Source organism: Bombyx mandarina, chromosome 23, assembly GCF_030267445.1.
Source record: "Bombyx mandarina strain Sakado chromosome 23, ASM3026744v2".
In the NCBI taxonomy this organism is placed as follows: domain Eukaryota; kingdom Metazoa; phylum Arthropoda; class Insecta; order Lepidoptera; family Bombycidae; genus Bombyx; species Bombyx mandarina.
Genome location: NC_143229.1, coordinates 19,455,692 through 19,578,188, shown reverse-complemented (window position 1 = coordinate 19,578,188; position 122,497 = coordinate 19,455,692). Strand labels below are relative to the sequence as shown.

Here is a 122,497-nt window from a genome sequence, read left to right as displayed (position 1 = left end):
CCGACGCTGAGTTCATGTATTTCCGGATTGATTCAAGGCCCAGGTCAACGTTCTTCACGAACCACGGAGCTCCGACGGCTAACCTGCAAAAGCGGGGATTGTAGGGATTGAAGGGTCTCCGAGGATACCACACTGTCTCCCACGAGGCAGCGTGCTTGCTCGTCGGGGCGCCACCCTGGGACCTGGAGGCAGGGGCGCTCGCTGCCGACTACAGGTGGCGTAGCGACCTATAGTCGCCCTGTAGGGCGCCCTGACGAAGGAGTTGTTAGAGCGCGGAGGCTCCAATCTCGGCGGTCCGTGCTGGAGGCGTGGTCTGGTCGTCTGGCGGACTCATCGCCCGGCCTCCGTACCGTCGAGGCGATCCGTCCGGTTCTCGCGGACTGGGTGGGCCGTGACCGCGGACGTCTCACCTTCCGGCTTACACAGATGTTGACCGGCCACGGATGTTTCGGCCGGTACTTACACAAAATAGCCAGAAGGGAACTGACGGCGCAGTGCCACCATTGCGCAGTCCGTGACGAGGAAGACACAGCTGAACACACACTGGCGCGTTGCTCTGGATTCGACGAGCAGCGCGCCGCCCTCGTCGCGGTCATAGGAGAGGACCTGTCGCTGCCGCGCGTTGTGGCTACGATACTCGGCAGCGACGAGTCCTGGAAGGCGATGCTCGACTTCTGCGAGTCCACCATCTCGCAGAAGGAGGCGACGGAACGAGAGAGGGAGAGCTCTTCCCTTTCCGCGCCGATCCGTAGCCGTCGAGCCGGGGGCCGGAGGAGGGATGACGCCCGCACGTCCCTACCCCTGTAGGTGGCGGCTTCCCCCCGGTGAAGGTCAAGGGGCAACCTGAGGGGGTAGAAGCCGCGCGGCGCGCTAACAGCACTCTAGCGCGCCGCCGAGGAGTATTGATAATAGAGGCCCCGGTTGGCGGTATATCGCGTCTCGATCCGGCAGGCTGGTTCTGGTCCAGCGTGTTGGAATATTTGTTAAAGAATAGTTTGTAACACTAGTCTGTGGAACATGTATTTGTATAATCTACACTGCTCTATGGTAACTCATTAAAAAGTATAATAACCGGCAAACTTTTTGAGCATTTGTTGACGTAGTGGGGGTAAGTTTGCGCATGGTACACTCACGTGCAAAAACATTACTTACTCTGCGTCATAATGCTATTAAATTATTAAAATCAACATATGTATTTATTTATATATTTATTAGAACATCAACAAAACATATAGGTTAATAATTGTAATAATTTAATCTTGGGGTAAAATAGATATTCCTTCTAATAAGTCAAAACTAGGCTGTTGCCAGGTCTTGGTTCAGTTGAAGCGAAGCTGGTACTTGTAATTTTTTTTTCGTTATCATTATCTTTACCATCATCATCATCACTGTTTTCATCACCCGAGTCGCTATCATCGTGATGAGTCGACATAGGGCTCATCGGCGTAGTTTACAACTCGGTCGATTCGGTCTTCTTTTTTGTCTATAATTAATTATTTTTTGAAGATATTCGATTCGTAGTAATCGAATGTTACTTTTTTCATTTACCAGCTTCCGATTATTTTCTGTTCTTTTCTTCCATCTGAAGCCTAGCTCTTTCATAATTCGTCGTAAGCTTCATTCCGAGCCATTAAAATTTATATCTTCTTTAAATTTTTCGAAGCCTTTCTACGGTACGGAGTTTCGCTGCTTGTTATGTAGTTATTATGATTACATCTTTTTATTACAGATTGAACGAAACTATCCATTCCGGTAACTTTCTTCTTCCCTGATCTTTTCTTACCCGGAGTCCGAAACACGGCGAGCAAGCCAGAGCCTTTAGCTTCGTTAATAATGCACCTAACAGTACTCACTGATGTTTTTGTTGCTTCCGAAGTCTGTTTTAATTTTTCCATATCATTCTTCCCCTGTTTTATAATGAAGCAATATACATCGTACACAATTTTTCTACCCTTTCTTTTAAGTACTACACCAGTTTGTCACGGCATAGTGTATGTTTTATAAAAAATCAACAAACACTCAACAAATAGCAATGGCAACAAAGTCCACAAGCAATTATAACAAATAACTTAACGATTAATAACGATAGACTTTCCACTGTACGCAAGCGTACTTTTGGGAGCAAGCGGAATGAGGGCGCGGTGCGGGACGCAAGGCTCGACTGATCTACCAATAACGCGCTCGATACGATTTCCCCTGCCGTTGCGCCTCACCCTCACCACCAAAGTGATCTAAAATTCGGTTCTGCGCAGTCAAGGTCATTTGCTCAAGAAGTTTGCCGATTACTATACTCCGTGATGGCTGATTAAAACACCACTTCGATAAAGCGGCACGACACGAGAACCCTCTCATCGTGGCCGCCGGTAACTACATTCCCGATCCTGCGGACAGAATGAAAAGCAGTCGACGTCGCCCAAAACACGTCATCTCGGATCCTCCCGATCCACTAACGGTGCTTTTAGGTACTTCAAGCACCGGTCACCGTTCTCGTCGAACCCGTCGCTTGCGACGAAGGGCTCGACGAGTAAACTAACTCTCAGACACAGCCCACTGAGTTTCTCGCCGGATCTTCTCAGTGGGTCGCGTTTCCGATCCGGTGGTAGATTCTGGGAAGCACGGCTCTTGCTAGGGTTCGTGTTAGCAACATCGTCAGGTTTGAGCCCCGTGAGCTCACCTACTAAAGTTAGGGTTACGCTGACATAGCCGCTAGGGCTATCAGCTTAGGTAGGAAAAAAAAAAAAAATGATTAAAACAATTCTATTTATTTCTCTGATCGATCGCTATAACGCTGCATAAAACTCAACAGGTTATGGGCCCAGAGTACCCAAAGTGCCTAGAAATTTCGCAAGGTGAGAAAAGTAGTACAAGTTGGAATATAATGTAAAAATAATAGTGTCCATTGTTCGAAATATTTTGTAAAAACAAAAAAAAAAAAAAAAGGCGTCAACAGTTCCAGTAACAAACGCCATAAATTATTACCCACAACTTAACGTGGAAAATTACAATAGCTGGAAGTTTCGACTGAGATGTCTATTAGACGAAAAATCTTTGTTAGAGGTAGCGTCAAGTGGCGTTATAGAATTAAAACAAAAAACTGCTGATGCGGCTGCAAAAGCCTTAATAGTAAAATGTGTACCCGATAAGTACTTGGACATCATAAAAGATGCAACAACTAGCTACACAATGTTAGCCAGTCTGGATAAAGTTTTTGAGAGAAAAGGTATTTTCACTAAATTACACTTGCGAAGAAAGTTATTGTCTCTTAAGCTGAGGGATGATAAATTGGAAGACTATTTCATGAGATTTGAAAGTCTGATTAGAGAAATAGAGAATATTGATAAAAAGATGGATGAAGAAGATAAAATATGTTATTTGCTGACGGGTATGTCGGAAAAGTACAACACAGTGATAACTGCTATTGAAACAATGTCTGCAGATAAAATTGACATGGAGTTTGTCAAGGCTCGGTTATTGGACGAAGAATTCAAACTGAATAATAAAGGTGAAGAGTATAATGATACAAAGAATGATGTAAGTTTTACTGCCTCAAGTGTAGAATGTTATCGTTGCCACAAAAAGGGCCATTTTGCACGTGAATGTAGAAGCAGAGGTCGTGGCTATTCAAGGAGAAACATTAATAATAAAGGTATATGTGGTAAAAACAGAACTGGAGAACAAAATAATATGACAGAAAGCATCCCAGAGAATAAATACAATTTTCTAGCAATAACGGAGTGTAATCTAAGTAGAGAAGACAAATTTCTAGAATTTATAATAGATTCAGGAGCTACAGAAAATCTTATCAAGGAAGAATTAGAGAAATACATGTATGAAATTAAAAAACTACCAGATAAAATAAAAATTAAGATTGCAAATGGAGAAATATTAGAGGCTGACAAGAAAGGAAAGATAACCATAAGAGATAAAAATAATAATACTATAAATATAGAAGCGTTAATGGTCCCAGGGATTTATCATAATATAATATCTGTAAGAAACTTAAATATGAAAGGAAATAAAGTTGTTTTTACAAAATTTGGAGCACAAATAATAAATGGAAGAAAAGTCTTAAAATGTTCAGATAGAAATGGTTTATATATAGTACAAGGCAAAATAATACTAATAGAAGAAGCGAACTCAAGTGTACAAGCAAGACAAAAATATTTGGCACCAACATCTCGGACACTTAAATAGGAAATCATTAAAAATTATGGGTTTACCTGTGTCTGATGAAACATGTGGTCCTTGCATGAAGGGAAAATCTACTCGTTTACCATTCTATCCAGTTGACAGGCCAAGAAGTAGAAAAATAGGAGAATTATTGCATACAGATATTGGAGGTCCTGTATCACCAATTTCTTATGATGAAAAACAATATTACCAGACCATAACTGATGATTTTTCTCATTTTGTGACTGTTTATCTATTAAAGAATAAATCTGAAGCCACAAGAAATTTAATAAATCATATAAAGGAGTTAGAAAGACAAAAGGAAATTAAAGTTAAACGCATAAGATGTGATAATGGTGGAGAGTTCACCGCTGGCTGTTTGAAGCAATTTTGTATGGAAAATGGAATTATAATAGAGTATAGTCAACCTTACACACCACAACAAAATGGTGTGGCAGAGAGGCTAAACAGAACATTACTAGATAAGTCAAGAACTTTATTAAGTGAAACTGGATTACCTAAATATTTGTGGTCTGAGGCTATAATGTGTGCAGCATATCAATTGAATCGATGCCCGTCAAGATCTATAAAGTATAAGATACCGGCAGAAATATACTACGGACTAGAAAATGTTAACTTGAACAAGTTAAAGGTATTTGGTTCTAAAGCATGGTATACGTGTGTCCCACAGAATAAGAAATTAGATAATAGAGCTGAAGAAGCCATTATGGTTGGCTATGGCAAACAAGGTTATAGATTATGGAATCCAAAAACAACAGAAATAGTATTCTGCAGAGATGTCAAGTTTGATGAAAAGTACTATGAACATAAAAACAGTATTAAAAATAACAACTATATTTATTTACCAGAAGAGGACACACAAAATGAAGTTATGTGCGATGATAAAAATAAAATTGAGGAAGAAAAAGTAATACAGAAAAATGAAGAGACCGACACAAAAAGAACTAGATCAGGAAGGATAATAAAGCAACCTGATTATCTAAAGAATTTTGGTGTAATGACCCAGAAAGCTATGAAGAAGCGATAAAAGAAGTTTCATGGAAAGAAGCAATACATAAGGAATTACCAGCACTTGAGAACTTACAAAGCTGGGAAGAGACTAAACTACCGAAAGGAAAATTAGCTATAGACACTAAGTGGGTTTTTAGAACGAAAGACGATGGCACTAAGAAAGCCAGATTAGTCGCTCGAGGTTTTCAAATTAAAAATTATGAGAATGAAATATTGTACAGTCCTGTAGTAAGAATGTCTACGATAAGAGCATTTTTTGTAAAAGCTGTCCAAGAAGGATACAAATTAAGGCAATTGGATATTCCTACAGCCTTTCTCAATGGATTTCTTGATAGTGAAGTTTATATAAAAATACCCAAAGGCAAAGAAAACAAAGATGGAATAGTTTTGAGGTTAAAGAGAGCATTGTATGGATTAAAAGAAAGCCCTAAATGCTGGAATATGAGATTTGATGAATTTGCAAGAAAGAATGGATTGATACAGTCATTACATGATTGTTGTCTATACACAGATAAAAATATATGGCTTATAATATTTGTAGGTGATATTTTATTAATTGGAATGGAAAAGGATACAGAAAAAATTATTAATAAATTGAAGCAAGAATTTAAAGCTAAAGATTTAGGACAGATTGAGAAATATCTTGGTATGGAAATTAAACAGGAAGAAAGTAAATTAACGATTAAACAAGATAACTGAGAAGATACTAGAAAAATTTGGAATGTCAGAATGTAAAGGTATAGGAACACCTATGGAGGTAAATTTTCAAATAAACAAAAATGAGAAGATTATTGATGTACCATATCGACAACTCATAGGAAGCATAATGTATTTGGCTACTATGTCCAGACCAGATCTGCAGTTTGCTGTATCATATCTTAGCAGATACCTAGACTGTCCTACTCAACAGACTTGGAAAGCTGGAAAAAGAATTCTGCAATACCTAAAAGCTACAAAAGACAAAATGTTAGTTTTTCAAAAAAGGAATAATCTAGATGTGGATTTATGTGCATATTCAGACTCTGATTGGGCAGGTGATATTGTTGATCGCAAAAGTGTCAGTGGGGGTATCATAATGTGTAGTGATAATCCTGTATTTTGGTACTCTAGAAAACAAAGTTGTGTTGCATTATCAACAGCAGAATCAGAGTACATTGCTAGTGCTTGTTGTGCTCAAGAGTTAGTGTATTTGAAAGGTGTACTGTGTGATTTTGGATATGAATGTAAATTGACTTTATTTATGGATAATAAGGGAGCAATATGTTTAGCGAAGTCAAATGAAAACTCTAAGGAGTAAGCATATTGATATAAGGATGCACTATATTAAGGACTTGGTGAGGAATAATGTATTAGATATTGAATATGTGTCATCTGATAAAAATATTGCTGATATTTGTACAAAATCTTTATGCAAAGAAAAGTTTGTATTTTTTAGAAGTTTGTTACCAAAGTAATGAAAGATATTTGGAACGTAAACATTAATGTGTAGATTAATATTAGATAAGATACATTGTTAAAGTTCTTTAATTTGCAATGTATGTGTAACTTGGTTGTACTGGATGATTATTTCAAGTATATAATTGTTAAATAAGCTGTGAGTGAGACAGCAGTATTAATATTGTTTTATGTTGTCCGATGGCAAGTTTATACATTTATAATTTTAGTTAAATAAGATTTGAGTTTAAAGAAACTTGTCATCGAAGGGGGGTGTTGGAATATTTGTTAAAGAATAGTTTGTAACACTAGTCTGTGGAACATGTATTTGTATAATCTACACTGCTCTATGTTAACTCATTAAAAAGTACTCCGTGATGGCTGATTAAAACAATTCTATTTATTTCTCTGATCGATCGCTATAACAGCCTGGCCACGGGACATTCGCCGATACGAATATTCGCGCGGTGCGAACGGCGAAGCGTCTAGCGACTAAAATAAGCGCATAGAAATGTACCTAACAAGCCACGCGCACCGGCGACCGGCGAAGCGACCGGCGAAATGTACCGAGCGAATCGCGCGATGCAGCGGGCGAGCAAAACAAATGCATGAATACGGACGGCGCGAGCCACGGAGTCGAGCGGTAGTCGCGGCGAATAGTACAGTGATTAAATGAGTTTAGTTGTTTTCGCCGCGAAAAATTAACGCCCAAAATTTTTATATTTTTTATTTATTTTTTATTTTATATTTTTAAAGTCGTCGTGGCCTAACGGACGTCCGGTGCAATCGTATTGAGCGATGCACCGGTGTTCGAATATCAGGCGGGTACCAATTTTTGTAATGAAATACGTACTCAACAAAATAAATGTTCACGATTGATTTCAACGGTGAAGGAATAACATCGTGTAATAAAAATGAAATCCTCAAAATTATAATTTGTGTAATTACTGGTGGTAGGACCTCTTGTGAGTCCACACGGGTGGGTACTACCACCCTGCCTATTTCTGCCGTGAAGTAGTAATGCGTTTCGGTTTGAAGGGTGAGGCAGCCATTATAACTATACTTGAGACCTTAGAACTTATATCTCAAGGTGGGTGGCGCATTTATGTTGTGGATGTCTATGGGCTCCAGTAACACAAGGTGGGCTGTGAGCTCGTCCACCCATCTAAGCAATAAATAAAAAAATAGCTGAAATACTAGCTAGACCAGCTATTTGGAAGTCTAGCCACCCAAAGTATTTCTCGTACTTCTTGTGGAATTCTCCATCTATAGGTATACTCCGATTCTTATTCAAATCATGTACTTCACAATCTTTTCCAAATAATAGGTCCTGAACCAAAAAACTATTAATTTGTAAGCAATATCGAGATAATTTCGATATAGACATTTCGCTGTCGGACTTCCTTACTAGTCGCGCGGGGAACGTGAGTACCCGTGGCCTGCAAACGGTGCTGCGCGAATGGTCGCCTCGTCCACCGCTTCGCTGTTCGCACCGCCGATCCCCGTGGCCAGGACGTAACGCTGCATAAAACTCAACACAGCGGGGCATTCCGGGCACCAGCGGCACCGTCTGGGAGGACCGACGGGCTGTCGTACCGAGACGACCGACGTTTCAGAGCCTTCGATTCGCCAAATTCGCGATTCGATTCGCTGCAAAAAGGGCAGCCGGTGAGTCAGTTTTTGCCGCGGCAGTCATCGAGTCGGAGGGCGGGACAGACGAGGGAGCGATGGACGTAGCCCCGTAATGGGTTGCGTCCACCGCTTCCTACAATGTAATTTGAACCACTCCGCCAGGGCACAAGATCTCCTCGTCCACACCATGGCGGAGTGGTCAATGGACGTCGCTGTCGCTGCGGCGCCGGACTTCGTCCCCACTGACCAGGACTGCTGGATAGGGGACGTCGACGGCTCCGTGGCCATGGTATTAAGACAGTCCGCGGCGCTACCCCCCTTGGATATGGTGGCCAGGGGACCCGGGTACGTCGCGGCTAGGATCGACGGGACCGTCGTGATCGGGGCGTACTTTTCTCCGAACAGGAGCCTCGCCGAATTCGAACAATTTCTGGGCGGGCTCGAGGCGCTTTTGCACCGCTTCGTTGCACCCTGTCATCGTCGCGGGGGACCTCAATGCCAAGTATACGACTTGAGGTTCCCCCCGCACGGATGCGCGAAGCGAAGCCCTTTCAGAGTGGGCGATCGCGACCAGCCTCTATCTCCTAAACAGAGGTACGGTCGCGACTTGCGTGCGGTGGAACGGGGAGTCTCACGTTGACGTGACGTTCGCGTCCCCGTCCGCTGTATGTCGGACCCGCGGCTGGCGCGTGCTCGAGGGGACGGAGACGCTTTCGGACCACAGATATGTCCGATTCGAGCTCTCCGCCTCCTCCCCGTCGTCGGCATCGTCGTCTTCAGCGGCAGCCGCGGTCGCTCGCGGTGAGGAGGAGCGCAAGGTGCGCTCTGTTCGTTCCCCGTAAATCGTATCGTCGCTCTTCCTGCAGGCACCGTGGGGGAACTTTGAACCCCTTCCGATGGACGCTACGTGGGGCACGACGCCGCGTCACCCGAGCGTTCCCGCTGCCGAGGTACCCGCTCCTCCTATCACGGGGGCGGAGATCCATGCGGCCGTGTCCAAAACGAGAGCAGAGAACGCGGCCCCCGGCCCTGACGGCATTCACGGCCGGGTCTGGAACTTGGCCTTCGAGGCCCTAGGGGACCGGCGCGGGGGGCTTTTTGAAGCGTGCCTCGAGTCGGGACGGTTCCCGTCGAAATGGAAGACGGGCAGACTGGTCCTGTTGAGGAAGGACGGGCGCCCCGTGAACTCATCCACGGGCTATCGCCCCATCGTGTTGCTGGACGAGGCGGGCAAAATGTTGGAGGATCGTGGCTGCCCGCATCGTCTGGCACCTGACCGGCACAGGTCCCGATCTTTCGGCGGAGCAGTACGGCTTCAGAGAGGGTCGCTCAACGATCGACGCGATTTTGCGCGTGCGTGCCCTCTCCGACGAAGCCTTAACCCAGGGCGGAGTGACAATCGCGGTGTCCTTAGACATAAGGAACGCATTCAACACCCTGTCCTGATCGGTGATCGCGGGGGCTCTGGAGTATAACGGCGTCCTCGCGTACCTCCGCCGGCTGATCGGCTCCTATCTCGGGGACACGGTGGGGCGGTTTACCGCTTTCCCGTCGAGCTCGGTGTTCCGCAAGTCTGTCCTGGGTCCCCTGCTGTGAAACATCGGCTACGACTGGGTCCTGCGGGGCGCCCTACGGGGTCCCCTCCCCGGGCTAAGTTGGTCGTAGCCTTGGGGAGGGACTACCGGGAGTCTGCCCGTCTGGCTTGCGCAGGTGTGGCAAACGTCGTCGCAAAGATCTGACGGTTGGGGCTCGAGGTGGCGCTCGAAAAAACCCGGGCCCTGTTATTTTACGGGCCGGGACGGGCGCCACCTGCGGATGCCCACCTCGTGATCGGAGGCGTTCGCATCGGGGTCGGGGTGACCGGTCTCAGGTGCCTCGGCCTCGAACTGGATGGATGATGGAGCTTCCGCGCTCATTTCAAAAAGTTGAGCCCTCGGCTGATGGCGACGACCGGCTCTCTGAGCCGGCTTCTTCCAAACGTCAGGGGTCCCGATGAGGTAGCGCGCCGCCTATACATGGGGTTGGTGCGGTCTATGGCACTTTACGGTGCGCCCGTTTGGTGCCCGGCCCTGACCCGCAAGAACGTCGCCGCGCTGCGGTCACGATCGCGGTTAGGGCCATCAGAGAATACCGCAACGTCTCCTACAAGGCAGCGTGCTTGCTCGCCGGGGCGCAACCCTGGGACCTAGACCGTCGTATGTAGCGATGCACCGGTTTTCGAATCTCAGGCGGGTACCAATTTTTCTAATGAAATACGTACTCAACAAATGTTCACGATTGATTTCCACGGTGAAGGAATAACATCGTGTAATAAAAATGAAACCCGCAAAAATTATAATTTGCGTAATTACTGGTGGTGGGACCTCTTGTGAGTCCGCGCGGGTGGGTACCACTACCCTGCCTATTTCTGCCGTGAAGCAGTAATGCGTTTCGGTTTGAAGGCTGGGGCAGCCGTTGTAACTATACTTGAGACCTTAGAACTTATATCTCAAGGTGGGTGGCGCATTTACGTTGTGGATGTCTATGGGCCAGTAACCACTTAACACCAATTGGGCTGTGAGCTCGTCCACCGATCTAAGAAAAAAAAGAGAAAAAAAGAAGGTACAGCACACTGAGTTTCTCGCAGGATCTTCTCAGTGGGTTCCGATTCGGTGGTAGATTCTGCGAAGCACTGCTCTTACAGTTAGGCCCTGCATTAGGGCCAGTGTTCGCTATTCTCTCAGGTTGAGCCCGTGAGCCCACCTACCGGTCCGCGCGCAAGGCTGCGAACGATTAGGTAGGAAAAAAATGTACAAAGAATAATTGCAATGCGGGCTCATTTTAACAACACCTACTTCACTAAATAAAGTTGTTTTTTAAAACTTTAAGAGAATATGGTAAACGAATTTTAAATAATCGCACACAGGTCACAGTTAACGAAATGTTTATTATATTTGAACAATATACTATTTCAAAGAGCGTATAGTAGTATCGTGTTAGCAATACTGTATTCTGTCAATCAGTGTGGGGTGTCCTGGGCGGTATCGCTTGGCATGTCCAACACTTTAACATCCTGTTCTAGTTCATGACAGAAACCACCCGCCCCAGCCCGTCATGAACGACAATGATGAAGTAATAGCATGGTAACTCGCATAAGATAGTGATCAAACGATCGAAGTGCTGCGTTGATCATCGTGATAAGGCTGGATGACTTTACAACAGAAGTCACAATAAGAAAAGCTCATGTTCCTTAATATATAGGACGCGGATGGACTCTGCCACCAACCAGCTGGGAGAGGCAATAGACCAAATCGAAGCCGTAGGCAGTCCGACCCGGGACACTCTTGGTAATAGTGTCTCCCCTCTGGAAATGCGGTCAGCCCCCTTTTTTTTATCGCTTAGATGGTTGGACGAGCTCACAGCCCACCTGGTGTTAAGTGGTTACTGAAGCCCATAGACATCTGCAATGTAAATACGCCAGCTACCTTGAGATACAAGTTCTAAGGTCTCAGTATAGTTTCAACGGCTGCCCCACCCTTCAAACCGAAACGCATTACTGCTTCACGGCAGAAATAGGCGGGTTGGTGGTACCTACCCGCGCGGACTCACAAGAGGTCCTACCACCAGTAAAAAACGGAACTTGAACGGAATATTGACGGACGCGCGCGGGGAAGTTTCAGTAACTCGATTTATACGAACAGCTAGCGTGACTGGGTCAGTGGAACCCGTTAAATAAATAAAAAACTCAATATGCATCAATTGCACTCATAAATAAGTAATAGAGTTTAAAGTTCAACAAAAACATATTAATTTATTCCAGAGACCAGGAAGTGAGTCGGCAAATGTGTCAGACCTTCAACTTTGCTAATTGTATGAGTATAAATAACACACATTGTCTCCAGTCAATTGTCTCCAGTAAAAAGCCGCCTAAAAAGCAAGGAAGTAACCCGGCTGCCATCTTCAAATTGAATTTATTGAGTATGTGTGAGTGGGTCGGCTGAATTACTATTACAATTTTTTTATGTAGAACAAAATGACTACTATTACTACTATCAGCCTACAGAGGTCCAGTGGTCGACATAGGCCTCTCGCAAAGATCGCTATAAAATCGGTCCCGCAGTGCTGCCATCCCGGATATCGGCAACCTTCAACAGGTCGTCGATTCGCCTTGCTGAAGGCCTACGGTCGTCACTCGAGAGCTTTTCAGTGCCATTGAAATCGAATCAGGAACCAAAAGTTTCGGAAGCAAACGATGATAGCCAAAATAAACCTAAGGATTGTGAGGTTGAAGTGTTTGTGGCCTTGTAGAACTCAACAAGAACAACAGCGTCGGTCAATCAAAAACAATTTATTTTAAGTATAACATAACTGTTATACATAATCAGTGTATTTTACATCTTTCTCAATCATTCCTAAGTACGATTAGTTTCGATAACGTTTTCAAGGCGTTCGAATTTGTCGCTGACTAAAGGATGAGACGCCCGCGCGCCCGGTGCATTCGTATATTCGTATTTTTTAATGAAATACGACGTACTTAACAAATGGTCAGCGATTGCCTTCCATCGTGTACGTGTACGGTAAAAACTCTATCTCAACTCATCAGTTTAAGTAACATGATATTGTATTATGAGCATTACGGCTCGAGAGTTAGTTATATTATAGTACTGGCGACCTCGCTTTGCTTCGGAAACTGTAATTTATTGTTGATTTCTCCACTATTTAATGGATGTTATTATACATATAAACCTTCCTCTTTAATCACTCTATCTATTAAAAAAAACCGCGTCAAAATCCGTTGCGTAGTTTTAAAGATTTAAGCATACCTACATAGGAACAGACAGACATAGGGACAGAGAAAACGACTTTGTTTTATACTATGTTAAAGTATTAGTTGTAGTAGTAGTTGTAGCATAGTATTAGTTGAATTTAACAGTATTTGAGCTTTCAGTTGTTTCGTTTACTAATATACTAATTAAGCATGCAAAAAAAAAGTTTCAGAATGGACATCGCTTTAGCGTTGGAGATCGAGCAGGTCTCGCGCCAGAAGGCGCTGGAGGAGGAAGCGCTTCGCGGCGAGTCGGCTGTGCGGCAGTTCTACGCGGGAACCACAGCGCTGATCACTGGAGGGACGGGCTTCATCGGGAAACAACTCATAGAGAAGCTTCTAAGGTGAACGGTGTTGCCTTAAACAACTTACAACTCAAATTAGATTCGTTAAGTTGATATTGCGTGGACAGATAGTTTGTAATACTGAGTACAGGCAAGCCACTGAACTCTTTCTAATTCTTAAAAAGGGCATATGATAGCGTTGAGGGAATACCACGGGGCATTGATTCTGGAGTGGGATGGTACGTGGCAGAAACGGTCTCTGGAAGCGGCAAAGTCTCGTGATGGCGGCTCTCAGTCGTTTCGCGTGTTCCCTGGATATTGCGAACCCCGCGAACCATCGTTCACTTCAATTGCTAGATATCGTGTTTACAACACTTTCACAGTCGATACGACATGGCTACCATTTTCCAGAACATTTTTGATATTACTAGTCGTTTTTTTTTTCCTACCTATGCTGATAGCTTTCAGAGGCTATACAACCTTTTTTTTTATTGCTTCGATTGGTGGACGAGCTCACAGCCCACCTGGTGTTAAGTGGTTACTGGAGCCCATAGACATCTACAACGTAAATGCGCCACCCACCTTGAGATAGCCAAATAGCAAAAACGGACATCTGGCGGACTTCGTATCGGCATGACAATACCATTTATGTTTCAGATCATGCGACGTTAAGCGGATTTACATACTGATGAGGTCAAAAAAAGGGAAATCAATGCCAGAAAGACTGCAGTCACAATTTAATGAGCCAGTTAGTCCCACTTTTGTGGTATTCATTTATATGTTGCGTCAATTGATTTAAAAAAGTACCTCATACTTTTAGATTTTCTATACTTTATGATTCCGTCACCAAAAGTAAGTATATTTAAGCTCAATTCGACAGAACGAACGGATAAACAATCATTAATAAAATACATCTTGTTTTGTCAAGTTTAGTTCTCAAGTTTTCTCGAATGGCCGGAATATAAAGCTTCTAGAATTAGTAGATACTGCCCATTCTGTATTGTGTAGATAGAGCCCGTGTATGTATGCCTGTGACGCACGGAGTTTGACCGCAAATTGTATTCGTTGTTCTAAATCTATTTATTGTTTAAGGTATACGACAATTTACGATCTCAACAACCAGATTTCGCTCGGAAAGTGATACCGGTCGAAGGCGACATCTCAGAACTAGGCGTCGGCCTGAACGATGAAGACAGAATGAAGCTTGCGCACGAGGTACACTTCCCTTACTGACATTACACACCTTGTGCCAGCCAGCATGAGAAGAAGCAGCTATAGATTTCAGTTTGTACCATGGTAGGACCAAGGTTAAAATATGCAACCCAAACTGAAAAATAAAATCGAAATCTTAATGTTGATGACATTTTACTGTCTTATAGAAACCCAGCTATAAACAGCCGTTTGATCTTTCTGTACAAGTACATCCTAATTACATCCCAGTACTTGTCAAGTGTGTACATGTATATTTCATAGATTCAAGTCGACATCCAAGATTTACAAAACTGGCGTTATCGTTAAGAATGAATTTTAGGTGAATGTGATATTCCATGTGGCTGCCACGACCAGGTTCGAAGAGCCACTGAAGAAGGCCACATTCATCAATGTCAGAGGAACCAGGGAGATCATGAAATTGGCCAAATGCTGTAAAGATCTAAGGTGATTTCTTCCGCATAACGAATCTTGTGTTGTGAATTATTTGTATTATTTTGTTTACCACAAGGGACCACATAAAGGGTATATCTTAAATTTACCACCAGGACTATAACCTTATAAGATGTAATCATAAAAAACAGAACACATCCCGTCAACACTAAACGTCTGGTTTATTTAATTATCTCTAGGTCCTTCGTACACGTGTCAACTGCGTTCTCTAATGCAACTAAGAGTAGAATAAATCACGATTTGGAAGAGAAAATCTATGAAAGCCCTGTCCCTCCGGAAGTCATGATACAGCTCGCGGAGACAGTCGAAGAATGCAGACTCAACGCGATCACTGCTGAGTGAGTAGACGAGTCGAAGTGAACACGCGCGTCACTTGGGTGGATGAGAGCTCTGGGACCGAGGGTCATGAGGGCACGTGCAGACAGCAGTAGTTTGAAATCGGTCATATGTAATGAATTCCTGTTTTCAGTTTGATAAGGGACTGGCCCAACACGTACTGCTTCACGAAGGCCATAGCCGAGCATGTCGTGCGTACAATGGGCAAGGATTTACCTGTGGCCATAGTGAGGCCACCCGTAGGCAAGTATTCTGTTTACATACATAACTAGTCTAGTTTACGTAACCATTATGAGCATAAGCTTGAACCCAGAAAAGCCCTGGTATAAAGAGAAGGCGCCAGGTGTCCTCGCATCGAGTTACGCAGCCATGTCGCATCTCAGGTTTCAGGTATCAGCTTAACGAGCGCGTGTTGTCGAACGACAAAATAAATGTATTTTCCCCTTAATTCGCACCTAAGATCTGTTTTTGACTCTTTCGGTGAAATTTGGTTTCCCGCTAGCTCTCACTGTCTGATGAATAGCATTGCTGAGAGGCATTTTCAGAAGCTCTTTGAGGTATGAGGGTACTCAAGTATCGTAAACTTAACATGCGTCTAACGATATATCTTGTTGCATATAGACGAACACTGTAAATAATCATCGAAATGCATTACAATAATGCTATTTTTCGTTTTCAGTAATCTGTTCGCTCAATGAACCCACCCCTGGATGGGTGGATATGAGCTCGGTGATCGGTCCTAGTGGGGTAAGTGCAAATCAAAGTTGGGGAAATAAATATATCATGTAATTTTCATCGTGTTTATCTTTAAGAACGCCGATCCGTATCTTTCGACTCTTTGATCTTCGTATGTAAGCTGTTGTTGATATTTTTTAGCTATAATTGGATTCAGAAAGTCAACTATCGAATCACACAAAGGCGGTATCATTTGTCATCAAAAAATTAATGTGTCAAACGTAAGGAACAATGTAACTTGTTTTTGTTTTCAGATAATTTTGACAATAATGCTGGGCGTGATGCACGTAATTTTAATGAGTGATATTAACGTTCCAATAGTGCCCGTGGACTACGTAAACAATGCGGTAATAGCAACAGCAGCAGAGACAAATAAACGTTACAATAATAATGAAAAAGAAATTAAAGTTTACAATATAAGCTGTTCTGGGTGCAAAATTGAAACATGTAGGTATCCAAATGATACAAATTAGAAAAACTTACGACAAATGTTAGGGTTCACGGACTTATACATATGAGAGGGAAGTCTCCACTAAAATGCTTAATGCGCTAGTATTTCGTGATTTTGAAAGTCGTTCGTGAGCACATTTTATTCAGAGCAGTTGTCGTGGCCTAAAGGATAAGACGTCCGGTGCATTCGTATCTAGTGATGCACCGGTGTTCGAATCCCGCAGGCGGGTACCAATTTTTCTAATGAAATACGTACTTAACAAATGCTCGGGGTTGACTTCCACGGTGAAGGAATAACATCGACAACATTTTTTATTGCTAGATGGGTGGACGAGCTCACAGCCCACCTGGTGTTAAGTGGTTACTGGAGCCCATAGACATCTACGACGTAAATGCGTCACCCACCTTGAGATATAAGTTCTAAGGTCTCAAGTATAGTTACAACGGTTGCTCCACCCTTCAAACTGAAACGCATTACTGCTTCACGGCAGAAATAGGCAGGGTGGTGGTACCTACCCGCGTGGACTCAGAAGAGGTTCTACCACTAGTAATTACGCAAATTATAATTTTGCGGGCTTCATTTTTATTACACGATGTAATTCCTTCACCATGGAAGTCAATCGTGAACATTTGTCGAGTACATATTTCATTAGAAAAATTGGTACCCGCCTGAGATTCGAACACCGGTGCATCGCTCAACACGAATACACCGGACGTCTTATCCCTTAGGCCACGACCACTTCAAATAGTACGATCAACCAAATAGTACGAGATATTATCAGCAACCTTATGGAATATGGTATGTGATAACGGCAAGGTTCGATGGCGTATCGGAACTGTCGCGTGTGGCGTATTAATGCGCACAGGAAGCAAAAGGACAGTTTCAATAACGCTAGTATAAGCCCTTTGGGGTTCCAAAAAAACAATTAGAGTGAAGAGAGTTGTTGAACATCGTGTTGTGACCATCTGAGATCTTTTCTTGTGATCTGTAGCCAGTTATATCGGACAGTGGCACAGTGAGGTGCGTCGCTCAGTTTCGTGACGAGGTGCTCGTACACTTGATTACTCCATCATTTCGGACTCTGACCCCTAGATCATTTTCCATCCATCTTTCCTGCCCTTTTCTTAATGATTGAAGCATATTGGTAGACCGGAGGCCTTTCATGTTTCGGAAGGAGATTTAACAATTCAAGAGCAGCTGCTTCGCTAATGAATCTACAATCGGATCGGAATCGCGACCCGCTGAGACGATCCGGCGAGAAATTCAGCGGGCTGATGCATTAGTTAGGTTGCACGTCGAACTCTTTGCCGAGTTCGACGAGTACGGTGACCGGGGTCCCTAAACCTGCTCCTAGTGTTAGAGTTGAAGGCGTCTAATGCAAGAATTATTGCATCTGCTGGATCCGTAAGGACTTGCCTAGGGCGTCACCGGTGACTGGCTTCTACGTGATTAAGATTCAGAGCGTAGTTAGCGGCGATAACGATAAGGCGATTATCATGACGCTTAGCCTCCGTCAATATTTATCTCCCCAACTTTAAATTATTTACATCGAAATCTCTTTTTACAGCTTGTATGTATGATTTCCTAAAGAGTCCTAAGACATTAGAGTACGCTACACCGAAAGCCGTTTGGCATTGTTATGGTTTTAACACTGGAAGCTATTTTGTATTCTGGTTTTCAACATGGCTGCTGCATTACATACCTGCGTATGTAGCCGACTTCGTGTTCAATGTGACCTCCATGAAGCGACCTGGGGGCGTAAAGTCGTAAGTATTCCTGGGCTTATATTCCCAAGGTGTCTAAAACGTGTAGGCATTCTTGCTCACGACTCGGTCGTGCACGGATGTGCTTTCCGATCCGTTGCTCGCTTGCGAGCTGCGTCTCTGAAGTCACAGTTGTGCGCGACAGTGTAGTGACCGTGAATACCCACGCCATACCTACTGTCTTTTTCAAGCCAACCAATCGCTACGATCAGGCTTCCTGTGGCAGTATCACAGGCTAGCGATTTCCTAAGCCCTTCCCAAAATAACAGTCTTTTTCAAGACTAGACCCTCGCTCGGTATCCGCCCGCTGTAGCATTATACAGCCCGAACGGGTTCCTTTCCTTTTCCCCGCCAATTGACATTTTCACGGCCTAGGCATCCCCCCCCCCCGGCTCCTTGCTGTCCTGCAGCACAGGGGGGTTTTAAATCCTATCCGGGGCCTCACCTTTCGGCGAGTTCAACAAAAGTCCCGGGGCCGCCCCCCTCGGACAAGAAAACCGAAGAATGGAACATGAAGAAAGTGAAACTGCTAGTGACATTGTCGGGTTCCTCCGGGATAGGTATCCGTCAATTAGGGCCGAGTACTTAGAGTATAGAGCCGCCCGTGGCAATCCCTCCCCCCCCCGCGTCCGTTACCCCGTACTTTAAACGTGCCTCGGAGGCACGCTCCGCGCCCCCCGCCGCCGTAACACATTCGATCGCACGTTCCGACGTTGCGATTCACGAAGCGCCTAGCGCTCGGACTCCGCTCGCCGCGTAATCCCACCACCGCGTCCCAAGCCCGCGTCCGCTCCTAAAATAGCTGCCCCGCCCCCGCTGATTCTCCAGGAAAAAAACCGCGTTTCCCAGGACCTCTCGCTGCCGCGCGTCGTGTCTACGATGCTCGGTAGCGACGCGTCCTGGAAGGCGATGCTCGAGACGGTGGACTCGCAGAAGGAGGCGGCGGAGCGAGAGAGGGAGAGCTCTTCGCTTTCCGCACCGATCCGTCGCCGTCGAGCCGGGGGCCGGAGGCGGGAATACGCCCGTACGTCCCGGCCCCTGTAGGTAGCGGCCTCCCCCCGGTGAAGGTCAAGGGGCGACCTGAGGGGGGTGAGGCCGCGCGGCGCGCTACCAGCACTCTAGCGCGCTGCCGTGGATTAAATAGAGCGACCGGTCGACGGTGTATCGCGTCCCGACCCGGCAGGCTGGTTCTGGTCTAGCGGGGTATTCCGGGACACCAGCGGCAACGTCTGGACGGCCGGACGGGCTGCCGTACCGAGACGGCCGACGTTTCAGAGCCTTCGATTCGCCTCGAAGGCTCCGTCGGCTGGGCGTCCTTGGGGTGAGCCCGTTTAGTGGGTGGGCCCTAAAATCCTTAGGCCCGCGGTCTGCTCACAACACCTTGCAGATCGTAGAGTCTCACATACCCCGCGCGCCCCTTTTGCGCGGGGACCTCGTAGGAGGTTCGGCCCTCTATCCGAAAAAAAAACATAAGTTTCTATACCTATGCTCTTCAGGAGGACTGCGAGCTCCGCGTAGTAATACGCGGAGTCCCGAAAGAACTAGACATAGACTACGTAAAGGAGGATCTGATCGCTCAGTCACTCCCTATAGTTAGCGTGCATTGGATGCACAATGGGCGGGGCAAGCAGCCCTATAATATGATTCTCGTCGCGTTGGAATCAACCCCGGAGGCCAAAAAGAAGATCTCATGCCTTTCGACAGTTTGCGGCCTATCCGGGGTCTCCATCGAAGCCGCCCATAAACGTGGCACTCCCGGGCAGTGCTACAGATGCCAGCTATATGGCCACTCGGCGCGTAATTGCCACGCGGGTCCCCGCTGCGTGAAGTGCCTCGGCGATCACGCTACGTTAGATTGCTCGCGAGTTAGGGAAACCGCGACCGAACCCCCAAGTTGTGTCCTATGCCTTAAGCATTGGCACCCTGCGAACTACCGTAGATGTCCTAGGGCTCCGCGTAAACGTTCAACCCACCCCAGCTCCCCGAACCGTCGGCCCAAAGACTTCGGCACCTTCAGTGCCGAAACCTGCCTTCGTGCCGGCTGCGGTTCCCACTGTCTCGGCGTGGAAAAAACCACTGCCGTATACGAAGGCGGGAACGCAAACTGCACCCCAGCCTCCGCTCGCGACACGCCCCGCGCCCCAGCCCCTGCTCGCACCTCGCCCCGCGCCCGCGTTCCGTCCCCCGCAACCCTCTGCCGTCAACGACTTCGCACTCGTGCGCGACTTCATCACCGAGGTTAACTTCGACCGTCTGCGATCGTTCGCAGACGCTATTCGTAGGTCGGTACTGTCGGTAGCCCCCGAACAGCGGCTCGCGGCCGCGTTCGATCACATGGACGTATACGAGTCCGTGTCCCGCACTTTGTAAATCTTTACCGGTAATCAATGGCGCGAAACGGTAGAGAGAAACTATTCCCTCACGAGTCCCGCGCGAGTCCGTTAGCATTGTAGAATGCTAACGTACTTGCGCGGCAACGCGATCAAATTTTCGAATTCCTCCGCGACAATCTTGTAGATATTCTGTTAGTGCAGGAGACCTACCTGAAGCCCTCGTGTCGTGACTCGAAAGTCGCTAATTACGTCATGGTCAGGAATGACAGACTCACCGCCTCCAAAGGCGGGACTGCCATTTGCTATAGGCGGGCCCTGCACGTTGTCCCTCTCGATACTCCCTCGCTCTTACATATCGAGGCGTCAGTGTGCCGTATCTCGCTGACGGGACACCAGCCGATCGTCATCGCATCCGTTTATCTCCCCCCGGACAAGCCCCTCCTGAGCAGTGACATCGAGTCCCTGTTCGACATGGGAGACTCTGTCATCCTGGCAGGCGATTTAAATTGCCACCACACTAGGTGGAACTGCCTTCGTACTAACGTTAACGGTAGGCGTCTCGATGTGTTTATAGACGACCTCACCTTCGAAATAGTCGTTCCCCCATCTCCAACATGTTATCCGTATAACATCGCGCTCCGTCCGAGCACTATAGACCTGGCACTGCTTAGGAACGTAACTCTGCATTTGCGTTCCATCGAAGCACTGTCAGAGCTCGACTCAGACCACCAACCTGTCGTTATGCAGCTCGGTCGCCCTCACAACCCAGTCGCTGTTACGAGGACTATGGTGGATTGGAATAAGCTGGGCACGTGCTTAGCTGAAGCCGCTCCACCAATCCTCCCTTACGGCCCGGATTCGAATCTATCCCCCGAGGACACCGCCGAATCCATAAACATCATTACCGATCACATCTCTTCCACGATCATTAGATCTTACAAAGAAGTCAATGTGGAGGATAGCTTCCACCGCATCAGACTGTCCCCCGAACTTAGGAATCTCTTAAGAGTTCAAAACGCGGCAATTCGGGCCTACGATCGTCTTCCCACGCATTCAAACCGGATTGGGATGCGTCGTCTACAACGCGAAGTCCACTCCCGCCTAAGCGACGCCCGTAATGAAAATTGGCATAGTTATTTAGAACAAGTCGCGCCCTCCCACCAAGCATACTGGCGACTAGCTAGGACTCTCAAATCCGAAACTACCGCTACTATGCCTTCCCTCGTACGCCCTTCAGGCCAACCACCGGCATTCGATGACGATGACAAGGCTGAGCTGCTGGCCGATGCACTGCACCACCAGCACTCAACACGCGGACCCCGAACACAACGAGCTAGTCAACAGGGAGGTCGAGCGCAGAGCTTCCCTGACGAAGTTAGAGACGCGATCCACAACCTCCAACCTAGGAAGGCACCCGGCTCCGACGGCATCCGCAACCGCGCGCTAAAACTTTTGCCAGTCCATCTGATAGCAATGTTGGCTACCATTTTAAATGCCGCTATGACGCACTGCATCTTTCCCGCGGTGTGGAAAGAAGCGGACGTTATCGGTATACATAAGCCGGGCAAACCGAAAAACGAAACTTCTAGTTACCGTCCGATTAGTCTCCTCCCGACGATAGGAAAAATTTACGAACGACTCCTTAGGAAACGCCTCTAGGACTTTGTTACCATGGGACAGTGGTTCCGGAAGTGGCGAATCGACATCAACCCCACGAAAAGCATAGCGGTGCTCTTCAAAAGGGGTCGCCCTCCGAACACTACTTCGAGCATCCCACTCCTTAATAGGCGCGCAAACACCTCCGCCGTTAGCCCCATCACTCTCTTTGGTCAGCCCATACCGTGGGCCTCAAAGGTCAAATACCTAGGCGTCACCCTCGACAGAGGGATGAAATTCCGTCCCCACATAGAAACGGTACGCGATCGCGCCGTTTATACTAGGACGACTCTACCCAATGCTTTGTAGTAAACGAAGCAAACTGTCCCTCCGTAATAAGGTAACTCTCTACAAAACTTGTATACGCCCCGTTATGACGTATGCAAGCGTAGTGTTCGCTCACGCAGCCAGCACCCACTTGAAATCCCTTCAGGTTATTCAATCCCGATTCTGCAGAATAGCCGTCGGAGCACCATGGTTCCTGAGAAACGTGGATCTCCACGATGACTTGGAGCTCGACTCAGTTAGTAAGTACCTACAGTCGGCATCGCTGCGCCATTTTGAGAAGGCGGCACGACATGAGAACCCTCTCATCGTAGCCGCTGGAAACTACATACCCGACCCAGTAGACCGAATGGTAAACCGTCGACGTCGCCCAAAGCACGTCATTACGGATCCTCCTGATCCATTAACGGTCACCGTCCTCGCTGAACCCGTCGCTTGCGACGAAGCGAATTGACCCCATAGACACAGCCCACTGAGTTTCTCGCCGGATCTTCTCAGTGGGTCGCGTTTCCGATCCGGTGGTAGATTCTGTGAAGCACTGCTCTTGCTAGGGTCAGTGTTAGCAACTCTCCAGTGGAGCCCCGTGAGCTCACCTACAAACGTTAGGGTGAAGCTGAAATAGCCTCTCAAGGCTATCAGCATAGGTAGGAAAAAAAATTGTAGGTAAGAGATATTATGGGACACAGCCGGGCTTACAACAAAAAATTCATAATGATACCAAAGTTACGCATAGATATGGTATAGTAAATAAAACATTTATAAATTTGCAAACAATTTCAAGCGGTACTTTTCTTAAAAATACAGGTTATTGGCTTCGTTTGAAACTGATATGCGTAAAATCATCTTATGTGATTTATGTTTTTCAAATATTAATGTATGTCACCGTTGGCCATTGTGTGTGATCGTGCCAATAGCATATTATAAGCGAAATTTCTACTTTAGAAATTTTCTTTATCAGCTTGTATTTTTAGATAGCGGCTAGGCTGTGTCTCTGGCATTGCTGAAGTCCATGAGGTAACAACCTACCATCAGGTGGACCGCATGCTCGTCTGCCTATAAGAGTAATAAAATATATTTTACACTACTTTCTGTCCTATATCTATCGAAAAAACTTAAATACATAGTCGTTTGATCCATTATTGTTGGTTTCATTTCTTGTTAAATCGTCTTTTCGCTTGAAAAGTGTACAATTTCCTAAAATATTCGAAATTGAGTTAATATGCGGAATCATTTGGGGTATCATCAGTATTTTTCAAATAAATACTGTCAAAAGAGCGTAGTTTAATTTTTTTTTTTTAGTTTACCTATGTTTTGGACAACTATTAACAAAATTAATACATAATTTTATCTTACTCTGAAGGACATATAATGTAGCTGATAAAAAATAAATGTTGCAAAGATGATTAATATTAAAAATATCACATTTTAAACCTTTAGAACACTCTCCTGTAAAATTAGTAAGTTTTGAGATTATACAGTTTTAATGGGAGAAGACGAAATGTCTAATAAGCAATGTTTTATAATTGCAGATTCGTCAAAATTTATGAAAAGATATACAACATGTCTTTGCGGTACGGTTATTTCCTGACAAACCAGTGGAATTTTGTCGATGACAACACTATGGCCATGTTGAACCAAATGTCAAAAACTGACAAGATATTGTTCAATTTTGATGTTGCGAAGATAGATTGCTCGCGTTTTATGGCGATCTGGTGCATCGGCTTAAGAAAGTTTATTTTGAAGGACGGCCTCAAGAACAGCGAATATGGTAGGAAGAAACAGAGCTGGTTGAAGATAGCTAATTTATGTTACCATGGACTATTTTTTGTAACCGTAATTTATTTTCTGTACATTTGCTGTGCAATATTGATGTACGTATTTCGATGATTGTGTATGATCTATTAATAGTGTACTATGTAAATTCAAAATATAATTCTACTTATTAAAACGATAGTAATGGAGATGGTGATGGTTTGAAGCCGCAGTCACCACGAGTATTGGTACTAAATTGTCACTCCCATGTTGTTTGGTGTCTTATCTATTTGTAAGTGGTTAATAAATAAGAATCAATACATATTACATCTTTCTGGAAATATTTTATTTTCACTCCATTTTTTAATCATTGGACGGAATGTATGAATGTTGTGTGGTATTGTATCTACATTCCAATATGCAGGTCGGAGAGAAAGTTTTTAATCAGTAATTTAAAATTGAAAAGATGCTATAAATAATTTTATTGTACTATTTGTACTTTTGCTTCTTAATGTAAAATGTCATATTTTACAAACAACAGAATAAATAGTTTCTTCTTAATATTATAATAAATTCGACAGAATGATTTAACTGAATGAACTGAAATTATGTATTAAAATTGTTACGTTTATAAGATTTAATACAGTGTTGTATGTGTCCCTACACACATACACATATGCTTCCCCTGAAGCATAGAGCTGTTCCTGGCAAGTTCAAGTCCAAGTTGATGCTTCTGTAGCAAAATACATCTTTAGCCACTCAGCCCAAATATTAAAAAGACATTGGTAAAGAAGTTTAGCCATAGAAGTGCCCTCAGATTTTCACTTATTCCGGTCTGTTTAGAATTCTAAAAACTATCTAAAGTTTTCAAAACAGGTCTTATCAAAACTACTTGTTGCAATTTTTTAATGAGGGGTCCCGAAATCTCTACCAATGAGAGTATGCCACTGCCTACAAAATGGCATATAAATTATCAACCAACATATTATGATAATAAAACATAACTATAATTTGTTTAAGAAAGACGAAAAAACGTTTTCTGCAACTATAGTAAATGCCGTGAAACATCAACGTGTCATTGGAGCAACAAACTTGAAATTTTTAGTTGACAGTTGATGAGTTCGAGATTTATTTTTAAAATAATACATTTTTATTTACTTTAATGTACTTATAACGTAACATATCTACGTACATACAATATCCTAATTCACCAGTAGGAAGCCACGGCGGGTCGCTCTAAAATACTATCTAATAATTATATAAGGTATTCCTGAGGAAATACTGCCTACTTCTCTTTAACTCCATCGATCGTAGTGTTTAACTCCCTGTTCGTAGCACATAAAAGAAAATGTACAAGAGTTCGTTGGAGCAAATAATGAGGAACGACACAGAATAGCCTCGAGAAAATGATATTAAATTACGTTATTTTATAAACAGACTAATTATCAAATTAAAATAATTTTTAAAATCTGCAAGATGATAGACAAAAACAACCGTATGTACACTAATGTACAGTGTACACTAACTTGTCCAGTTTCTAAACTTTCTATCGTAGGATTTGGGCTTGTTTCGGTGGGCAACCGCCTCTCGTCACCACTCCACAATCTTCGGAGATAGAGATGATCGTGAACCGAAGAAACTGCATAATTTTGAATAAAACACATTTATTTTGGTTCAACACTCTACGCGGCAATCTTTTGCTTCTTATTTATTTTGATTTTTTGGCGGTATTTTTTTTTGTAATGAATTTTACGGCTTGGAAACAATGTTTTTTAAGCCAAATCAGTATTTCTGTTTCGTCATCACTTCATTTCACATTATTTATATTGAAATCACTGTGTTTTTGGCGGTAATTTTAATAATGTCACAGATTGTTTATTTATGCACAATTTTCAAATTAGTATAATATAATAATTAGTATAAGTTTTTATGACTGAGTTTCTCACCGGGTCTTCTCAGAGGGTCGCGTTTGCGGTCCGTTGGTAGATTCTGCGAAGCACTGCTCTTAATAGAGCCAGTGTTAGCAACACATCTGGTTTGAGCCCCGTGAGCTCACCTACACGTCAAGGAGAAGCTGAAATAGCATCTCAATACTATCAGCATAGGTTGGGGGGGAAAAGAAGATGGCGTTACAAAGCATAGCAATATTTAGATGTTAGACGTCTCTCCACACCGTAATGAGGGATAATTTGCGCTCACAAACTAAAAAGAGATATAGGAGAACTTCTTATTGAGAGATTAAAATTATTTGATCTGAAGAGGCATAAAGAGCAAGACGTCCAGTGTACTGTATCGAACGATGCAGCTATGCTTTTAGATTCCAGCAGTTTTTCGAATGGAATCTATGATTTGCGTAACCTCTGCTGGAAGAGCGTCTTGGACAGCTGCACAGGTAGCTGCCGGAAGCAATTTCGGTTTGAAGGGTGAGTGAGACAGTTTAAATTTTTTTTGTATTGTACATTGAATTTGAAACTTAGACGTCATGTCTATGTTTGGATGGCGACTTTGAAGTTTTGATGTTCACACCACAACTATATTCTCTAACGAAACAATATTGTTATGATTATATATTATAATTATTCCACTGTAAATCATTACCTATAAAGTTACCGTTTTACGATACTGGCCATTTGAAACGTAATTAATATATGGCTGGCAATAAATTCCATATTTAAAAGGAATTATATTAAAAAATATGGAATTTTAAATATTATGTATGTATTTTAAATATGGATTGGCAAGATTAAAGATTTTATGAGTGGATGCCGCACGAACTGAATATCTCAAAAGGCAACCATCAAATACAATCAATTATTTATATAAATTACTAGTCGCACTCATCCGCTTCGCTGGGCATTTAAAATTAACATTATTATTTATTGTCATTATTATTATGGAGTCCAACACTCATTTAAATATTAGTCTATCCAATAGGTACCTACATATATTTTCTACTAGAAAAGTTTCAAGTCAATCGGATGCATGGCTGAGTATTTATCCGTTGTTATGTCTTGTCAACTACCACTTGACATGGATTTTGAACAGAACATCCGTAAAACAACTGTAGATGTATATATTAGTATAATATTTGGAGGCATACGATTCTTTTTAAACGATGCTACACCATTATAGTTGAAGTCGTCCGTATGTTATGTACGTATTTCATTAAAACAATTGGTCCATGTGCATTTGAACACCGGCACAGTCGAATCGCTCGAAATGAACCGACCGACTTATCCACATTTTTTTCTACCTATAGTAGAATTATTTTGTCGCTGCAGTTTGGGTCATAAAACATAGCTCGGCTAGGGCAGTGAGCATGTTGCGCGGGTGCAACGCCATTATCGATAAAAACAAATGAGTTATCGAAGGCAAGTACACGGCGGCAGGGTGATATACGAAGGGTGGTGCAACATTATGTTAAGAGTCATTTGTACTTACCTGCAAATTATAGTGCATTATGTCGAAGAGAAATGTGTTTTTATGCATTCGTTCTCTGAATTTCTTTAGTGACACAATAGCTCCTCTTTTGTTTTGTATCAAAACGGCAGAATTTATTCAAAATAATATTTGCACGTGTTGTCATCAACAATGAGTTAAAATTTCCGAATAGTTAGAATGTGTTAATTTCTGCCATTCTCGTTAACTAGCTGTGGCGATATGTGGTGTAAATGTTCGATTAGTGATTATTTCTTTCATTTTTATCACAAACCCACAAAATGACAAAATTAAATACACTATCGATAACGCTTATCGACAACAATAATGCGCATCACTATGCCCGTCCATAAGGCTCGTGAGTGGAAGAGAGCGAAATACTCGCTTCACCGCTCCGATTTTTTATTACCCAAACTGCACGGACAAAATAATTCTACTTTAATAATATAGTAGCCGTAAGAGGGCATGCTAGCGTAACCGAGCGAGTAGGTGAGTTTATAGGGCTCTAACGGCCGTTTTCAATAACCTATCTATCCCTAGTTTCGGCTACTAAAGATAGTCAAATCTATCCTTTTGTCCTTACTTACGTTCCAATAACCTATCGACGGACAGCAGTTCCTATCGGATTTATCTACCCATCGTCGGGAGGACGGATAGCCTACTAAAGATAGAACGCTCATAGAAATCGTGCTTACTTCCGTTTCAATATGAGTTTTAAGTAACTCTCCGATAGGCGATGCTATCTCTAGTAAGGGCATTCGCTTATCTGTCAAAATTGGCCGGTTACATGTTTATCTTTCGAAAGTAAATCGTTATAAGTTAATAATTGTTTCTCTTCATAATGGCATATTGTAGCAGTGATGATAGTGATATGGAATTATTTCAAATGACAATGGATTGTGATGCAGATAGTGATAGTGAGGCTGTTTGGGCTTGGTTCTTTTTTATTTATAGTTTTGAGCGCAATCGATTTGATACTTGGTAGTAGGTAATATTTTTAGGAACTCACCGAAAGTCTGTGTCTTTGTAGTGATAATATTTGTAGCACTATCTTCATGGAGTGGCCACTCCTGTCTTCTTTCTTTGTATCTTGATGAAAAGCTTTCAGTTTTTTAAGTACTTACTTAGCTGCACTCAATATTCACCACTTTTTCGCGATCGCACAATTTTTGATGCGCACGATTCAAAATTCAATTTAAAAGTGTCATTGATATAGGAGGGGAAAGGGGCGGGACTACATCGATGCGCTCTCAGTTACGTTCAAAAACATCAATGCTAATTATCCATTGCAGATAGCGTAAACATGCCCCCCAGTTTGAGAGAGTAAAGCTCTTTCAAAGTTAAACACTATAATAATATATGAAACCTACATTATAAATAATCTTATTATCTTAGACTTATTACTTTTATTTTTCAATTAGACTATTAAATTACTACTTAATTATATTTAATTAGATTTTGTGGACTGTATGTATGTAGAATTATATCGAACCACTACTGTGTTGGTAAAGGATAAACCTTAACAACAGGTCTACGATAAGTACCAGTTTTCGTTCTAACGTTAACCACCCTTACAACTCCATCACGACCCGGAAAAGTTTCCTGTATTATACCCAATGGCCAATTAAGAGGAGCACTATTTTCAGATTGAAGCAGTACAACTGTGCCAGTTTTAATAGGAGTGCTATCTTTTTTCCATTTATTACGAACTTGTAATGTATTAAGATATTCAAGTTTCCATCTTTTCCAAAAAGACTGGACCAAACTGTCTACAATACGTTTCCTTTGGATGAGATTAGAATGTTCCGTTATCGTTTCTGAAGGTAGTGATTTTAATGGTGTTAAGTTTATAAAATGTGCAGGAGTAAGAGCTTGAGGGTCACATGGATCTGAACTCAAAACTGATAGAGGTCGCGAATTTAATAATGCTTCAATTTGAGCAAGTGTAGTCAACATTTCTTCAAAAGTGAGAAGCTGATTACCAATTATTTTATTAAGATGAGTTTTAACGCTCCGAATATTACCCTCCCATATACCGCCAAAATGAGGGGCTGATGGTGGGTTGAATTTCCAATCTATATTGTTATCACGCAATTCATTTGCAAATTTATCTGCATACTGCTCAGAGGAAATCAATTTATACATTTCCTTGAGATATGAGTGAGTTCCCAAAAAGTTTGTTCCACAGTCGGTATATACTACTTTGATTGGACCACGCCGCGCAATGAAGCGCTTGAACGCATTCAGGAAAGCTGCTGTGCTCAAGTCCGTTGAGAGTTCTAGGTGAACTGCCTTGGTAACTAGACAAATGAACAGACAAATATACGCCTTTTGACTACGAACACCACGTCGCCTGTAGGGAATAATACGTAATGGGCCAGCGTAATCTATACCAGTGTGATAAAAGGCCTTTGTTTCTTGAACTCTACAAGCAGGTAAATCAGCCATCAATGGACATTGGTTTCGGGGATTTGCTCTATAACATATATTACACTGCTGTACTCGCTTTCTTATTATATTCCGAGCAGAGAGAATCCAGTAGTTTTGGCGTATCAGAGACATTAAGAGCTGCGGTCCGATGTGCAAATACTTTTTGTGATAATAGTCTATCAAAAGGTTCACTACATGGTCACGAGCGGGAAGTAAAATAGGGTGCTGACTATCAAATTCCAAGTGAGCATTCTCCAATCGCCCGCCAACACGAAAGATACCTTCGTGAACAAAGGCTCTGAGCCGTTGAAATGCAGGCGGTAATATTTTGCCAGACTCCATATTCTTAAGTTCTTTATCAAAGTGAACTCGCTGTACGGCCTTGATGATATTCGTTTCGGCCACCTTTAAATGGGAAATATCAAATTTACTCGGTACCAATTTAATAAACCGGAGAACATAAAGTACAATACGGACCAGCTTGGGCCATGATGAAATACGACATGCAAGCGTGTATAATATATTGTCATTCCGTGCATCATCAGTTGTGAATAGCACTGGAGCTGGTTTCATTTCTGGAATATCAGTCATCGATGTGGCATCAAAATTCTTAACTGGCCAATCTGAAATGGGTAGATGAGCAAATCGGGGTCCACTGAACCAAAGAGGATGCTCCATCAATTGTGATGGTGTTAAGCCGCGTGAAAGACAGTCTGCTGGATTCTCTTTACCCGATACAAAATAAAAGTTTCTGGGGTGTATTTCATCCTGTATCTTTGTTACTCGGTTGGCTACAAACGTATGCCATCTAGCCGGTGATGAGTGAATCCATGCCAAAGCCACGGTGCTATCCGTAAAGGCAAATACATTACTTATTTTACAGCGATGAGAATAGCTGTCAATAATTGCTCTCATCAACTTTGCGAGAATCAAGTTACCGCATAATTCTAGTCTTGCCAATGACACGCATCGTAACGGCGCCACTCTGGATTTGGCACAAACAAGCGTAATAGTGAACTTATTTGTTTGTGGAAAATAAACATGTAAATAAACGACACCTCCATAGGCCTTTTCAGATGCATCAGCAAATCCCAATAAGCTAACTATGCACTCCATAACAATGCCAGTATGTCGTGGTATTCTAACATTTTCCAATATTGGCAACTCAGACACGAATCGATGCCAAGCTGCTACAATTTCAGGGCGAGGAGTTTCATCCCAATCTATATTATTAGCCCATAGTGACTTAATGATGAGCTTGGCCCATAGTGTAACAGGAGCTACGAATCCCATTAAGTCCCAGATTCTTGCTATAACTGATAAAATATTTCTTTTAGTACATTCGCGGTTCCGTAAATTTACTGTGAATGTGAATACGTCTTCGGCTGGAAGCCAGTTTAGTCCCAGTATTTTTAAATAGCTATCTGGACTAAATTCTATAACTTCGAATTCTCTATGTGAAGAGGGTATCTTAGAAAGAACCTCTGGTGAGTTACTTGAAAACTTTACCAAATCAAAACCACCAGCATGAAACATTTTAATAAGTTGATTAGAAAGTTCGACCGCTGTTTCTTCATTCGCACAGGAAGTAGCCAAATCGTCAGTGAAAACGTCACTGTCAGCTACTGGAGCCGCGAGAGGAAATTGTGATCCCTCGTCCGTCACTAACTGGCGCACAGTCCTGATCGCAAGGAACGGACTACAACACAAACCGAATGGCACACGTGTGAATTCGTAAAGTTTTATCTCCTCGCTTGGATCAAAGCGATACAACATTCGCAGGAATTTCCTATCTTCGTCCTTTACTAAAATCCTCAAGTACATTTGCCTAATGTCAGCACTAATCGCTACATTAAAAAGTCTGAAATTTAAAATTATTCTAAAAAGGTCGTTTTGCAAATTCGGTCCGACTTGTAATATATCATTCAGTGCCAGTCCCGATGATGATTTCATACTGCCATCCAATACTACCCGTAATTTTGTTGTACTTTTATCTTTTCGAACGATGCCGTGATGTGGAATAACATACTGGAGTGAGGACTCATTTATATTTCTAGAACATGGGTTTAAATATCCCTTTTCTAAATAGTCCTTAATGACTTTATCGTATTCTTGTCTCATTTCGGGTTCCAATAGCAGCTTACGTTCCAATGAAAGATATCTACGCATTGATGCTTGCAATGAGTCACCCAGCTTACTAGGAGTATCTTTGAATGGTAACGAGACAATGTAACGACCTAAGCTATCACGAGTAGTCGTTTGTCTATAAAGGCTTTCACACTCCTCTTCCTGTTCCGTGTATGTCTTGACGTCTGGAATATCCTCTAATTTCAAAAAATTACCAATACAAACATTATTCTCATTATCCAAATTGTCCTCACCAAAGGTGCAATGTGTATAGTATGAATTATCTATCGAGGGAGCTAATACCGGTGCCTGGCCGACTATTATGTAACCTAATGAAGTCTCAATTGCTACAGGTTCACCGGGGGCCCTAGAAATTATATGAGGTCGTAAAATTCGAGAGAATACATCGGAACCCACAATCAAATCTATACCACTAGGCTGTGAGAATCTGTCATCAGCTAGCTTAATGTGTTTTAGATAATTAAGACTTGAAGTATCGATCTTTGAGGTAGGAAGTTCACCTGTAATTTTATTGATTACCAGAGGTTGTATTGTAATACGCACTGATTCTTCAGTACAAGAGCAAAGTGTTAGACAACAATATCCTTCAATGGAATTTTTCACATCACCCACTCCGCACACTTGCTTTGTTTCGGAAGGATAAATTGGTAAATTAAGTCTCTTACAAAATTCAAGAGTAATCAGATCTCGTTGCGATGCACTATCTACCAATATTCGGGCAGTACTCAAGAACGTACCTGAATTATCCATAATATTGCATATCGCTGTACCAAGCAATATAGTTTTAGTGGGCTGTTGATTACATACCGTCTTAAAACACTGCTGTTCCAATGCGCATGCGCACAGTGAATCTGGCATAGCGTTGTCTTGATCTCCGTTAGGGTGGGTGGCAATGTCTACTGATTTCGGTGCTTCACCCGAATCACCTTTTGTAATAAAATGTAACAGCGAATGATGACTACGTGAACATGAACTACATTTTTCATTTGACGTACAATTTCGAACTGTGTGACTGGTACTTAAACAATTGACACAAAATCGGTTGGTTTTGATGAAAGAAAACCGTTCCTTCGGTGTAATTGATTTAAACTTAGAACAATTTTTTAACTGATGGTACTCCGCGACACCACAGAATATGCATCTCTTCTGTTCGTGTACAACAAATGTTTTCACATTATTATTTCTTATATTACGAGGTTTGTTTGAATTACTTTGTTGAGAATTATATTTATTCATTCGAATGCTATTGTTATTAGATATATTATAAGCACGTTGTAAAATATGGGACTGATTACGAATATAATTTATAAATTGAGTACAAGTGGGTAGTTTATCAGATTCAGAGTAGTTCATTTCGAATGATTTAATTAATTCTAAACTAATCTTCTTACAACCTAAATGAACAAAAATAAAATCTTCAAGACATTCTAGTTTTAATTGTTTTAACGAGCTTACTAACGAAGAATATTTGTCTATGTAATTTTCTAAGCTAATCGGGTCGGCATCGTTAGCTACTGGAAGATTCAATAACGTATCAAAATATGACGCCGCCAAGACTCGCTTATCATTATATTTATTCACTAATGTTTGCCATAAAACTGAATAATTTTCAGCAGTGGGCATAAACCCTTGACAAATTAATTGAGCATTACCAGTCAGTTTACCGATTAAATACTGAATTTTTTCACTATCAGATAAACTTTGATTTTCATGGATTATGGATTTAAATGTTTCATAAAATATAGGCCAATTTTGAAGTTCACCATTAAACGGACATAATTCTAATCGCGGTAATTTCGGACACTGTCGGTAGGTCTCAATTTTATTCTCACCAACAACAGTGTTCGCCGTATTTTGCGTATTGTGACGCAACGACATTAGTTCCGAATATTTATATTTTATGCGAGAAAATAGCTCATCAAACGCCACCATTGACTCGTAATTGGGTTCTGTGGCGTCTTCATTTGATGCTAATAAATCATTAAGATCGTCCAGTGACTTTATGAATTCGGTACGCATCATATCTAAAGTACTAGCATTCGACATAAATACATCCACATTGCTCTCATTTATTTTAGTGATACTGTCATAAATGGACTGTACTCGAGAGTAATATGCATTAATTTTACTACGCATCTTACGTACATTACGATCAAAAAGTGATTGAGATTTAGAAGTAGTAGCCATTTTAACTAAGTAGTAACAAAGAAATTTAAATAAAATGTTCACCTATTAATAGTTTTTTCAAGTTGGGGGTAGCCGCTCAATCTATGTGCAACGGTTAAATTATTGTTAAATATCCGGCTCGAAGTGATCAAATATGTTTGGGCTTGGTTCTTTTTTATTTATAATTTTGAGCGCAATCGATTTGATACTTGGTAGTAGGTAATATTTTTAGGAACTCACCGAAAGTCTGTGTTTTTGTAGTGATAATATTTGTAGCACTATCTTCATGGAGTGGCCACTCCTGTCTTCTTTCTTTGTATCTTGATGAAAAGCTTTCAGTTTTTTAAGTACTTACTTAGCTGCACTCAATATTCACCACTTTTTCGCGATCGCACAATTTTTGATGCGCACGATTCAAAATTCAATTTAAAAGTGTCATTGATATAGGAGGGGAAAGGGGCGGGACTACATCGATGCGCTCTCAGTTACGTTCAAAAACATCAATGCTAATTATCCATTGCAGATAGCGTAAACAGAGGCTGATGTCATATGGTTAGGAAAATAAAGATCGTCTGAATTACATGGCTAAGATAAATAATTACGAATTTGGCTATTGATTTCTGAGCAAAGGTGTTGTGTCAATTCATTCACATAATTTAATGAGACCATATTTGAGTGTAACGTCAAAAAGGTAAGATAAATTCTAACCATAAAAGTACTCGTTATTACAAATTGCAACTTATATTTGTTTATAGCAATAGCAAAATTATACCCAATTTTTGTTGTGTTTCAAAATCACACTCAACAGGAATTTTATAATACTGCTGGATTCTCATGGTGCCTTAAATGACATTCATATACTAATACGATAATCTGGTAGGTTATTTACCTTCATTCTTATTATATACACACTGATACCTCTACATTTTATATTTGTGTTAAAGATTCAAATATAGGAGAGGAATTTAGAAATAGAAAAAGAGTATTTTGAGTGTGCAATTTGTGTGCAATGCATCATTGATGTTTCAAAATGTTGTTGCTTGGTGGCCTGGGTCTACTCATGATGCAACTATAATGAACCATTCCGATTGAAAAGGTATTTTTTATTTAGGTGTTTTTTTTTTTTTTTTTTATTGCTTAGATGGGTGGACGAGCTCACAGCCCACCTGGTGTTAAGTGGTTACTGGAGCCCATAGACATCCACAACGTAAATGTGCCACCCACCTTGAGATACAAGTTCTAAGGTCTCATGTATAGTTACAACGGCTGCCCCACCCTTCAAACCGAAACGCATTACTGCTTCACGGCAGAAATAGGCAGGGTGGTGGTACCCACCCGCGCGGACTCACAAGAGGTCCTACCACCAGTAAACTTATATGAATTTATGATTATGTTAATATGACACTACTATAATAAATTATCTACATATCAAGAGAACATTAATAACATGGTGGACTTGGAAATTGCTATTTGCCTGCCGATAGAGGCTATCCCCACAACCCTATCTTTTAACATGATTAATTAACCCACATACTCAATCGGACCGATTTTAAATGAATCACATATTAAAACAAGAAATACTATAGAGAGGTAATCTTTTTTTTAGTTAAGAGTTTGTTATACTGTATTGTAAAATAATGTAAGCGAATGTTGTATAATTTTCAGATGCATTGGTGTTTGTAAAAGAAGACTCCCTGTATTATCATTGAAAAGTAGATTAAAACTAGAAAATATGCAAGCTGTTATTATAGCTGTCATGCTGCATAATATCGTCAGGAGTATGAATTTAGAAGAATTAGAATCAGAAATTTCAGTCGCTGATACATTACAGGAAAATAACATAATTGTTCGTAACAATTTTCCAGAACTTACATCTGAAATACAACTACTTATAAATAATTGCTTCCAAAGATAATTTATAAAATAAACTCCAAAGATAATTTGACTATTTTTTTATTTCCTAAAATGATAATTACATAGTAGTTAGTACATGCAAGTAATATTATATCAAATAAAATTATTATTGCCTACTTAATTTATGAAATTTAATATTCCTTTTAAGTAATTTTTTATTTTTTAATCTAGCATTATCCAAATCTAACTTAAGTTTTGCTACAACAATCTCCTTTTATTCATTTTCCAAGTCAAGTGTCTTTTTTGCTATTAGATATTCTGCTAATGCATTGTCTCTATGCTAGCCTTGCATTTCTTTTCTTCCATCTTGTTTCCACTTGGCTGTAAAAGTGTTAAAAATATTAACTGTGATCTACAACAATGTGCATGCTTTATCCAAAATTTCATCTGCAATCCTTACCACCTCCAGCCTGTAACAAAGAGCATAATTAATTCAAATACTACAGCAACCTGAAGAAAAAATCATGTTTATCAATGTGTTATTAGAGACAAACTATCAACTAATTATACTAACCTTACTAAGGTGTTTCATAAGTTGCCGTAGCGTTCTTTAAGTTTTCCCATTTTAGTCGAAGCTGCGATGGAGTTTGTGAATTAAAATCATTTACAAGGGTTTGCCAAGCCTACTCCTTCAATTTATTGTTTGTGGCATTTGTTGCCTTATTATTGCTATGTTTTTTCGCCGCCTCAAGTTCTGCTAGAATTATCGTCTCATCTTTTGTCATGGGTGCTGCCTTTCTTGACTGAAAAAGATACATTTTCTAAACTTGAACTCAAAGTCTTCAAAGTAAAATTATTATTATCAATGTAGTTCATAGATACTTACAGAATTCATTTTATTTCACTGTAGCTCTTTAATTATAAACACACTTAGAATTATAAACGAAAGTTTTAAAGCGTTTTGGAGGTAAGTCATCATCTAATATAGTAGGTAAACAATAGAAAAACAAACAAAAGAAACTGATCACTGCTTATTGGCAAACGGACTGTCAAAACGTTTCGTTTCATAATTTCGACTAGGATAAAAATAGCAATACGTCCAATTTAAAAAAATCTACATATGTTTTTATTACTTTTTGTTATAAACAAATGTGTTTATGATAGTTTCCGATATGCTGGTTAAATTATAGATATAATTTAGAATAAAATAAAATAAGTCTTGATCCTGATGTTGTTTTGTATTTGTAGTAGAACGAAACGTATCAAGAGGCTCGGATAAATCGGAGGGAAGAAGCTATCTACTGTTGGTTAAAGAGAGATAGCACTTATCCGTGATTGTGAAACGCAAACTAAGGATAGATACGCTCTTGCTGATATTCGGAAATAGCTATCTATCCGTAAACTCAGATACGTTATTGAAAACGGCCGTTAGATAATACGTTTATGTAAGTGGCATTTTATTAGCAACACGGATGGTGATTGCGGGTTATAACCTTTCGCAGGCTCACTGAATTTGGACCCATCTTTTTGATTTTCGTTTTTTTTTTTTTTTATTATTTATTCGTCGTTTGTTCGATAATGTTCGAATGTAAAAATTGTTTGTTCGTATTTTATTTATTTATAATTAATTAAACAAATGATCACCCTTAAGTAGGCCTCCCTTACTATATATATCTTTATTTTTATGACTCAGATTAATTAATTTTGATCAATTATCGTTTGTTCGACGACTATTAGTGATTGTTCGATGATAAAAACAATTAAATTCCCAATTATTAAATATTTTATATCTATTAAGCTAACCATCACCTCACGCGTACATTGCGCATGCGCCGGTTTTGTCAGTCAGCTGGCAATGGCCGTATTTACTAGCGTTTTGTTAACAAGTGTGTTTATACTATCTAATAATTTCTTAAGTAGATCAAGAAAATATTGAAAACTTCAACAAACTTCAACAATAGTTCAACAAAAAAATGTCAGTGAAGACGGCCAATTACTCGTTATAGTGCGATTAGCGCGGTATTAATAAATTCAGTTATTTTTAATGATATTGAATATTAACAAGTATATCGAAATTTCAGTGATTTCTAATTATTCTAAAAATATTTTAGGAGTGCAACTTTGGTGTTAAAATGATATTATTCATTACCATGCAATAGGAGATAGTTATGTTACTTGTATTTTATAATCATCATCATCAGCCTGCGGCAGTCCACTACTGGACATAGGCCTCCCCCAAAGCTCGCCACTGAACCCGATCTTCGGTTCTACGCATCCAGTTACTGCCAGCTGCCTTGCGCAGGTCGTCGCTCCATCTAGCAGGAGGGCGTCCCACACTACGTTTGCCGGTTCGCGGTCTCCACTCCAGAACACGTCTACCCCAACGGTTATCGGTTCTGCGACATATGTGACCAGCCCACTGCCACTTCAGCTTACTAACTCTGCGAGCTATATCGATCACTTTGGTTTTTGCCCGAATGACCTCATTGCGTATTCGGTCTCGCAATGACAAACCGAGCATAGCTCGCTCCATAGCTCGCTGAGTAACTTTTAGTTGGTGGACTAGTCGCACAGTCAATATCCACGTTTCGGCTCCGTAGGTAAGCACGGGTAGGACGCATTGATTATAGACCTTTGTCTTCAGACATTGTGGTATGGGCGACGAAAAGACCTGAAGAAGCTTCCCGAACGCTGCCCAGCCCAACTGAATCCTTCTGGTCACTTCCTTCTCAAAGTTGTTTCTACCTAGTTGTAGGGTCTGTCCCAGGTAGACATACTCTTGAACAACTTCGAGAGGTGTACATCGATTGGTCTCGGAATGACGTTTCCGTTAAACATTACCTTGGTTTTATCCAAGTTCATTCCGAGGCCAACCCGTTGGGATGCAGCATTAAGGCTGTGCACCATTTCTTGTAAGTCCTGCAGCGATTCCGCCATGATGACGATATCATCGGCAAAGCGAAGATGTGAGATGTACTCGCCGTTTATGTTAATGCCGCGTCCGTTCCAGTCCAGAGTCTTGAAGACGTCCTCCAGTGCGTTTGTAAACAGTTTCGGGGATATAATATCCCCCTGTCTTACACCTCTGCGCAACTGGATTGGTCTCGTCTGGTCTTTCTGTACTTGGACGGTCATTGTAGCGGCATCGTACAGGCATCTTAGTGCATCGATGTATCGCCAGTCAGCTTGACACCGCTGCAAAGATTCCAGAACAGCCCAGGTCTCGATCGAGTCAAAGGCTTTCTCGTAGTCCACAAACGCCAGACATAGTGGCAGATTATACTCTTCAGTCTTCTGTATAATCTGCCGAACTGTGTGAATGTGGTCCACGGTACCAAATCCTCTTCGGAATCCTGCCTGTTCCGGAGGCTGGAAGTCGTCAAGTCTCTGAGCAAGACGATTCGTTATGGCTCTTGAAAACAATTTGTAGACGTGGCTCAGGAGCGAGATGGGGCGATAATTCTTTAAAAGTGTTTTATCTCCTTTCTTAAAGAAAAGGACAACTATGCTCCTGCTCCACGCCCTTGGAGTTTTACCGGTAAAGAGGACAGTGTTGAAGAGCTTCTGGAGCTCCCTAATAACAGGAAGACCTCCTGCTTTCAAGAGCTCAGAAGTAACACCATCCTCCCCCGGGGCCTTTCCGTTTTTAAGATTTTCAAGAGCCATCCCGATCTCGTCTACACTAATCTGTGGCAGCTCGTCGGTGTAGTGGCGGGACAGTGTGGCTCGGACATCTGCTGGGTCGGAGACAGGCTTAGTTGCTTTGGAAGTATAGAGGCCTCCGTAGAAGTCCTCAAGTTCCTTGAGAATCTCCGATTTGGAGGCGAGAATTTGGCCATCCTTTTTGGTCAGTTTTGTAAGGTGGCTTTTACCAAGAGGCTGCACGAACACCTTGGCTCCTCGGTTTTGCTCAATTGCGTCATTGATCCGCTGAGTGTTGTACCGTCGGAGATCGCGTCGTACCAGCGTCCTGATTTTCTTATTAAGAGCCACCTTCTCTGATTGTGTGGCCTGTGTGTTTTCTCGCCTTTCTTCCATTAGCCGGAGAGTCTCGGATGATAACTTTGATGTTCTGCCTGTACGACCCTTTGGACACAGTCTCTGTCCCTCCTGTCTCAGTGTCGTCACCACGCCATCTAAGACCTCGTCTACGTCTGTGGTGGTTTCCAAGGCAGCGAATCGGTTGTGGAGATCTAGCTGGAATTGCTCCGGATCTACAGCCATGTGATGTAGGCTGGGTCGAAACGTAGGCTTTATTAGACGAGTGCGTTCTAACTTGAAGTCCATATTCAGTGTGCCTCTGACAAGTCGGTGATCACTACCGGTATTGAACCTGCTGATCACAGAGACATCCCTGAATATATGCTTCTTGTCCGTCATAATAAAGTCTATCTCGTTTTTCGTCACAGTGTCGGGGCTTAGCCAAGTCCACTTCCTTTGTGGCTTCTTTTTAAAGAACGAGTTCATTAGAAAGAGCCTCTCACGCTGAAGGAAGTTGACTAGCATTTGCCCCCTGTGGTTCCTACATCCATAACCGAAGGATCCTAGCACCGATTCGTCGCAAGTCTGTACTCCCACTTTAGCGTTAAAATCTCCCATGACAACATTGAAGTGGGCTTTTGTGGTATCGTGCAGAGCCCTGGTGATATCGTCGTACACAATCTCCACATCGTCATCCGAGTATGACGAACTCGGTGCGTATACTTGCACCACCTTAAGAGAGTACCTTTCGGTGAGCTTAATTACCAGATACGCTACCCGTGTCGACACACTGGATACCTCTATAATGTTGTCCGTGAGGATTTTATTGACGAGAAAGCCAACTCCACTTTGTCCAGGTTGGTCTCCTTCCCGGAAGTAGAATAGGTGGCCTGAGTCCAGAGTTATGACGTCCTCCCCCTGTCTTCGGACTTCGCACAACCCTAGTACGTGCCATCGTATCCTTCCTAATTCTATAATAAAACAGTTCAAAAAATGAAAATGTAATGCACACAAAATCTGTTTTTGTTGAAATGATAATTATTTATAAGTTCAAGAAATATATTGCAGGGACATTTAGCAGAAATTCATTTAACTTCAATCAATAAACTTAGTATATGTATACTGTATAAACATAATTTATTTTAAAAAAACCTGAGTATGTGTCACCTAGCACTCAATTGCAGCCTCACGGAGTTTTTTATGTTTTAGAACCACAATGAGTTATTTAATTGTGATCTTTAACCAGTAAAAAATGTTATGTTCTTGTGTTATTTAACAATACAATTGATTCTGAAAAAAAAAGTAAGCCTTGTAATATACCTATATATCAATCAAGATACTTCTCGATAATAATAATTAAGTTAATATAGACGTAAATAAATATTCCGCGCCAATCGCACTTTAACGACTAATTGGCCGTCTTCACTGACATTTTTTTGTTGAAGTGTTGTCGAAGTTTGTTGAAGTTTTCAATATTTTTTTGATTTACATAAGAAATAATTAGACAATATAAACGCATTTGTTAACAAAACGCTAGTAAACACGGCCCTTGGCAGCTGACTGACAAAGCCGGCGCATGCGCAATGTAGGCGTGAGGTGATGGTTTGCTTATTAGATATAAAATAATTAATAATTCGGAATTTAATTGCTTTTATGATCGAACGATCACTAATAGTCGTCGAACAAACGATAAGTGATCAAAGTTAATTAATCTGAGCGATAAAAATAAAGATATCTAGTAAGGGAGGCCAACTTAAGGGTGATCATTTGTTTAATTAATTATAAATAAATAAAAGACGAACAAACAATTTTTACATTTGAAAATTAACGAACAAACGATGAATAAATAATTAAAAATAAAAAAAATCCTAAAATCAAAAAAGGGGAGCTAAATTCAGTGAACCCCTTTCACATTTACTATCATTTTGAAAAGTAAAACTATAACTCTATATTTTGAATTTACAGAGTACACTTTATTTATTAAAGATTATACACAATCATCCAAATACGTACATGAATATTGCCCAGGAAACATACAGCAAGCAAATGACGACCCCAAAAAATAATCCATGATAACAAAAATTAACTATCCTTAACCAGCTCTGTTTCTTCATTCCATATTTGCTATCCTTGAGGCCGTCTTTAATAATGAACTTTCTCAAGCCTATCAACCAGATCAGCAGAAAACGCGACCGATCAATCGCAGAAATGTCAAAATTGAACAATATTCTGTCAGTTTTTGACATTTGGTTCAACATGGCCACGGTGTTGTCATCGACAAAATGCCACTGGTTCCTCATGAAATAACCGTACAACGAAGACATGTTGTATAACTTTTCATACATTTTAACGAATCTGCAATTATAAAACATATTGTTCGTTAGACATTTAGTTAACATAAGATGAAACCAACAATATATACCTGATTATTTCATGTCTATGCGTGACTTTGGTATCATTGTGAATTTACTGTTATAAGCCCGGCTATATCCCTTAATATCTTTTACCTACATGTTTTATGACACCTTGAGATGAGAAGCTCACAAATACTTACGACTTAATGCCCTCAGGTCGCTTCATGGAGGTCACATTAAATACGAAGTCGGCTACATACGCAGGTATGTAATGCAGCAGCCATGTTAACAACCAAAATACAACATCACTTCCGGTCTCAAAACTGTAACAGTACCAAACGGCTTTCGGCGTAGCGTACTGTTGTGTGTTAGGATTATTCATGAGATTACTCACACAAGCTATAACAATCAGATTACAGTTTGAATAAGGTTTTCTTATTTGGAGGGTAGAGGTAAAGGGCACCATCTTGTATAGGGGAGAAGTTGAAAAAGTGTTCGCCTGTTTAGCAAGCTGTTGTTGGAAGACTCATCGAAAAAGCACTAGTTTAGGAAGTAGAAATGGCATGAATGTAGCAGTTTTAGCATTCTCACATAGCAGTCTCGGACCAAGTTTGGGAGCGCGGAAGCTACCACGACTATCCAGTATGAGACCGAGTCATCGCAACCTGGGCCAGCACCAAAGTGTCGTCCGTGTACTACGCTCCAACCTGGAGAGGAGCGTGAAGGGCGCCTCTCGGAGCCAGTCGTAGCCGATGTTCCACAGAAGAGGTTAGAGGACCAGCCCCTGAAGAACGGTCGACCTGTCTTCGAGCGTCTTTGTCCTAATCCAACATCGATTGATCTAGTCAATCAGTCTCTTCTGATATATATATATATATATTTAAATGGTTTCTTTTACTATCATACCTGGATTTGAATGGAAGCGCTGAATTATTTTGATACTTACATGTTTCAATTTTGCACCCAGAACAGCTTATATTATAAACTTTAATTTCTTTTTCATTATTATTGTAACGTTTATTGGTCTCCGATGCTGTTGCTATTACCGCATTGTTGACGTAGTCCAAGGGCACTAGTTGAACGTTAACATCACTCATTAAAAGCACGTGCATCACGCCTAGTAAAACCGTCAAAATTATCTGGAAAAAAGAAACAAGTTACATTATCTGTGCTTGACAGCATGTTTGACAGCTGTTTTAGCGGAAATAATCACACCATAGCCAACATACGAAGAGCCAAGAGTTGAAAGATATGCATCGGCGTTCGTGAACATGAACACGATCAAACTTACATGATACATTTATTTTAGAACTATCGACAAAGCTAATTATATTGTATTGCTTGGAATCCGGCACGAGTACATACTCCGTTACTCCGCTTGAGAATTGGGCAGTAAGGTGCTACCATGGGTGTGCTTAGAAATGTTAAAATAAACCCCAACTATGTACACTGTGCGAACCGCTATTAACAAGTCCCAACTTTGATTTGCACTTACCCCACTAGGACCGATCACCGAGCTCATATCCACCCATCCAGGAGTGGGTTCATTGAGCGTGCAGATAACTGAAAACGGAAAATAGGATTATTGTAAGGCATTTCGATGATCATTTACAGTGTTCGTATAAACGTAACAAGATATATCGTTAGACGTACGTTAACTTTAAGGTATTTGAGTACCCTCATACCACAATGAGCTTCTAAAAATACCTCTCAGCAATGCTACGAGAGACGGGCAACCAGCTGCACCGTAAGAGTTCGAGAGAGATCTTCAGGTATGAGGTTGCGAATGAAAGGGAAGATACATAGATTTGATCCCCTCATCTCCTTTTTATCATCCCACCTCCCGCCATCGGAGCAGATCTCATCCATATTGTCTGGAAACGCTGCGTTCATCGACAGTGCGTTTCCAGAGGTATTTTTGATACGTACCATCCGGCTATGGAATGAGCTCCCCTCAACGGTGTTTCCGGAGTGCTATGACATGTCCTTCTTCAAAAGAGGCTTGTGGAGTATTAAGCGGTAGGCAGCGGCTTGGCTCTGCCCCTGGCATTGCTGAGGTCCATGGTAACCACTCACCATCAGATGAGCCGTATCCTCGTCTGCCTACAAGGGCAATAAAAATAAATAAAAATAAAACAATTTATTTTGTCGCGCTCGTTAAACTGATACCTGAAACCTGAGACGCGACATGGCTGCGTAACTCGATGCGAGGACACCTGGCGCCTTCTCTTTATATCAGAGCATTTCCGGGTTCAAACTTATGCTCATAATTGTTACGTAAACTAGACTAGTTATGTATGTAGACAGAATACTTGCCTACGGGTGGCCTCACTATGGCCACAGGTAAATCCTTGCTCAATGTACGCACGACATCCTCGGCTATGGCCTTCGTGAAGCAGTACGTGTTGGGCCAGTCTCTTATCAAACTGAAAACAGGAATTCATTACACATGACTGATTCCAAGCTACTCCTGCCTGGACGTGCCCTCACGACCCTCGGTCCCAGAGCTCTCATCCACCCAAGTGACCCACTCCACGTATTCACTTCGACTCGTCTACTCACTCAGCAGTGATCGCGTTGAGTCTGCATTCTTCGACTGTCTCCGCGAGCTGTATCATGACTTCCGGAGGGACAGGGCTTTCATAGATTTTCTCTTCCAAATCGTGATTTCTTCTGCTCTTGGTTGCATTAGAGAACGCAGTTGACACGTGTACGAAGGACCTACAGATAATTAAATAAACCAGACATTTACTGTTGACGAGATGTGTCCGGTTTTTTATGGTTACATCTTATAAGGTTATAGTCCTGGTGGTACATTTAAGATATACCCTTTATGTGGTCCCTTGTGGTAAACAAAATAATACAAATAATTCACAGCACAAGATTCGTTATGCGGAAGAAATCACCTTAGATCTTTACAGCATTTGGCCAATTTCATGATCTCCCTGGTTCCTCTGACATTGATGAATGTGGCCTTCTTCAGTGGCTCTTCGAACCTGGTCGTGGCAGCCACATGGAATATCACATTCACCTAAAATTCATTCTTAACGATAACGCCAGTTTTGTAAATCTTGTAAGTCGATTTGAATCTATGAAATATACATGTACACATTTGACGGGATGTAATTATGATGTACTCGTACAGATAGATGAAACGGCTGTTTATAGCTGGGTTTCTATACGACAGTAAAATATCATCAACATCAGGATTTCGACCTTCTTTTTCAGTTTGGGTTGCATATTTTAACCGTGGCGTTACCATGGTACAAACCGAAACCTATAGCTGCTTCTTCTCATGCTTGTCGCTGATCTTACAAGGTGTGTAATGTCAGTAAGGGAATTATACCTCGTGCGCAAGCTTCATCCTGTCTTCATCGTTCAGGCCGACGCCTAGTTCTGAGATGTCGCCTTTGACCGGTATCACTTTCCGAGCGAAATCTGGTTGTTGAGACCGTAAATTGTCGTATACCTTAAACAATAAATAGATTTAGAACAACGAATACAATTTGCGATCAATCTATATGTGTACGTCACAGTTAATTTGTTTAATCCCTATCGATCGAAATAAATACAATGACACAATGGGATAAATACCTACTATTGCTTGAGACTAAATTCCGGCCAAACTATATAAAAAACAGGAAATTGAAAAATTGTATTGGCAACACAAAACCGATGATAATTATTTATGCATAACATTTTTTTTTTGTTAAATTGTGCCCACTAAGTTCTTATTAATACGGAATAAATTAAAAAAGAAATCGAAAAACTAATGGATTTAATTATGTATGTATTCAGATTCATTGTATTATTGTTGTAAGTTTATTTCAGAATATTGAAATTCCACAAGTTTTCATTAAAATTTGCAAGCTTTTATTTATAACTAGCTGACCCGGCAGACTTTGTAGTGCCTCAATCGATAAATAAAAGACCTAAACTTTTGTATAAAATAAACTTAAAACAAACAAAAGGAATCCGTCCGACGGGGGACACATCAAAGGAAAAACAAAATTGTTATTTTTATTTAATTCCGAGCATTTTCATATTTAACATTTTAAACCTTCTCTGGACTTCCACAAATAATTCAAGACCAAAATTAGCCAAATCTGTCCAGCCGTTCTCGAGTTTTAGCGAGACTAACGAACAGCATTGAAGTCGTCATGGCCTAAAGGATAAGACGTCGGTGCATTCGTATGAAGCGATGCACCGGTGTTCGAATCCGGCAGGCGGGTACCAATTTTTCTAATGAAATACGTACTTAACAAATGTTCACGATTGACTTCCACGGTGAAGGAATAACATCGTGTAATAAAAACCAAACCCGCAAAATTATAATTTGCGTAATCACTGGTGGTAGGACCTCTTGGGAGTCCGCACGGGTAGGTACCTCCACCCCACCTATTTCCGCCGTGAAGCAGTAATGCGTTTCGGTTCGAAGGGTGGGGTAGCCGTTGTAACTATAGTGAGACCTTAGAACTTATATCTCGAGGTGGGTGGCGCATTTACGTTGTAGATGTCTATGGGCTCCAGTAACCACTTAACATCAGGTGGGCTGTGAGCTCGTCCATCCATCTAAGCAATAAAAAAAAAAAAAAACAGCAATTAATTTTTATATATAGACTAGCTGACCCGGCAAACGCTGTTTTGCCATGTATATTATTTCTAGGAAACATTTTTTTTGTTCAATAAAAATAATTATCTACTATAAGTGTGCGGGGACATATTTATAATCGAAAACGTTATAAAGAATAAAAGTATGTTTTATTTATTTATTAACATAAATAAATCTTTATTAAAGTAACGAATATATTTTAAATTATAATCTTTGATAGCTATCTTATCATCGAAAATAATTATTCATATTTTGACGATTAATTATGGCAGTTGAAAAAAAAATTAATCTCTCAGCCAGGGCGGGAGATCAAATTGAATTAAAAAAAAAACATAATTAAAGGAATTTGAAATTATAAACTCAGAATAAGAATTTATCGTACTACAATTATATTATTTAATTGCCATCTTGCAACATTATTGTGGATCTGTGCATAGAATAAAAAAAAATCGTGATGGAAAAATAGGGCTTGATCGTATAAGAGTGAAAATTGAGAGTAATATGAACTTCATTACTTTAAGTCACGACAAAATAAAAATAAAAATTGCCAAAAAAATTTAAGTTTATAATTAACAAATAAAAAATAGGGGTTGATCATAGAGGGATGAAAAATTGAGAGTAAATTCAGATTTTTTATTTTAATTCATGACAAAATAAAAATGAAAATCTTGCCAAAAAAATTAAAGTTTATAATTAACAAATAAAAAATAGAGATTGATCGTAGAGGGGTGAAAATTTCAGAGTAATATGAATTTTTTTATTCTAAGTCATGATAAAATAAAAACAAAATTCTTGCAAAAATTTAAAGTTTTTAATTTGCAAATAAAAATAAGGCTTGATCGTAGAGGGGTGAAAATTTAATGTTGTGTGTATTTTTGTATGCTGTATAATAAAAGAAATAAAAACAAAAAATTATGTCTAAAAAATAAAATAAAAAATTTGGGGATGAACCACCCTTAATATTTAGGGGGATGGAAAATAGATGTTATTCGATTCTCAACCCTGGCCGATATGCACGCTAAGATTCGCGAAGATCGGTCGAGCCGTTTCGGAGGAGTTCAATCTCGCACACCGTGACACGAGAATTTTATATATTAGATAGATTATCTTCTTTTAAGATTTATGTCATAAATCATATAGAGGCTACATACATATAACAATCAAATAAGTTTAAAAACAAAAAAAAACGTACTAACTTGCTCATTTAATTGTGACTTCAGTCTCTCTTGCATCGATTTCCCTTTCTTCGACCTAATCAACAGGTAAATTCGTTTAACGTCGCACGACCTGAAAAATTGAAAGTAAAAAAAATAAAAAAATAAAATCTATCGTGGGTCTATCTAAAATGATCTCCCTACCCGCTACAGAATCAATGCCCCTAGTGTATTCCCTCAGCGCTATCACATATCCACCTTCGGGTGGACCACCATCACCGAAGGGTGGGGCAGCCGTTGTAACTATACTGAGACTTTAGAACTTATATCTCAAGGTGGGTGGCCCATTTACGTAGTAGATGTCTATGGGCTCCGGTAACCACTTAACAACTGTGCCGGCTGTGAGCTCGTCCACCCATCAAAGCAATTTAAAAAAAAAAACCTTCAAAGCTTATGAACAGGCTCGTGGCATTTAGCCTTCAGTCACTTGCAGCTTGGACGGAAGAAGAACATTTTTTTGTTTTTTAGTTTTGTCATATCACTCTTGTCAGAGCGGTCATGGTCGTCATCCAGTATCATTGCTGTGGGCAGATATGCGCCTCACGAGCAATCCCTTACCTTACTTACCTACGGAGCCGAAACGTGGACACTGACTGTGCGACTAGTCCACCAACTAAAAGTTACTCAGCGAGCTATGGAGCGAGCTATGCTTGGTTTGTCATTGCGAGACCGAATACGCAATGAGGTAAAGCTGCCCGCCACCCACCTCGTGATATAAGTTCTAAGGTCTCAGTATAGTTACAGCGGCTACCTCACCCTTCGAACCGAAACGCATTACTGCTTCACGGCGGAAATAAGCGTGGTGGTGGTACCTACCCGTGCGGACTCCCAAGAGATCCTACCACCAGTGATTACGCAAATTATAATTTTTGCGGGTTTGATTTTTATTACAATGAGTTATTCCTTCACCGTGGAAGTCAATCGTGGACATTTTTTGAGTACGTATTTCATATATAATAATATATAAGTAATATTATAGAAAAAAATTGGTACCCGCCTGCGGGATTCGAACACTGGTGCATCGCTACATACGAATGCACCAGACGTCTTATCCTTTAGGCCACGACGACTTCAAAATTACAAACTATCTCTCCACGGAATATCAACTTTACAAATGAGGCCATCAGCGCCAAAGTGGCCTTTTTTTTCGGGTTGGGGGCCGAACCTCCTAGGAGGTCCCCGCGCAGAAGGGGCACGCGGGGTATGTGAAACTCAACGATCTGCATGGTGTTGTGAGCAGACCGCGGGCCCAAGGATTTTAGGGCCCACCCACTAAACGACTCCCCTGCACTCTTACACCCGACGTCCGATCCTCTCCGAGGCAAGAACCCGGATGAGGTAGGGGGTTTGCCGCGGTAAACACTACAACCAGACGGCGCGGCTCACCCCAAGGACGCCCAGCCGACGGAGCCTTCGAAGCAAATCGAAGGCTCTGAAACGTCGGCCGTCTCGGTACGGCAGAGCGCAAAAGTGGCCTAACCCACAATTTTTCATAATCATGCCTATAATATGTATATTGCAATTTATTTAAAACTAGCTGACCCGGCAGACTTCGTAGTGCCTCAATCGGTAAATAAAAGACTCAAACGTTTGTATAAAATAAACTTAAAACAAACAAAAGGAAGCTGTCCGACGGGGGACACATCAAAGGAAAAACAAAATTGTTATTTTTATTTAATTCCGAGCATTTTCATATTTTTATACCTTTTAAACCTTCTCTGGACTTCCAAAAATAATTCAAGACCAAAATTAGCCAAATCGGTGCAGCCGTTCTCGACTTTTAGCGAGACTAACGAACAACAATTCATTTTTATATATAGAGAGATATAATAAATTTTGATGTAAAAGCGGCCTATCCATAGCTTCACCCAAAGATAACAGATGGCTTTGTAAACATAATTTTTGCGCGTATTGTTTTTTTTGCCTACTCAAATTCAAATTCATGAAAACTTAAACCTCATCGCTCTATAATAACTAGTGGTCGGAGTAGGTATATTGATTTTATATATACTTGCGTCAAGATATTATAATATGGACATGCTATTTTATCCATAACGTGCGGGAAGTACTTTAAGCACTGATTCATGCTAATTTTAAAATTCCGGAACAAATATCACAATAAATATGAAGTTCCGGTATTTTGGAGGCATATACGTTTGACGTCAACGACCTTAAATCAATCTACCTACTCCGACCTCTGATAATAGCTATGGTAAGCTTAGGCCGCTTTTGCGCTGACGGCCTCAAATCTCATTTGAGTTGTAAGTTGTTTATGGCACCACTGATCACCTTAGAAGCTTCTCTATGAGTTGTTTCCCGATGAAGCCCGTCCCTCCAGTAATCAGCGCTGTGGTTCCCGCGTAGAACTGCCGCACAGCCGACTCGCCGCGGAGCGCTTCCTCTTCCAGCGCCTTCTGACGCGAGACCTGCTCGATCTCCAAAGCCAAAGCGCTGTCCATTCTGAAATTGGTTATTTACGGGCTGCAATTTAACAAAATGACGACGACAGACGGACTACTGACAAATTTCTGGCGAACTAGCAACAAACACGCAAGTTTAAATACGCGTAATTAGACAACGTATCACTAATAGAATAAGCAGCCAGTTTTAAATAATTATACGACATTTCGTTAATATAGAATAATTTGTATTTTAATTCGCCGTGACCTACGACTCGCGGAAATAAATATTAAAAAAAATATACACAAATCATCTTTTAAAAATAAACTATTATAGCAACCCTAACGCCTGCCGCGTCGGCTGCCGCGTCTGATCGCGCGCCGCGAACAATGAGGGATTCTCGTTGTCGGCTTCCGGCGCGATTCAAAGATTAGCGACCGAGGGGGCTTTCCTTTTGGCAAGCCGCGCGTGCGCCTTTACTGACGCCGACAGTTCACCCGCAACCTAATATATTAAGTGTATAATCTATGCCCGCAACCACCGAAGCATACACACGAGAATACGTCCGCACCTCGCTCGCTACCATTCCTTTTCGAACTTGTTTGTGGGACCCTCTGGAGTATTCATACCCAGTGCTCCAGCTGGACAACACAAAACTGGCGCCTCAACGTGGTAAGGAGGACAACACAAAACTGGCGCCTCAACGTGGTAAGGAAAATCTAGCGGTGAGTCGACGAATCGTATCGGTTTTGCAAATAAAATTGTGAACTCATGATCATGGTGAACACTCGAAGTGATAACCGTGCTAGCCGAAATCGCAGGGATGATGATGCAACGGACCCGTCGTCTGTCCGCGTCCCGCGATCGGTCTCCCCGAGCGCGTCCGCCGCCCAAGAAAATGGCGCCGGTGACGCCTCGCGCATAATCTACGAGTCCTTTCGAGAAGCATCTACGAGCGCGTCTCCCGCCTGCGAAATCGGCGCTGCTGACGCCTCGCGCTCCAATCACCACAACCGATCCGGTGACAGCCACGTGGCCCCCGCCGAAGCCACCTTCTCCAGCGAGCACGTGTCAACAATAGTAGAGGCACTACAGCGGAGCCAAACAGAGGTTTTGAAATCATTATTTGAAACGATACGGCACAACACATCAACACCAGTGCCCGCATCACATGCACACGCGAACTTCGCCCGATGTACCGCGCGCTTTAGTGGGACTGCAGGTGAGTCGCTTGATGCCTTCCTGGATGCGGCTGAGGCGTATCGCGACTGCTCCGACATCTCGGATGAGAACGCCGTCCGGGGATTGTCCATGATGTTGTGCGGCGACGCTGCCGTCTGGTGGCTGGGTGTGAAGTCCTCCATATCTTCGTGGTGCGATGCCGTATCAGCCCTACGAGACGTTGTCGGTGATCGCAGACCTCCACACCGTATATACGCTCAACTATTCAAACGAGGTCAACAAAACGACGAAAGAACGGACCGTTTCATCGCTGCGACGCGCGCTCTTCTCGCGAAGCTACCTGCCGGCGACCTAAGCGAGAAAGTCCAGCTGGACATGATCTACGGACTCCTCAGCCGCCGCGTACGGGAGAGACTTCGCCGCGACGAAGTAAGTTCATTCGACGTGCTCCTCCAAAGAGCGCGCCAAATTGAAGACGCGACGGACGAACTTCGCTACGAGCACGATGCCTCAAGACCGACGGGAGAATTAGCAAGAAAACCATACGAGTCGACGACCGGCACCGGACGCACCCGCCCTCCGCCAGCAGTAGCAGCGCGCACGGCCGCGTGCGCTCCGAGCGGCGCCGCCCCCGGCCACGAGCCCGCGACGCAGCCGCCGCTTGCTCCCGGAACGCCGCGTGTATTTGACTCCGTCGAAAGGAAGCGACGCCCGAAATGTTCGTATTGCCATTTCTTCGGTCACGAGAAGAACCAGTGTCGTAAGTTAGATTCAAAACAAGGTGATCAATCTCATACTAACTTATTTAAAAATAAAACTCACTCAAAATCTAGTGAAAGTGAAATTAAAAGTGATCAGTCATTTTATTGTGTCGATTCAAAAGTGTGTTTTAAATTTGAAAACGACAAATCAGTAAAAGACCGTATTCATAGTTCTAATTTAGTTCATGAAACTTGTATACCTATTTTGCCAAATAGTGATGCATGTACACACAGTATAAACAGCGGCGAATTCCACAAAATTATAATTTTGCTGCCCATAATTCAAATCGTTCGCGGTTTAAGGTTACTGATAACAGTGATAATGCCGATCGAGCTCGTATTGATCGCCCAGGTTCTTCTCGAGAAAAGAACCACAATATCACTGCATGCAACACGAAATGCATAACATGTAATCGATCGAGTGACGATCGCATAAATAATAATAGTCCGAGCGAAAACATTACTCACGTTAACCCTTCAGCCGCCACAACTAAAAATGTTAATCCGGCCGGTTAATCCGGGATCCGGCCAGGACGCAAGCCGCCTCGTAGGAAATCGTGCGGTACCCGCGGACGACTCTGACGGCCATCACCCTCTGCGGCTTACGCAGAATGGCGAGAGTGCTGGCCGTCATGTCCATCGCCCACACAGGGGCCCCATACAGGGCCATGGACCGCACGATTCCCACGTACAACCGCCTACAGGCGGCGCTCGGCCCCCCAAATTGGAAAGCGACGTTGAAAGCGCGCCCGCTGCACCCATCAGCTTGGGCACCAGCCGCCGGAAGTGGGGCCCGAATTCCTATCGGCTGTCGAGCACCAATCCCAGATAATTCATGGTGGACTCGACAGCTATCCGGGTCCCACTTACCACGATGTGTGATCCCGGCGCCGGCGCACGTCGGGTGCCATGAAAAACCATAGCCTCCGACTTGTTTAGGGCCACCTCCAGGCCCAGGCGCCGGATGCGGTTCACCACCAGTGACACCGCAGCCGTAGCTATCAACGTCGCTTCCCTGTGCGAGCTCCCCCGGGCAGTGACAAGCGTGTCGTCCGAATAACACGTCAAGTCGGCGCCCGACGGGAGCTCGCCTCTCAGCACCCAGTCGTAGCCAATGTTCCACAGGAGCGGTCCCAAGACCGATCCCTGTGGAACACCGCACGACATGAGGTGCCGACCGGCACCGTCACGTCCCCGATAAGTGACGCATCTACCCTCCAGAAGCCCCTACCGTGCGGCGGAGGTAGGGAGGCACGCGATGGTATTTCAGAGCCTCCCGAATACAACTCCAGGGTAGGGTGTTGAAAGCGTTGGAGATGTCTAAAGACACCATCAGTACCACCCCACCCCGGGACACCGTCTCCTCCGCCAGGGCCCTCACGCGCATGATGGCGTCTGTGGTGGAGCGCCCCCGACGAAAACCAAATTGGTTGTCATCCAAGTCCGGCCCCTCCCTGCACAAGTGGTTGACGAGGCGATCTGCGATAATGCGCTCAAAAAGTTTGCCCGCCTCATCGAGCAGCACTATGGGCCGATACGCGGACGGCGCGTCCGCGGGGCGCCCCTCCTTCCTGAGCAGGACCAGCTTCCCCTCCTTCCATACACTGGGAAACTGACCCTGCTCGAGACATGCCGCGAAGAGCCCCCTCAGCTGGGGCTCTAGCTCCTTCAGAGCTAGGACGAGAGCTCGACCAGGAACTCCGTCGGGTCCCGGCGCTGTGTTCTTAGACCGGAGTCGCGACACGGCCGCTCTCATCTCTGCTTGCGTCACCTCGGGGACATCGGTGCTCTCCTCTTCTCGAGAGTCTGTGGCTGAGGGTGAAGCCATCGCCGGGGAAACGTATTCCGCTCGCTCAGGGAAGAGGGCCGATACAACCGCCTCTAGCAACTGGGGTTGCATGCTTTGCGCCAGTGGAGGCGCCCAGGCACGCAACTTGCCCCGTACCCAACGGTAGGGGCGCCCCCACGGATCTCGATCTAGGGACCGCAGCAGCTCCTCCCTGGCACGCGACTTAGAGTCGCCGATGGCCAGCCACAGAGTCTCCTTGGACGCGCGGTACGCCACATACAGCGCGTCTTCCTCGACGGAATCCCGTCGACGTCGTCTCCGGTACCGCGTGTACTGGCGGCGAGCCGCGACGCACTCAACGCGCTGCCGCGCGATCTCGTCGGTCCACCAGTAAACCTGGCGTCTTGCGGACTGTTGGCGGACACCCACCACCCGGCACCGTAGCTCAAATAACATCTCGCCACGGATATCCCTACACCGCTGGTTGGGGAGCAACCCACGGTCTTCCCCACCTCGATCGCCGCGACGTACACGCTGCGGAGACCCCAGACCGGGACTGTAATGTGGCCCGCGGTCTACCCCACCTCGCTCTCTAGTCATGCACTCTGCATCTGCAGAGCGCAGATAAGGAGCCCTCGGGAGCGACTCCTCCGCTCCGGCAGAAATTCGCCGCGGACAACAATCCCCTCTTTCCCACTTCTCCCGAGGAGATTGTTGCCCGCGCCCAGGGTGCACCGGCCCAGCGCCTGCTAGTCCTCAAGAAAAACAAAAAGGACCAGCAGGCACTGAGCACCCGGGGAGGTTTTCTGCCAGGCACCCCAATTCCAAAAATCATACGCTAACCTATTTCTTTTGAAATAAACAATCAATGCTTTCAATTGATTTGTAATCCAACAAAAAAAAAAAGAAACGTTACCTTAAAAAAACACGTGTGGCACTCGGGGACTGCGGCGATAAAGCTATTGCATACCATTTTTTATCAACTTATGCAATTGTAATTAGACAATAATAATTTAATATTAAAATAATAATAAAATGACCATGCTATATTAAATTTATAAACATTAACAAAAGCAAAACATTAACTGTCCCCTTCACACGCATAAGCTAGACCGCGCGAGAGAGAGATGGGCAGACTTTTCATGATGCGCATGCAGTGCGACGTCACGCCGCGCGCTTATTCACAAACACTACACAAACGCAACGTGTGAATGTGTTGAACGCGAGCTACATTGTAGGCGGAGTGGGGGGTGTTAGGTTTTATTTTCGTTATGGAGTTTCTTGATTCGGTCGCCGCGCTCAAAGCCTGCGATAAAAGCTATGAAATAGCTTAATAATATGTATAAATTCTGTTGACCATCGGTTCGGTTAAACATTAAAGTATTCTAAGCACTGTGTTACAAGGGGTGGCGTGCTTTGCACGCTCACCCGCAGTAGGAAGCCGGGTGATGGTAGACCGCGTTCCCCCGACCGCTCAGGGGGAAGGTGTAACGCGGCGCCATCAAAGCGGGCTCTCGGCCCGCTGAACGAGGGAACCGGTGGTCGTGTCGCTGGCGGCCGCCGGTCCGGCGTCCGTGAGACGGTGGGATGGATGTAATGTGCTCTGCGTGAACCCTGTCCCGCCGTCAATAGCCCCGACTGGGCTCCGGCCCGGTCCGAGGTAGGGCGCCGGTTGTGAGCGGCAGGAGTTTTTAGTGAGGTTCAACTCCCACATACCCCACCTGCCGCGCGGGTGGGGATCCGGCGATTTTCTCCTGTGGAAAAAAAAAGAGCACTGTGTTATGCAAAACGAATTGTTTTCAAATACGCCTACTGTGGATGACTGGCGAATGGTTTATTAATTAATTTTTTATGCGAAAATGCCACGTAATTCATTAATCGTATCCACATTTTACCATACGAATAGATTTCGGATCGCATAAAATTAAGGAATACATATTAGGGAATCTGATGCGATTTCATTAAGTATTTTTTTTTCCTACCTATGCTGATAGCCTTGAGAGCCTATTTCAGCTTCGCTCTAACGTTTGTAGGTGAGCTCACGGGGCTCAAACCTGACGACGATGCTAACACGAACCCTAGCAAGAGCCGTGCTTCGCAGAATCTACCACTGGATCGGAAACGCGACCCACTGAGAAGATCCGGCGAGAAACTCAGTGGGCGGTGTCGAGCCCTTCGTCGCAAGCGATGGGTTCGACGAGAACGGTGACCGGTGCTTGAAGTACCTAAAAGCACCGTTAGTGGATCGGGAGGATTTTTTTTTTTTTTTTTTTTTTTTTATTGCCCTTGTAGGCAGACGAGCATACGGCCCACCTGATGGTGAGTGGTTACCGTCGCCCATGGACTTCAGCAATGCCAGGGGCAGAGCCAAGCCGCTGCCTACCGTTTAATACTCTCCACAAGCCTCGTTTGAAGAAGGACATGTCATAGCGATCGGGAAACACCGTGGAGGGGAGCTCATTCCATAGCCGGATGGTACGTGGCAAAAAAGACCTCTGGAAACGCACTGTGGATGACCGCAGTGGCTCCAGGTAGTATGGATGAACTCTACTCCGGTGGCGGGCGGTGCGATGGTAAAAACGAGATGCCGGTATCATCTCGAACAATTCCTCAGAGCACTCCCCATGGAACATACGGTACAAAATACAGAGGGAACCGAAGTCCCTCCGCAGACCCAGAGGCTCCAAACGATCCGTGAGAATGGGATTATCGACAATCCGAACGGCCCTCCTCTGTATGGAGTCAAATGGAAGAAGCTGGTATTTGGGAGCCCCGGCCCAGAGATGGGAGCAGTACTCCACGCGAGGCCGGACTTGTGCTTTATAAAGCAAAAGCCTTTGTCCAGGCGTGAAGTACCGCTTCGCTCTGTTGAGGACTCCCAGCATTTTGGACGCCAACTTGGCTTTGCCTTCCAAATGACTCCGAAACTGGACATCGCTCGAAATGTCGACCCCAAGTATCCCAATACTCTCGGAAGGTTGCAGGGATACTCCTTGGAATTGCGGCGCCATGACAAAGGGGTCCTTCTTCGCAGTGAACGCGCAAACTTGTGTCTTTAACGGGTTGAATTGAACCAAGTTCAATTCACCCCATTTGGAGACTCGCCCCAGAGAGTTCTCCACTTCAGACACAAGTTTTGATCGTCTCTCTTGCACCACGCTACGAGAGAGACTCTGATGGCCGATATATCGCGCATCCCCCGTGCTGTCATCCGCATAGCAATGCATGCCATCAATAGACAGCATGTCATTGATATACAGGATGAAAAGCGTGGGGGAGAGCACCGAACCTTGTGGAACGCCAGCGTTAATGGTCATGGTATCAGAACAATCACCGTCTACAACGACCGTGATGTTCCGCCCATCCAAAAAGCTAGCGATCCACTTGCAGAGACCCTCGGGGATTCCGTAAGATGGTAACTTCGACAGAAGTGCCCTATGCCAGACCCTGTCGAAGGCCTTCGCGACATCAAGGCTCACAGCAAGAGCCTCGCCCTTGCTCTCCAAGGCTTCAGCCCACCTGTGAGTAAGGTATACAAGAAGATCGCCAGCTGAGCGACCGTGACGGAAACCGTACTGTCGGTCACTGATCAGCTGGCGATCCTCCAGATACTTCAGGAGTTGTATATTAATTATTCGCTCCATCACCTTGGAAAGCAAGGAAGTTATCGCGATAGGCCTATAGCTCGATGGGTCCGACCGGTCACCCTTCTTGGGGATAGGGTGGACGTGGGCGGTCTTCCATGAAGACGGAACCCTGTTAGCGCAATAAGAGAGGCGATACAAACGATACAATCCGAGATGACGTGTCATTAAGTACTTATGACCATCCTATGACGTCATCTGGGGCTTGGAGCCAACCCGTACGACAGCTATAGATAATAATACACTAATAGACAAAGATTAGCCCCGTTATGGGATATACGTTGTCGTATGCTGTTTCTTTCTGTTGGAAGTTATGGATAGGTTACAAATTCGTGAATAATGAAAAATACGATCAGTTTACATAATTTAATCAAGTATATATGATATGCATTCTTTATTGAAAAGGATTACATTTTGAGAAACGTCCTTGCGCCCGATAAAGTTGTCAATAACTAAAATGACCTTAAGGAAACATTATTCATTTTATAATGAGGCCTGTGCTTCTTTTCCCACGCATGGAGTTTGTTTTTGTAGGCATGACCGTAGTGCTCGAGAAATTGTAATAAAAACGTTGAGTTATGACTCCAATCCACTGCAAAGCCACTAGAGCCAAATGTTGAAGTGACAAAATTATAAAAGAAGCTAATCTTACAAGCTGCGATTCAATTTTGTACAGAGAATTGAACAGTTTCGCTGCGATTTTATTACATGTTCGTTTTAATTCAACTAGACGATGACCGAGCTCAGCTCGGGCTTTTTTTATAAATTGTGTTTTTTAGAAATGATATTTAAATACGAATTACATATTGATAAAGTCATGAAATATTCCAAGATCGTTTAGTATAAATAAACAATTCATTTTCTTGGTTTAACCTTAAACCAAACACTCATTGGCTTCGGGTTGCTTAACAACGCCATCTGCTGAAGTAGCTTTAGTGTTATTGTGTCTTTAAAGCAGTTAGTTGCTCTCAATTAAGAAAATAGTATTATTATTCGCCAATAGATGTCGGGAAAAGTCATAAAGTTGATTATCGATAAAGTTGATTATTGAAAACACGAATAAAACAACATTTTCTGAAAATAAGTCGTAGCTAGATCGATTTATCGCCCCCGAAATCCCCTGTATGCTAAATTTTATAAAAATCATTGGAGCCGTTTCCGAGGTTCAGATTATATATATTTAGTCTGGCCATAAATACTGTTACAAAAGAAAACAAAAAAATCTATGGCAAATAACATTTATTACTTTTACAGTGTGTTAGTTTAATACATAAATATAAAACAATTTAAAGTATAAAAACCTTATTCGAAGTGGTCTCCATTGGCTACAATACAGTCCTTTAAACGTTGAGGCCAGTTATCAATAGAAGCACGCACTCTTTTCATGGGAACATTTTTCACTGCCAATCGTACGGATTGTTTTAGGGACTCCAAATTATCATGGCGTTTAGAGCAAGCCGTACTCTCTAAAACTGACCATAAATCATAATCTAGCGGATTAAGATCGGGACTAGACGACGGCCAGTCTTCAGCTCTGACGAAGTCCGAAACGTTCGTTTCCAACCAAGACTGCGTAGACCGAGCTTTATGACTTGGCGCCGAGTCTTGCTGGAAGGACCATTCTTGATTATTGAACATGGTGTTGTTAAGGGGCTTCACTGCCTTCTCAAGAATGGTATGTTGATACACTTGTGCCGATATTTTGATACCTTTTTCACAAAAGTATGGCGGCCCGGTCACTCCTTCATAGCTAATACCCCACAAAACCATCACTGAAATCGGATAGTGCCCACGTTGCACTAGGTCGACTAATTGGGAAGCTTCCTTAGAGCTTTGAGCATAAATACGGTCATTTTGTTTGTTAAATTGTTGCTCAATTGTAAAAATTTTCTCCTCCGTAAACAAAATTTTTCTATGACCTCCCTTTGCGTACCGCTTCAGTAGTTGTTTCGATTTTACCACCGTATTCTCTTTTAAATTATCAGTTAAGAAATGACCAGTACATCTCTTATAGGCTGCTAATCCTAAGTCATCTTTTAAAATACGCGACATGGTTCTAGGTGCTATCTTCATCTCCCGAGATAAAATCTTTTGCTTTCGGACAGGATTTCTTCGAATTCTTTCCCTTATTGCTTTGACCACCTTTTTCGTATGAACACTACGTGGACGGCCAGATCTTTTTCTGTCACAAACATAGGAGGTCTCATTGCACCTATTAATAGACCGGTACACAAACATTTTACTAATAACAAGCGTATGGAGAGTTTTAAAAATTGCATTTGGCTCCATACCTACTTTGTGTATTGCAATCACAGCGATTCGATTCTCTTTACCACCCCACTCCATTTTAATATCGCAAAATATTGTACAATGTACGTGTTTTTGGTTCATTAAACAACTCTCACTCACACTCTTGCTAGGGCTGTCGTTAGCAAAATTACTGGTGGTAGGACCTCTTGTGAGTCCGCACAGGTAGGTACCACCGCCACGCCTATTTCTGCCGTGAAGCACTAATGCGCTTCGGCTTGATGTGTGGGGCAGCCGTTGTTTTTTTTTTTATTGCTTAGATGGGTGGATGAGCTCACAACCCATCTGGTGTTAAGTGGTTACTGAAGCCCATAGACATCCACAACGTAAATGCACCACCCACCTTGAGATATAAGTTCTAAGGTCTCAAGTATAGTTACAACGGCTGCCCCACCCTTCAAACCGAAACGCATTACCTACGACTTCACGACAGAAATAGGCAGGGCGGTGGTACCCACCCGCGCGGACTCACAAGAGGTCCTACCATCAGTAATTACGCAAATTATAATTATGCGGGTTTCATTTATATAACACTAGCGACCCGCCCTCGCTTCGCTTCGGAAACATTAAAACACACATGAAACCAAAAAAATTAAATAAAAAAAAATGAAAAAAAAGTAGCCTATGTTCATCAGGGACAATGTCGGCTTCTAATGGAAAAAGAATTTTTCAAATCGGTCCAGTAGTTTCGGAGCCTATTCGAAACAAACAAACAAACAAATCTTTCCTCTTTATAATATTAGTATAGACGACGTTGTTCCTTCACCATGGAAGTCAATCGTAAACATTTGTTGAGTACGTATTTCATTAGAAAAATTGGTACCCGCCTGAGATTCGAACACCGGTGCATCGCTCAACACGAATACATCGGACGTCTTATCCGTTAGGCCACGACGACTTCAAAAGTATACTGAGACCTTAGAACTTATATGGCGCATTTACGTTTTAGATGTCTATGGGCTCCAGTAACCACTTAACACCAGGTGGGCTGTGAGCTCGTCCACCCATCTACGCATTAAAAAATAAATAAAAATCTCAGGCTGTAGCCGGCATAGTTACAAGGCCACCAGTCATAAGGTAGGTAAAAAATACCTAGTCACATCTGTTATATTGTTTTATTTCAAATGATTGGTTGACTGTTTACGCCTTGTGGGCCCGCACGGGTAGGTACCACCACCCTGCCTATTTCTGCCGTGAATCAGTAAGGCGTTTCTGTTTGAAGGGTGGAGCAACCGTTGTACTGTAAAAACTGAGACCTTAGAACTCATGTCTCGAGGTGGGTGGCGGCATTTACGTTGTAGATGTCTATGGGCTCCGCTCCTCTAGCTGACTGGTCGAACGAATTTTGTTCTGAACGCCTTTAACATTTTTGTTTTGTTAAAGAATAGAGGCGGCTTCATGTATGGAGTAGGGGTGTGGGCGCAGCGGTGTTAGGAGGCACCGCCCTGGGTCCCTTTAATGAACCTATTACAATTGTACCTATTTTATTTTAACCGCGCGCTTAATGGAGGGCGCTGGGGTAATTTTTGGCGCTACACGCCCTGGAGACGCCTTTGTTTTAAATGATACAAAACTCATGAAGGCGCGTAAACGGTATGCTCATCTATTTAACTGAGGGTGCGAAGCCATTTTGGCGGTTCTCTGGACAGTAATTCGAGAAGCGTGCAAAAGCAAAACGATTTGAATATGAGGTAGTGGAGGGACGCAATGAAAAAAAAAAACATTTTAATTGACAATCTTTTATGAGTTTTCTATCACATCGAATTTACAAAGTACATATTAATGCAACATATAAAACCTACAAATTCAAATGCAATTGTTATATCGTAAGTGTTTGAGCGGCGCTCGTATTCAAATTACATACATAAAAATTCTAGAGGCGAGATATAACAAAGAAAATACGACTCCAAAGAACAGCGTATAAAAACTAATGTGAGCTATCTTCAGCCATCTCTGTTTCTTCATTCCATACTCGCTGTCTTTGAGACCGTCTTTAATAATGAACTTTCTCAAGCCGATGCACCAGATCAGCATATAGTGCGGCCAATCGATCTTCGAAATGTCAAAATTGAACAATATCCTGTCAGTTTTTGACATTTGGTTCAACATGGCCACGGTGTTGTCATCGACAAAATTCCACTGGTTCCTCAGGAAATAGCCGTACAACAAAGACATTTTGTATATCTTTTCATACATTTTAACGAATCTGTAATAACAAGAGACGTGATACAATAAAAATATGCACGTTTTAAGTGAAATTCACCAGGGCTTTGTTAATACGCCTTAATACTAGTTATTACACATCTAATATATAAAATTCTCGTGTCACAGTTTTCGTTGCCATACTCCTCCGAAACGGCTTGACCGATTTTGATGAAATTTTTTGTGCTTATCCGGTATCTATGAGAATCGGCCAACATCTATTTTTCATCCCCCTAAATGTTAGGGGTAGTCCACCCCTAAATTTTTTTATTTATTTTTTAGACAAAATTTTTAATTTCTATTTTTTTATGATGCAACATACAAAAATACATACAATCCTCAATTTTCACCCTTCTACGATCAACCCTTATTTATTATTTGCTAATTAAAAACTTTAAAATTTTTTGCGAGAATTTTGTTTTTATTTTGTCATGACGTAGAATAATAAAATTCATATTACTCTGAAATTTTCACCCCTCTATGATCAACCCCTATTTTTTATTTGTTAACTTTAATTTTTTTGGCAAGATTTTCATTTTTATTTTTATTTCGTCATGAATTAAAATAAAAAATCTGATGTTACTCTCAATTTTTCATCCCTCTATGATCAACCCCTTTTTTTATTTGTTAATTATAAACTTTAATTTTTTTGTCAAGTTTTTTATTTTGTTTTGTCATTACTTAAAATAAAATAAAATCATAGTACTGTCAATTTTCACTCTTATACGATCAACCCCTATTTTTCCATCCCGATTAATATTTTTTTTATTCTATGCACAAAGCCGCAATAAGGTTGCAAGATGGCAATCAAATATTATAATTGTAGTACGATAAATTCTTATTCAGAGTTTATAATTTCAAGTTCCTTTAATTATGTTTTTTTTTAAATTGAATTTGATCTCCCGCCCTCGCTGGTCGACTACTGATCAACTATCAATCGATCAGCTATCCCCGCCAGGTGTCACCACTCATCCAGCAAACATCACGTAGTGGGGATGAGGACGAAGCCGATCTCCTGTCTTACTATTTTTTAAGATATTTTTTGACCTGGTAACTGAGACCTTTAAGTCATGTCTTATTTTAATTGATATTAATCATATTTTTATGAAAAATGATACTATGGAGTGAAATGAAATGAAGATGATTAATTTGAGACACTAATCAACTGGGACGAAATTAAATGAAATGAATTGAGATGATATGGGATGAAATATAATCTTAGTAAAATGGTGGTCATTACTAAGATTTTTAAAATGGACATTTTTTTTATTTTATTGCATGGATGTTTGGACGAGCTCACAGCCCACCTGATGTTAAGTGGTTACTGGAGCCCATAGACATCTACAACGTAAATGCGCCACCCACCTCGAGATATAAGTTCTAATAATAATTAGGGTCTTAGTATAGTTACAACGGCTACTCCACCCTTCGAACCGAAACGCATTACTGCTTCACGGCGGAAATAGGCGAGGTGGTGGTACCTACCCGTGCGGACTCCCAAGAGGTCCTACCACCAGTGATTACGCAAATTATCATTTTACGGGTTTGATTTTTATTACACGATGTTATTCCTTCACCGTGAAAGTCAATCGTAAACATTTGTTGAGTACGTATTTCATTAGAAAAATTGGTACCCGCCTGCGGGATTCGAACACCGGTGCATCGCTTCATACGAATGCACCGAACGTCTTATCCTTTAGGCCACGACGACTTTCAAAACTTTTTTGAGGATCCCGAGAAGTTACGTCCAGCGGCTTTTATTAAAAAGTTAATAAACGACCATTATTACACATTGAAGCCCGAAGAAACACTAAATAGACAAAATAAAACAAATCACACAACTTCACTCCTCGCGTTCCCGCCAAAATGGGGACATTTTGTCTTACTTACTCACTATGCATCATAGATTATACACTTAATATATTTGAGAGCTATACAGTACTATACATTTTTCAACCATGTTTTTTTGGTTTTATTTGTGTAATAGTATGTTCAGTAGGTCTGAGAACCGGCAACTATCTATTTTTCATACCCCTAAGTGAAAAGGGTTGTTCACCCCAAACATTTATTTTTTATTTGAATTTTTTGGATATATTTTTTTTGTTTATAATGAGGTATTATGTCGTTAAATGAGGTTTTTTTTTCTACAGTAGAATTTCCCTAGAAATCTTATTTAAGGCAACACAACGTTTGCCGGGTCAGCTAGTGTTTTATAGATTTTGCGTGGGTTTTTTCCATTACACGCTGACACTATCGAGTCGCTTGTCACGTGAATGTCAGGCTCCTTATACACTAGGCTGTGCAATTAGAATATTTTTAGATTGTTAAATGTTGACAAATTGGTAGACCAAATTACGTCCCAACTCCAGCTGACTATTTTTTTTTTTGTTTTTTTTTTTCCTACCTATTCACTGGTAGCCTAAGAGGCTATTACAGCTACGCTCGGACGGGTGCGTGAGCTCACGGGCTCAACCTAATAGAATTTACTAAGACTGGCTCTAGCAAGAGCAGTGCTTCGCTGAATCTACCACCGGATCGGAATTGCGACCTGCTAAGAAGATCCGGCGAGAAACTCAGTGGGCTATGCGGGGTTAGTCCGCTTGTCAAATCTTCGTCGTAGTCGACGAGTTCGACGAGGACGGTGACCAGTGCTTGAGAGGCCTAAAAGCACCGAGATTGAAACCGTGAGACATGTTTCGGGCGACGGCGGCTTTCCGTTGCCCCATCGCAGTCGGATAAGTAATTAGCGGCGGCCACGATAAGAGGGTTTTCGGTGTCGCGCCGCTTTGTCGAAGTAGACTTGATGGATACTTTTCGTGAAGACGAATACTTTCATAATACACTTGTATCTTGAGGCACGAAATAGACTCAGATAATAGTAGATCATTAAACAATTTCCAGCATAGCGCGCGCGAGACGACGTATTTGAATCTAATAAAAATGACACTTTTTTATCCAATATCAAAACTTTTGTTTGTTCTATTCTTTGGTTATTTTACCCCAGCATTTAACTTTTAGTGTTTTATGTCTATACAAGTTAATACTTACGACTTTATGCCTTCAGGTCGCTTCATGGAGGTCACATTAAACACGAAGTCGGCTACATACGCAGGTATGTAATGCAGCAGCCATGTTGACAACCAGAATACAACATCGCTTCCGGTATCAAAACCATAACAGTACCAAACGGCATTCGGCGTAATGTACTGTTTTGTGTTAGGATGATGCAGGACATTCCACAAAAGATCTAAAAAAAGATAGCTTTGTTGTTTTATTTAGTTATTGCTTTGCTGGGTGGACGAGCTCACTGTCCACCTGGTGTGGTTACCGGAAGCCATAGACGTTCTACCACGTAAATGCCGCCACCCACCTGATATGAGTTCTATGGTCTCAGTTTTTTACATTACAACGCCTGCGCCACCGTTGAGACCGAAACGCATTACTACTTCACGGCAGAAATAGGCAGGGTGGTGGTACCTACCCGTGCGGACTCATAATGTAATTTTTATTTTTAGTACACAATTACGAGGAAGTCAATCGTGAACATTTGTTAAGTACGTATTTCATTAGAAAAATTGGTACCCGCCTGCGGGATTTAAACACAGGTGCATCGTTAGATACGAATGCATCGGATGTATTATCCTTTAGGTCACGAAGACTTCAAAATGTCAGTCAGAGGCGGCTTTTAGTTAGAAAGACCCCATCCATCTTCCGTCCATGGTACAACTAGGATATCACCTTTCGTATCCCTCTATATCTATCTCCTATATCTTTTTTATGTATGGGGGATTACTGATGGCCCGGAGGGCTTTCTGGTTTCACCAGAACAGGTGGGCAAGTAAGGGCTCAGCCAGGAGGGGTGGTATTTACTAACAGCTGCCTTGGCGCCTTCAAAGGAAACCTAACAACTCAAAAGCAGCTGCTTCGCGAATGAATCTACTACCGGATCGGAACCGGGACCCGCTGAGAAGATCCGGCGAGAAACTCAGCGGGCTGATGCATGGGTTAGGTTGCACGTCCAACTCTTTGCCGAGTTCGACGGTACGGTTACCGGGATCCCTAGGCCTGCTCCTAGTGTTAGAGCTGAAGGCGTCTAATGCAAGAGTTATTGAATCTGATAGATCCGTAAGAACGTGTCTAGGGCGTCGACGATAACCTCGTACCTTGAATACCCCGGCTACGTATTGGAGCACAACTTCTTACGTAAGGCCGGGATGTGCGTATTCGTCCGGGCTGATGTCTGTTGTCGCCGTCTTCGTGACCTCGAACAACGGGACCTGTCCCTCTTGTGGCTGCGCGTAGATGATGGGGGCTGTATCCGAGTTTACGCGTGCCTGTACAGGTCCCACAGCAGTGCTGCAGGGTCAGCTCTGATAGAGCATGTGTAAGAGGGGACTAACCGCGTGCTTGAGCAGTACCCATCTGCGGAGGTGGTGGTCCTTGGAGACTTTAACGCTCATCACCAAGAGTGGTTGGGGTCCAGGACCACTGACCTCCCGGGTCGGACTGCCTACGATTTCGCCTTGTCTTACGGCCTCACTCAGCTGGTGACACAGCCCACCCGTGTCCCAGATATTGAGGGGCACGAGCCCTCTCTGTTGGACCTTCTGCTGACCCCGATCGGGCCGGATACAGTGTGGTGGTTGACGCTCCACTTGGATCGTCTGATCACTGCCTTATCCGTGCTGCGATACCAATCTCTCGTCTTGACCGTCGAACGACGACCGGGTTTCGAAGAGTTTGGCGGTATATGTCAGCAGGATTGGGATGGATTGCGTGAATTTTACGCATCCTACCCATGGGGGCGGCTCTACTTTTCCTCTGGTGATCCTGACGTCTGTGCGGACCGACTTAAAAACGTGGTGCTTCGGGGGATGGAATTGTTCCTTCTTCCAAGGTACCCGTCGGGGGTCGCAGTGGACCCTGGTATAATAATGCCAGTCGGGACGCTGCACGCCTCAAGCGGTCCGCATACGCGACATGGAATGATGCCAGGAGACGTCGGGATCCTAATACCTCAGCGGAAAGGCGGAAATTTAACGCCGCTTCTAGGTCCTATAAGAGGGCTATTGCCAAGGCGAAGTCGGAGCACGTTGCCAGAATTGGCGAGCGACTGAAGAGCTATCCTGCCGGGAGCCGTGCTTTCTGGTCACTCGCTAAGGCTGCAGAAGGTAGCTTCTGCAGGTCTAGTCTCCCACCACTACGCAAGTCTAATGACAGTCTGGCCCATAGTGCAAAAGAGAAGGCTGACCTTCTGGTTAAACTCTTCGCCTCGAACTCGACTATGGATGACGGGGGTGCCACACCACCGAACATACTTCAGTGTGATAGTTTTTTGCCGGAGATCTGCTTTACACAGTGTGCAGTCAGGCGGAAGCTCCGGGCCCTGGACGTCCATAAGTCGAGTGGGCCGGACTGCATTCCTGCAGTGGTTTTGAAAACGTGCGCCCCTGAGTTGACACCTGCGCTAACGCGTTTGTATCGCCTCTCGTATAGTACTAACAGGGTTCCGTCTTCATGGAGGACTGCCTATGTCTACCCTATCCCCAAGAAGGGTAACCGGTCGGACCCATCGAGTTATAGGCCTATCGCGATAACTTCCTTGCTTTCCAAGGTGATGGAGCGAATAATAAACATACAACTCCTGAAGTCTCTAGAGGATCGCCAGCTGATCAACGACCGACAGTACGGCTTCCGTCACGGTCGCTCAGCTTGCGATCTTCTTGTATACCTTACTCACAGGTGGGCTGAAGCCTTGGAGAGCAAGGGCGAGGCTCTCGATGTGAGCCTTGATATCGCGAAGGCCTTTGACAGGGTCTGGCATAGGGCACTTCTGTCGAAGCTACCAGCTTACGGAATCCCCGAGGGGCTCTGCAAGTGGATCGCTAGCTTGGATGGACGGAGCATCACGGTCATTCTAGACGGTGAATGCTCTGATACCATGACCATTAACGCTGGCGTTCCACAAGGTTCGGTGCTCTCCCCTACGCTTTTCATCTTGTATATCAATGACATGGTGTCTATTGATGGCATGCATTTCTATGCGGATGACAGCACGGGGGATGCGCGATATATCGGCCATCAGAGTCTCTCACGGAGCGTAGTGCAAGAGAGACGATCAAAACTTGTGTCTGAAGTGGAGAACTCTCTGGGGCGAGCCTCCGAGTGAGGTGAATTGAATTTGGTTCAATTCAACCCGTTGAAGACAGGTTTGCGCGTTCACTGCGAAGAAGGACCCCTTTGTCATGACGCCGCAATTCCAAGGAGTATCCCTACAACCTTCCAAGAGTATTGGGATACTTGGGGTCGACATTTCGAGCGATGTCCAATTTCGGAGTAATTTGGAGGGCAAAGTCAAGTTGGCGTCAAAAATGCTGGGAGTCCTCAATAGAGCGAAGCGGTACTTCATGCCTGGACAAAGACTTTTGCTTTACAAAGCACAGGTCCGGCCTCGCGTGGAGTACTGCCTCCCACCTCTGGGCTGGAGCTCCCAAATACCAGCTACTTCCATTTGACTCCATACAGAAAAGAGCCGCTCGCATTGTCGATAATCCCATTCTTACGGATCGTTTGGAACCTCTGGGTCTGCGGAGGGACATTGGTTCCCTCTGTATTCTGTACCGTATGTTCCATGGGGAGTGCTCTGAGGATTTATTTTTTTATTGCTTAGATGTGTGGAAGAGCTCACAGCCCACCTGGTGTTACGTGGTTACTGGAGCCCATAGACATCCACAACGTAAATGCGCTACCCATCTCGAAATATAATTTCTAAGGTCTCAAGTATAGTTACAACGGCTACCCCACCCTTCAAACCGAAACGCATTACTGCTTCACGGCAGAAATAGGCAGGGTGGTGGTACCCTCCTGCGGGGCGCCCTATGGGGTTCCCTCCCCGGGCTAAGTGTCGTCTGCTATGCTGACGACACGCTGGTCGTAGCCCCGGGGAGGGACTACCGGGAGTCTGCCCGTCTGGCTTGCGCAGGTGTGGCAAACGTCGTCGCAAGGATCCGACGGTTGGGGCTCGAGGTGGCGCTCGAAAAAACCCAGGTCCTGTTATTTCACGGGCCGGGACGGGTGCCGCCTGCGGATGCCCACCTCGTGATCGGAGGCGTTCGCATCGGGGTCGGGGTGACCGGTCTCAGGTACCTCGGCCTCGAACTGGATGGTCGTTGGAGCTTCCGCGCTCACTTTAAGAAATTGGGCCCTCGGCTGATCGCGACGGCCGGCTCTTCGAGCCGGCTTCTTCCTAACGTCGGGGGTCCCGATGAGGCGGCGCCCCGCCTATACATGGGGGTGGTGTGGTCGATGGCACTATACGGTGCTCCGGTATGGTGCCGGGCCCTGACCCGCAAGAACGTCGCCGCGCTGCGACGTCCGCAGCGCGCGATCGCGGTCAGGGCCATCCGAGGATACCGCACCGTCTCCTTCGAGGCGGCGTGCTTGCTCGCCGGGGCGCCACCCTGGGACCTGGAGGCGGAGGCGCTCGCTGCCGATTACAGGTGGCGTAGCGACCTCCGCTCTAGGGGGGAAGGGCGCCCCGGCGAAGGAGTAGTTCGAGCGCGGAGGCTCCAATCTCGGCGGTCCGTGCTGGAGGCGTGGTCTCGCCGCTTGGCGGACCCGTCGGCCGGCCTCCGTACCGTCGAGGCGGTCCGCCCGTTTCTCGCGGACTGGGTGGGCCGCGACCGCGGATGCCTCACCTTCCGGCTGACGCGAATGTTGACCGGCCGTGGTTGTTTTGGCCGGTACCTTTTCAAAATAGCCGGAAGGGAAACAACGGCGCAGTGCCACCACTGCGCGGACCGCGACGAGGAAGACACAGCGGAACACACACTGGCGCGTTGCTCTGGATTCGACGAGCAACGCGCCGCCCTCGTCGCGGGCATAGGAGAGGACCTCTCGCTGCCGCGCGTCGTGGCTACGATGCTCGACAGTGACGAGTCCTGGAAGGCGATGCTCGAGCCGGGGGCCGGAGGCGGGAATACGCCCGTACGTCCCGGCCCCTGTAGGTAGCGGCCTCCCCCCGGTGAAGGTCAAGGGGCGACCTGAGGGGGTGAGGCCGCGCGGCGCGCTACCAGCACTCTAGCGCGCTGCCGTGGAGTGAATAGAGCGACCGGTCGACGGTGTATCGCGTCCCGACCCGGCAGGCTCGTTCTGGTCCAGCGGGGTATTCCAGGACACCAGCGGCACCGTCTGGGCGGCCCGACGGGCTGCCGTACCGAGACGGCTGACGTTTCAGAGCCTTCGATTCGCCTCGAAGGCTCCGTCGGCTGGGCGTCCTTGGGGTGAGCCGCGCCGTCTGGTTGTAGTGTTGACCGCGGTAGCCCCCCTACCTCATCCGGGTTCTGACCTCGGAGGGGATTGGACGTCGGGTGTAAGAGTGCAGGGGAGTCGTTTAGTGGGTGGGCCCTAAAATCCTTGGGCCCGCGGTCTGCTCACAACACCATGCAGATCGTAGAGTCTCACAAGAGGTCCTACCACCAGTAATCAAGATTTTGTCATTGTTCGAGATGATACCGACATCTCGCTTTTACCATCGCACCGCCCGCCACCGGAGTAGAGTTCATGCATACTACCTGGAGCCACTACGTTCATCCACAGTGCGTTTCCAGAGATCTTTTTTGCCACGCACCATCCGGCTATGGAATGAGCTCCCCTCCACGGTGTTTCCCGAGCGCTATGACATGTCCTTCTTCAAACGAGGCTTATGGAGAGTATTAAACGGTAGGCAGCGGCTTGGCTCTACCCCTGGCATTGCTGACGTCCATGAGCGACGGTAACCACTCACCATCAGGTGGGCCGTATGCTCGTCTGCCTTACGGCAATAAAAATAATAATAATAATAATAACTGGCTTATGCGTGATCGGCAATAACAATTTTTACAATTTTTGTCGGTTTATTCAGGCTAATCATTGGAACGGCTGGACCGATTTTGACGAGACTTTTACTGGCAGATAGCTTATGTAATAAGGAGTAACTTAAGCTAAGTACTTATATTTTAGAAACATTCTTAAATCATTAAACGGCCGTCTGGTGTGGTGGTAAGTCACATGGTCATTACACAAGGGGGTCGCGGGTTCGAATCCCGCCAAGGGAAGATATTTGTATAATAAATATAAATGTCTTTTCCAGGGTTATGGATGTCTATTAAATATATTATGTTCTTTACGAACTTATCACGGGACCAGTTAACGTGGTGTGATTGTTAGTAAATATTTATTATTATTATTATTATTAAATGTCATTTAATTGCAAGAGGACAGATCGCAGTCTCGAAATCTCCGATTTAGTCCGTAATTTTCAGGATAGCAAACAAAAGTTTGATTGATGATTTGAGTCACGAAATAAATAAAATTATATTATTATGTGTAAACCTACTTTTCTCAAGTGTGCATCTGGAGTTGCTTATATTGTAAATCTTAGACTCTTTTTCATTATTTATAAAACGTTTATCGGTTTCCCACGCTGTCGCCAATACAGTGTTGTTGACGTAGTCCACAGGAGCTATCGCTATCATTATGTCACCCATTAAAACCGCATGCGTCACGCCAAGGCTTGCGCTTAAAAGAATCTGAGAAAAAAAAAAGTGTTAACGCCTACGAAATTATACTGAGCAATATTGAAATTTTATTTATGTTCATCGACACAATTTTAAAACACACTTCAAAAATGGCCGTGCCAAGCTAACTTGTTCGCAGCGAAAAATTAACAAAAACCTGTTTATAGGAAATACAAGCACAAAATCTATTGTGGAAGTTTTATTGAAGAAACCCAAGCATCCAACACGCTGCATTAACTTTTATAGCTTTTATAGCATTATTAGCTTTTATGCATAGACTTTTTGGCGGGAACGCGAGGAGTGAAGTTGTGTGATTTGTTTTATTTTGTCTATTTAGTTTTTCTTTAGATTTAAATTGTTAAAAAAAAAATCAACTTCCTTTCATTTCATAATGTCATATTTCATATTTAAAAAAAAATCATTAAAATTACAATAAGACTTGACCTAAAGGTCTTAGTTACCAGGTCATAAAATCACTTAAAAAACTATCAAGGATTTTGGCTGGATAATTTATTACCTAAAGTGAAACATGTGAAAATCAAACAAAGCAGGAGGTGGCTTCTCAGGTACTTCCAAAATTTAACAGTCTTTATGATTAAAATGGTGAAAAGTCAGCCAGGATTTCAATGCTTCCTGAAGCCCAAGGACCACTATGTGTGCCTCCTCTGCTGAGGAGTTCACGAAGCACCAACCATATACGATAGACGATGACCAACGACGTCGGTCTCCGCGGTACGGCGGCCCTACCAGGCCACCCGGGCGATGCCGCTGGTGTTCCGGGATACCCCACTGGGCTAGAACCAGCCTGCTGGGTCGGAACGCGATACACCGCCGATCACAGTCTGCAGCCGCCGACGCGTCGTCCTGTCCTCCTGGTGCCAGCGCGCTAGAGTGACGGTAGCGTGCGGCGCAGCCTCAACCCCCTTAGGTCGCCCCGTGACCGTCACCGGGAGGAGACTGGCTTCTTATAGGGGCCGGAGCTAGACAAATGCCCTCCTCCGACCCCCGGCTCGGCGGCGGCGGCACGGCGCCGAGAGGGAAGAAGAGCTCTCCCTCTCCTGTTCCCCCGCCTCCTTCGCGAGATGGTGGACTCGCAGAAGTCGAGTCCAGGCCATCGCCTGCCAGGACTCGTCGCTGCCGAGCATCGTAGCCACTATGGTCGGAAGCGACAAGTCCGGTCCTATTTTTGCTCCGCGAAAGGGGGGCAGTACGCCAGCGTGTGCTCCGCCGTGTCCTCGTTGCACTGCAGTGGTGGCACTTCGGCGTCGGCTCCCTCCTACGAGGTGCAGGTAGCGACCGAAACAGCCGTGTCCTGTGAGCACCTGCATCGCTCGGAAGGTGAGACGTCCTCGGTCGCGATTCACCCAGTCCGAGAGGACCGGGTGGATCGCCTCGACGGTCCGTCGCCCGTAGGCGGGGTCCGCCAGGCGGCGAGAGCACGCCTCGAGCACGAGCACGCCAAGATTGAAGCTTCCGCGCTCGAACTTCCGCCGCACCGGGATGCGGCTCCCCCCTGGAGCGGAGATCACATCGCCACGCGTAATACGCAACGAGCGCCTCCGCTGTCAGGTCCCAGGGAGGCGTCCCGGCGAGCACGCACGCCGCCTCAAATGAGACGGTGCGGTACCTGCGAACCGTCCTGACCGCAAGCTGCGGACGTCGCAACGCCGCGACGTTGTCGCGGATCATCGGACCACACGGGAGCCCCGTACAGTGCCATCGACCACACCACCCCCGTATAGAGGCGGCGCACCACCATGACGGGACCACCGACGTTCGGCAACAACCGACTCAGTGAGCCGGCTGCCGCCATCAGTCAAATGTTTTTTTTCCTACCTAAGCTGATGGCCTTGAGAAGCTATTTCAGCGGAACCTTAACTAGTAGGTGAGCTCACGGGTTCAAACCTGATGACGTTGCTAACACGAACCCTAGCAAGAGCCGTGCTTCGCAGAATCCACCACCGGATCGGAAACGCGACCCACTGAGAAGATCCGGCGAGAAACTCAGTGGGCTGTGTCTGAGGGTTAATTTACTCGTCGAGCCATTCGTCGCAAGCGACGGGTTCGTCGAGAACGGTGACCGGTGCTCGAGGTACCTAAAAGCACCGTTAGTGGATCGGGAGGATCCGAAATGACGTGTTTGGGGCGACGTCGACTGCTTTCCATTCTTTCCGCAGGATCGGGAATGACAGTCAAACAATACTGTTCCTGCCTTGAGAGCAATTAAAGTTGGAAGTCAAGATTCAAAATAGCTCTCGTGGTTTTAACTACTTTGTTTGGTCAGCGAGACTCGTCTCTCCAGTGTGATAGGTTGATGCTATAACAAATTAATGTCCAATCAAGGAACAAGTTGTTAATGTTCTCTAGGTTAATTTATCGAAGAGCCGTTGGGGTAGACGAATTCCGGAGAGGAGACCGTGGACCCGTAAATAGTGCCATAATGTAGGACGCCTAGTAACAAGGTAAAGCGATGATACACGCAGTATAGTTCGCGTGGCGTGCTTTGGAAGAGGCTTTTAATGATTATGACGAAATAGTTTCCAAGTTTAGACACGTCGGAGATAGAGAAGAGATGTCAATCGTCCATCCGCATCAACCTGCAACAGCTAATTTAGGCAGTCACAACTTACCCCGCTGGGACCGATCACCGAGCTCATATCCAGCCATCCAGGTGTGGGTTCATTGAGCGTGCAGGCAACTGAAAACGGAAAATATAATGGATTGCTTCGATCGTCACATAAGAGGTCCGGTGTTAAACTATACATGTGGCCAGCTACTACATACCTAGGCGGCACTGAAAATTTCGGGAATTAACGAAGTGACACAACATTACTATTTAAAAATGTATTTATTACTTTTCGAAGTATTCTCCGCGAAATTTGACACATTTTTCCATACGATGGAACCAATCATTGAAGCAACCATTCCATTCGGAAGTTGGGGTCTCCAAAATGGCCGTTTTGTAGGCGTCCACAGCTTCTTCAGGTGATGAAAATCTCTGTCCACGCAATTTATTCTTTAATTTAGGGAAAGTATAGAAATCATTAGGGCTTAGGTCGGGGCTGTACGGAGGATGATGCGGCGGTTGCAGTTCTCTTTACGGAGTTCAGAAACGACCTGTGGCAAACAAATGCTAGCATACCATTCTACATTAACCGTTCTTTGTCCCTCAAGATTAATAGTCGTAACATGGCCGGTTTTGGAGACAAACGTGGCTACCTTTTTTTTGCAACACTCCGTGAACGAACAATTTTTGTTGGCTTTAACTCATTTTCGAACACCCAAACTCGTGACTGGTTTTTTGTTTCGGGTTCGTACGCGTATATCCAGGATTCGTCACCTGATACAATACAGCATTTGAGGATCCTGCGTGGAATCTTTCGAGAGTTCTGACGCACCAAGTAACGCGAGCCGCTTTTTGCTCTTCACAGAGCGAATGCGGTATCCATCAAGAAAGCAACTTTTTTACACCTAATTGTTCATGCAAGATTATTTGTATTTGACTCATGCCAATGTCTAAAGTTAATAATAATAATAATAATAAACATTTATTCCAAACACAAATTAAGTACAAAAAATAAATAAAAAAGATAACAAAAATAACGAGGCTTGGAAACGGTTACCGGCTCAGCAATGCCTAACAGTAACGAAACAATCGGTACTGTGGCGCTGATCTTCCGCCGGCACCTGCGGAGTGACGCGCACACCAGCATCAGACCGACCAATACACAAAATTGTAAAATATATTAAAAAATAAAAGAACATGAATAATAAAAAAAAAACAGTTATGAAAAGGACAACAAAATGACATTATTAAATTAATTATTAATAAATATTATAATATTATAAAGAGGAAAGATTTGTTTGTTTGTTTGTTTCGAATAGGCTCCGAAACTACTGGACCGATTTGAAAAATTCTTTTTCCATTAGAAGCCGACATTGTCCCTGATGAACATAGGCTACTTTTTTTATTTATTTTTTTATTTTTTATTTTTTGGTTTCATGTGTGTTTTAATGTTTCCGAAGCGAAGCGAGGGCGGGTCGCTAGTTAATTAAATAAAAATTGCAGTTGCAAAGCACAATTAATTATAATACGGTGTAATTACATTTCATATTTTCGAATTTTTCTTGTATATTCAAAAGATATACTTTTAAATTTGTTTTAAAGGACCTTAGCGTTCTCTGGTGCCGGATAGGTGGAGGAATATTGTTCCAACATTTAGAGGCCAAGTAGCGGAAGCTGCCTCTAAAAGCAGCAGAGCAGTGTCGAGGAGTCGCAAACACTTGGGAGCGTTGTCGCGATTGCCTACCGCCATCTCCGAAATAAGTCAATTTAAGATACAAATAAGTCGGCGTTTGCAATTTTACGACTCCAAATAATAAACAAGCAAAATGCAACTTCCTTCTCAACTTTAAATTCAACATTTTGCTTTGATTAATTATCGGCGTAACATGGGATCGTGGTGGGATGCTAAAGCAAAATCTCATGCATGCATTCTGCACTCTCTGTAATATGCGCTCAGTTGAATTAAGTAATCTTGGTCCGTATACCACGTCCGCATAATTCAGTTTCGAGAGAATCAGTGTCTCAACGAGTTGAATCCGAAGTTTTTCACCGAGATAATTGCGGACGCGATACAGGACCTTCAAGCGATAGAAGCAGTGGCGGACCATATCAGTGACATGCTTCTTAAACCGGAGACCTGCGTCCATCAGCAGGCCCAAGTTACGCACCTCATATACTCTCTCAATGGGGTCATTTCGAATATTTAACCCATTGAAAGGTTGTGATGGAAGCTTAGACAATCGAGATTCATTTCCAAACACAATATATTTAGTCTTGCTGGGATTTAAGAAGAGTGAGTTCTGTTCCGACCAATTCGCCACTCTATTTAGGTCCCCTGTAAGTTTCTCAATGGCCATTGTAAACTCAGACATCTTAAAAGAGATGTACAGTTGAATGTCATCAGCATATATATGGTACTGACAATGATTGATATGACCAACAATATCTGCGCTGTAAAGGATAAATAGCAAAGGGCCCAGGATCGAACCCTGTGGTACACCATTAATGACGTTAGCCATGTTGGATCGAACATTACCCTCACCGCGACGAATTTCCACCAATTGCGATCGTTCAGTCAGATAACTTGAGAACCAACGAATGGTATCCGCACTTAAGCCGTAGAAACTCAATTTGGCAAGAAGAAGGTCAATGTTCAAGCTGTCGAATGCTCGAGAGAAGTCCAGAAGTACCAGAACCGTACACATACCCCGATCCTGTGCAGCAAGGATATTATCCGTCACATCTAAGAGAGCAGTTGCAGTACCACGCGATCTCCGGAATCCGGACTGATACTCAAGCAATATGTTATGTTTCTCGAGATAGTCCGTCAGCTGTGAAGATACTACTTTCTCTAGAATTTTAGACAAGCAGGGCAATATACTGATGGGTCGAAGGTCACTGAGTGTCATGGCATTAGGTTTCTTAGGAACAGGACGAACCACAGCAGTCTTCCAAGTGTACGGAAATATCGATTATTAATTGACATATTAACAAGATTGGTGACAGAAGTAAGACTGTAGGGCAATGTCATACACAACATTTTTAGGGAAATATCATCAACACCCAGAGCATCCGACTTCAGTTGTTGCAAGATCTGCAACACAGTACATTCCTTTACCCCGGACAGATTAAATTGTGTATCAGAGTAACGATGAGAGTTAAAATAATTAGTATTGGATATAATAGAAGAACAATTGATTACATTAGGAATTTTCAAAAAATGATCATTAATTTGTTTAGCATCGTTAAAAATTAATGGTAGTTCATGATCTACAGGAGGTAAAATATTTATTTTCAAATTTTTCCATAGGATAGAGGGATTATGAATCTTATTGTTAATGTTAAAATTAAAATAAGCCTTTTTCTCACTTTCTAGGGCTTTTTCCACCAACGACTTAAGGTCCTTATAATAATTCAGACTACTCTCAGTCTTACTAACAGCATGTCGTTTGTGAGCTTTATTCCTAAGTTTCATCATCAAACGAATGTTGTCAGTAATCCAAGGATAAGAATATGTTTTACATTTAATTGTTTTTAGGGGTGCGTGCAGATCAAACAAAGTCAATATGACCGAGTTAAAATTATTTAGACAGACATTAATGTCTTCAGAGTTAAAAATTGCATCCCAACGTATTCGAGTAAGGTCACTTTTAAAAAGGGAGTCATCAATGTCCTTGAACGGCCTAACAGTAACTATGTTTGCTGGCACTTTCGGTCTCCTGCAATTTATCTCACAAGACAGGAAAGCATGGCTATTCAGATCAACAATTCGATCAACCTGAACACATTTACTAGCCAAATTATGCGTACAGATAATATCAAGAAGTGTTGCACTATGATCAGTAAAATGTGTTGGCTCTGTAATAAGTTGGTCTAAACCACATATGTGAAAAAAATCTTTCATTTTATCAGTTTTAATGTCATTATTGTTCAAAAGGTTTACATTAAAATCACCTAGCAAGACCAAACTATCAAAATCTGACAAAGAAGAAATAGTATGAGTCAAAGAGTCGAGAAAAACATCAATGTCCTGCCAAGGAGGTCTATACGCCGTACCAAATGCTATTTTCCGAGTGTTAACAACCAATCTTAACCACATCTGTTCAACTGATTCCTGTACGGGAGTTAACTGTATGGGCTTAAATGGAATGCCTTGCCTGACGTAGAAACCCACCCCACCACCGCGTCCATTCTTAATTTTGTCCGATCTAGGTATATGCTTTAAGCGATAACCGGGAACAATCGTGGCCCGGTTTTCCTCACCGCGCCTTAGCCAAGTCTCATTGACAGCCAGTATGTCCAGATCGTGATCTATCAGAGCCACTATAAGCTCATCATGATTTGTATTTAGTGATCCCGCATTATGAAAACCTACCTTGAGCATGTGTCTTGGCATTAATGAGCGGAAAATACTATTAGGGCAACATAATTAAGGAGGATGTATCTCCACAATTTAAAATTCACAATGTAGAATTCAACCAAATCATTAAGAAAATAATATAATGCTATGACTCGCTGAACAGTCATCACAGCAAACACCCATCGAGGATAAATACGTACCAGGTCCTTCAGATTCAATCCCGACACCAACCCACACCAGAGAACACCACAATAATTCCGCACAGTAGAAGTATAATCATTCACGTAAATAAACTCAAAAGATCAGCCACAAATCATTACGTTATAATTATTTGAAAAACAATTGTAATATTGATTGATAATGATAATAATAAGTATTAGAAAATACAATCCATAACAATAAACAAATTGGAACAGTGATAGTGACATGGTTATAAATAGTAGAACAAAAGCAAAGCACATAGTATTGCTTTCTGAAGTAAAGCAACACTTAAACATAAGAAAAACATTGTATATAATGATTTTTATTTTTATCAAACTATATCTGGGCCAAAATGCTTCTTCAAGTCGGCCTGAACTCCTGATTCTAAGCGCAGGAGTACCATCACCACGACGAATGTAAATTCGTCCGTCCTTGGTCCAGACATACTTCCAGCCCTTGTCCTTTCCCTTTTGACGGGCAGTACCAAACAGTTGGCGGTTATATGCGGACAAGCGTTCATTTAAATATACAGTACGGACGGGGCCAGGTACATCTAAATCAGTAGTGGAGAGGTTACGGCGCACGCGGGCTCCCTTCAATAGTGCATCGCGAACCGAGCGACGAGCCAGTCGTACTGATAGTATACGAGGACGATTCTCGTCGCCCTCAGTAAAATTGCGTCTTACTGCACCAATCCGCTCCGCGTGGACTATATCGCGCACGTCAAGTTTCACTCCTAGTTTTACAGCCACAACCTGGACTAAATGACAAGCGCTTTCTTCACGGACTTCCGGCAAACCAATTATGTCAATATCGTTCCAGAGCATGTCTTGGTCGCGTTCACGCAGCTGCATGCGAAGCTCAGCCACCGTGGAATCCAAGTCAGAAGCTGCTACTGTTGGGACGATCTCCGCTAGACGAGCCTCAAGACCCAGCACACGGGCTTCCATCGCATCGATACGTCCATGACAGGACTGGAGAAGCTCCTTAAACTCAGCGATATCTTTTCGGCAATCTCTTAAGTCAGTTCTTAGGCCCACCAGCTCATCCTTAAAATATCGAATTTCTAAGCCAAGGTCGACATGGGACTCCAGCGACCGATTCATCGTGTCTGCATCAACATCGCACTCGTTTGAAGTCTGATGCACCCCGACAACTGTCAACCCTCGCACAGGAGTTGCAGCATTATCCCCACGAGGTACCTTCGCTAAGCAACTCGGGCAGATCCAGCCCCGAGGCGCTACTCCCGTAGAAGGGATTGCCACGCATCCTTTATGAAAATTGTCACTGCATTTACTACATCGCGCACAGTCCGCAGTTGACAAGAATTTTCCACATGCTCCACACTTTGCCATTATTTTGTGCTTTACAAATGGACAGCAGGAATATAGATGTTAAAGTAACCTGTGTGATTTAATATTTTGGGCGGAATAAATAAGAAATATAAGTGTCCTTTTCTTTTTTTTCTTTTGTGTGGGTACCGAAACCTTGTAATATTGAAACTAATAGAACTTTAGGTTCGTATGTAAAGTTTTATGATGAATAACTTTGTTAAAAATTATCACAAGCACTATTTTAGTAGCGTTATACACTATTAAAACAACATTGCAACAATACACACTAGCTTTACCACGAATTTAACTAAAGAATAACAGAGTTAATCAGTACAGATGCACGAGCGTGACGTCACTCTTGCCTGAATTTCGCGGTATGTCACATGTCGATCTTCCTCAATCAGCTTACGCACAGCATCAACGTTTTCTTGGGTGACTGCAGTTTTTGGACGACCTTGACGGGGATCATCACTGAGCTTGACACGTCCACGTTGAAACTCAGCAAATCAGCGATAAATTGTGGTTTTGGATGGGGCTTCATAACCAAATGCAGAAATCATCCGGTCAACACACTGTTTTTGTGTTAAACCACTTCGAAAGTCATAATAAATCATCGCTCTTGAATTTTCTCGAGTCAATTCCATTTTCTCAATGACTAAACAAGTTTGACAAAACCTCGTGACAAGACCGAGAATCTTTTTTTAAATAAATAAATGGTATTCGATTTTTAAAACCAAGGAGTTTTCAATTAAATAGATTTTAATATGACAGGAACATTGGAAATATTCCATTCCCGATACATTTAGTGCAGCCCTCGTATTTATGTCTCGAATTTAACTATTTCAGAAAGAAGAGCCCTTGAATACTTGCCTATGGGTGGCCTCACTATGGCCACAGGTAAAGCCTTGCCCATTGTACGCACGACATCCTCGGCTATGGCCTTCGTGAAGCAGTACGTGTTGGGCCAGTCCCTTATCAAACTGAAAACACGAATTCATTACACATGACCAATTTCAAACTACTGCTGTCTGCACGTGCCCTCACGACCCTCGGTCCCAGAGCTCTCATCCACCCAAGTGATGCACGGCACGTACTCACTTCGGCTCGTCTACTCACTCAGCAGTGATCGCGTTGAGTCTGCATTCTTCAACTGTCTCCGCGAGCTGTATCATGACTTCCGGAGGAATAGGGCTTTCAAAGAATTTCTCCTCGATGGTGTGATTTATTTTGGTCTTCGTTGCATTGAAGAACGCAGTTGACACGTGTACGAAGCATCTAGAAGAAAAATTAAACAGATATTTAGTGTGCCTCGATTTCAAAGACGTCGTGGCTTAAAGAATAAGACGCCCGGTGGAATCCTGCAACCTCGAACCGATTTCATAATACGTAGGTACGGGCAGCCGTTATAACTATACTGAGACCTTAGAACTCATATCTCAAGGTGGGTCGCCGCTTTTACGTTGTAGATGTCTATGGGCTCCGGTAACCACTTAACACCAAGTGGGCTTTGAGCTCGTCCACCAATCTATGCCATTAACAGACATTCAAGAATGGCGTCCGCGTTAAAGGAGTAACATAGTATAACAAAAATCAAAAGCCACAAAAATTGAGGTGTAACCACTTAACATCAGATGGATCGTGAGCTTTTCACCCATCGAAGCACAAAATTTAGACATTACATTCGATACAAACTTTTGTTTTAGAACAGAAGCAAATTAAGCCTTAATTTACGAGGCCATATTCGTTAAACAGAAAGAAGAAGAAAAAACACCTTAGATTTTTGCAGCATTTGGCCAATTCCATGATCTCCCTGGTTCCTCTGACGTTGATGAATGTGGCCTTCTTCAGTGGCTCTTCGAACCTGGTCGTGGCGGCCACGTGGAATACCACATTCGCCTGTAACGCACAATTAAAATTCATCTATTCTAGTAACCTCAAGGGGTCATACTAGATTCACCGGGCGAGTAAGTAAGCTCACGGGGCTCGGTGGACGTTGGTAACACTGGCCCTAGCAAGAGCAGTGCTTCGCAGAGTCTACCACCGGATCGGAAGCGCGACCTACTGAAAAGATCCGGCGAAAAACTTAGTAGGGCTGTGTCAGACTGTGTCTATAGATCAGTTCGCTCGACGAATTCCTCGTCGTAATCGACGAGTTCGACGAGGACGGTGACCGGTGCTTGAGAGTCTGTGGGCTTAGTTGCACGTGGAGGAAGTGTGCTTTAAAGGCACCAAGTCTGGATCAGGAGGAGAAGTGTTGCGAGCGCCAAGCTTCAAGGGTAGGTTGACTTTACGATGTTTTTTTAAGGGATTTTATGACCTGGTAACTAAAACCTTTAAGTCATGTCTTATTTTAATTTATTTATTTTTATGAAAAATTATAAAATGGAGTGGAATGAAACAAATTGAAATGAAGATGATTAATTTGAGATCAACTGGGATGAAATTAAATAAAACTAGAGGTCCCGCAGTAGTCGAAATTCGACTATAATTAATTGGAATTGGAAGTTTATACACTATTATGATTGTATTTTATACTTCTATAATCACAAATTTCGCCAAGACTACACTATAAAAAATATTAACAAAGACAAACAATATTTAATCTTTTTTGATAACAGACGTCAAGAACAAAAGTTTGACAATAAATAGTATGCATGCGTGTGTGCGTCAAATACATGGTATGTAGTGTGTGTAATGTTTTCTTTATTGATTTAATGTATCTTTTATGCATTATTTTAAAAAAATATTAGCATTGTGTACTTCTTCTCTACATTCTCTATAAGTGTGGAAAATTTCATACTCCTCCGTCCGCGCAATTTTCGTAAAAAGAAATACAAAGTTTTCGCTTCACGTATTAATATATAGATGAGATGAGATGATTTGGGATGAAATATAATCGCAGTAAAATAGTGGTCATTTACTAAGATTTTTTTCACTGGAATTTTTAAAGAATACGTTAGACGTAATTAGAGCGTAATTCGAAATTACCTCCAGCGGCTTTGTTTAATTTTCCCACGTTTTTGCACTTTCACAGATATTAAACAGTTACTAATACCCTCATTACGCGATTAAACCTGAAGAAACACTAAATAGACAAAATAAAACAAATTATCACACAATTTCACTCCTCGCATTCCCGCCAAAGTCACTTTACAATGTTATAGTCGGATTTTTTATTAGACGAAGTCAACTGACGTTTACTAACTGTGTTGTCAGTTTTTGATGAAATAAAAATAGCGTTGTGACAAAGTGAATGATTGGAAAAACTCCTGAATTAATGAAATTGCCTCGAACACCGAGTGTTTTAAACATTAAGGAAAACATTGCGACGAAACTTGTAAGACTGTTCTATTTTCAATACATCATATAGTTGAAACTATAGATGTATAAAATATAACAATTATAGGTAGGTAATGAAAATAAAAAACTGATTGTAGTTACATACTACTAGTAACATATATTGGAGCACTTTAATACAATTTTATTGTAAAATAGAAATAATATTCTTTTATAGTTTGAAATGATTAACTCTTCACACTCATTGTTCATTCATGTGATTGAACGAGAACTGAACGCATCACTATTACTTTAAATATAGCAACATTATTTCACAAACTGACATTAGCTACTGTCAGCTGGCTTCGTCTAACTAAAAATACATAGACCTATATAGTAGGGACACGACATATTGTTCTATACGTACAATTGCTTATATAAATAGCAGCCCTTTTGAAGGCACACACATAAACATATATCTATCTCGTTCTTACTCAGCACTTTAACTCGCAGGAAAACAATATAACAGTATTTCAGTGCGTACATAAAATGAAACATGAATATACGTAAATGTCTGTCTCCGTCTAATGAGGCCGAAAATCCGCCATGCTTAGCGCACCAAATGTCATTGTCACGTCAGTTCGGCCGTCTGTTTTGGGTTGTACATTATTTATTGACTTTGATATCGATTTTATATGATTGCTTATATAAAATTTCTTATTTTATCATGCTTAAAACATACAAAAATAATAATTAAAACATATTTTATAGGATCTCAAAAAAGTCGATGCCCCAAAACTATTATCTATATATATTTAAATTCATTATGGAGCCCTCATCCGAAAAATCGGACACCATATTTTTTCGGTCGGAATCTATTGATCAGGACACTAATCATAAACACCTCTTTAAAATATGTCATCAAAACATATTTAGACATTCTGTTTAGATATTTCGGAAAAAAGGCTACCGACAAAATCTCTTCGGAACTATTTAAATAAAATAGTTTTATTCCGCAGTGAGTAAAACACTATTGTAAATTCGTTAAGTATTTAATAATTAAGTGATTTTAGAGAGGAAGTCACAAGGAATGACGTTTGTAATTAATGAATAAATGTTCTGCAGGTGTTTTTTTTTATCAGGCGGCCCCTTGATAAGTTTAAAATTTGAATCACTCTCAAGTGAGAGTGATTCAAATGGTGCGGCGCACCTTCCTTGAGGTGCGCCGCGGTAGTGTGTTACGGACTTTAGAGTCAGCAAAACAATTAAAATAGATTGTAATAGTCTAAGAAAAACATGTACTCAAAATACGATAACATTCAGCATGCTAGAAATGGGCAGATGGCACTGTACTACGCCATATCTTTATGTTTTGCGGCAAACGACAACTTTATAAAATCAGTGTAGCAAATTTTAAAAATCGTCATATCGTTTACTTGGCAAATTTGAAGCACGAACTCGTCTTAGATTTCACATAATATTTAAATCACATCATCTTTTTACATAACAATATACTTACTTCCTATTAAAGTATAAATTCTACAAACACATTCACTCAACAATATTTAAAATAAAATGAGCCAAGAACGTTTATCGATAAAACCTACTAACATTAAAATCTTCTGGGCAGCACTAAAACCGCCATGTTTTGTGGCCAGATGACGTCACAGTGGCAAGAATTTTTTGTTGACGTTTTATTTCCATAGGTTTCCTACTTCAGTGTAAAAATACGACTATAGCAGAAAAATCTGTCTACCCACTTTCTAATTCGGTTTTTGCTATTACCACTGGAACTCCATCACTAGCCCCGACTAATGTAAAAACTAGTACGTTTATTTATTTATTTATGTTGCACCAACAAAGTGATCATCAATTAAAACATTGACAAATAGACAATAAGTACATAACAGATGCCATCTCAATTATAGGTACAATCCACGTGCAATCTACAGTGCAATAGTTGACAACATCTTGAAATTAGAAAAGTAATATTATTTGAATGAAAATACAATGATTAATTTAAAAAAATATGAAATCTAGAGTAACACATTTTCACTAAAGTGTTCTGAAAATACTGTTTATACCGTACTCAAGCGAAAATTGTAGTAAGAATCCGTTCATTAATAGTGTGTGTAATGTAGCTTTGGAAGTTTAGGCCAATTCAAAATACCTCTTGCGCAAGCTTCATCCTGTCTTCATCGTTCAGGCCGACGCCTAGTTCTGAGATGTCGCCTTCGACCGGTATCACTTTCCGAGCGAAATCTGGTTGTTGAGACCGTAAATTGTCGTATACCTTAAACAATAAATAAATGCTCAAGAACGGCTTCCAAGATGAAGGAAATAAAATATAGCCCTAAATTTATAGAACTAATTCGATAGGAGCTTTGTTGGTTTATTTTATTTATATATCTGGGAAAATGGGCATCCATGCAACGCTTGATTCCTTTTTTTCGTACCTAAGCTGATAGCCTTGAGCGGCTATTTCAGCGTAACCTTAACTATTATGTGAACTCACGGGGCTCAAACCTGACGACGTTGCTAACACAAACCCTAGCAAGAGTTGTGATTCGCAGAATCTACCACCGGATCGAAAACGCGTACCACTGAGAAGATCTAGCGAGAAACTCAGTGGGCTGTGTCTGAGGGCTTATTTACTCGTCGAGACCTTCGTCGCAAGCGACGGGTTCAACGAGAACGATGGCCGGTCGGTTTGGTACAAAAGCCCATAGTCGTGATGATATGGTATTTACCGCCACCCACCTTAAGACACGAGAAAGAATTCTAGTATTACATTTAGTGTCTTATCCATCAAACATCGAATTGCGCGGGAAAAGAAGTGAACAGATATTGCTACTACGAAGGAATGGAAAGCAAACTGTATCGTTGGAGTCGGCGTCCTAATGCTGGGCAGGGTTAGATAATTGGCGTAATGCTGGCAAAATTAAGAGAATTAAAAGTATTCCATTTTAATCCAGATTAAATAAGTCAAAGCGCGAAAATTATATACGTTTAGCTGTCGTGGAACGTTAAAACTGTAACTTGGGCGTATTGTAAAATGGAGGCTGACAACACTTTCGGGTTGCTAATGTCAGTTGAGTAAGTTGAGTTTGAACACTGAAGTAGGAAACCTAGTTTGAATGGGAATTTAATAGTGACATTAAGCGATTTAACCCATAGTTAATACACTTAATATAACCTCACTTTAGGACTAATGAATGACAGTCCAGTACGCAGAGCTATTACACTTAATATTCGGTATAGACGTGATGCCAACGTTGCTCTCTTGCAGTACTAATCTATTTCCATCCGATCGATGCGTGTAGATTTTAATAAGATTTTTTGTTTAATCATTCTAAATATACTTGAAGATTGCAGAGACAGAGCTATTTCCGTGAATAACCACGGACAACGACCTGTTTGGTAATAAGAACGCACACTATCAGCTAATATATTAAAATAAGTATTGAGATTATTGAATTTTTGTGTTAGTTTAATCCTAATTGTGGATTAATGTGTTACAGCGACATCTAGTTTGGTAACAGTGTGCCATTGACAGTTTTCAAGTGTTCAGTTTTTACAATACACTATAGATGGCGCTGTAACAAAAATAATTCTTTGGTTCATTAAAAAAACGTACTAACAGGATCTTTAAATTGTAACTGGAGCCTTTCTTCCATAGACAGTCCCTTTTTCGATCGTATCAATATGTAAATCCGCTTAACATCGCACGATCTGAAACAGGCAACGCGTTGAGCTGGTTTCTGAAGAGGCTGACAGTGGAAGAATTAGAGATGATGAATCTTTGAAGAGATCTTGAGAAACTCTACAGAGTTTTTAGCTATTCGCGCTGGATATCAGGTTGGTCAATAACCGCGAACCATCGATATCGAATAAGTCGTCGTGGCCTAAGGGATAAGACGTCCGGTGCATTCGTATGTAGCGATGCACCGGTGTTCGAATCTCAGGTGGGTACCAATTTTCCTAATGAAATACGTACTCAACAAATGTTCACTATTGACTTCCACTGTGAACGAATAGCATCGAGTATTAAAAATCAAACCCGCAAAATTATAATTTGCGTATTTACTGGTGGTAGGTCCTGTTGTGAGTCCGCGCGGCTCGGTACCACCACCCTGTGTATTTTTGCCGTGAAGCAGTGGCGAGTGGTGCATTTAAGTCGTAAATTTCTATGGACTCCAGTAACCACTTAACACCAGATGGGCTATGATCTCGTCCATCCATCTAAGCAATAAACAAAAAAAAATCAAAATCGAATCGACAGATCGAATACAGAAACAAAAAAACTAGAAATCTGTGGACTAAAAGACTTTTGTGTTCTTAAAAACATATCCGATTGTTTCCATTACCTTGCTTCGGCCTTAGAGCACACCAGACGCGTACAAGTACTCAGTGGCACCGAACACTAAATGCTTTAATTAAACTTCTGGCTTCATCCAGAATCAAAACAGAAACTCGTGCCGAAGCGAGAAAGGCACTGAAGTGAACTATCGTTCGCTGTGTTTACAAAATCCAAGGAAACCGCGACACGTCTGAGACCCGCTATCACAAGACATTGACACTATTTCATTGGGACTATAGGCAGTACGCTTTTAGAGAAGGTTTCTGCCACGTACCATCCCGTTACAGAATCAATGCCCCTCGGTATTCCATCAGCGCTATCATATGTCCTTTTTAATGCTTACAAAAGTCCTCAGTGGCTTGGTTGTACTCCCAGTATTACAAACTATTTGTCCACGGAATATCAACTTTACGAATCTAATTTGAGTTGAGTTGTTTATGGCACCACCGATCACCTTAGAAGCTTCTCTATGAGTTGTTTCCCGATGAAGCCCGTGCCTCCAGTGATCAGCGCTGTGGTTCCCGCGTAGAACTGCCGCACAGCCGACTCGCCGCGAAGCGCTTCCTCCTCCAGCGCCTTCTGACGCGAGACCTGCTCGATCTCCAAAGCCAAAGCGCTGTCCATTCTGAAATTGCTTATTTACGGGCTGCAATTTAACAAAATGACGACGACAGACGGACTACTGACAAATTTCTGGCGAACTAGCAACAAGCACGCAAGTTTAAATACGCGTAATTAGACAACGTATCACTAATAGAATAAGCGGCCAGTTTTAAATAATAATACGACATTTCGTTAATATAGAATAATTTGTATTTTAATTCGCCGTGACCTACGACTCGCGGAAATAAATATAAAAAAAAAAATTACGCAAATCATCTTTTAAAAATAAACTATTTAAATATCAGACAATAGTTTGTTTTAAGCGCTATTAAACCAGTTTTGACATTGAAAAGACCCGTCACGGCTAAGTGCGAGGAAAATTACCGGAGTACGGGTACCAGATCCAACCTTAAGATCTTGGCACACCACGCTATGCAACCCTAGACAATGAATGCTGTTCATATGTCGTGCTCAATGGCATGCAATTAGGCAAGACCTGTGACCAGCAGTGGACTGCTGGTGATGGTGATTATGTTTTTTTATTTATTGCTTAGATGGGTGGACAAGCTCACAGCCCACCTGGTGTTAAGTGGTTACTGAATCCCATGGATATCTACAACGTAAATGCGCCACCCACCTTGAGATATAATTTATAAGGTCTCAGTGTAGTTACAACGGCTGCCCCACCCTTCAAACCGAAACACATTACTGCTTCACGGCAGAAATAGGCGGGGTGGTGGTGCTTACCCGTGCGGACTCACAAGAGGTCCTACCACCAGTAGTTACGCAAATTATAATTTTACGGGTTTGGTTTTTATTACACGACGTTATTCTTTTAACAATACTTTAACAACATAATTATTATAAGCATAGGGGCATTCGATACAAGAAGTTGATAGTTTCCGTGCAAAAAAAATATTTGTCTTAAAGTATCGCAGTTTTAGGGTCCTGGCACATTCGTTGCCTGACTTAGAAACAGTGAAGACATCTCGGAACTGTCATCGTGTCATGCTGTGCAAACTCTTTACGCGACTACCCACCATACGCCCACTATCTCAAGAAATAATCGGCGAATTCTGTGACTTAAATAACTTGTATGTTCAGATAATTTCCTTCTATAGTTAATTATAATTTCAAATGGGGCTTCTGGAGAGTAATTCACGGCGGGCAGCTGCTTGGCTCTGCCCCTGGCATTGCTGACGTCCATGGGCGATGGTAACCACTCACCATCATCTGTATGGCCGTATACTTGTCCGCCTACAAAAGCAATGAAAAAAACCATCACTTAAATCTTCTAGGCAGTGAAAATTAGACAGCGTCTGGTAAAATGAATTAGATTGAAACTGATCCAGATATAGTGGCCACTGCTATCGTCCAGAATGCAACGCCAGCTACAACCCTTGACAATTACAAAAATCATTCGCTAATCTATTGCTTTTGAAATAAACAATCAATGCTTTCAATTGATTTGTAATCCGACAAAAAAAAAACGTTACCTTAAAAAAAACACGCGTGGCACTCGGGGATTGCCGCGGTAAAGCTATTGCGTAGCATTTTTTATCAACTTATGCAATTGCAATTAGACAATAATAATTTAATATTAAAACAATAATAAAATGACCTCGCTATATTTATAAACATTAACAAAAGCAAAACATTAACTGTCCCCTTCACACTCATAAGCTAGACCACGCGAGAGAGAGAGAGATGGGCAGACTTTTCATGATGCGCATGCAGTGCGACGTCACGCCGCGCGCTTATTCACAAACACTATACAAGCGCAACGTGTGAATGTGTTGAACGCGAGCTACATGGTAGGCGGAGTGGGGGGTGTTAGGTTTTATTTTCGTTACGGAGTTTCTTGATTCGGTCGCCGCGCTCAAAGCCCAGCCCGCGATAAAAGCTATGAAATACCTTAATAATATGTATAAATTCTGTTGACCATAGCTTCGGTTAAACATTAAAGTATTCTAAGCACTGTGTTATGTAAAACGAATTGTTTTCAAATATGCCTTCTGTGGATGACTGGCGAATGGTTTATTAATTAATTTTTATGCGAAAATGCCACGTAATTCATGAATCGTATCCACATGTTACCATACGAATAGATTTCCGATGTCATAAAACTATGGAATACATATTAGGGAATCTAATGCGACTTCAATATGTATGACGTCTTTTTATTTATTTTATTGCATAGATGGGTGAACGAGCTCACAACCCACCTGGTGTTGAGTGGTTACTGGAGCCCATAGACATCTACAACGTAAATGCGCCACCCACCTTGAGATACAAGTTCGAAGGTCTCAAGTATAGTTACACCGGCTGTTCGAACCGAAACGCATTACTGCTTCGCAGCTGAAATAGGCAGGGTGGTGGTACCTACCCGCGCGGACTCACCAGAGGTCCTGCCACCAGTAATTACGCAAATTATATTTTTCTGATGCGATTTCAATATGTATGACGCCATTTGGAGCCAACCCGTGCAACAGCTACAGATAATACACTAATAGACAAAGATTATCCCCGTATGTACGTTGTCGAATGCTGTTTATTTAAGTTCTCCAGTTGCATCCACAGACACAACCCGCTGAGTTTCTCGCCGGGTCTTCTCAGTGGGTCGCGATTCCGATCCGATGGTAGATTCAGCATAACACCGCTCTTGCTAGGACTGATGTTAGCAAAATTACTGGAGGTAGGACCTCTTGTGAGTCCGCACAGGTAGGTACCACCGCCTCGCCTATTTCTGCCGTGAAGCAGTAATGCGTTTCGACTTGAATCCGGTCGTCGTTTTCGTCGAACTCGTCGCTTGCGACGAAGGGCTCGACGAGTAAACTAACCCACAGACACAGCCCACTGAGTTTCTCACCGGATCTTCTCAGTGGGTCGCGTTTCAGATCCGGTGGTAGATTCTGCGAAGCACGGCTCTTGCTAGGGTTCGTGCTAGCAACGTCGTCAGGTTTGAGCCCCGTGAGCTCACCTACTAGATAAGGTTACGCTGATATAGCTTCTCAAGGCTCTCAGCTAGGTAGGAAAAAAAAACGGCTTGGAGGGCTATGGGCTCCGGTAACCACTTAACACCAGGTGGGCTGTGAGTTGGTCCAACCCATCTAAGCAATAAAAAAAACTCAGGCTGAAGCCGGCATAAGGTAGGTAAAAAATACCTAGTCACATCTGTTATATTGTTCTATTTCAAATGATTGGTTGACTGTTTACGCGTTGTAAGACCGCGCGGGTAGGTACCACCGCCCCGCCTATTTCTAGATGTCTATGGACTCCGTTAACCACTTAACATCAGGTGGCCCATGAGCTCGTCCACTTATCTAAGCAATTTATAAAAAAAACCTAGTGGATGCCACAACTACTCGTCAAACATCGGCTCACTTCGGGTGGCGTGTTTCGGCAGGGTGTCATCGCTCGGGTTGAATCGAAGCTCATTCGTTGCCTGACTTAGGAAGAGTGAAAACGTCTCGGAACTGTCATCGTTTCATGCTGCGCAAGCTCTTTGCACGATTTCCCACGATCCGCCCACTATATCAAGAAATAATGTAGATGTCGGCTCATTTTGCGACAGATAGATCATGTTAGGCGTTCCTCCAAGCGCGAAGTTGTCGTTGCCTAAAGAATAAGACGTCCTGTCCATTCGTGTTGAGCGATGCACCATTGTGCGAATCCCAGGCGGGTACCAATTTTTCTAATGAAATACGTACTCGACAAATGTTCACGATTGACTTCCACGGTGAAGGAATAACATCGTGTAATAAAAATCAAACCCGCAAAATTATTATTTGCGTAATTACTGGTGGTAGGATATCTTGTGAGTACGCGCGGGTAGGTACCACCACCCTGCCTATTTCTGCCGTGAAGCAGTAATGCGTTTCGGTTTGAAGGGTGGAGCAGCCATTGTAACTATACTGAGACCTTAGAACTTATATCTCAAGGTGGGTGGCGCATTTACGTTGTAGATTTTTATGAGCTCCAGTAACCACTTAACACAAGGTGGGCTGTGAGCTCGTCCACCCATTTAAGCAATAAAAAAAAGCTGTCTGGTCGAACGAATTTTGTTCTGAACGTCTTTAACATTTTTTGTTTTGAGAATAGACACGGCTTCATGTATGGAGCAGGGTGTGGGCGCAGCGGTGTTACGGGGCTCCTCCCTGGGTCCCTTCAATGAATCTCTCATATTTGTACCTATTTTATCGAGGGTAATTTTTGGCGCTACACGCCCTAGAGACGCCTTTGTTTAAAGAATTATACTAAACTCATATGACGGCGCGTAAATGGTAGTGTGGCGGGTAGCCATCATACAACGCAAGATATTTGACAGATGCCTGAATCCCGCTTACGACATTTTCAAGGTATGCTTGCATATATACAAGTTCTAAGCATCAGCATTTGGACTGTCGGTCTACCGAGCAAATATCATCTGCTCGATGGAAGATCTTTCCTCCGTCGTTCAGCCTACAGTAGCCTCATCTATTTAACTGAGGGTGCGAAGCCATTTTGGCGGTTCTCTGGACAGTAATTCGAGAAGCGTGCAAAAGCAAAACGATTTGAATATGAGGTAGTGGAGGGACGCATTGAAAAAAAAAACATTTTAATTGACAATCTTTTATGAGTTTTCTATCACATCGAATTTACAAAGTACATATTAATGCAACATATAAAACCTACAAATTCAAATGCAATTGTTATATCGTAAGTGTTTGAGCGGCGCTCGTATTCAAACTACATACATAAAAATTCTACAGGCGAGATATAACAAAGAAAATACGACTCCAAAGAACAGCGTATAAAAACTAATGTGAGCTATCTTCAGCCATCTCTGTTTCTTCATTCCATACTCGCTGTCTTTGAGACCGTCTTTAATAATGAACTTTCTCAAGCCGATGCCCCAGATCAGCATATAGTGCGGCCAATCGATCTTCGAAATGTCAAAATTGAACAATATCCTGTCAGTTTTTGACATTTGGTTCAACATGGCCACGGTGTTGTCATCGACAAAATTCCACTGGTTCCTCAGGAAATAGCCGTACAACAAAGACATTTTGTATATCTTTTCATACATTTTAACGAATCTGTAATAACAAGAGACGTGATACAATAAAAATATGCATGTTTTATGTGAAATTCACCAGGGCTTTGTTAATGCGCCTTAACACTAGTTATTACACATATTTTATAGATTTTGCGTGGGTTTTTTTCCATTACACGCTGACACTATCGAGTCGCTTGTCACGTGAATGTCAGGCTCCTTATACACTAGGCTGTGCAATTAGAATATTTTTAGATTATTAAATGTTGACAAATTGGTAGACCAAATTACGTCCCAGCTCCAGTTGACGATTTTTTTTTTTGTTTTTTTTTTCCTACCTATTCACTGGTAGCCTAAAAGGCTATTACAGCTACGCTCGGACGGGTGCGTGAGCTCACGGGCTCAACCTAATAGAATTTACTAAGACTGGCCCTAGCAAGAGCAGTGCTTTGCCGAATCTACCACCGGATTGGAATTGCGACCTGCTGAGAAGATCCGGCGAGAAACTCAGTGGGCTGTGTAGGGTTAGTTCGCTTGTAAATTCTTCGTCGTAGTCGACGAGTTCGACGAGGACGGTGACCGGTGCTTGAGAGGCCTAAAAGCACCGAGATTGAATCCGTGAGACATGTTTCGGGCGACGGCGGCTTTCCGTTGCCCCATCGCAGTCGGATAAGTAATTAGCGGCGGCCACGATAAGAGGGTTTTCGGTGTCGCGCCGCTTTGTCGAAGTAGACTTGATGGATACTTTTCGTGAAGACGAATACTTATAAAATACTTGTATCTTGAGGCACGAAATAGACTCAGATAATAGTAGATCATTAAACAATTTCCAGCATAGCGCGCGCGAGACGACGTATTTGAATCTAATAAAAATGACACTTTTTTATCCAATATCAAAACTTTTGTTTGTTCTATTCTTTGATTATTTTACCCCAGCATTTAACTTTTAGTGTTTTATGTCTATACAAGTTAATACATACGTCTTTATGCCTTCAGGTCGCTTCATGGAGGTCACATTAAACACGAAGTCGGCTACATACGCAGGTATGTAATGCAGCAGCCATGTTAACAACCAGAATACAACATCGCTACTGGTCTCAAAACCATAACAGTACCAAACCGCTTTCGGCGTACTGTACTGTTTTGTGTTAGGATGATGCAGGACATTGCACAAAAGATCTAAAAAAAGATAGCTTTGTTGTTTTATTTAGTTATTGCTTTGCTGGGTGGACGAGCTCACTGTCCACCTGGTGTGGTTACCGGAACCCATAGACGTTCTACCACGTAAATGCCGCCACCCACCTGATATGAGTTCTATGGTCTCCGTTTTTTACATTACAACGCCTGTGCCACCCTTGAGACCGAAACGCATTACTACTTCACGGCAGAAATAGGCAGGGTGGTGGTACCTACCCGTGCGGACTCATAATGTAATTTTTATTTTTAGTACACAATTACGAGGAAGTCAATCGTGAACATTTGTTAAGTATTTCATTAGAAAAATTGGTACCCGCATGCGGGATTTAAAAACAGGTGCATCGTTAGATACGAATGCATCGGACGTATTATCCTTTAGGCTACGAAGACTTCAAAATGTCAGTCAGAGGCGGCTTTTAGTTAGAAAGACCCCATCCATCTTCCGTCCATGGTACAACTAGGATATCACCTTTCGTATCCCTCTATATTAAATTTAAAAAATATATATATATATCTATCTCCTATATCTTTTTTTATGTATGGGGGATTACTGATGGCCCGGAGGCCTTTCCGGTTTCACCAGAACAGGTGGGCAAGTAAGGGCTCAGCCAGGAGGGGTGGAATTTACTAACAGCTGCCTTGGCGCCTTCAAAGGAAACCTAACAACTCAAAAGCAGCTGCTTCGCGAATGAATCTACTACCGGATCGGAACCGGGACCCGCTGAGAAGATCCGGCGAGAAACTCAGCGGGCTGATGCATGGGTTAGGTTGCACGTCGAACTCTTTGCCGAGTTCGACGGTACGGTTACCGGGATCCCTAGGCCTGCTCCTAGTGTTAGAGCTGAAGGCGTCTAATGCAAGAGTTATTGAATCTGATAGATCCGTAAGGACGTGTCTAGGGCGTCGACGGTAACCTCGTACCTGAATACCCCGGCTACGTATTGGAGCACAACTTCTTACGTAAGGCCGGGATGTGCGTATTCGTCCGGGCTGATGTCTGTTGTCGCCGTCTTCGTGGCCTCGAACAACGGGACCTGTCCCTCTTGTGGCTGCGCGTAGATGATGGGGGTTGTATCCGAGTCTACGCGTGCCTGTACAGGTCCCACAGCAGTGCTGCAGGGTCAGCTCTGATAGAGCATGTGTAAGAGGGGACTAACCGCGTGCTTGAGCAGTACCCATCTGCGGAGGTGGTGGTCCTTGGAGACTTTAACGCTCATCACCAAGAGTGGTTGGGGTCCAGGACCACTGACCTCCCGGGTCGGACTGCCTACGATTTCGCCTTGTCTTACGGCCTCACTCAGCTGGTGACACAGCCCACCCGTGTCCCAGATATTGAGGGGCACGAGCCCTCTCTGTTGGACCTTCTGCTGACCCCGATCCGGCCGGATACAGTGTGGTGGTTGACGCTCCACTTGGATCGTCTGATCACTGCCTTATCCGTGCTGCGATACCAATCTCTCGTCTTGGTCGTCGAACGACGACCGGGTTTCGAAGAGTTTGGCGGTATATGTCAGCAGGATTGGGATGGATTGCGTGAATTTTACGCATCCTACCCATGGGGGCGGCTCTACTTTTCCTCTGGTGATCCTGACGTCTGTGCGGACCGACTTAAAAACGTGGTGCTTCGGGGGATGGAATTTTTCCTTCTTCCAAGGTACCCGTCGGGGGTCGCAGTGGACCCTGTTATAATAATGCCAGTCGGGACGCTGCACGCCTCAAGCGGTCCGCATACGCGACATGGAATGATGCCAGGAGACGTCGGGATCCTAATACCTCAGCGGAAAGGCGGAAATTTAACGCCGCTTCTAGGTCCTTTAAGAGGGCTATTGCCAAGGCGAAGTCGGAGCACGTTGCCAGAATTGGCGAGCGACTGAAGAGCTATCCTGCCGGGAGCCGTGCTTTCTGGTCACTCGCTAAGGCTGCAGAAGGTAGCTTCTGCAGGTCTAGTCTCCCACCACTACGCAAGTCCAATGACAGTCTGGCCCATAGTGCAAAAGAGAAGGTTGACCTTCTGGTCAAACTCTTCGCCTCGAACTCGACTATGGATGACGGGGGTGCCACACCACCGAACATACTCCAGTGTGATAGTTTTTTGCCGGAGATCTGCTTTACACAGTGTGCAGTCAGGCGGGAGCTCCGGGCCCTGGACGTCCATAAGTCGAGTGGGCCGGACTACATTCCTGCAGTGGTTTTGAAAACGTGCGCCCCTGAGTTGACACCTGCGCTAACGCGTTTGTATCGCCTCTCGTATAGTACTAACAGGGTTCCGTCTTCATGGAAGACTGCCTATGTCTACCCTATCCCCAAGAAGGGTGACCGGTCGGACCCATCGAGTCATAGGCCTATCGCGATAACTTCCTTGCTTTCCAAGGTGAAGGAGCTAATAATAAACATACAACTCCTGAAGTATCTAGAGGATCGCCAGCTGATCAACGACCGACAGTACGGCTTCCGTCACGGTCGCTCAGCTTGCGATCTTCTTGTATACCTTACGCACAGGTGGGCTGAAGCCTTGGAGAGCAAGGGCGAGGCTCTCGCTGTGAGCCTTGATATCGCGAAGGCCCTTGACAGGGTCTGGCATAGGGCACTTCTGTCGAAGCTACCAGCTTACGGAATCCCCGAGGGGCTCTGCAAGTGGATCGCTAGCTTTTTGGATGGGCGGAGCATCACGGTCATTCTAGACGGTGAATGCTCTGATACCATGACCATTAACGCTGGCGTTCCACAAGGTTCGGTGCTCTCCCCTACGCTTTTCATCTTGTATATCAATGACATGCTGTCTATTGATGGCATGCATTTCTATGCGGATGACAGCACGGGGGATGCGCGATATATCGGCCATCAGAGTCTCTCACGGAGCGTAGTGCAAGAGAGACGATTAAAACTTGTGTCTGAAGTGGAGAACTCTCTGGGGCGAGCCTCCGAGTGGGGTGAATTGAATTTGGTTCAATTCAACCCGTTGAAGACAGGTTTGCGCGTTCACTGCGAAGAAGGACCCCTTTGTCATGGCGCCGCAATTCCAAGGAGTATATCTCTACAACCTTCCAAGAGTATTGGGATACTTGGGGTCGACATTTCGAGCCATGTCCAATTTCGGAGTCATTTGGAGGGCAAAGTCAAGTTGGCGTCAAAAATGCTGGGAGTCCTCAATAGAGCGAAGCGGTACTTCATGCCTGGACAAAGACTTTTGCTTTACAAAGCACAAGTCCGGCCTCGCGTGGAGTACTGCCTCCCACCTCTGGGCTGGGGCTCCCAAATACCAGCTACTTCCATTTGACTCCATACAGAAAAGAGCCGCTCGCATTGTCGATAATCCCATTCTTACGGATCGTTTGGAACCTCTGGGTCTGCGGAGGGACATTGGTTCCCTCTGTATTCTGTCCCGTATGTTCCATGGGGAGTGCTCTGAGGATTTATTTTTTTATTGCTTAGATGTGTGGACGAGCTCACAGCCCACCTGGTGTTACGTGGTTACTGGAGCCCATAGACATCCACAACGTAAATGCGCTACCCATCTCGAAATATAAGTTCTAAGGTCTCAAGTATAGTTACAACGGCTACCCCACCCTTCAAACCGAAACGCATTACTGCTTCACGGCAGAAATAGGCAGGGTGGTGGTACCCTCCTGCGGGGCGCCCTATGGGGTTCCCTCCCCGGGCTAAGTGTCGTCTGCTATGCTGACGACACGCTGGTCGTAGCCCCGGGGAGGGACTACCGGGAGTCTGCCCGTCTGGCTTGCGCAGGTGTGGCAAACGTCGTCGCAAGGATCCGACGGTTGGGGCTCGAGGTGGCGCTCGAAAAAACGCAGGCCCTGTTATTTCACGGGCCGAGACGGGTGCCGCCTGCGGATGCCCACCTCGTGATTGGAGGCGTTCGCATCGGGGTCGGGGTGACCGGTCTCAAGTACCACGGCCTCGAACTGGATGGTCGTTGGAGCTTCCGCGCTCAGTTTAAGAAATTGGGCCCTCGGCTGATCGCGACGGCCGGCTCTTTGAGCCGGCTTCTTCCTAACGTCAGGGGTCCCGATGAGGCGGCGCCCCGCCTATACATGGGGGTGGTGCGGTCGATGGCACTATACGGTGCTCCGGTATGGTGCCAGGCCCTGACCCGCAAGAACGTCGCCGCGCTGCGACGTCCGCAGCGCGCGATCGCGGTCAGGGCCATCCGAGGATACCGCACCGTCTCCCCTTCGAGGCGGCGTGCTTGCTCGCCGGGGCGCCACCCTGGGACCTGGAGGCGGAGGCGCTCGCTGCCGATTACAGGTGGCGTAGCGACCTCCGCTCTAGGGGGGAAGGCCGCCCCGGCGAAGGAGTAGTTCAAGCGCGGAGGCTCCAATCTCGGCGGTCCGTGCTGGAGGCGTGGTCTCGCCACTTGGCGGACCCGTCGGCCGGCCTCCGTACCGTCGAGGCGGTCCGCCCGTTTCTCGCGGACTGGGTGGGCCGCGACCGCGGATGCCTCACCTTCCGGCTGACGCGAATGTTGACCGGCCATGGTTGTTTTGGCCGGTACCTTTTCAAAATAGCCGGAAGGGAACCGACGGCGCAGTGTCACCACTGCGTGGACCGCGACGAGGAAGACACAGCGGAACACACACTGGCGCGTTGCTCTGGATTCGACGAGCAACGCGCCGCCCTCGTCGCGGTCATAGGAGAGGACCTCTCGCTGCCGCGCGTCGTGGTTACGATGCTCGGCAGCGACGAGTCCTGGAAGGCGATGCTCGAGCCGGGGGCCGGAGGCGGGAGTACGCCCGTACGTCCCGGCCCCTGTAGGTAGCGGCCTCCCCCCGGTGAAGGTCAAGGGGCGACCTGAGGGGGTGAGACCGCGCGGCGCGCTACCAGCACTCTAGCGCGCTGCCGTGGAGTGAATAGAGCGACCGGTCGACGGTGTATCGCGTCCCGACCCGGCAGGCTGGTTCTGGTCCAGCGGGGTATTCCGGGACACCAGCGGCACCGTCTGGGCGGCCCGACGGGCTGCCGTACCGAGACGGCCGACGTTTCAGAGCCTTCGATTCGCCTCGAAGGCTCCGTCGGCTGGGCGTCCTTGGGGTGAGCCGCGCCGTCTGGTTGTAGTGTTTACCGCGGCAAACCCCCTACCTCATCCGGGTTCTGGCCTCGGAGAGGATCGAACGTCGGGTGTAAGAGTGCAGGGGAGTCGTTTAGTGGGTGGGCCCTAAAATCCTTGGGCCCGCGGTCTGCTCACAACACCATGCAGATCGTAGAGTCTCACATACCCCGCGCGCCCCTTTTGCGCCCCTTTTGAGGTCCCCTCGTAGGAGGTTCGGCCCTCTACCCGAAAAAAAAAGGGTGGTGGTACCCACCCGCGCGGACTCACAAGAGGTCCTACCACCAGTAATCAAGATTTTGTCATTGTTCGAGATGATACCGACATTTCGCTTTTACCATCGCACCGCCCGCCACCGGAGTAGAGTTCATGCATACTACCTGGAGCCACTACGTTCATCCACAGTGCGTTTCCAGAGATCTTTATTGCCACGCACCATCCGGCTATGGAATGAGCTCCCCTCCACGGTGTTTCCCGAGCGCTATGACATGTCCTTCTTCAAACGAGGCTTATGGAGAGTATTAAACGGGGGGCAGCGGCTTGGCTCTACCCCTGGCATTGCTGACGTCCATGAGCGACGGTAACCACTCACCATCAGGTGGGCCGTATGCTCGTCTGCCTTACGGCAATAAAAATAATAATAATAATAACTGGCTTATGCGTGATCGGCAATAACAATTTTTACAATTTTTGTCGGTTTATTCAGGCTTGGAACGGTTGGACCGATTTTGACGGGACTTTTACTGGCAGATAGCTTATGTAATAAGGAGTAACTTAAGCTAAGTACTTAAATTTTAGAAACATTCTAAAATCATTAAACGGCCGTCTGGTGTGGTGGTAAGTGACATGGTCATTACACAAGGGGGTCGCGGGTTCGAATCCCGCCAAGGGAAGATATTTGTATAATAAATATAAATGTCTTTTCCAGGGTTATGGATGTCTATTAAATATATTATGTATGTGTATAATAAAAATCTTACATTTATATCCGTTATCCGGTACCTGTAACACAAGTTCTTTACGAACTTATCACGGGACCAGTCAACGTGGTGTGATTGTTAGTAAATATTTATTATTATTATTATTATTAAATGTCATTTAATTGCAAGAGGACAGATCGCAGTCTCGAAATATCCGATTTAGTCCGTAATTTTCAGGATAGCAAACAAAAGTTTGATTGATGATTTGAGTCACGAAATAAATAAAATTATATTATTATGTGTAAACCTACTTTTCTCAAGTGTGCATCTGGAGTTGCTTATATTGTAAATCTTAGACTCTTTTTCATTATTTATAAAACGTTTATCGGTTTCCCACGCTGTCGCCAATACAGTGTTGTTGACGTAGTCCACAGGAGCTAGCGCTATCATTATGTCACCCATTAAAACCACATGCGTCACGCCAAGGCTTGCGCTTAAAAGAATCTGAAAAAAAAAGTGTTAACGCCTACGAAATTATACTGAGCAATATTGAAATTTTATTTATGTTCATCGACACAATTTTAAAACACACTTCAAAAATGGCCGTGCCAAGCTAACTTGTTCGCAGCGAAAAATTCACAAAAACCTGTTTATAGGAAATACAAGCACAAAATCGATTGTGGAAGTTTTATTGAAGAAACCCAAGCATCCAACACGCTGCATTAACTGTGGAGAGACTTTTTGGCGGGAACGCGAGGAGTGAAGTTGTGTGATTTGTTTTATTTTGTCTATTTAGTTTTTCTTTAGGTTTAAATGTGTTAAAAAAAAACAATTTCATTTCATTTCATAATGTCATATTTAAAAAAAATCAATAATATTACATTAAGACTTGACCTAAAGGTCTTAGTTACCAGGTCATAAAATCACTTAAAAAACTATCAAGGATTTTGGCGGGATAATTTATTACCTAAAGTGAAATATGTGAAAATCAAACAAAGCAGGAGGTGGCTTCTCAGGTACTTCCAAAATTTAACAGTCTTTATGATTAAAATCGAATGAATTTCTTGAGATCAAATTCCAACCTCAAAATTACTTCGGTTTTCTTCTCAAAATGATGTGAATTCCAGTATTTAGACCGCGAAGATGACTTCCAACACTCTGTGTCACTTAGTTTAACACTTAGAAACGATGTGATTGTGAAAAATTAGGTTCTTTATATTTAATTTTGTGGTTATTTTCGGAGCAACCATACTATATGATGTTTACGAGACCAGCACCGGAAACGGAAAGCCTAAATGTTGGCACTATTGATCTGTCAAACAAAGTGACGTGACAACTGACATTGACGGCTACCAGTAAAGTTTAGTGTTGCCATCGTGAATATCCTAATCCCTACCAATTACTACTAAATTACGTTCTATCATACGCAGAAAAATTGATGAACAATTTCAACTTCTTTTTGAAAAAATGAAAATCGAAATGCAGAACCAAGCCGTTTCTATATCCAATACAATAATGGATAGAATAGACGAAAAACTAAAACTCGTCTTAGAGGAAAACAAAAAGCTAATATTTAAAGTTGAAAACTTGGAAAAGAAGATAGAGTTTTTAGAAAGAGATAAGAAAGGCAACAACATTATAATATATGGTTTGAAAGAAGGGGAAAAATCTACAAGAGAACTTATAGCAAATGCGAAAAATAAATTCCAAAAGGAATTAAATTTAGTCTTAGAGGATTACGATATAAATAAAATCTATCGCATTGGAAAACCAAACAAAGGCGACAAACCGAGACCTGTACTTTTGTCCTTCACTTGTGGATGGAAAAAGAACGAAGTTTTGAAAAATAGAAAAAAATCTAAGGAACTATTTGTCGCGGAGGACTTCTCTAAAGAAATTCTAGAAAAGAGGAAGGCATTATTACCACAACTGATAGAAGAACGAAACAAAGGGAATATCGCCTACTTAAAATTCGATAAACTCATAGTCAAGGAAGGTACAAAAGCCAAGGAAAATAGAAAAAGGGAACTTTCAGTTTCTCCGCTAACTAATGTACAGCCAAAGAAAAAACAAACTGCCTCCTTTTCGAGGAACAACCGAACGAATGCATTTGACTTGATGAGGAATCGGTCCAACTCCCTTACAACCTACCTAACAGATAAAAAATAGCAATCAGTTATCGGCGAACGGAAACTAAATCAAACACTGAACCAAAAAAACAAATTAACAAATATAAAACACTCTCCCCCAAGCCGACTGGTCCTCGTGGGGGAAAATGATGAATTTACTAGACCCTCTAAAGATGGATAAAAATACCTCAAACCACTCAGATATGAATATCATAGATACGGAAAAGAGAAGAGAAATAAAGGCAAAACATATTCACATAGCAACCATCAACTGTCGATCACTAAGAACATCAGAAAAACTTAAAGAATTTGAACTGGCAGTAAAAGAAATAAATTGGGATTAGTGAAATGAGACGGTTTGGTGAGGGCATACAAGATCGAGGAAACTACATATTGCACTATATAGGCGAGACGCCTGGACTATATGGAGTTGGATTCATGGTCAGGAAAAATCTTGCAGACAATATAGAGGAGCTCAGAGGAATCTCGGAATCTCAGAACGTATTGCAATCCTTAATATCAAACTATCTATAAAAGGAAAAGATGAAGAATGGTCGATTATTCAGGCATATTCTCCAACTGAATCGGACAAAAAGGAAGATGTAATAAAAATAGAAAACTTCTATAATGATCTTCAAAATACTATGGAAAGCGCTCACAAAAATAAAATTGTCATAGGCGACTTCAATGGTCAGATAGGAACACAGAAAAATGGAGAAGAATACATCATAGGAAGATATGGATTTGGCTTCAGAAGTAAAAACGGCACAAGATTAGTAAACTTTGCAACTGAAAACAAATTAAGCATTCTGAATAGCTTTATAAAAAAAACCGCAGAAAAAATGGACGTGGATCTCGCCTAGTGGGCTTTATAAGAACGAAATCGACTACATTTTATCTAACAATCAAAAACTTTTCCAAAACATAACTATAATAAACAATCTGAATTTCAACACAGACCATAGAATGGTTCGGGTAACACTGACAGGAAGACGTCCCAAGAAACTAAGAAAATTTCACAATAAGTGTACCACTATTGAATATACAGGCAATACAGATTTACTTCTTGAAAACCTCCAAACATCACTAAAGAAAGACAGACATGGGAAAAAGAACTTACATCAACTGAAGAAAAATACAACGGACTAATCAACCAACTAAAAACTGTAACAAGAAAAACCAACACAAACAATAAGAAAGAAATATCACTCATAACTAAACATTTGCTGCAAGAACGTAAAGAACTTATACAACAGAAGAAAAGTAAATAAATCCGCCAAAAAATTACAGAAATAAGCAAAAAGATAAGTGAACAACTTAGAAAAGAAAGGAAAACAAAAAGACTATCTACAATAGAAAAATTTATAGAAAGAACAGGAGGAATAAAAAAGGCAAGGAAGGAACTAAACCACAAGAAAGAGTGGATACCAAGGATGAAGAAGAAGGATGGTATAACGACAGGTAACAGACTCGATATACTAAAGATTGCTACGGATAATTACCGCCATTTGTACACAAGCCAAAGATTTGAACAAACTCAAAAAGAATACAACATACCAACAGACGCAGAGCAGACACCGAAAATACTAACTATTGAAACAATGCAGGCAATTAAAACACAAAAACTTGATAAAGCACCTGGAGCAGATCTCATCACAAACGAGCTTCTAAAAACTACATTACCAGTGATTGCTCCAAAGCTTACGGATATATTTAATGAAATACTTAACACGGAAAACATCCCCGATGATTGGACTAAATCAACAATTATATTGCTCCATAAAAAAGGCGACAAAGGAGACATAGGAAATTATAGGCCCATTAGCCTGATGTCGAATATTTACAAGGTTTTTTCAAAAATTATACTTTCTAGAATTACAAATGCCCTTGAAGAAAATCAGCCCAAAGAACAAGCTGGATTCCGTAGACATTTTTCAACTATAGATCACATTCACGCTTTGAGACAGATACTACAAAAATTTAAAGAATATAACAAAACTTACTACCTGGGGTTCATTGACTTTAACAAAGCATTCGACACATTAGAACACAGTTTTATTTGGAACGCACTTGAAGCACAAGGCGTCGAAACAAAATACATTAGAATACTTAAAAATATCTACACAAAAAGCACTGCTCGAGTGAAGCTAGAATCGACAGGAGACGAATTCCCTATTAAAAGAGGTGTACGCCAAGGAGACCTTATATCACCAAAACTATTTTCAGCCGTTCTTGAAATGATATTTAGGAACCTAAAATGGACAAAGGGACTAAATATAAATGGGGAAAATCTAAGTCATCTTCGCTTTGCAGACGACATTATTTTGTTTTCGGATTGCCCAAAAACTCTGGAAAGCATGTTGCAACAGCTATCGAATGAAAGTATTAAAGCAGGCCTGTCAATGAACTTAACAAAAACTAAAATAATGTCAAATTCTACAAATATAGAAATAAAAATAAATGACGAGGTAATAGAATATGTACAAGAATATATATATCTTGGACAACTTATATCTCAAGAAGACTGCATGCAAAAGGAAATAGAAAGAAGAATTGCTAATACCTGGAAACGGTTCTGGTCGCTAAGCGAAGTAATGAAAAATAAAGACATGCCTATAAAACAAAAGAGAAAAGTATTTAATATGTGTATTCTTCCATGCCTACTGTACGGGTGTCAAACTTGGGCGTTGACAGAAGAACTATCAAACAAATTAAAAATTTGTCAAAACGGAATAGAGCCAAGTACAATAGGCGTAAAAAGAAAAGACCGAATAAAACTAAAAGACATAAAGAGCAAGACAAACTTTAAGAACGCATACACAACTTACAAACAGCTAAAATGGCGATGGTCTGGACATATGATCAGAGAGAAAAAGGAGAAATGGACCAGTTTAATAACTGAATGGTATTCACGAGATGGTAAAAGGAATAGAGGTAAACAGACTAAAAGATGGGAGGACGACATTATAAAAATAGCTGGTACTACATGGACGCGTACAGCAAAGGACAGGACATAGTGGAAATCTTTAGAGGAGGCCTTTGTCGAAGGACAAGCTGCGATACCACAACCACCGTTTGCCGATATTTAATTTAATTCCATAAGGAACTTAGTATTTAAGTTTTGGCATGTTTAAGTAATTTGATATAGTTTGTAAAAATAAGAACAGCAATAAAGGCTTTTTTATTTTTATTTTTTTATTTTATATTTTTATTTCTTTTTTATTTTATGATTAAAATGGTGAAAATTCAGCCAGGATTTCAATGCTTCCTGAAGCCCAAGGACCACTATGTGTGCCTCCTGTGCTGAGGAGTTCACGAAGCACCAACCATATACGATAGTCCGATCTCCCCCTCCGTCGCGCAGATCGTGTTTAAATATCTTAAGATATTAAGGATTTTTACAAAATTGACGCTGTCGACAATGCCAAAGCAAGAATCTAATTGCCATAATTATTAACGAGAATAACAATAGAGTTCCTTTTTTTTTTCGGGCCGTGGCCGAACATTCTACGAGTATGTGGAACTCAACGATCTGCAAGGTGTTGGGAGCAGTCCGCTGGCCCAAGAATTTTCGGGCCCACCCGCTAAACGACTCCCCTGCACTCTTACACCCGACGTCCGATCTCCGTCGGGGGTCAAAACCCGGTCAGAGTAAGGGGTTTCCCGCGGTCAACACTACATCCAGACACACGGCGCCACCCCGAGAACGGGAGTCGACGACCAACGACGTCGGTCTCCGCGGTACGGCGGCCCTACCAGGCCGCCCGGGCGATGCCGCTGGTGTTCCGGGATACCCCGCTGGGCTAGAACCAGCCTGCTGGGTCGGAACGCGATACACCGCCGACCGGGTTGCTCTCCCACAGTATGTTCGGCGACAACACCGCCGACGAAAATGCGAACCGCATCACAGTCCGCAGCCGCCGACGCGTCGTCCCGTCCTCCTGGTGCTAGCGCGCTAAAGTGACGGTAGCGTGCGGCGCAGCCTCAACCCCCTTAGGTCGCCCCGTAACCGTCACCGGGAGGAGACTGCCTCCTCATAGGGGCCGGAGCTAGACAAACACCCTCCTCCGACCCCCGGCTCGGCGGCGGCGGCACGGCGCCGAGAGGGAAGAAGAGCTCTCCCTCTCCTGTTCCCCCGCCTCCTTCGCGAGATGGTGGACTCGCAGAAGTCGAGCATCGCCTACCAGGACTCGTCGCTGCCGAGCATCGTAGCCACTATGGTCGGAAGCGACAAGTCCGGTCCTATTTTTGCTCCGCGAAAGGGGGGCAGTACGCCAGCGTGTGCTCCGTCGTGTCCTCGTTGCAGCCACTGCAGTGGTGGCACTTCGGCGTCGGCTCCCTCCTACGAGGTGCAGGTAGCGACCGAAACAGCCGTGTCCTGTGAGCACCTGCATCGCTCGGAAGGTGAGACGTCCTCGGTCGCGATTCACCCAGTCCGAGAGGACCGGGTGGATCGCCTCGACGGTCCGTCGCCCGTAGGCGGGGTCCGCCAGGCGGCGAGAGCACGCCTCGAGCACGAGCACGCCAAGATTGAAGCTTCCGCGCTCGAACTTCCGCCGCGCCGGGATGCGGCTCCCCCCTGGAGCGGAGATCACATCGCCACGCGTAATCCACAACGAGCGCCTCCGCTTCCAGGTCCCAGGGAGGCGTCCCGGCGAGCACGCACGCCGCCTCGAATGAGACGGTGCGGTACCTGCGAACCGTCCTGACCGCAAGCTGCGGACGCAACGCCGCGACGTTGTCGCGGATCAGGGCATCGCACCACACGGGAGCCCCGTACAGTGCCATCGACCGCACCACCCCCGTATAGAGGCGGCGCACCACCATGTCGGGACCAACGACGTTCGGCAACAACCGACTCAGTGAGCCAGCTGCCACCATCAGTAAATTTTTTTTTTTCCTACCTAAGCTGATGGCCTTGAGAGGCTATTTCAGCGGAACCTTAACTAGTAGGTGAGCTCACGGGGCTCAAACCTGATGACGTTGCTAACACGAACCCTAGCAAGAGCCGTGCTTCGCAGAATCTACCACCGGATCGGAAACGCGACCCACTGAGAAGATCCGGCGAGAAACTCAGTGGGCTGTGTCTGAGGGTTAATTTACTCGTCGAGCCATTCGTCGCAAGCGACGGGTTCGTCGAGAACGGTGACCGGTGCTTGAGGTACCTAAAAGCACCGTTAGTGGATCGGGAGGATCCGAAATGACGTGTTTGGGGCGACGTCGACTGCTTTCCATTCTTTCCGCAGGATCGGGAATGACAGTCAAACAATACTGTTCCTGCCTTGAGAGCAATTAAAGTTGGAAGTCAAGATTCAAAATAGCTCTCGTGGTTTTAACTACTTTGTTTGGTCAGCGAGACTCGTCTCTCCAGTGTGATAGGTTGATGCTATAATAAATTAAGGTCCAATCAAGGAACAAGTTGTTAATGTTCTCTAGGTTAATTTATCGAAGAGCCGTTGGGGTAGACGAATTCCGGAGAGGAGACCGTGGACCCGTAAATAGTGCCATAATGTAGGACGCCTAGTAACAAGGTAAAGTAATGATACACGCAGTATAGTTCGCGTGGCGTGCTTTGGAAGAGGCTTTTAATGATTATGACGAAATAGTTTCCAAGTTTAGACACGTCGGAGATAGAGAAGAGATGTCAATCGTCCATCCACATCAACCTGCAACAGCTAATTTAGGCAGTTACAACTTACCCCGCTGGGACCGATCACCGAGCTCATATCCAGCCATCCAGGTGTGGGTTCATTGAGCGTGCAGGCAACTGAAAACGGAAAATATAATGGATTGCTTCGATCGTCACATAAGAGGTCCGGTGTTAAACTATACATGTGGCCAGCTACTACATACCTAGGCGGCACTGAAAATTTCGGGAACTAACGAAGTGACACAACATTACTATTTAAAAATGTATTTATTACTTTTCGAAGTATTCTCCGCGAAATTTGACACATTTTTCCATACGATGGAACCAATCATTGAAGCAACCATTCCATTCGGAAGTTGGGGTCTCCAAAATGGCCGTTTTGTAGGCGTCCACAGCTTCTTCAGGTGATGAAAATCTCTGTCCACACAATTTATTCTTTATTTTAGGGAAAGTATAGAAATCATTAGGGCTTAGGTCGGGGCTGTACGGCGGATGGTCTAATAATTCTATGTTTTCTTTCTCTAAAAACTCTTTTATTCTGTGCGCGGTGTGAGAACTCGCATTGTCGTGATGGAGGATGATGCGGCGGTTGCAGTTCTCTTTACGGAGTTCAGAAACGACCTGTGGCAAACAAATGCTAGCATACCATTCTGCATTAACCGTTCTTTGTCCCTCAAGAAGAATAGTCGTAACATGGCCGGTTTTGGAGGCAAACGTGTCCACCTTTTTTTGCAACACTCCGTGAACGAACAATTTTTGTTGGCTTTAATTCATTTTCGAACACCCAAACTCGTGACTGGTTTTTTGTTTCGGGTTCGTACGCGTATATCCAGGATTCGTCACCTGATACAATGTTGTATACAGCATTTGAGGATCCTGCGTGGAATCTTTCGAGAGTTCTGACGCACCAAGTAACGCGAGCCGCTTTTTGCTCTTTACAGAGCGAATGCGGTATCCATCGGGAAAAAAACTTTTTTACACCTAATTGTTCATGCAAGATTATTTGTATTTGACTCATGCCAATGTCTAAAGTTGCCTGAATTTCGCGGTATGTCACATGTCGATCTTCCTCAATCAGCTTACGCACAGCATCAACGTTTTCTTGGGTGACTGCAGTTTTTGGACGACCTTGACGGGGATCATCACTGAGCTTGACACGTCCACGTTGAATCTCAGCAAATCAGCGATAAATTGTGGTTTTGGATGGGGCTTCATAACCAAATGCAGAAATCATCCGGTCAACACACTGTTTTTGTGTTAAACCTCTTCGAAAGTCATAATAAATCATCGCTCTTGAACTTTCTCGAGTCAATTCCATTTTCTCAACGACTAAACAAGTTTGACAAAACCTCGTGACAAGACCGAGAATCTTTTTTTAAATAAATAAATGGTATTCGATTTTTAAAACCAAGGAGTTTTCAATTAAAAAGATTTTAATATGACAGGAACAGTGGAAATATTCCATTCCCGATACATTTAGTGCAGCCCTCGTATTTATATGTCTCGAATTTAACTATTTCAGAAAGAAGAGCCCTTGAATACTTGCCTGCGGGTGGCCTCACTATGGCCACAGGTAAAGCCTTGCCCATTGTACGCACGACATCCTCCGCTATGGCCTTCGTGAAGCAGTACGTGTTGGGCCAGTCCCTTATCAAACTGAAAACAGGAATTCATTACACATGGCCGATTTCAAACTACTGCTGTCAGCACATGCCCTCATGACCCTCGGTCCCAGAGCTCTCATCCACCCAAGTGACACGCCTGTTCACTTCGGCTCGTCTACTCACTCAGCAGTGATCGCGTTGAGTCTGCATTCTTCAACTGTCTCCGCGAGTTGTATCATGACTTCCGGAGGAATAGGGCTTTCATAGAATTTCTCCTCGATGGTGTGATTTATTTTGGTCTTCGTTGCATTGAAGAACGCAGTTGACACGTGTACGAAGCATCTAGAAGAAAAATGAAACAGATATTTAGTGTGCATCGATTTCAAAGACGTCGTGGCTTAAAGAATAAGACGCCCGGTGGAATCCTGCAACCTCGAACCGATTTCATAATACGTAGGTACGGGCAGCCATTGTAACTATACTGAGACCTTAGAACTCATATCTCAAGGTGGGTCGCCGCTTTTACGTTGTAGATGTCTATGGGCTCCGGTAACCACTTAACACCAGGTGGGCTTTGAGCTCGTCCACCAATCTATGCCATTAACAGACATTCAAGAATGGCGTCCGCGTTAAAGGAGTAACATAGTGTAACAAAAATCAAAAGCCACAAAAGTTGAGGTGTAACCACTTAACACCAGATGGATCGTGAGCTTTTCACCCATCGAAGCACAAAATTTAGACATTACATTCGATACAAACTTTTGTTTTAGAACAGAAGCAAATTAAGCCTTAATTTACGAGGCCAGATTCGTTAAACAAAAAGAAGAAGAAAAAACACCTTAGATTTTTGCAGCATTTGGCCAATTCCATGATCTCCCTGGTTCCTCTGACGTTGATGAATGTGGCCTTCTTCAGTGGCTCTACGAACCTGGTCGTGGCGGCTACGTGGAATACCACATTCACCTGTAACGCACATTTAAAATTCATCTATTCTGGTAACCTCAAGGGGTCATACTAGATTCACCGGGCGAGTAAGTAAGCTCACGGGGCTCGGTGGACGTTGGTAACACTGGCCCTAGCAAGAGCAGTGCTTCGCAGAGTCTACCACCGGATCGGAAACGCGACCTACTGAGAAGATCCGGCGAAAAAATTAGTAGGGCTGTGTCAGACCTTGTCTATAGATCAGTTCGCTCGACGAATTCCTCGTCGTAATCGACGAGTTCGACGAGGACGGTGACCGGTGCTTGAGAGTCGGTGAGTGGGCTTAGTTGCACGTGGAGGTGTGCTTTAAAGGCACCAAGTCTGGATCAGGAGGAGAAGTGTTGCGAGCGCCAAGCTTCAAGGGTAGGTTGACTTTACGATGTTTTTTTATGGGATTTTATGACCTGGTAACTAAGACCTTTAAGTCATGTCTTATTTTAATTAATTTATTTATTTATTTTTATGAAAAATTATAAAATGGAGTGGAATGAAACAAATTGAAATGAAGATGATTAATTTGAGATCAACTGGGATGAAATTAAATAAAACTAGAGGTCCCGCAGTAGTCGAAATTCGACTATAATTAATTGGAATTGGAAGTTTATACACTATTATGATTGTATTTTATACTTCTATAATCACAAATTTCGCCAAGACTACACTATAAAAAATATTAACAAAGACAAACAATATTTAATCTTTTTTGATAACAGACGTCAAGAACAAAAGTTTGACAATAAATAGTATGCATGCGTGTGTGCGTCAAATACATGGTATGTAGTGTGTGTAATGTTTTCTTTATTGATTTAATGTATCTTTTATGCATTATTTTAAAAAAATATTAGCATTGTGTACTTCTTCTCTACATTCTCTATAAGTGTGGAAAATTTCATACTCCTCCGTCCGCGCAATTTTCGTAAAAAGAAATACAAAGTTTTCGCTTCACGTATTAATATATAGATGAGATGAGATGATTTGGGATGAAATATAATCGCAGTAAAATAGTGGTCATTTACTAAGATTTTTTTCACTGGAATTTTTAAAGAATACGTTAGACGTAATTAGAGCGTAATTCGAAATTACCTCCAGCGGCTTTGTTTAATTTTCCCACGTTTTTGCACTTTCACAGATATTAAACAGTTACTAATACCCTCATTACGCGATTAAACCTGAAGAAACACTAAATAGACAAAATAAAACAAATTATCACACAATTTCACTCCTCGCATTCCCGCCAAAAAGTCACTTTACAATGTTTATAGTCGGATTTTTTATTAGACGAAGTCAACTGACGTTTACTGTGTTGTCAGTTTTTGATGAAATAAAAATAGCGTTGTGACAAAGTGAATGATTGAAAAAACTCCTGAATTAATGAAATTGCCTCGAACACCGAGTGTTTTAAACATTAAGGAAAACATTGCGACGAAACTTGTAAGACTGTTCTATTTTCAATACATCATATAGTTGAAACTATAGATGTATAAAATATAACAATTATAGGCAGGTAATGAAAATAAAAAACTGATTGTAGTTACATAAGTGAAGTGGTCGTGGTTGAAGTCGTCGTGGCCTAAAGGATAAGACGTCCGGTGCATTCGTGTTGAAGCGATACACCGGTGTTCGAATCCCGCAGGCGGGTACCAATTTTTCTAATGAAATATGTACTCAACAAATGTTCACGATTGACTTCCACGGTGAAGGAATAACATCGTGTAATAAAAATCAAACCCGCAAAATTATAATTTGCGTAATTACTGGTGGTAGGACCTCTTGTGAGTCCGCGCGGATAGGTACCACCGCCCTGCTTATTTCTGCCGTGAAGCAGTAATGCGTTTCGGTTTGAAGGGTGGGGTAGCCGTTGTAACTATACTGAGACTTTAGAACTTGTATCTCAAGGTGGGTGGCGCGTCTACGTTGTAGATGTCTATGGGCTCCAGTAACTACTTAACATCAGGTGGGCTGTGAGCTCGTCCACCCATCTAGGCAATAAAAAAAAAAAAAAAAAAAAAAAATACTACTAGTAACATATATTGGAGCACTTTAATACAATTTTATTGTAAAATAGAAATAATATTCTTTTATAGTTTGAAATGATTAACTCTTCACACTCATTGTTCATTCATGTGATTGAACGAGAACTGAACGCATCACTATTACTTTAAATATAGCAACATTATTTCACAAACTGACATTAGCTACTGTCAGCTGGCTTCGTCTAACTAAAAATACATAGACCTATATAGTAGGGACACGATATATTGTTCTATACGTACAATTGCTTATATAAATAGCAGCCCTTTTGAAGGCACACACATAAACATATATCTATCTCGTTCTTACTCAGCACTTTAACTCGCAGGAAAACAATATAACAGTATTTCAGTGCGTACATAAAATGAAACATGAATATACGTAAATGTCTGTCTCCGTCTAATGAGGCCGAAAATCCGCCATGCTTAGCGCACCAAATGTCATTGTCACGTCAGTTCGGCCGTCTGTTTTGGGTTGTACATTATTTATTGACTTTGATATCGATTTTATATGATTGCTTATATAAAATTTCTTATTTTATCATGCTTAAAACATACAAAAATAATAATTAAAACATATTTTATAGGATCTCAAAAAAGTCGATGCCCCAAAACTATTATCTATATATATTTAAATTCATTATGGAGCCCTCATCCGAAAAATCGGACACCATTTTTCGGTCGGAATCTATTGATCAGGACACTAATCATAAACACCTCTTTAAAATATGTCATCAAAACATATTTAGACATTCTGTTTAGATATTTCGGGAAAAAGGCTACCGACAAAATCTCTTCGGAACTATTTAAATAAAATAGTTTTATTCCGCAGTGAGTAAAACACTATTGTAAATTCGTTAAGTATTTAATAATTAAGTGATTTTAGAGAGGAAGTCACAAGGAATGACGTTTGTAATTAATGAATAAATGTTCTGCAGGTGTTTTTTTTTTATCAGGCGGTCCCTTGATAAGTTTAAAATTTGAATCACTCTCAAGTGAGAGTGATTCAAATGGTGCGGCGCACCTTCCTTGAGGTGCGCCGCGGTAGTGTGTTACGGACTTTAGAGTCAGCAAAACAATTAAAATAGATTGTAATAGTCTAAGAAAAACATGTACTCAAAATACGATAACATTCAGCATGCTAGAAATGGGCAGATGGCACTGTACTACGCCATATCTTTATGTTTTGCGGCAAACGACAACTTTATAAAATCAGTGTAGCAAATTTTAAAAATCGTCATATCGTTTACTTGGCAAATTTGAAGCACGAACTCGTCTTAGATTTCACATAATATTTAAATCACATCATCTTTTTACATAACAATATACTTACTTCCTATTAAAGTATAAATTCTACAAACACATTCACTCAACAATATTTAAAATAAAATGAGCCAAGAACGTTTATCGATAAAACCTACTAACATTAAAATCTTCTGGGCAGCACTAAAACCGCCATGTTTTGTGGCCAGATGACGTCACAGTGGCACGAATTTTTTGTTGACGTTTTATTTCCATAGGTTTCCTACTTCAGTGTAAAAATACGACTATAGCAGAAAAATCTGTCTACCCACTTTCTAATTCGGTTTTTGCTATTACCACTGGAACTCCATCACTAGCCCCGACTAATGTAAAAACTAGTACGTTTATTTATTTATTTATGTTGCACCAACAAAGTGATCATCAATTAAAACATTGACAAATAGACAATAAGTACATAACAGATGCCATCTCAATTATAGGTACAATCCACGTGCAATCTACAGTGCAATAGTTGACAACATCTTGAAATTAGAAAAGTAATATTATTTGAATGAAAATACAATGATTAATTTAAAAAAATATGAAATCTAGAGTAACACATTTTCACTAAAGTGTTCTGAAAATACTGTTTATACCGTACTCAAGCGAAAATTGTAGTAAGAATCCGTTCATTAATAGTGTGTGTAATGTAGCTTTGGAAGTTTAGGCCAATTCAAAATACCTCTTGCGCAAGCTTCATCCTGTCTTCATCGTTCAGGCCGACGCCTAGTTCTGAGATGTCGCCTTCGACCGGTATCACTTTCCGAGCGAAATCTGGTTGTTGAGACCGTAAATTGTCGTATACCTTAAACAATAAATAAATGCTCAAGAACGGCTTCCAAGATGAAGGAAATAAAATATAGCCCTAAATTTATAGAACTAATTCGATAGGAGCTTTGTTGGTTTATTTTATTTATATATCTGGGAAAATGGGCATCCATGCAACGCTTGATTCCTTTTTTTCGTACCTAAGCTGATAGCCTTGAGCGGCTATTTCAGCGTAACCTTAACTATTATGTGAACTCACGGGGCTCAAACCTGACGACGTTGCTAACACAAACCCTAGCAAGAGTTGTGATTCGCAGAATCTACCACCGGATCGAAAACGCGTACCACTGAGAAGATCTAGCGAGAAACTCAGTGGGCTGTGTCTGAGGGCTTATTTACTCGTCGAGACCTTCGTCGCAAGCGACGGGTTCAACGAGAACGATGGCCGGTCGGTTTGGTACAAAAGCCCATAGTCGTGATGATATGGTATTTACCGCCACCCACCTTAAGACACGAGAAAGAATTCTAGTATTACATTTAGTGTCTTATCCATCAAACATCGAATTGCGCGGGAAAAGAAGTGAACAGATATTGCTACTACGAAGGAATGGAAAGCAAACTGTATCGTTGGAGTCGGCGTCCTAATGCTGGGCAGGGTTAGATAATTGGCGTAATGCTGGCAAAATTAAGAGAATTAAAAGTATTCCATTTTAATCCAGATTAAATAAGTCAAAGCGCGAAAATTATATACGTTTAGCTGTCGTGGAACGTTAAAACTGTAACTTGGGCGTATTGTAAAATGGAGGCTGACAACACTTTCGGGTTGCTAATGTCAGTTGAGTAAGTTGAGTTTGAACACTGAAGTAGGAAACCTAGTTTGAATGGGAATTTAATAGTGACATTAAGCGATTTAACCCATAGTTAATACACTTAATATAACCTCACTTTAGGACTAATGAATGACAGTCCAGTACGCAGAGCTATTACACTTAATATTCGGTATAGACGTGATGCCAACGTTGCTCTCTTGCAGTACTAATCTATTTCCATCCGATCGATGCGTGTAGATTTTAATAAGATTTTTTGTTTAATCATTCTAAATATACTTGAAGATTGCAGAGACAGAGCTATTTCCGTGAATAACCACGGACCACGACCTGTTTGATAATGAGAACGCACACTACCAGCTAATATATTAAGATAAGTATTGAGATTATTGAATTTTTGTCTTAGTTTAATCCTGATTGTGGGTTAATGTGTTACAGCGACATCTAGTTTGGTAACAGTGGGCGATTGACAGTTTTCAAGTGTTCAGTTTTTACAATACACTATAGATGGCGCTGTAACAAAAATAATTCTTTGGTTCATTAAAAAAACGTACTAACAGGATCTTTAAATTGTAACTGGAGCCTTTCTTCCATAGACAGTCCCTTTTTCGATCGTATCAATATGTAAATCCGCTTAACATCGCACGATCTGAAACAGGCAACGCGTTGAGCTGGTTTCTGAAGAGGCTGACAGTGGAAGAATTAGAGATGATGAATCTTTGAAGAGATCTTGAGAAACTCTACAGAGTTTTTAGCTATTCGCGCTGGATATCAGGTTGGTCAATAACCGCGAACCATCGATATCGAATAAGTCGTCGTGGCCTAAGGGATAAGACGTCCGGTGCATTCGTATGTAGCGATGCACCGGTGTTCGAATCTCAGGTGGGTACCAATTTTCCTAATGAAATACGTACTCAACAAATGTTCACTATTGACTTCCACTGTGAACGAATAGCATCGAGTATTAAAAATCAAACCCGCAAAATTATAATTTGCGTATTTACTGGTGGTAGGTCCTGTTGTGAGTCCGCGCGGCTCGGTACCACCACTCTGTGTATTTTTGCCGTGAAGCAGTGGCGAGTGGTGCATTTAAGTCGTAAATTTCTATGGACTCCAGTAACCACTTAACACCAGATGGGCTATGATCTCTTCCATCCATCTAAGCAATAAACAAAAAAAAATCAAAATCGAATCGACAGATCGAATACAGAAACAAAAAAACTAGAAATCTGTGGACTAAAAGACTTTTGTGTTCTTAAAAACATATCCGATTGTTTCCATTACCTTGCTTCGGCCTTAGAGCACACCAGACGCGTACAAGTACTCAGTGGCACCGAACACTAAATGCTTTAATTAAACTTCTGGCTTCATCCAGACTCAAAACAGAAACTCGTGCCGAAGCGAGAAAGGCACTGAAGTGAACTATCGTTCGCTGTGTTTACAAAATCCAAGGAAACCGCGACACGTCTGAGACCCGCTATCACAAGACATTGACACTATTTCATTGGGACTATAGGCAGTACGCTTTTAGAGAAGGTTTCTGCCACGTACCATCCCGTTACAGAATCAATGCCCCTCGGTATTCCATCAGCGCTATCATATGTCCTTTTTAATGCTTACAAAAGTCCTCAGTGGCTTGGTTGTACTCCCAGTATTACAAACTATTTGTCCACGGAATATCAACTTTACGAATCTAATTTGAGTTGAGTTGTTTATGGCACCACCGATCACCTTAGAAGCTTCTCTATGAGTTGTTTCCCGATGAAGCCCGTCCCTCCAGTGATCAGCGCTGTGGTTCCCGCGTAGAACTGCCGCACAGCCGACTCGCCGCGAAGCGCTTCCTCCTCCAGCGCCTTCTGACGCGAGACCTGCTCGATCTCCAAAGCCAAAGCGCTGTCCATTCTGAAATTGGTTATTTACGGGCTGCAATTTAACAAAATGACGACGACAGACGGACTACTGACAAATTTCTGGCGAACTAGCAACAAGCACGCAAGTTTAAATACGCGTAATTAGACAACGTATCACTAATAGAATAAGCGGCCAGTTTTAAATAATAATACGACATTTCGTTAATATAGAATAATTTGTATTTTAATTCGCCGTGACCTACGACTCGCGGAAATAAATATAAAAAAAAAATTACGCAAATCATCTTTTAAAAATAAACTATTTAAATATCAGACAATAGTTTGTTTTAAGCGCTATTAAACCAGTTTTGACATTGAAAAGACCCGTCACGGCTAAGTGCGAGGAAAATTACCGGAGTACGGGTACCAGATCCAACCTTAAGATCTTGGCACACCACGCTATGCAACCCTAGACAATGAATGCTGTTCATATGTCGTGCTCAATGGCATGCAATTAGGCAAGACCTGTGACCAGCAGTGGACTGCTGGTGATGGTGATTATGTTTTTTTATTTATTGCTTAGATGGGTGGACAAGCTCACAGCCCACCTGGTGTTAAGTGGTTACTGAATCCCATGGATATCTACAACGTAAATGCGCCACCCACCTTGAAATATAATTTATAAGGTCTCAGTGTAGTTACAACGGCTGCCCCACCCTTCAAACCGAAACACATTACTGCTTCACGGCAGAAATAGGCGGGGTGGTGGTGCTTACCCGTGCGGACTCACAAGAGGTCCTACCACCAGTAGTTACGCAAATTATAATTTTACGGGTTTGGTTTTTATTACACGACGTTATTCTTTTAACAATACTTTAACAACATAATTATTATAAGCATAGGGGCATTCGATACAAGAAGTTGATAGTTTCCGTGCAAAAAAAATATTTGTCTTAAAGTATCGCAGTTTTAGGGTCCTGGCACATTCGTTGCCTGACTTAGAAACAGTGAAGACATCTCGGAACTGTCATCGTGTCATGCTGTGCAAACTCTTTACGCGACTACCCACCATACGCCCACTATCTCAAGAAATAATCGGCGAATTCTGTGACTTAAATAACTTGTATGTTCAGATAATTTCCTTCTATAGTTAATTATAATTTCAAATGGGGCTTCTGGAGAGTAATTCACGGCGGGCAGCTGCTTGGCTCTGCCCCTGGCATTGCTGACGTCCATGGGCGATGGTAACCACTCACCATCATCTGTATGGCCGTATACTCGTCCGCCTACAAAAGCAATGAAAAAAACCATCACTTAAATCTTCTAGGCAGTGAAAATTAGACAGCGTCTGGTAAAATGAATTAGATTGAAACTGATCCAGATATAGTGGCCACTGCTATCGTCCAGAATGCAACGCCAGCTACAACCCTTGACAATTACAAAAATCATTCGCTAATCTATTGCTTTTGAAATAAACAATCAATGCTTTCAATTGATTTGTAATCCGACAAAAAAAAAACGTTACCTTAAAAAAAACACGCGTGGCACTCGGGGATTGCCGCGGTAAAGCTATTGCGTAGCATTTTTTATCAACTTATGCAATTGCAATTAGACAATAATAATTTAATATTAAAACAATAATAAAATGACCTCGCTATATTTATAAACATTAACAAAAGCAAAACATTAACTGTCCCCTTCACACTCATAAGCTAGACCACGCGAGAGAGAGAGAGATGGGCAGACTTTTCATGATGCGCATGCAGTGCGACGTCACGCCGCGCGCTTATTCACAAACACTATACAAGCGCAACGTGTGAATGTGTTGAACGCGAGCTACATGGTAGGCGGAGTGGGGGGTGTTAGGTTTTATTTTCGTTACGGAGTTTCTTGATTCGGTCGCCGCGCTCAAAGCCCAGCCCGCGATAAAAGCTATGAAATACCTTAATAATATGTATAAATTCTGTTGACCATCGCTTCGGTTAAACATTAAAGTATTCTAAGCACTGTGTTATGTAAAACGAATTGTTTTCAAATATGCCTACTGTGGATGACTGGCGAATGGTTTATTAATTAATTTTTATGCGAAAATGCCACGTAATTCATGAATCGTATCCACATGTTACCATACGAATAGATTTCCGATGTCATAAAACTATGGAATACATATTAGGGAATCTAATGCGACTTCAATATGTATGACGTCTTTTTATTTATTTTATTGCATAGATGGGTGAACGAGCTCACAACCCACCTGGTGTTGAGTGGTTACTGGAGCCCATAGACATCTACAACGTAAATGCGCCACCCACCTTGAGATACAAGTTCGAAGGTCTCAAGTATAGTTACACCGGCTGTTCGAACCGAAACGCATTACTGCTTCGCAGCTGAAATAGGCAGGGTGGTGGTACCTACCCGCGCGGACTCACCAGAGGTCCTGCCACCAGTAATTACGCAAATTATATTTTTCTGATGCGATTTCAATATGTATGACGCCATTTGGAGCCAACCCGTGCAACAGCTACAGATAATACACTAATAGACAAAGATTATCCCCGTATGTACGTTGTCGAATGCTGTTTATTTAAGTTCTCCAGTTGCATCCACAGACACAACCCGCTGAGTTTCTCGCCGGGTCTTCTCAGTGGGTCGCGATTCCGATCCGATGGTAGATTCAGCATAACACCGCTCTTGCTAGGACTGATGTTAGCAAAATTACTGGAGGTAGGACCTCTTGTGAGTCCGCACAGGTAGGTACCACCGCCTCGCCTATTTCTGCCGTGAAGCAGTAATGCGTTTCGACTTGAATCCGGTCGTCGTTTTCGTCGAACTCGTCGCTTGCGACGAAGGGCTCGACGAGTAAACTAACCCACAGACACAGCCCACTGAGTTTCTCACCGGATCTTCTCAGTGGGTCGCGTTTCTGATCCGGTGGTAGATTCTGCGAAGCACGGCTCTTGCTAGGGTTCGTGCTAGCAACGTCGTCAGGTTTGAGCCCCGTGAGCTCACCTACTAGATAAGGTTACGCTGATATAGCTTCTCAAGGCTCTCAGCTAGGTAGGAAAAAAAAACGGCTTGGAGGGCTATGGGCTCCGGTAACCACTTAACACCAGGTGGGCTGTGAGTTGGTCCAACCCATCTAAGCAATAAAAAAAACTCAGGCTGAAGCCGGCATAAGGTAGGTAAAAAATACCTAGTCACATCTGTTATATTGTTCTATTTCAAATGATTGGTTGACTGTTTACGCGTTGTAAGACCGCGCGGGTAGGTACCACCGCCCCGCCTATTTCTAGATGTCTATGGACTCCGTTAACCACTTAACATCAGGTGGCCCATGAGCTCGTCCACTTATCTAAGCAATTTATAAAAAAAACCTAGTGGATGCCACAACTACTCGTCAAACATCGGCTCACTTCGGGTGGCGTGTTTCGGCAGGGTGTCATCGCTCGGGTTGAATCGAAGCTCATTCGTTGCCTGACTTAGGAAGAGTGAAAACGTCTCGGAACTGTCATCGTTTCATGCTGCGCAAGCTCTTTGCACGATTTCCCACGATCCGCCCACTATATCAAGAAATAATGTAGATGTCGGCTCATTTTGCGACAGATAGATCATGTTAGGCGTTCCTCCAAGCGCGAAGTTGTCGTTGCCTAAAGAATAAGACGTCCTGTCCATTCGTGTTGAGCGATGCACCATTGTGCGAATCCCAGGCGGGTACCAATTTTTCTAATGAAATACGTACTCGACAAATGTTCACGATTGACTTCCACGGTGAAGGAATAACATCGTGTAATAAAAATCAAACCCGCAAAATTATTATTTGCGTAATTACTGGTGGTAGGATATCTTGTGAGTACGCGCGGGTAGGTACCACCACCCTGCCTATTTCTGCCGTGAAGCAGTAATGCGTTTCGGTTTGAAGGGTGGAGCAGCCATTGTAACTATACTGAGACCTTAGAACTTATATCTCAAGGTGGGTGGCGCATTTACGTTGTAGATTTTTATGAGCTCCAGTAACCACTTAACACAAGGTGGGCTGTGAGCTCGTCCACCCATTTAAGCAATAAAAAAAAGCTG

At 43.1% G+C, this 122,497-nt stretch overlaps 6 protein-coding genes, 1 long non-coding RNA gene and 2 pseudogenes across 7 annotated transcripts; 4 read left to right on the top strand and 5 right to left on the bottom strand.

Moving 5' to 3' along the window:
• The first annotated feature begins 5,923 nt into the window (after positions 1–5,923).
• Positions 5,924–6,499, top strand: LOC149500258 (uncharacterized; annotated as a pseudogene).
• Positions 6,500–13,151: 6,652 nt separating this feature from the next.
• Positions 13,152–24,670, top strand: LOC114249805 (fatty acyl-CoA reductase wat-like). Its single transcript, XM_028183516.2, has 10 exons — positions 13,152–13,416; positions 14,014–14,104; positions 14,449–14,571; positions 14,888–15,012; positions 15,198–15,356; positions 15,488–15,597; positions 16,034–16,101; positions 16,344–16,536; positions 18,108–18,306; positions 24,107–24,670. The coding sequence occupies exons 1-10, from the start codon at positions 13,226–13,228 to the stop codon at positions 24,462–24,464; spliced, it is 1,617 nt and encodes a 538-aa protein (XP_028039317.2). The 5' UTR covers positions 13,152–13,225; the 3' UTR covers positions 24,465–24,670.
• A 10,493-nt stretch (positions 24,671–35,163) lies between these two features.
• Positions 35,164–36,451, top strand: LOC149500257 (uncharacterized). The gene is made up of 3 exons (XR_016325251.1): positions 35,164–35,202; positions 35,456–35,607; positions 36,177–36,451. It is a non-coding gene; the product is annotated as an uncharacterized LOC149500257 (long non-coding RNA).
• A 2,111-nt stretch (positions 36,452–38,562) lies between these two features.
• Positions 38,563–41,321, bottom strand: LOC149500256 (uncharacterized; annotated as a pseudogene).
• A 144-nt stretch (positions 41,322–41,465) lies between these two features.
• Positions 41,466–51,246, bottom strand: LOC114249793 (fatty acyl-CoA reductase wat-like). The gene is made up of 11 exons (XM_089737741.1): positions 50,816–51,246; positions 48,509–48,599; positions 46,047–46,169; positions 45,607–45,731; positions 45,263–45,421; positions 45,017–45,126; positions 44,196–44,263; positions 43,647–43,839; positions 42,901–43,099; positions 42,360–42,701; positions 41,466–41,636 (listed from the first exon to the last, which is right to left on the bottom strand). Exons 1-11 carry the CDS (start codon positions 50,983–50,985, stop codon positions 41,615–41,617), a joined length of 1,602 nt encoding a protein of 533 aa, XP_089593867.1. The 5' UTR covers positions 50,986–51,246; the 3' UTR covers positions 41,466–41,614.
• A 218-nt stretch (positions 51,247–51,464) lies between these two features.
• Positions 51,465–53,347, top strand: LOC149500255 (uncharacterized). Its single transcript, XM_089737653.1, has one exon. The coding sequence runs from the start codon at positions 51,698–51,700 to the stop codon at positions 53,273–53,275; it is 1,578 nt and encodes a 525-aa protein (XP_089593779.1). The 5' UTR covers positions 51,465–51,697; the 3' UTR covers positions 53,276–53,347.
• Positions 53,348–62,427: 9,080 nt separating this feature from the next.
• Positions 62,428–89,326, bottom strand: LOC149500253 (fatty acyl-CoA reductase wat-like). Its single transcript, XM_089737740.1, has 10 exons — positions 88,920–89,326; positions 87,747–87,837; positions 86,276–86,398; positions 82,601–82,725; positions 81,946–82,104; positions 81,700–81,809; positions 74,999–75,066; positions 72,188–72,380; positions 65,860–66,058; positions 62,428–62,815 (listed from the first exon to the last, which is right to left on the bottom strand). Exons 1-10 carry the CDS (start codon positions 89,087–89,089, stop codon positions 62,461–62,463), a joined length of 1,593 nt encoding a protein of 530 aa, XP_089593866.1. The 5' UTR covers positions 89,090–89,326; the 3' UTR covers positions 62,428–62,460.
• Positions 79,437–81,106, bottom strand: LOC149500254 (uncharacterized). The gene has a single exon (XM_089737481.1). The coding sequence runs from the start codon at positions 80,848–80,850 to the stop codon at positions 79,597–79,599; it is 1,254 nt and encodes a 417-aa protein (XP_089593607.1). The 5' UTR covers positions 80,851–81,106; the 3' UTR covers positions 79,437–79,596.
• A 4,340-nt stretch (positions 89,327–93,666) lies between the features above and the next one.
• On the bottom strand, positions 93,667–118,819 carry LOC149500252 (fatty acyl-CoA reductase wat-like). The gene is made up of 10 exons (XM_089737431.1): positions 118,305–118,819; positions 117,132–117,222; positions 115,661–115,783; positions 111,504–111,628; positions 110,849–111,007; positions 110,608–110,717; positions 109,111–109,178; positions 101,594–101,786; positions 95,084–95,282; positions 93,667–94,146 (listed from the first exon to the last, which is right to left on the bottom strand). Exons 1-10 carry the CDS (start codon positions 118,472–118,474, stop codon positions 93,792–93,794), a joined length of 1,593 nt encoding a protein of 530 aa, XP_089593557.1. The 5' UTR covers positions 118,475–118,819; the 3' UTR covers positions 93,667–93,791.
• Between the last annotated feature and the right edge of the window lie 3,678 nt (positions 118,820–122,497).

What these genes read in the sequence shown, in the direction of transcription:
- LOC114249805 (XM_028183516.2), top strand. Translation starts at nt 13,226, where the DNA reads ATGCAAAAAAAAAGTTTCAGAATGGACATCGCTTTAGCGTTGGAGATC. An exon ending in CTCATAGAGAAGCTTCTAAG is followed by an intron (nt 13,417 to 14,013) that starts GTGAACGGTGTT and finishes TTTATGTTTCAG; the next exon opens with ATCATGCGACGTTAAGCGGA. An exon ending in CGGTGATCGGTCCTAGTGGG is followed by an intron (nt 16,102 to 16,343) that starts GTAAGTGCAAAT and finishes TTTTGTTTTCAG; the next exon opens with ATAATTTTGACAATAATGCT.
- LOC114249793 (XM_089737741.1), bottom strand. Translation starts at nt 50,985, where the DNA reads ATGGACAGCGCTTTGGCTTTGGAGATCGAGCAGGTCTCGCGTCAGAAG. An exon ending in CTCAACGCGATCACTGCTGA is followed by an intron (nt 45,127 to 45,262) that starts GTGAGTAGACGA and finishes TCCTGTTTTCAG; the next exon opens with TTTGATAAGAGACTGGCCCA. An exon ending in CGACCTGAGGGCATTAAGTC is followed by an intron (nt 42,702 to 42,900) that starts GTAAGTATTTGT and finishes TTATAATTGCAG; the next exon opens with ATTCGTTAAAATGTATGAAA.
- LOC149500255 (XM_089737653.1), top strand. Translation starts at nt 51,698, where the DNA reads ATGATCATGGTGAACACTCGAAGTGATAACCGTGCTAGCCGAAATCGC.
- LOC149500254 (XM_089737481.1), bottom strand. Translation starts at nt 80,850, where the DNA reads ATGGCAAAGTGTGGAGCATGTGGAAAATTCTTGTCAACTGCGGACTGT.
- LOC149500253 (XM_089737740.1), bottom strand. Translation starts at nt 89,089, where the DNA reads ATGGACAGCGCTTTGGCTTTGGAGATCGAGCAGGTCTCGCGTCAGAAG. An exon ending in AGTTACAATTTAAAGATCCT is followed by an intron (nt 86,399 to 87,746) that starts GTTAGTACGTTT and finishes TTATTGTTTAAG; the next exon opens with GTATACGACAATTTACGGTC. An exon ending in GGATGAAGCTTGCGCAAGAG is followed by an intron (nt 82,726 to 86,275) that starts GTATTTTGAATT and finishes TGTGCGTTACAG; the next exon opens with GCGAATGTGGTATTCCACGT.
- LOC149500252 (XM_089737431.1), bottom strand. Translation starts at nt 118,474, where the DNA reads ATGGACAGCGCTTTGGCTTTGGAGATCGAGCAGGTCTCGCGTCAGAAG. An exon ending in GGATGAAGCTTGCGCAAGAG is followed by an intron (nt 111,629 to 115,660) that starts GTATTTTGAATT and finishes TGTGCGTTACAG; the next exon opens with GTGAATGTGGTATTCCACGT. An exon ending in CGGTGATCGGTCCCAGCGGG is followed by an intron (nt 101,787 to 109,110) that starts GTAAGTTGTAAC and finishes TTTTTTTTTCAG; the next exon opens with ATTCTTTTAAGCGCAAGCCT.